The 121,527-nt window shown below is 45.0% G+C and overlaps 4 protein-coding genes across 17 annotated transcripts; 2 read left to right on the forward strand and 2 right to left on the reverse strand.

Moving 5' to 3' along the window:
• Positions 1-8,169: 8,169 nt before the first annotated feature.
• SNPH (syntaphilin) lies at positions 8,170-55,420 on the forward strand. 12 transcript variants are annotated; one of them, XM_001367268.5, is made up of 7 exons: positions 8,170-8,494; positions 8,788-8,889; positions 39,832-39,888; positions 40,395-40,672; positions 42,020-42,127; positions 43,331-43,480; positions 49,988-55,420. In XM_001367268.5, the coding sequence occupies exons 3-7, from the start codon at positions 39,874-39,876 to the stop codon at positions 51,207-51,209; spliced, it is 1,773 nt and encodes a 590-aa protein (XP_001367305.4). In that variant the 5' UTR covers positions 8,170-8,494; positions 8,788-8,889; positions 39,832-39,873; the 3' UTR covers positions 51,210-55,420. The 12 variants fall into 12 exon arrangements, with proteins under 12 accessions (XP_001367305.4, XP_056667973.1, XP_007474569.2 ...); XM_007474507.3 differs by having other exon boundaries at positions 8,336-8,494; positions 39,801-39,888; positions 41,921-42,127; XM_056811994.1 differs by having other exon boundaries at positions 8,337-8,494; positions 39,801-39,892; positions 40,582-40,672; positions 41,921-42,127.
• A 771-nt stretch (positions 55,421-56,191) lies between these two features.
• SDCBP2 (syndecan binding protein 2) lies at positions 56,192-81,351 on the reverse strand. 3 transcript variants are annotated; one of them, XM_056812003.1, is made up of 11 exons: positions 81,205-81,351; positions 80,566-80,666; positions 79,866-80,138; positions 69,363-69,436; positions 68,619-68,685; positions 67,269-67,369; positions 65,229-65,387; positions 63,148-63,323; positions 62,894-63,065; positions 58,830-58,921; positions 56,192-57,889 (listed from the first exon to the last, which is right to left on the reverse strand). In XM_056812003.1, the coding sequence occupies exons 4-11, from the start codon at positions 69,414-69,416 to the stop codon at positions 57,835-57,837; spliced, it is 876 nt and encodes a 291-aa protein (XP_056667981.1). In that variant the 5' UTR covers positions 69,417-69,436; positions 79,866-80,138; positions 80,566-80,666; positions 81,205-81,351; the 3' UTR covers positions 56,192-57,834. The 3 variants fall into 3 exon arrangements, with proteins under 3 accessions (XP_056667981.1, XP_001367355.2, XP_056667980.1); XM_001367318.5 differs by having other exon boundaries at positions 79,866-80,220; XM_056812002.1 differs by having other exon boundaries at positions 79,866-80,666.
• Positions 81,352-85,341: 3,990 nt separating this feature from the next.
• LOC100013003 (WD repeat-containing protein 82-like) lies at positions 85,342-86,834 on the forward strand. The gene has a single exon (XM_056812004.1). It carries the CDS (start codon positions 85,353-85,355, stop codon positions 86,505-86,507), a length of 1,155 nt encoding a protein of 384 aa, XP_056667982.1. The 5' UTR covers positions 85,342-85,352; the 3' UTR covers positions 86,508-86,834.
• A 19,000-nt stretch (positions 86,835-105,834) lies between these two features.
• Positions 105,835-119,006, reverse strand: LOC100013054 (solute carrier family 52, riboflavin transporter, member 3-like). Its single transcript, XM_001367410.4, has 4 exons — positions 118,882-119,006; positions 109,558-110,672; positions 106,719-106,842; positions 105,835-106,434 (listed from the first exon to the last, which is right to left on the reverse strand). The coding sequence occupies exons 2-4, from the start codon at positions 110,616-110,618 to the stop codon at positions 106,222-106,224; spliced, it is 1,398 nt and encodes a 465-aa protein (XP_001367447.2). The 5' UTR covers positions 110,619-110,672; positions 118,882-119,006; the 3' UTR covers positions 105,835-106,221.
• Between the last annotated feature and the right edge of the window lie 2,521 nt (positions 119,007-121,527).

Raw genomic sequence — 121,527 nt, forward strand, 5'->3', positions numbered from 1 at the left:
ACCCATGGCCATAAAGATACAGCTGCTTTCCATTTGTTATTTTCTTGACTGACCATTCGCCATCCGTCAGGAACCCCTGGAGTCATGAGCGAAGCTGGACCTTGCTTGTGGCAGGGAAGGAAGCAAGAGGATAAAGAGGAGTGAGTTATGGGACTTGCAATGAGGGGAAGGTAACCTCTATGGTCTCAGAAAAAGAAAAGCACATTAAAGAGGCCTTACTTTGGAGGTGGGAGGGGGTTCCACTGATGAATGCTGCAATGAGTAAAGAGAGGTGGTCCCTGAAGGGAGATGAGGACCTTCTGTGATGATGCCTGGAGAATCTGGTTCTTGAAAAGTCTACTTGCCCTGGGAGTAATAAAGTTGGAACCCTTGGGAGCAACTGGAACTTAGAAGAATGGAAAATCATGGGCCTGACATGGCAGAGATTTCTAGGTGAATATAGATAAAAAGGTCAACAATGCAGGGCTTAGGTCAATGAGGGGATGTATAATCAGAGATGTAGTGGGGAAGAGGGTCTTACCATAAGACAGTGCCCTCTCTGACATCTGAAATCATTGTTCTGGAAAGAAAGACCCATGGAAAAAGGAAATCCATGGGGCAAGCCCTAAAATGCACTGGCAGAAAACACTTTGAGGTGAAAGTCTAGAATTGGTACCTTGAAAGCTGTGATTACTTGAAAAATAGATGAAAACTGAAGAGATCAGATAATTATAAGGGACATGAATTAGAGAATGAAGGTCTAACATGAACAGAAAGAGAAGATGGATAATGAAGACGGTGAAGAAATCTTTTTTGGAAAGAGGCACAAAAAATGAAAATTAAAAACTCAGGAACAAGATTAGCTGAATGGGAGAATAGGAAGGAGGAATGTCAGACAGGAAGAAGGGATCAGAGGAAGAGAGCCAGTGGAGCAGGTCCACCTTTTTTTTTTTTAATATGATGGAAGAGAGGGTTGACTCTGTCAAGTTCTAATGGCTTTCCCTTTTCAAGGGAGAGTTGATCATAGACCACTACTATAAGTCTGAAGACTGGTTTTAGTACCTGGAGAATGGAGGAGTTGTTGTGACTATGGACTAAGGTGTAACACTTTTGTCTTCTGTTTTCTGTTACATAAAATTATGCCTGTCCTATATTCAATAAATTGCTAATCTAAAGGCTTGTATGGAAGCAAAGGGTCATTATACTTTTTCTCTAGAGACCTAGACCAAGTTAAGTTCTCATTTTCCCAGGGAAGATCAGACCAGGGTGATTTGAGACGTGTCCCCAAGATGGAACTGTCTAAACCCAGAACTAGGGTTCTGGGCCACAGACTACATATGGTGGTACCAAATTTTCAAATTAGCAGGTTTTGTCACTTTTATTGACTTTTTATTTGTACCTCAAGTAAACCTTGCTCCCGATTATGGCTATTATTCCATTTTAATTTAAAGTTTACAGATGGGGAAGAATGTTTGATGAGGTGGTAAAGTAGGAAATTATAATCAAGTTTTCAAAAAGCATTTTCTGTGTTGGGCAGCTAGTAGATAGAGTGCTGGGCCTGGAATCAGGAAGATTCAACTTCCAGAGTTCTAATCTGGCCTCAGACATTTATTGACTCTGTGACTATGACTAAGTCACTCACTCTCTTTGCCTTAGTTTTCTTATGAAAAATGAGCTAGGGGCAGCTGGGTGGTTCAGTGGATTGAGAGCCAGGTCCAGACATGGGAGGTGCTGGATTCAAATTTGGCCTCAGACTCTTCCCAGCTGTGTGACCCTGGGCAAGTCCCTTAACCCCTATTTCCTAGCCCTTCTCTTCTGCTTTAGAACGAGTACAGAGTATTGATTCTAAGACAGAAGGTAAGGGTTTAAAAAAAGAAAAAGAAAGAAAATGAGCTGGAAAAGGAAATGGAATGTTACTCCAGTCTCTTTGACAAGAAAACCCCAAATGAGGTCATGAAGAATCAGATACAATCAAGCAACAACCTCAACACCCTGCTTTTACAGATGTAGAAACTGAGGCCTGATGTAGGTGACTTGTAGCACAATCATAGATTTAGATCTGGAGGGAACCTTTGGGGAACTTTAGTTCACACATACCCCGACCCTTTCATTTTACAAATGAGGAAATTGAGACCCAAACAGGTTAAGTGATCATAAGGAAGAGTATCCTAACAATTAGAGCTATCCCCAAAATACTGTCAGTTAGCTTGGGAAGAAAAGACTTCCTTGAAATTAAAGTGACTTAAGCAGGGGGCATAGGCTCAATATTTTGTTCTATCCCCTTATCTTACTGAGGAGGAAACGAGGGACCACTGAAGTTTAAATGATTTGGTCAAGGCCTTTCAGTTAGTATCAGAACCAAGCCCTAGCACACAGTCCAGAGTGCTGCCCATTCTACTTCTCCATCAAACCTGATCAGAGAATGACTTGAATGAAGTGTGCATTGAGTAGAATTTATTCTTTGGAGTATCGGAACTTATATTTCCCTTGGGTTATGATAGCCTTATCCATCAAGGAGCATTGACTACTTATCTGACTTAAACTTCAACTATTCCTACAATGGAGTATCTCTGTTTTTCTTTTCTTAAAAGGCCAGTGTGTGGAGCTAGTTAAGCGACCCCAATCCTGAAAATCCCTTCTGGTGCTTGCTTCAGCTGCACATATACTAAAATGGAAAATCACTTCTGCCTATGATAAGAATTTGGAAGTGAAAGGTGTGAAGCAAGTTGTTCCAGATTATAGAAGGAACAACACAGACCATGTGAAAACTTAACTACAGATACATCCACTAATAAATATGTTCACAGTGTTTTGGAGGGGATATAAAGAATAATAGAATGTCAAAGGGAAAGATGCCTTTGAACAAAAAAACAGAAAAATTAAGAACTAACAAGGATTTTAGACCATAGTATTTAATACTGAAAAGGACCTTAGGACATAGAATGTGAGAGTTGAAAAGGACCTCAGAAAAAAGACAGTTAGAAACAGAGTGAACAGTGATGATGAACCTTTTAGTGAGGGAGTGCCAGGCCCCACCCCCATCCCACCCCCCTAGACTGAGTGCTATTCCCCTCCCCCCTACCAAGTATCAGGTATATCCCACCCCCATACAGGGGAGGGAGGAAGAGCTCCCATTGGGCTACTGTGTGGGTGAAGTGAGGAATGTCCTCAGCAAGTAGAGAGGGGGAGGGGGCAGGTGCTCACAGAGAATGCCATTTTTGGCACCTGTGTCACAGGTTCACCATCACTGCCTTAGACCATAGAATGTCAGAACTGGAAGATACATGTAGAAGATAGGTTGCTTCAGAAGAGACAGTGTGGAGCAGTGGGGGGAAATCTGGATTTAGAGTCAGGGGACTTAAGTTAAAATTCCAGCTCTGCTGCTTACTACCTCCCATGACCTTTGATAAGTCTCTTCACTTCTTTGGGTCTCAGTTTCTTCATCTGTCAAATAAGAGGATTGGACTAGATGACTTTGAAGACTCCTCTAAGTTCTATATCGATATTCTATCACTACAGTGATCAATTACTCCCAACAGTCTATTTTACAGATTCAATTCAATATGGACCTGAGGCATCCTTGGGAATTCAAAGAAAAAAATGAACGGTCCTTGTTTTCAAGGAACCTACTTTTTTTGCCTATGAGAAATCAATGCACACACAAGAAAAAATAAAGATCACTTATATACAATGTAGATCCCTCCCCTTCCAGTTTGTGATTTTATTAGTATAAGGGCCACTTGGGGACGATCTCTATGACTTATAATCTTAGAGAGCTGCCCAAGCCTATAATGTCCAAATTCTTTTGACCAAGCATACCATCAGTAAAAAACATTTAATATATATTTCTAATGTGAGTACAGTTGCTGACTTATAGATTCTAAAGATACATTATTGTAGGGGGAAGCTGAGTGATTCAGTGCATTGAGAGCCAGGCAGTCCTGGGTTCAAATCTGATCTCAGACACTTCCCAGCTGTGCGACCCTGGGCAAATCACTTGCCCCCCATTGCCTAGCCCTTACCACTCTTCTGCCTTGGAGCCAATTCACAGTATTGACTCCAAGATGGAAGGTAAGAGTTTTTTTTTAATGATATTATATTATTGTACTAATAATTATGTATAATATAAAACTTATACCAACACTGAAATTTTTAAAGGATGGGGAAAAATTGAAATAAGTTTTGATTCTAAAGGCAATAGAGAACAGAGTTTATTAAGTAGAGAAATGACATGGAAAATCCTTGCTTTTACAAAAATCCTTTGGCAGATGTGTGGAGGATGGATTTCAGAGGAGAGAGACTTGAGATAATAGCCTTATGAGTAGAGAGGAAAATGATGGGAAGATGTCATGGAGGTAGAAATGCAATGGATTTGAGTATGTGAAAGGAGGGAGCAAGTGAGGAGTTGAGGTTGTGAACCTGGATATCTAAGAGGATAATGATGCCCTCAACAGTGATAGTCCAGTTTGGGGTCGAGTGGGTGTGGCAGAAAAGATAATATGAGATCAATAAACATCACTAGTCATGTATGACTGGTAATCCTGTGAGACTTACCATCCCACCAAAACAAAAAGGGTGGACTGGGGCATGGCTCTTATTTGCCAATGCCACAGATCCTTCCTGCTGTCACCAAACAGAGATGGGAGAGGGGAGAAGGGAGGGTACGATGATTGGCGGTGGGCAGCAGTCCCTAATATCACTTGTGCTACTGTTGCTGAGGTTAGTTTTGAACTGCTGAGAGAGGCCAGCACATGGGCCAGAAGCAGGCAGAATAGGAGCTTGTACAACAAAGGAACCTGGAAGAGTTTGAGAATTTTTAAGGTCAATAAAAATGGCTGTGCTTGTGTTGAAGACAAGTCCTACCATTGGCTTTGGGTCTGGTGTCAAAGGACTTAGTTTGAATATTGACTCTGCTACCAGTCTGACACTTAAACAAGTCCCTTAATGTCTTCCCTTCTCTCTTTTCCTTTCCCTTCTTTGGGCTCCCCCTTTTTTCCATCTCTAACTTGAGGGAGATGGTCTCGATGATATAAAAAGTGCCTTCCAGCTCTTCCTCTCTGGCCCTATGATAGCTTATGAAGGACTGAACTAGAGAGGGGGTAATGTTGATAGAAGAGATGATAATTGCATATGGAGGGGAATGGAGGGCGAGAGAAGAATATAAGATCCATTGGATCAATGGGATCAATCAATCAATTAATCAATAAGCAAGGTATTAAGCACCATGCACCAGACACTGTACTAAGAACTGGGAATAGAAAGGCTAAATGCAGCCCATGGTTAGAACATTCCATTCTTCACTTTATTTCTTCCATGAATTTTTCTCTAGTATAAGCAATCTGTATTTTGTTTCACAACAGAATGAAGAGGGAAATATAGATTATATGGTAATATATGTACAATCTATATCATATTACCGGCCTTCTTGGGGGAGAGAGGAGAAAAAAGAAAGAATGAGATGTAGATTTTTGGACATAGCTAACATAAGAATTTTTTCTCTTGGATAAGAAGGCTTTGGGGCAAATTTATAACAAATCTTATGTATTATACAATATTGTTATGTTTGATGCAAAAAATAAAAATTAATTAAGTGTAACTCAAAGGCAAGGAGGGAAAGACAGCCCCTGTCATGAAGGAGCTCACATTCTAGTGGAGGAGACAATAGGTAGATATTAGGTATAGACAAGATACATATAGAATAGATAGAACATAACTTCAGAGGGAAAGGCACTGGCACCTGTGGGCATTGGGAAAGATCTACCAAAGGAAGTGGATTTTGAGTTGTCTTGAAGGAAGCCAAGGAAACAGAGGCAAAAGTTAGGAGGCAGAGAATTCTAGGCCTGGAGAACAACTAGGGCAAAGGCACAAAGAAGGGAGATGGTACAGTATATGTGAGGCACGTCAAGCAAGCTGGTTTATTGTTTGCAGAGTGTGTAGGCAGGTGCCAGTTTAACAGCAGACTCTCTGAGAAAACCCTGTTCACAAGACACACTTTACAAGTTAATCTGCATTATTAACTTTTTCTTCATTGCTTTCTTAAGTCTAGACACTCAACAGAAATAATTAAGCTCTGCTTTGTTACTTTTGCCAGTTTTTAAGATGTAAATAACCACATTGCCTCCATGTAGGGAGGAAGAAAACAAGTATTTGTTAAGCTCCTCTTGTGTTCTAGGCACTGTGCTCAGGGCTTTACAAATATTTTCTCATTTGGTTCTCACAACAGCCCTGGGAGGTAGGTGCTGTTAATCTTCATTTTACAGTTGAAGGGGCTCAAGCAGACTGAGGTTAAATGATTTACTCAGGATCACACAGCTAGTAAGTAGTATATGAGTCCAAATTTGAACTCAGGTCTTCCAGACTCTCACCACTGTGACACCCAACCCTCTTTAGGTAGATAGGAAAGGTAGGAAGGGGCAGATTGGGACACGTATGACAGGAAGAATAGTGGTGCTCTTGACAGAAATAGGGAGCTGAGAAAGAGACATGGAGATAGAGGAAGGGAGGGAGATGGGAGAGATAATGCCTTTCATTTTGGGCAGGCTGAGTTTGAGACACCTGTTGAGCATCCACGCAGAGATTGGTGATCTGGTTTAAAGTCCAAAGGGCAACCAAAATGGATTGTGTAGATTTAGGAGTCATAAGCATAGAAATTATAATCGAATCCTTGAAAGCTGATGAGATTGAGAGAGACAGAGACAGAGACAGAGACAGAGACAGAGAGAGACACAGACAGAGACAGACAGAGACAGAGACAGACAGAGAGAGAGAGAGAGAGACAGAGACAGAGAAAGAGAGAGAGTAGGGGGCAGTTAGGTGGCTCAGTGGATTGAGAGCCAGGCCTAGAAACATACAGTTTGGGGTTCAAATTTGGCCTCAGACATTTCCTGTCTGTGTGACCTTGGACAAGTCACTTAACCCCCATTGCCTAGCCTTGACTGCTCTTCTTCCTGGAACCAATACACATTATTGATTCTAAGATGGAAAAGGGGTTTTTTGTTTTGCTTTGTTTTGTTTGTTTTTTAAGGGAGAAAGTGTGAAGAAAAAGAGGTTAGGACCTTATGAGATACCCCCATTCATAAATGCTGATCCAATAAACAGACTGAGGCATGGTCATATAGACAGGGGAGAACCAGGAGACTGCAGTGTGGACAAAACCCGGGAAGTGAAAGTATCCTAGAGGACAGAGAAAAGGTTTTATCAATTAAGACAGGAAACATTAGGAAGGGCAATTTCAACTGAGTAATAAGGTCAGAGACCAGATCACAAGGGATTGAGAAGTGAATAGGATAAATGGAAGTAGAGGCTAGTATAGAAAGCTGAAGGGATATAGCTGTGCTTTTTGTGGTGCAAAGAATTGGAAACTAAAGGGATGTCCCTCAATTGAGGAATGGCTGAAATTGTGGTATATGATGGTGATGCAATACTATTGTGCTATAAGAACTGATGAACAGGATTTTAGAAAAGATTTTAGAAAAAGCTGGAAAGAACTGCATGAACTGATGCAGAGTGAAATAAACAGAACCAGTAGAACATTGTACACAGTAACTGCAATATTGTAGACCAAATGTGATAAACTTTGCTACTAACAGCAATGCAATGATCCAGGACAACTCTGAGGGATTTAGGAGAAAAAATGCTATCCACATCCAGAGAAAGACCTGTGGGAGTAGGAATACAGATGAAAACTATGGTTTATCACTTGTTTATTTGGGTATATGATTGGGGTTTTGATTTTACAAGATTATTCACTTACAAAAATGAATAAAATGGAAATTGGTTTTGAGTGATAATACATGTATAACCCAGTGGAATTGCTTGTCAACTCCAGGAGGAAGGAGGGAAGAGGGAAGGGAGAGAACAAGAATCATGTAACTTTGAACAATGTGTAAATTTGTTACTGGAATAAAATCAAGACAAATTTTTTTAAAGAGCTGAAGGGAGAAAGAGGAAACTGAGCTCTCAGATTGTGTGTGCACACATTTGGTCCAAGGTAACAGAGCTGGTATTAGGCTGTGAAACTATACATCTACCGCTCAGCTTCTCATTTTAAAGCCGGGGAAACTGAGGTCCCGAGGGTTTGTGACTTGCCAAAGGTCACACAAGATAACGAGTGGCAGAGCTGAGATTCAAACCCACATCTCGGGATTCCTAACCCAGCAGCTTCCTGCTACATCCCGCCGCCCCCTAATTAGAATCCGGGGCTCAGTCCACTGCTGCTACAGGTGGGGAGGGCATCGCGTTTCACGCTTCCCCTAGAGACAGTTCGATTAAATAGTTCCGTCCTCGGGTCGCGCCAGTGCCAGGTGCCCACTATCTCTTTAAGAGGAAAAGTGAAGACAGACAAATTACGCAGCTGCATGTGAACAGCCTGGCTCAGCCCTCCAGCCGGCTCTCTCCCTTCCTCCTTTCCCTCGCTGCAGCCGAGCCAGCCACCTCCAGTAGGCGCTCCCGAGAGCTGCTCTGCTCAGCCGCAGCGGAGCAGCCCTGGCAGCCGCTGCTATGGAAGCCGAAGCAGGTGATGGGACTAGCTCCAGGGACCGCTGACCCCCGACCTCTCCTCTCCTTTCCTCTCCTCACCTCTCCTCCCTTCTCCTCCCTTTCCCTCTCCTCTCCCCTTGGGGCTCCAGCCGGGCCCTGGACTGGGGACACCAGCCCGAGTCTGCAGAGGGCTAAGGGTGTGGTGGGGGAGGGGATAGACCCCTGGCACTCTGCCCTGGCGTCTGCGGGGAGGGGGCTCGCCCCCGGGGAGGGCCCACCAGCTCTGCCCGGCGCTGATGGGGGCTCCTCCCCCTGTCTCCTGGGCCGCAGGGTGCTGAAGCTGACTTGGCCGTCTTGAGCCGCTACTGCAGAGGCGCTGCGCCAAGCCGGGCGGAATCGTGCGAGCCGCTGTGGGCCGCTGAGAGGACTCAGGTGAGAGGACAGGGGCTGGGGAGGGCTGCGGGCCGGGCGGGGGGGAGATTGCACTGCATCACCGTGGGAGGGAAGCCTGCGGCCACGGCGGAGAGGGGGGAATGAGGAAGCTGCAGTAGAATCCCGGGGAGAACGCTAGGCCCGGGAGGGGTTGGTCGTGACTCATCCTCCCCCCTCCCCTTCCCCTTCATTCCCCTGCATCCTCCCTTCTCCAGACCCCCGACAGCAGAAGCAAAACTTATTAGAGGGAGCCAGTGCCGATTAGAATCGGGATGCGCATATTGGGGTGGATGTGTGTTTGTGCGCACGGTGTGGCTGTGTGTGTGGTGTGTAGAAAGCCCCCCTCCAGCGACGGTTTCTCCCCTCTACCCTTCCCCGTTTCCTAAACGAAGTCTCTCTTCTATTTTCTCATTCCCCGGCATTAGAACAACTTAGGGGGAATAGAGAAGGGCAGATCAGGGTAGGTGAGGAGGGACTTAGGTAGGGGCAACCCCAAAGAGATGAGGGGCTGGAGGTCTTCTGGCTTGGGGCAGGGAGTGGACAGCCCAGTGAGACGGGGTAGACTGAGGGGAGCAGTGTGTGTGTTTATGGGAACGGCAGGTCTGAGGTGGGCGTCAGAGTATAATAACATCCCCACCCACCCCCAAGGTCAGTGTTTGTAACCATTTCTCAGGAAGAAACACCAAGGCCTCAGAGGTGGTCAAGCAAGTCTGGGAACACAGAGCCCCCTTCGGGGCCAGCGACCCCCAGGGAGACCTGGGTCAGGCATCCCTCCCCCAGACCTTCACAGGGTCCTGGTGCTGATCTTCCTGTGTGTGTTCCTATTCTTGGTCCTTTTGACAGATGTTGCTCTAATCGTCTTTCCCAGATTTTCTTTCCTTCTGTGCTCAGAGGGAGGAACCCCCCCCTCCCCACAAAAAAAACCCTCAAAGGGGACACTCTAGGGTTGGGACTCACCCATCCTACAGGGAGGGGAGAGGCAGATAATCCTGAAGAAGTTGACAGCCTCTCTGTGCAGTGGGATGGAGTAGGAAAAGGACTAGACTGGCAGTCTGGAAACCTGAATTCTAATCCTGACTGTTGCTTCATTAGTCATGTGACCATGGCAAGTCATTTTTTTTCTCTGGATACATATTTCTCCATCTGTAGAATGAGAAGACTGGATCAGATGATCTTTATGGATATTGCCCAAGCAGATCCTGAATATCCAAGAGCAAAACAAACAAACAAACAAACAAAAAATGTCCGCTTAGGCTAAAGTTGCTCAGATGGCTTCTGTATTAAACCTGCCTAAGGCTGGGGTGGGAGCAGATGACCTTTTCTGGCTCTAAGATTGGACAGTTCTCTGGTGAAGCACTGACCTTGTAGTCCTAAGAAGAACAAAGGAGATGCCCTGACAGGGATGCAGCCTCCTTTCCTAGCTCTCCTTTTTCCTTCTCTCCCTTCTTTCCCATCATACCCAGAGCCTTACCAGTCATGTTACTGTGCCTTCCTTTGGTCCTCAGGGAGCCGAATTGGGGAGGAGGGAAGGAAGGCACACACACACACACACACACACACACACACACACACACACACCTGTCTTTTCCAACCCAGTGAGGTTGGTGTTTCTGTTAGGAGATAATGATGGCCCAAGTCTGCCCAGGAGAGAGGGGAGCTGAGGGACCCACAGTAATAGAATGTTTCCATTGCAAGGGCTTTGACAGCTTCCAATGTAGAAATACCTCCCTGTGCTGGAAAGGTTTCTTGGAGCATGCCCCAAGAAACCTTAGGGACCCTAGCTTCCACAGAGGACACGGAGGAGCAAAGAAGTTGGGGGTGGGGTGGGGAGAGATGAGTCATTAAGACTGCAATTTAAATGATGAGCCCTTCTCCAATAGAGCTCCCAAGGAACATTTGGTGAAAGCGGTTCCCCATTGACATTTTGTACCTGTCTCCCACTCTGCCCCTCTCCTTGAAGTAAGGTGCTTTCTTGCTCTGGATATTTCCTCCCAAAGTGAATCTTTTTCAAAGGTTCTCAGAGGTCTGAATAGATCACTCCTAATGCTTTGAACTGTCTGGCCATGACATCCCTTTCTCAATGCTGGAGAGAAATGGGGCCAGGTTCAAGGAAACAGCTGCCAGACCAAAAGAATGTACAAATCTGGCTGTGCTTGTGACTCACAGAGGTTTTATGAATATTGTCCTTATAGCAAAGGATTTGGGTTTGAACTCCATCCCTGCTAAGTAAAAATTGCCCATGGTTACCCAGTTACACACTTAACCTATCTGGTCCTCCTTTTCCTCATCTGTATAATGAGCAGGTTGGGCTAAAAATGTCCAGCAATAACTTGCACTGATCTAAGGGTTAGATAGCACTTCATATGAGAGGCAATGTGGGATGGTGGATAGGGAGCCGGGAACCAGGAAGACTTACATTCCCATCCTGCCTCTGATACGCTCTGGCTGACACTGGACCAGACTCCTAATCTCTCAGTGCCTGAGGCAATTCTCTAAAACTATTAGTTGCAGAAAAGGTGCGGACAGGCATTAGGAATGAGAACTTCCTCCTCCTGCAGTTCGCTTTTCAATCCCTAAAACATTGTATATACATTATTTTCTTTGATTTTCCAACCACTCTACAAGGTAGATAATATATAACTGTGTTTCCAGATGAGGTAGCTGAAGATTACCTCTAATATTCTGTGACACAGGACAGATGCCAGTCAGTAAAAGAAATAAATGGACCAGGACGGAAACATTTACTTGTCTGTAGGCCTATTTGAAAGGCCTATGATGAATGGCCTTCTCCAAACTGCATGACCTTGGGCAGGTCATTTCTCCTCCATTGGCCTGTTTTCTCATCTATTACTCAATAATTTATCATTTAAGACAGGAAGGGGTCAGATGGTCTTGTATTTATTTGATCTAAGATTTCTTCCTGTTTGTAACATTCTATAATTTGAGGTCCCTGTGAATTCAAAATACAGCTTTATCCCAGTGTGAGGGGAAACATTGAACCGATATGGAATCATATTTAACCATCCCCTCACCACCTAAGCCCCCCAAGTCCTGATCTTTCAGGAGGGCTTCATACCCACATTGGTTTGTTCTATCAGCAGCTTTAGAGGTAGCCATAAAGCCCTAGAAACCAGCCAAGTTCAAGTCGATGGCCCAGTCCCCAGGCAAGAAGGCATCTTTTCCCGTTCTTACAGCTCTCCAGTGACAGGATTCCACGGGGGCCCTTGGAGAGCTTGTTCCATGGCTTAAGACTCTGATACTCAGTCATCTTTCTCACACCGATCCTCCAGAGGCTAATAGAGGATTCTCCGGTACTCAGAGAAATCAAGTGACTTGTCCAAATTCCATAATCATTGGCAGAGCTGGATCAGCCCTTGTGGGCTTGATTTTCACTGTCTTAGTCCTGTAAACCATATGGGGTCCTCTGAAACCTAGTTCATTAGTATTGGCGGAGATCATTTTTGTATTTCCTGAGCAGCTGGTACTAAACAAAAGTTCAGTTTGGATAGCACCAAGCTCGTGCTGATATCCTGGGCAAAAATCCTCCTTTGCTGGTCTTGAGGAAACACAAGTCACGTTTGATATATTGCATCTTTGGGGGGGGGGGGGTTGAGTTTACCAGACCATTACACACTTATGCCATCAAGAGGTATTAAAGAGGGGGCAGCTGGGTAGTTCAGTGGATTGAGAGCCAGGCCTAGAGATGGGAGGTCCTGGGTTCAAATCTGGCCTCAGACACTTCCCAGCTATGTGACCCTGGGCAAGTCACTTAACCCCCATTGCCTAGCCCTTACCACTCTTCTGCCTTGGAACCAATATTGATTCCAAGACAGAAGGTAAGTGTTAAAAAAAAATTTTTTTTTTTAAAAGAGGTATTAAATGATGAGTGCTTGCCATATGTTTGGAGTAGTAGTAAAAGGAACTTTTAAAATGAATTCCAATTTTTTCATTTTATGGAGAAGGAAATCAAGGCCCAGAGGGGGAAAAGACTTGTGTAATGTCATAGAATTATTTAGTGGCAACCCTGAGATTAGAACCCAGGTCCCAAGCACTCTCCGCTATACCAGTCTTCTAAATTGAGGAACCAACTAAGACTATCCATGAAGTATTGTGGATTAGAAATCTCAAACCTAGGTTCAGGGGCAGCTAGGTAGCACAGTAGCTAGAGCACTGGGTCTGGAATCGGGAGGACCTGAGTTCAAATCTGGCCTCAGACTCTTCCTAGTTGTGTGACCCCAGGCAAGTCATTTAACCCAGATTGCCTAGCTCTTGCCACTCTTCTGCCTTAGAACTGATACTAAGATAGAAGTAAAGGTCAAAAAAAAAACAATACCCTAGGTTCTGCAGCCAATAACTGGCTAGGTGATCAGGGCAAACTGTAGAGGGAATTTATGTTTCTGACAGAGGTTATCTACACGGACCCCTGGAGTCCTTTCCAATACCAAGGGAAGAGGATTGTCCCTTCCTCCTCAGTCTGAGCTGTTTTATTTGCACATGGTACTACATACCCCAAAGTTCTCTCAGCTCTGGATTTTTTATATTCTAAGGTTTTTTCCAGTGCTAAGAGTTTGGAATTCCCTGATTTTCCTTAAGCAGAACTGTCTGTGGTTGCCTCTGTTTGCACATGCCCCTATCAAAAACCATAGTGCATCGTTGTAGCAAGATTGTTGTTCTCAAGTTCCCTTCCAACTTCTCTGCCTTTCCCCGCTGTCATGATGGATAGAAGAGGCCAGACTTGTCTCTTCCCTTTCCTTGGCCTAGCAGCAGTGGCAGTAAGTGCCTCCAATTTGGGGGTATGCCCTCTGTGCCCTGTTAGCCTTTGCCACTCGGTGGTAGGGGAAGTTTTAGTCTGAGTGTTCTAGAAGGCCATGCCATTAAGACCTTGGCCGGGGACAGTGGTAGGGGCAGAGAAGACTCTCAGAACAAGGCTCTGTAGAAATCCAGCAGAGGTGGGGACTTGGCAGGGCAGCCTGTGAAAGCTGGCACAGATGGCTTCCTCTAGAGAGACGAAAGGAGAGGTTGTCTGGCAGCTCTGTCAGAAAGCAGCTGCCCTGAGGCTGGAGCCTGGAGGTGCTAGAACTCTGCCGTGGAAGGGCCAGTGTTGTTGAGGGATGGGAGGAAAGGGGATGTGTCAGGGAGGGATGGCGAAAGCCTTGGAGAAGCTAGCCTGACCCAGGAATGTTGCTTATCATAGAACTCTGGGATTCTGAACTGTGAAGGGCCTTAGACAATGAGTCCAGTGGCCTCATTTTCCAAATGAGGAAACTGAGGCCAAAAGAGGGAAATGACTTTCCCAAGATCATGTGGGACCACAGGCAGCACTGCAATCCAAACCCTCTGACTCTGAATCCAGTCCGGTTTCCACTACTTGACAGCTGTATCTAGTCCCCCAGGATCCCTGCGGAGGCCAGAAGGTGGTTTACAGGAGGTCTCAGGAAGGATGAGTTCCCTCTCTGCGGGAGAATTTTGCAGGGGGTCTTCTGAAGTGTTTTCTAGGGTCCTGGGATTTCCGTTTTGTTTTATTCTGTCAAATATTCAATAAGTCTCTTCTCTGGGAAAAAAACAATTCTCTGTGCTGTGTGGGAGAATGGTAGAAAATAACCCTTCCCCTCAAGGACCTCACAGTCTAGCTCTGGTTCTGGTACCCACACAACCTGGAAAAGCCCAAGGAAAGAGTATCATGGCCCCCTTAGGGGAGACCTGACTGTTGCCTCCAGAGATCTGAAGGACTGTTAGGGAAAAGAGGGATTCAATGTATTCAATTTGCTTTCAGAGACTAGGACCTGTAGGCAAAAGTTACTGAGAGCCAGATATCACTTAAAAACAGTTTTAATTGAGTGATCCTCATCAGGTGGTGAGTTCTCTTTCACTGGAGGAGTTTAAGTAGAGGTTGGATGAGCACTGGGCATCGAGGTGGTGCAGCAGATCTGGAGTACCAGGTCTGGAGTCAGGAAGACTCATCTTCCTGAGTTCAAATCTGGCCTCAAACAATTACTAGCCGTGTGATCCTGGCCAAGTCACTTACTTCTGTCTGCCTCAGTTTCCTCATCCGTAAAATGAACTGGAAAAAGAAAGAGCAAGCCACTCCAGTACCTTTACCACAACAACCCCAAATGGAGTCACAGAGTCAGGCACAGCTAAACAGTAACAAGGTGACTGTCTGTCCTTGTTGCTAGAGAAGAAATTCTTGTTTGGGTAAGAGGTTGGATGAGACTTTTTAATTCTTTCTATTTGTGAGATTCAGTGATTATAATCCGAAACAGGGAGGACACCTCTTCAAACCAGTCTGTCCAAAAGGCCCAGAGACAAAACTTTGGTTCTCTCCAGATTATTGTTCAGTGGTGTCTCACTCTTCACGAAAGAAAATTGCCATTTTCTTCTCCAGCTGATTTGACTGATAAGGAAACTGAGTCAAAGGCAGTTAAGTGACTTGCCCACAGTCACCCTGATAGTAAGTGTCTAAGGCCAGATTTTAATTCAGAAAGACAGGTCTCCTGGACTCCAGGTCTGTACCACCTGGCTGTCCTGTATAGACCATAGAACTAATTAAAAGCAAATGAGTCTCTGACTAACAGATAGACAATCGTTTGTCTAGATAGAAAAAACTCCAGGTGAAATGATAGGATGTTGAACTAGCAGGAACCCTAAGAGATCTAGTCCAGTTCATTCTACAGATGAGGAAACTGAGGCCCAGAGAAGAGAAATAAATTGCCCTTGGTCACATCAGTACTAGGTAGTAGAACAGGCCTTCAGGCCCTCGATTCCATTTCCAGGGCTCTTCCCATCCCCACTCTATCATTCCTCACCTCTGTGTTAGAGTAGACCAGGCTCATGAAATCTCACCGGTCTCTAGATTTCCCTTTCTAAAATGGGTACAATTTTCTATGGAATGACATGGAAGATGAATGAAAAAGCTCAGTAGGAAAAAAGGAAAAAAGAAAATGCTCAGCATGGCACTTGGAATTGCCCATGTAAATGCAACTTCTATTTGCCTAGTCTGTTCTTGGTTCTGTGTATTTTAAAGGGTGGAGCAGTTGCTATTTGCCCATGGGGAGGGGGGCTGACTTTTCCCAGGTTACCCTGGCAGCTGGTTTTCTTCTTGTCTCTTTCTACCTGAAACAGTCTCAGGATGTTTTCCCTGCCCGGGTCTGCACCCTGACCACAGCCTGGCTTTCTAACCTAGGAGGCTAGCTCCTAAAGTTGTCCTCCCTCCCACAAAGAGCAGCATCAATGCCTCTCCTCTGCAACTGGCTCATCAATAGATAGGTCTCTGGTCCTCATCGAAGGCACTTCCAGGCACAGGATGTGGTCTGGGGCTCAGAAAGAGGCTTGCAGGAGATGGGGAGAATGCAGAGCTAGGATCAGCACAGCTGGTTTTAGGTCGTGATGCTAAGGAGACCAGAAAAGAGAATGGATATGCCCTTTGCAGATACCAATTAGCTTTACTCTATTCTGCTGCTTCCTTCCCCATCCCCCCAGATCCTTTGCAGATGCCTGCTATTAGTCACAAGGGAGACTGCTATGAAGGTGGATAGATGATTCAAAGCAACCCAATCATACTATAGGAGACAGAGAAAAGTACAGACCACATGAAAACATCCATCCATCCATCCATCTATCCATCTATCCATTCCTCCATCCCTCCATCCCTCCCTCCATCCATCCATCCATCCATCTATCCATCCATACATATATACATATATGCACATACATACATACATATAATACATACATACATGCACACAGATACTTCCTAGCTGTGTAACGCTGTGCAAGTTACTTAACCCCCATTGCTTAGCCCAGTAATGGTGAACCTTTTAGAGAAGTGAATGATGCCCTACAGTGCATGTGGAGAGGGGAGGGGGAGCAGCCCCATGCTGAATCCCTCTGGCTTTCTAGTAACAAACTCTGGTGAACTCAGTGCTGGGGCAATGGTGGGTGTGCCCACATAGAGGGCTTGGAGTGCCCCCTCTGGCACATATGCCATAGGTTCACCACCATAGGGCTAGCCCTTTCTGCTCTTCTGCCTTGGAACCAATACACAGTTTTGATTCTAAGATGGAAGGAAAGGGCTTAAAAAAAAGAATCCCATAATTATTCAACCCAACCTTATCTCTAGTTCAGGAATCTAGTGCCAGGTGCACTCAAGAATAATAATATAGTCTATACATGTATAACACTTTATTAATATAAGGCATTTTCACATAGGTGATATTGTCCCCAAAATGACTTAGGGGGCAGCTGGGTGGCTCAGTGGATTGAGAGTCAGGCCTAGAGACAGGAAGTCCTGGGTTCAAATTTGACTTCAGACACTTCCTAGCTGTGTGACACTGGGCAAGTAACTTAATCCCCATTGCCTAGCTATTACAACTCTTCTGCCTTGGAACCAATACACAGTATCGATTCTAAGATGGAAGGATTTTTAAAAGTATTTTAAAAAATGAAAAGAAAAGGAAGAAAGAAAATTACTTAGAAAAGCCTTTTTAACCTAGTGTGTGAAATGGTGATTTAAAATATTTTAATAACTCTATAGCAATATAATTGACTTTCTGTGAATTATCCTATCACCCTATATTATTTTCCTATGTGATATATTTTATGAATATCAAAACATTGTCTTGAAAGAAGTCCAGAGACTTCATCAGAATAATAAAGGTGACTGTGACACACACAAAAAAGGTAATGAACCTGTGACTTAGAATGATGAGCTCATAGGATGTTCAAAGAGGCAGCTGAGTGATGGAGTGGAGAGAGCTCCAGCTGGGAGTCAAGAAGATTTATCTTACTGAGTTCAAATCTGGCCTCAGACAGTTATTAGCTGAATGACTCTGAGCAAGTCACTTAACCTTGTTTGCCTCAGTTTCCTCATATATAAAATGAGCCAGTATCTCGGCCAAGGAAATTCTAAATGGAGTTATGAAGAGTGAGATACAACTGAAACAAATGAACAACAGGATTTTCATACTGAAAGAGACTTTAAAAGACAAGACCATCAAGTCCAGCCTTCTCAAAACCTTCCCCAAACCAACAGGTCTTAAGAGTGAGAACTCAGGTCCTCTGACCCCAGGCACAGTCTTCATACTATTAGGAAGATCTGAGAGCAGCCATGACCTCCTGCTCTTCCCTGCTAAAGTTAAAGGTAGCAGAGATAGAACCTCGAGCTCCGCTGAAATCCAGTGGCTTTAGAGGCAATGAAAAAAGATGGCGAGATGCACAGAAACTACGAAAATTGATGTGACAGGGATCAGATGCAGTCTGCTGAGGGAATCAAGAGAAGCTGGCAAGCTGTAAAGGACATGCAGGGAACAGAGGATACCAAGCATCTGACAGAATTGGCTTCACACCTCAGTTCAGATAGGAGACTTTGATGATCAGCCTAGACCAGCACCTTGACGCCAGAGCCCCAGGACGTTGAGAGGAAATAGATGGGCCTGGTTTCAACAGTGCTCTAGGTACAGTGAAAACAAGGTTTGTGAATATAAGACCTGGAAGGGACCTCAGACACCATCAGTCCTAATCCTCATTTGAGAGTTGAGGAAACTGAAACCTGGGGACAGTAAATGCTCACCCCAAGGTCCTACAGATAGGGAGCAGAGAGGAGATTTGAACCTAGGTCCTCTGACTCCAGAACCAACACTTTTTACACTGTAGTATATGTAGTGTATGTCCTGCATTTCCAGATGAAAGTATAATGGTGTCTGAGATTTTTTTTAAGCCCTTAATTTCCATTTTAGAATCAATACTCCAGAAGAGCTATAAGGGCTAAGCAATTGAGGTTAAGTGACTTGCCCAGGGTCACACAGGTAGGAAGTATCTAAGAACAAATTTGAACCCAGGACCTCCTACCTCTGGATCTGGGCTTCTAACCACTGAGTCACCTAGCTGTCCTTCAAAGATTTTTTTTTAAAGAAAATGATCCAAGGACAGTTAGGTGAAAGGAAGGAAGGAAGGAAGGAAGGAAGGGAAAGAAAGAAAGAAAGAAAGAAAGAAAGAAAGAAAGAAAGAAAGAAAGAAAGAAAGAAAGAAAGAAAGAAAGAAAGAAAGAAAGAAAGAAAGAAAGAAAGAAAGAAAGAAAGAAAGAAAGAAAGAAAGAAAGAAAGAAAGAAAGAAAGAAAGAAAGAAAGGAGGCAGGGAGGGAGGGAGGGAGGGGGGAGGGGGGGAGGGAGGGGGCGGAGGGGAGGGGAGGGAAGGAAGGAAGGAAGGAAGGAAGGAAGGAAGGAAGGAAGGAAGGAAGGAATCCCACAATTATTCAATCTAATCTCACTTCTGAATTTAAATATTTTTCAATTCTTTTTCTGTAATTTCAGTATTCGAGTTAACTGTGTTTATGTCTCACCTCCTCTAGATTATGAACTCTCTGAGAGGATCTTTGTCTTCTTCACCTTTTTATCTCCTTTAGGGCAAAGCAGAGTGCACTTTACATACATACTTTCCTGGTTAGTAAAGGGATTTTTGAATGAATGAACTTTGCAGATAAGTTCAATATTCTTTTAGCTCTGAGCATTTTCTCTGGCTATTTTCCATATCTGGAATTCTCTTTGTCCTCTGATCTGTACTTCCTGGCTTCCTTAGCTCTTTTAAGTCCCAACTTCTAATGCCTTTCCTCTGTTAATTATTCCTCTTTAGGTGGCAAAGTGAATAGAGTGCCAGAACTGGAGTCAGGAAGACCAGAATTCTAATCTGGCCTTAGACACTAGCTTTGTGACCCTGAGCAAGTCACTTAACCCTCTTTGCCTCAGTTTCCTCATCTATAAAATGAATTGGAGAAAGAAATGGCAAACCACTCCAGTATCTTTGCCAAGAAAATCTCAAATGGGGTCACAAAGAGTCAGATACAGATGAAAAACTACTAAACAACATCCTATATATAACTTATTTGTATGTATTCATTTGATTATTTCCCCCCATTAGACTGTGAGCTCCTTGAGGGCAGGGATTATCTTTTGCCTTTTGTTGTACCCCCAGCACTTACTACAGTGTCTGGCACATTGTAAGTGCCTAATAAATCCTGAATGATTGATTGATTGATTGATTGATAAGTAATAAACAAAAGTCCAAAGAAGTGAACTGAATTTCCCAAGTTACCCACTCCAACTTATATTGTCACAGCTGGGCTGTCAGAATGATCTGATAGTCTGTTCCAGACAGTGGGCTGCTGGGAGCTGTCTTCCACAGAGTTCTGGGGAAAGAAAGGATCCTCTTCTATTGGCCTAAGCCTATGAGAGAGGATGAATGGTCCTTGCGGAGTGGTTGGTTTGGGGCAGATATAAGAATTCACTCTTTGTCTGCTCCTTGAGGGCAGGAATTGTGTCTATAGATTTTATTTCTCTTGCATTTCCCCTGCTCCTCCACCCCACCCCCTTACTCTGGGGGAATACATCATAGAATTTAGCAAATATTTGGTTGAGTTAATAAATGGCATGGTCACTGGCTAGAGCTCAAGATTGAAAGGTTAGGGAAAACTGGATTCCTTCCCAGAGTGACCTATTCCAAAGTGGAAAGATTTGGGATTACCTGGCCCAGAAAAGAGGATAAGGAATGATTTAATAACAAACCCTCAGGATGATAGTGAAGTTCCATGCTGAGAATGCTGAGCTATCCATTAGAATGAGGACCAGATGGAGGAATTGAGGCTGAAACTATAGCAGGAGGATTTCAGTCAGCCACGAGAAGAAATCTCCGTTGGCCCTGGAATTGTCATACATTAGAGCGGGTCACTGAGAGGAGCTGTGAGATTGTCATCTCCTCTAAATTCTTAATAGACGTAGCTCAGGGAGATGTTTGGAGACCAGATGAGGATTTGAGGTTCTTCTTGGCCCTTGTTTTATCTCCTTTGTCTTACCATTCAAAGAAGGATGGGAAGCTAATTTATTATGATGATTATTCATTACACAGTGGGTACCTTAGCTGGCATCCTGGGGAGAGTGCTGGACTTGAAGTGACAAAGACTTGAGTTTGAATTCAGCCTCAGTCACTTACCGTCTCCCAGGACAGCTTCCTCATCTATTTTTGTGAAGTGTTTGGCATACCCAAAAATGATATGTAAATGTTAGCTATGATTAATATGAACACAAATGTAATAACATAATAACACATTTCTGTAGCATTTCACAGTTTACAAAGTGATTCAGACTCAGTGCATCACAGTAACACTATGATAACACCTTGTGATAATTCCGAGAGGGTAGGCGGTGCCAAGTGGTAGCAATCCCATTTTACAGACAAGAAAACTGAGGCCCAGAGAAGTAATATAAGTTAAGCAGGGACCACAGCTCCTTTATAACCTACCTCCATCAAGGCAAAGGAACATGTAAGTCTGTTCCTCCCCTTTTTACTTCCTATCCAAATTCTTTAAGCTGCCCCTCCTCAAGATTGCCTTTCAGGATTCTTATCACCTGATTTCCCTGGGATGCAAATAGTAGTGAAGAATAAAGGGTAGGCAAAGTGACCAGCTGTTGCCTACCAGACACACACCCTATAGGGATAGCCTTGAAAAGAAAAGGAATAGCTATGGTATTGTACAAAGAATACTAAACTGAGAATCAAGAGACCAAGTTTCTGATCCTAACTCTGCCATTAACATGTTGTGTGGCCTTGGACAAATCACTTCCCTTCCCTGGGCCCTCAATTTCCCCTTTTGTAAAATAAAAAGGTTGAACAAGAGAGTTCCTCAGCTCCCCTTCCTTCCATCACTGTCAGGGAGAGAGGGTGATATAATGGAGTGTAGATGGGCTATCAGAGGAATCAGAAAACTGAGTTTGGGGCAGCTACATGGCTCAATGGATTGAGTCAGTCCTAGAGAAGGGAGGTCCTTGGTTCAAATCTGGCTTCAGACACGTCCTAGGTGTGTGACCCTGGGCAAGTCACTTAACCCCCATTGCCTACTCCAAGAACCAATACACAATATTAATTCTAAGATGGCATATAAAGGTTTTGAAGAAGAAGAAGAAAAAGATCTGGGTTCAAATTCCATCTCTGATACTTATGCCCACTATGACATCAGGCAAACCACTTAAATTTCCTGGACCTCAGTTTCCTCATCTGTAACATGAGGGATGGCCTCTGAAGTCGCTTTCAGATCTCAATTTAGAATCCTGTGATCATGCTCTGTGTTTCTTTGTACATAAGGAATCTGAACAATGCTTAGAATGAGAAACTTCTGGGAAGGCAAACAGGATACCTCTGGGGCTTGGTTTTCATCCCTGACCAAGGGTCTTATAAAAATGAAAACGAGATTGCTATGCAGGGTCCCACCATGAGCCTTGATGACTCTATCAGCTCCCAAATGGGAGCATCAGTGGCCAAAGTCACCAAGTGATTTCCATCTGGTAGATAACACACTTGCCAGTTGCAGAGCGGAACTTGGCACTGATGGTTCCCAGAGCCCTTGGCCCGTCTCTGAGCCCAAAGAGCTAACTAAGTCTTGGAGATCTCTCTTCTACCATTTGGAGAGTCATTATGGAGGAGGAGATGTCTGGAGAGAGTTGGGGCCGTTTCCCAGAATGGCTCGGTGGGTAGCTGAGGGCTGGTTTGGGCAGAGAGGTCTAGGGGCATGCAAGGGAAAGAGTACTAGTGTTGGAGCCAGAGAACTTGGATTTGATGACTTCCTCTGGTCTATACTGTCTGTGTGATACTGCACAGTGCCTGGCACATACTAGGAGTCTAATAAAGATCGATTAATTAATTTGTTGTCCAGAGGGAGGGTTAAGGAGGAAGAGATTAGAAGCCTTTTCATATATGGATTAGTCAAGATAACTGTATCAGTTAGACTGGAGGAAAAGGACATTATTTAGAGGCAAGATTGTGGTCTTCCAATACCTGAAAGGTGAAAGAGAAATTACACTAATTCTTGGCAGTGAATGGAATTTACAGGGAGGCACAGTAAGAACTTCCTAACCAAGACCTGTTCAGCAGTGAAGGAGGCTCTAGTGGAAGTGCTTATTAGAGCTGGGAAAAGGGAGGATAGAGAGGAAGGAAAGAAAATGAAACATGTAAACGTGGAAAAATATTTTTAAATTAAATATTTTTTTAAAAGAAAAGAACTAGAAAGGTAACGTTTAAAAAAAAACAATGGAAGGGGCTCTCTCAGGGATTAGGGCCCTCTCACTGGAGGCTGAATGAACACTTGTTGGGGAGGTTATGGAGGCAGACCCTGTGTGGAATAAGAGTTTAGACCTGAAGCCTCTCTGAGCTCTAAGATTCCTCCCCACAGCCCTCCACTTCATCTTCTCTTTTTGCCTCCACTGAGGATGGGCCAAGATGGTTCCTCTCCTGCTAGGTAGAAGGTAGGAGGTTGTTTATTTAAAGATCAGGTCAGTCTTTCCCTAGATTCTTTTTCCCTCTTCCTCAGAGGTGTAAAGACTTCTTCCTCTTTCTGCAGGAAAGGGAGGGAAAAATTCACCTCCTAGTAACAGTAACATTACATGGCATTTGTGCCTGATTTTACAAAGCCCTTCTATCTCATTATTCACCGTGAGCCTCATTAGAACTCTGGAAGTCAGCCAGAGCAGGCCTTACTATTCCCATTTTGCAGATAAGGAAACTGAGGCCCAGAATGGGGGAGTGATTTGCCCAAGGTCACACAGCAAGCCAATGGCAGCTTTGGGACTAGGAAACATGGAGAGTTCTGGCACAGTGCCACTTCCATCCCACCACATGTCTTCTGTTCTTATTTTCTTTACTAACTCTCCTCCAAACATAGAACACAGCCTGTTCCTTCTCCTTCCTCCCAGCTCTCTCATCCTCACCACATGGAGCCAGAGCTTGAGGCCAGATGTGTTCCCTGGTCCTAGCCTCCTGGATTCACAGGAAGGAGGCTGTGCAGAAGCATCAGGGGGACTAAAAGTCCTTGAGGGCTAGCCTTGATACTATGGCAACCCCTCGGATGCATTGCACCAAGCTCCAGGGGCTGCCACGTCTCTGTGCATGGTGCAGGGGAAACTTGGCCTGGGAAAGGAGGCCCTCTGATGCCTTCTGAGTCCAGGCTTCCAGCAGGCTATGAAAGGAAGGGCTGCCTGAAGGAAATCCCAGGGGCTGACAATACATTAGAATAGTGTTTCTCAGGGAGGCAGGGCCTGAAAACCGATTCTGTCTCTGCTCTGTACCTGTGTTTTCTTCCCAGGAAAGGCTATTGGTTTATTGGAAACAGTGAAGTCAAGTATTTCTTTTTTTTTTTAATTTTTAAAAGCCCTTTATTCTTTTCCATTTCAAAAAAGGCAGTCATGATTGAGAAGTTTTTATACTATAGGTGGCAAATCAAAATAAAATTACCAAGGTCAAACTTCTGAAAGGAAAAATAACACATATAGAAAAAAAATTCTGATTGTTCAAAAGATCAGAGTATAAAATCAGTAGTCAAATTTCTTATTTTCTAAGGGTTCAAAGAACTACTGCCCATAATAGTGCAATGGTATACACTACAATTATAAAAAAAAGTCTGCAAATAATGAAAAGTACACAGACTTTAGCACTTCTACCTTAGATGTACTTGTTCACAAGTTTACATCAAAGCGGGACCTTCCTTTGGGATTGTTTCACAATATAGCATTTCTCTGATCAAAATATGGTCATTGAAATAACGAACCACCTTCCAAGCTCAGCAGTCTTCCAACCCCCTAAAGCAAAGCTGCATCATGTATACAACACACCAAAACACACTGGCAAAATTAGCCCTAAAAGATAATCTTGTGAAAGCTCTTGTGCTGCTTTATCTGGAAATTTAATGTTAGATAATGGAATGTTTTATTATTCTGGTACAAAATCAACAATGTAGAATTTCAAGTATTTGGTTACCTCAAATATTATAGTTATCACTGTACATATGCTTGTATGTAAAACACATACAAAGATACCAAAACATTTGAAACCTCAATGAAATAAGCATCATTTTTATATCCTTTGAAAACATTAGTCAGAGTTAAGGAAGTCAAGTGTTTCTTGACAGGAGGGTTAGGAGTAAGAACAGGGAGAGAGAGGTATTATCATGTAGTGGAAAGAAGTAGAAGGGAATGGCCCTCATTTGAATCTCAACTTTACTCTTTTTACTATCCATGAGCAGGGTAGACAGGGCTGTCTCAAGAAACATGTAGCTGGGAATTGGTGAGTTCTTGCTTCCTGAAAGTGTTCTCTGACTACAACTTCCATGGCTTCTGGGCTAAGAAGTAGAATGTAAGCTCCTTGAGGGCAGGCACAATTTCATGTTTGTCTTCATAGCCCCGAAGCCAGTACAAGACCTCAAATGTAGTCGTTGCTTAAGAAATGTTTGTTGGATGTTTTTAAACCCTTACTTTCCATCTTTTGGAATCAATACTCTGTATTGGTTCCAAGATAAAAGAATGGTAAAGGCCAGGTAACAAGAGTCAATGATTTGCCAGGGTTACATAGCTAGGAAGTATCTGAAGCAAGATTTGAACCCAGAACCTCTCATTTGTAGACCTGGTTCTCAATTCACTGAGCCACCTAGCTGCCCCCTGGGCTATTTCAAAAGAAAGTGAATTCATTGTCATGGGATAGATTCAAGCAGGGACTCGATGCCCACCTTTTGCAAAAGTTGCAGAAGATACTCCTTTACAGGGATTAGTCAGACACTCATCCTCCAAGGCCCCAACCAGTTTAAAATTCTCTGATTCTCTGGAATTCAAATAGATAGAAGGCATCTCAGATTGGGAAGAAGGCATGAAGAACGTCCACTGTTCCTAGGGTAACGAAGAACCCAGCCTGACTGAAACACGATTTCCACAGGAGAGCAGGTCACGAGTTGTGACAAGAAAGCTTGAGAAGATTTGTGTGAACAGATGCAAAGGAAAGGAATCATGACGAGTGCTATAGATATGAGATAGAAAAGATATAAGAAAAGCACTTGAGTCCATATGCTTCACCAGACTGCCAAAGGGGTCCATAATAGCAAAAAAAAAAAAAAAATCAAGTCTCTATTATAAAAGATGATTCTCTAGTAAAGAGAGAAAAGAAAGGTTCATTGAGATGTAAAAACAAATAAAAATCAATAAAGATTTATTTCTTATTTTAAAAAAAGACAAGGTTAGAAAGGGGCCAGTAGAAGAGGGTCTTAAGCAGCAAAAACAAAGAATTGGTTAATAATACAGGGAAGATTTTTGAAAATTCAGTGATACAATGAAAGTGGCATAAAATCTTATATTTGGCTTCTAAGTATCAACTACAAACTCCCATGATGAAGGAGGAGCTATTTGTCCAAAAAACAATCTGGGGTTTAAGTGAATTTCAAGTTCAATATGAATCAGCAATCTGATATGTATCAGCCAAAAAATAAAAGAAGGCTAATTTGATGTTGGGCTATGTTAAAAGAGACACAAGCTTTAGGAATTAGGAGAGAATGGTCCCTCCATATTCTGCCCTGGTCAGGCTACTTCTGGAAGATAGGGTTGAGTTTTCGATGATAAAGGTTATTAGGAGGGACAGTGCCACCTTCTGAAAACTCTTCACTTTAGAGACTAGCATGGCGAAGAGCCTTGAATCCATGCCATGTGAAGATCTCTTGAAGGAATTGGGGATGCTTATCTTGGAGAAGAGAATACAAACCAGGGAAGAGAAGTGGGGGGGTCATGATGACTGCCTTTAAGTATTTAAAGAATTGGGGTGGGGGATAGATGAGTTCTATTTGGCTCCAGAGGACAGAACCAGGAGCATGGAGTGGGGATTGCAAAGAGAAAGCAGTCAGGAACTCCGAATGTGTAGGGTGAGCAGCCTCAGTAAGTAGTGGGTTCCCCTTCCCTAATGGGGATCCTCTGGCAGAGGCTGGATGACCATTGAAATGAAGATTTCGTTTCAGGTATGGGCTGGATTCAACCACCAGGGCTCTCCATCCCTCATACTTCAGTTCATACAGACTGATGGAAGCCGGAGAGCAGGGATTTTAGCAAGGAGGATGACTGTCACTAGGCATGCTGCCCTTACCTCTGCCTAACTCCCTATGGCTTCTGGGTTTCCTTTCTGTGTACCACGTTGAGCAGATACCAGGAGCCATCCTGGGGGGAGTGGTGCCAGAAGGTCATGCTGGTAGGCTCTTCTCTCTGGGTACTCTCCAGGCAGAGAAGGACCCCAGAGAAACACTGGATGGAAAGGGCTAGAATTTTCCAGGGGAGGAACGGGGAGGAAAAGGGAGAGAATTCTTGTATGCCCTTAAAGACATCAAAGCAATCTTTGTGTGGCCTCAGTGGTCCCCTTCCTGGTAATGACTTGGGAGACATGGCCTTGTCACCGGAGCAGCTTGTCAGCTATGAAAGGTCACCAAGGGAAATCATTTAGAAAAGGATCTCCCTTAGAAGCTGCTAGCACTGAGCCACCATAAATACCTCCCCACATGCTTCCAGGAAAAGGTGGACACTGCTCTACAGAGAATGCAGGATGTAGTAGAATGCACTTGGACTAATCAGGAAACTGGAATTCTGGTTCTGGCTGATGTGTGACCTTGGGCAAGTCACTTTTCCCTTCTCTGGGTATCTTTTTCCTCCTCTGTAAAATTAGTGGAATTGGACCAAATCATTCCTAAGGAACCTTTGAGTGCCAACCTTCTGAATTTAGATTCCTTTCTGTTCATTCTCTTTGCTCTGTGAACTATTCTTTCTCTAAAGTTCTATGAACTGAAGTTTTTAATTAAAATACTGGGTCCTCAGGCTTGTGCTAAGCTTAGGAGGGAATCAGGGAAGTCTAATCAATCAATGAACATTCATTAAGGGCCTGCTATGTGCCAGGAACTTTTTTAAGCCCTGGAGAGGCAAAAGACAGTCCCTGCCCTCAAGGAGCTTACAATCAAATGGGAACTGAAGCCTGTATCCTGTGAGAGCTCACAGTCTAGCTGGTGGACATTAGGTTTTCGTTCATGAAGCAGTTAAATGGGGGTCAGCAGAGTGGCCCAGTGGATTGAGAGTCAGGCCTAGAGACAGGAGGTCCTGGGTTCAAATCTGACCTCAGACACGACCCAGCTATATGACCCTGGGCAAGTCACTTGACCCCCATTGTCTAGCCCTTACCACTCGGCTTACCACTTGGAACCAGTACATAGTATTGATTCTAAGGCAGGAGGTAAGGGTTTAAAAGAAACAGTTAAATGGCAGTCTAAGCCTGCGAGCAATTCAAGGGCGAATGAATGGGACAGGCTGTACGTGTTTTTATTGAGTTGGGAAGAAAAGATTCCCTGACATACAGGAGACATTAAGTGCTAAGGGTAGAGTGGAGACTGAAAGTGTATTAATACAAGTTCCAAGTGGGAGAGCAGAGTTCCAGGTTCTAGCCTGGATCAGGGTAGTCAGGGAAGGCTTCCCCAGGGGAGAGAGGCAAGCTGTGGAGAGGAGGAGAGAACAGGGAAACTATTCCAAGGGAGGGAAATGGGAAACAATTCTGGCTCCCTCCTGTGAGCCCTCCCTTCCAAGCGCACATACCTCTCCCTCTGGGCTCCATGGCGATGTCTTCTCAATGAGATCCCTCCCTTCCTCCAGAGCACCTGAAAAGCCTTGGTTGTGTGGCCTTCGCTGACAGAGCACAGCTTGGACAGCAGGTGGGGGTGGGGTGGGTGAGGTGGGCCCTGGGCCAGGAAGGCCCGGTAATAAAAGGACCACTTTGTATTCTGTGGGGAATGAATCGGCCACTTCAGTTTGCTGCCTGTAACCCAATTGGCAGGTCCCAAGAGGCCAAAAATAGCCCCTGGCCAGGAGGAGAGGAGGGGAGAACCCCCACTCAGCTGGGAGGGGGGAATCCTGGGCAGGAGTGAACCAAAAGCCCTGGTTAGGCCTCAGAACCCAGAGGACTCAGAGACAGGGAGAGGTTGCCTCGGCTTATAGTGGTGTCTCTTACACTCATGGGAAGGCAGCCTTATCCCAGAGCCCAGACCTCCAGTTAAGACCTGTGCAACCAAAGGCAGGGCAGCCTCCTCAGAAAGATGGCAGCCAGGAGGCTTCTACAGCCTCTCACATTATCCCACTCAAATGGCTCCATTTGCATATGGCGGGGATAGATGTCTGATCTGGTGTCAGTGACCCCTCTTCAAAGACAACTATGATTCCTGTTTTCTGGGAACAAGAAGAGGACCATAGCTTCCCCTTGCTTGTAGAAGAGGGATATTGGGTTAGAATTCTATTTGTCCACCACACCCCAAATATTGGTAGTCCAGGGGGATGATACTTTGTGCCCAAGGATAAAAGATGTTTTCTGATTGCTCATGTTGTTGTTCAGTCCTTTCTGACTCTTCATGACTCTGTTTTGGGTGTTCTTGTGTAAAAAATAGACTTGAATACAGGACTACAATCCCCACAAGCCTTTGCTCCACTTCCCCAAAATGCTTTGTAATCTCACAGGAATTCTGAGGTGGGCTGAGATCGAGGAAGGATTTAAGCTGGTGGCAAAGGTTTTTGGGGTCTCTTTTTGGACTTCCGTTTTGGAGCAGATGCATCTCTTCTGGGATTTGAGGTTATCTGGCCTAGGCCTCTGGCCTAGGCACGTGTTTTTTCTTATTCTGTATTTTCTTTAACCTTTAACCTTTAATAAACCTCTAAAAAATATAATACTCCTTGCAGAGAGAAACTAATTTCTACCTGCCTCAGTCTCCCCATATTCCTAAATTTTAATCTTTACACTTGTCAAAGATACTGGAGTGGTTTGCCATTCCTTCTCCAGATCATTTTCCAGATGGGGAAATTGAGGCAAACAGGGTTAAGTGACTTACCCAGGGTCACCTTGCTAGTAAGTATCTGAGGTCAGATTTAAATTCAGGTCTTCCTGACTCTAGACCCAACACTTTATCCATGGTGCCATCTACCTGCTCCAATTACTCATAAGGAAAGGATGATACTTAGCTTATTTTTATCAATTTATCTTCTTCCCACCAAACACTAGACCATCATGAACTCTTTGTCAAAGTGAATAGCAAATAGAAATTGGGGAAGGCAGATTAAAATAGAGCAAAAACTAGAAGAATAGAGAATCTCTGGCTAGAAGTGAGATAAAATCTCTATTTAATCAAGGAGAAAGAGAATGATCTTCCCAAGGAGAGTCTACTCTTAACAGCTATTAGGGTTGCAAGCACAGGGAATCAGGGGACACATTGGGCCTATGCTGGTGAAACTATGGCACTCATGCCAGAGGGGACTGCTCTCTTCCCTCTCTCCCACTGTGCTAGAGGACATTTCTCCCATCACCCATCCCTCTGCTCAGCAGCCCAATGGGAGCACTTCCTCCCTCCCTTGCTTGGGGTAAGGGAGCAACTCACATTAGCGTGAGGGTTGCAGTTTGGGCACTCAGTCTCTAAAAGGTTCACCATCCCTGCAATTGGCCATCTTCCCACATCTGTGACTCCCGGGAAGCATGCTGTCCACCATTAAAAGTCTGAGCTTGTCTCTCACAGACATCCAACCATCTGAAGAAGCCCTTCCTTCCTCCATGGACATATGTAGTGGACACCTCAGCCATTCTCTCAGACAAATGGGAGTGAAGCCCCTTAAGAAGCAGCACTTGGAGCTGTCCATCAGGACACTGCCCAGCTGTTCTTAACCCAAGTGGATGGATGCAGGCTCCTATATATTTATACTAGTACAATAGCTAATGGCTTCCATTAACTCTAAAAGCTAGTAGAAAGAGCCCTAGATTTGCAGTCAAACATCTGGATTCAAATCCTCTCTATATTTTTAAACCCTTACTTTCTATTTAGTAACAACTCTAAGACAAAAGGGCAAGACCTAGACAAATGTGTTAAGTGACTTGCCCAAGGTCACACAGCTAGGAAATGTGTGAGGCCAGATTAGAATATAGGTCCTCCTGATTCCAGGTGCTCTATCCACTGAGCCACCTAGCTCTTCCCACCCAACCCCCCCACCCCGGTTCAAATTCTAACCCTGCTACTAATTATTTTATGACTTTGGGCAAGTTGGACTTTCTGGGCCTTGCCATCCAGATCCATGACAAAAGAGTTCTTTCTACCTCTAAAACCTAGACTCCTGAATTAAGCATTTCCTATGGGAAGGGCTCTATGCTGGTCTGTGGGGCAGATTAATCAGCATCATGGTCCAAACTGAACGTGGACACAGAGCTGTGGCAAAATCAGTTCTGATGTTGACCCTGCATGAGCCTGTCTGGTGTGCTGTTCATTTCATGGGAGATTTGTGAGAAGAGTGGGGAAAAAAGGACCTCTCCTTTCTCCCTCTCCAACCCATCCTTTATTGTTGCTGCCAGGTTAGTTTTTCTGCTCTTTTCACCACATCACTCCTCATCTGAGGAAGGAAGGAAGGAAGGAAGGAAGGAAGGAAGGAAGGAAGGAAGGAAGGAAGGAAGGAAGGAAGGAAGGAAGGAAGTCACTGACTTCCCAAAGCCTAAAAAAAAAAAATCCAAGTTCTTCAACCTGGAGAGCCTTCCAGAATTTAGGACCAAGTGTGATATAGAGAAAACAATCCTGAATTTAGAGATAGAAGAACTGATTTTTTCAGACCCTGGTTGTCATTTACTACCTGCTTAACCTTGGCCAAGACACACCATACCTTCCCACCAATTTTCTTTTTCTGTAAAACAAAAGGATTGGACCAGAGGATTGATCTAGCTCTAGCTCAGATGGGTAGCCCAGTGGATAGAGCTCTGGAGTTGGAGTCAGGAAGCTCTAAGGTCTAATGCCACTTCAGATACTTCCAATTTTCCTGGCCTTGGACAAATCATTTAACAGCAGTTAATCAGACTTGGTTTCCTCAACTGTAAAATGAGGATGATAATAATATCTGCCTCTCAGGGTTATTGTGAAAATAAAATCAGGTAACCTTGCCAGCTTTCAAGTGCTCCACAAAAAAGTGTCAGCTGTAATTGTTATTATCCTGTGAGTAAATAAATACCTGACTCAGGTCAGGCAGAGGCTGGGTGCTAGGGATGCAGAGATGGAGCATGACATCGTCTCTGCCTTTACCGATCTTGCAAACTAATGAGAGAAATAAAGTTAGAGAGAGGCTTGTCTTGGTCATTGAGCTCTAAGAAACTCTGGAGGTGGGAGAGAATGTGCGGGAAATCAGGAGAGCCTTTATTATGGTGGGGATAGATGGGATGGGGAACCTACCTGGCCTTTTCCAGGGAGGAGGGGAATTCCAGGTGTGTTGGACAGACTGCAAGAATGCATGAAGGTGGGGAAGGGGAAGGGCCGGATCAGGGAACTGGAGCACTCCACGTTGGAGCATAGAATATATGAAGAAGAATACTGTGTAGGGGAAGCTGGTAGCACAGTAGTTAGAGTACCAGGCCTGGAGTCAGGAGGATCTGGGTTCAAATCAGGTCTCATACACTTTCTTAGCAAATCACTTAACCCTTAATGACTAGTACTTGCTATTCTTCTTTCTTAGAACTGATATGAAGTCAGAAAGTAAGCATTATTGGAGGCACCTGGATGGTTCAGTGGATTGAGAGCCAGACCTAGAGATGAGGAGGTCCTGGGTTCAAATCTGGCCTCATACACTTCCTAGCTATGTGACCCTGGGCAAGTCTGCCTTGGAACCAGTACATAGTATTGATTATAAAATGAAAGGCAAGGATTTTTTTTTAAAGAAAATAAGGGTTTTTTTTTTTAATGAGCAGTGTGAAATAAGGTTGAAGCATGAGCTTGTAGAAGACCTTGAATGTCAAATTAAGGAGTTTGTCCCATATTTGTTTAGTAATATAGAGCCACTGAAGGGTTTTGGAGCCAAGAAACAGGTCAGATCTAGGTCAAGAGAGAGACTAGATACAGGAAAGGGAAGCTGTGGCAGGTGGAGAATGGATTTTTTTAAACCACAGGGCATGGCCTTAACATTGAATCATAGATGCAAAGCTAAAAGAAGCTCAGGGGTCAGCCAGGCCATCCTCCTATTTTTGTTATTGTTCTTCAGTCATATCCAGCTCTTCGTGACCCATTTGGGGTTTTCTTAAAAGATACTGGAGTAATTCCCTTCTCCATCTCAGCAGGGTGAAGTAAGTTGCCCAAGGTCATACAGCTAACAAATCTCTGAGGCTGGATTTAAACTCAAGTCTTCTTGGATCCAGGCTCTGTGCTTTCTCCCCTACACCACCCAGCCTCCTTAAACCCATTTTTACTCATGAGGAAAGGGAGGCCAAGGAAGGTGCAGTGACTTGCCCAGGGTCACACAGTTAAGAAGTGTCTGAGGTGAGATTTGAACCCAGGACCTCCCATTTCTAGGTCTAGCTCTCAATCCACTGAGCCACCAGCTGCCCCTTGCAGGGTGGCTTATTAAAGAGATAGTACACCTCCAGAAAAGAAAGCAGTAAGCATGAAGACCCAGTTTTGCCCATTAAACTCATTGTCCTTTCTGACAGTATTACTGCACAGACAGAACAGGTAACGCTGTAGATGTAATTTGCCCAGATTTTAGTAAAGCATGTGACTAAGTTTCTCCCACCTTGCATGTGGAACAGAGTGTGTAGGGAATTTCAGAACTGGTTAAGTGGCCAAATTCCAAGAACAGCCCTTAATAGTTCTGTGTCCGTTTGGAATGAGTCTCTGGCAGAGGGCCTCCGAGCTCTGTCCTTGTCCCCGGGACATTTAACATCTTACCCAGCCAGTGGATAGAGGCATGTCAGACAGAGCTGCGATGTGCCCTTTTGTTTCTCTTACCCATTTCTCTTCATTCCAGAGAATGGCATGAGATGGTATTGGGAAAGGACAATGATGAGTTTTTAAAAAAGCATCAATAAGGGGGAAGCTGGGTGGCTCAGTGGATTGACAGCCAGGCCTAGAGACAAGAGGTCCTGGGTTCAAATCTGGCCTCAGACACTACCTAATTGTGTGACCCTGGGTGAGTCACTTGACCCCCATGGCCTAGCCCTTACCACTCTTCTGCCTTGGAACCAATACATAGTATTGATTCTAAGATGGAAGGTAAGGGTTTAAAAATAAATAAATAAAAAGCATCAATAGAAATGTTTTACTGTATCGACGTCATACAGATCAAATTTGCAAATGTCATGGTGGTGGGAGGTCTGGCGGCGTGTTTAGGGTCTTAGAGTCAGAATCCAAGAAAATCCTGACAGGCCAGATCTAATAAGATTAAGTTGAATACATGTTTCAAATCTTCTATCTGGATTTTTTTTTTAAATCAACTTCATAAGTACAAATAACTAAGTGCAGGATGGAGAGGCATGACTCTGTCTGAAAAATATCTGTGATCTCCAGAGAATTCTCAGAGCAATATAAATCAATAGGGGTATGGCAGCCAGAAAAGCTAATGGAACCCCAGGGCACATTAGAGTAGGATGTGTTCGGATCTGTGCACCACATATTTATTTAAAACCCTTACCTTCAATCTTAGAATCGGTTCCAAAGCTGAAGAGCTGTAAGGGCTAAGCAGCGGAGGTTAAATGACTCACTCAGGCTCACACGGCCTGGAAGTGTCTGAGGCCACATTTGAACCCAGGACCTCCTGTCTCTGGGCCTGGCTCTCTATTCAAATCTGGACTCAGATACTTCCCAGCTGTGTGACCCTGGGCAAGTCCCTCAACCCCCATTACCTAGCCCTTACCTCTCTTCTGCCTTGGAACCCATATACAGTATTGAGGCAGAAAAAGTATCTAAGGCAGAAATAAAAAGGATAGAGCTGTTTAGTCTGGAATGAGGAGATGTGTTGGAGGCAAATAGGGAATAGACTCCATAGTGATCTTGACATATTTAGAAAGGTGATCCCATGAGAGGTAAATCTGACTCCTGATGGCCTTGGGTCCGATGGGAGGAAAAGCTTCTTAGCCATCAGTTATCCAAAAGTGGAATGTGCTGCCTGAAGAGAGAGTGGACTCTCTTACGGGAGATCTTGTAGTGAAAGCTGAATGACTACTTGATGGGAACATTATCGAAGAGATCTTCTTCAAATCCGGGTTGTACATAATATCAGAGATCTCTTCCAGCTAGGACTGAGAGGCACTGACGGTTTTTCATTTTCAGTGTAGTGAGGTGCTCAGACCTGAACTTTAGGTAGACTATGTGGACAGCTTTAGAGTTAGGCTCTGTCCCCTGTCCACCTTCTCTTCCTTTCCCCAGGAATATCCCCACCCTCTCCTTCTCCACATTCCTGGGTCCTGGTTCTCTATCACACCCTGAGTGCTCCGTTTGGTGATGGTGTATATCTTCCCAATCCTCCTTGGGCCACTCTTGGGGGCTGAGTGTGGAGGGCTCCTCTACATTGAGAACTGGCCCTGACCAAAGCAAGTCAAGCTTCGGCTGAGGCTTCGCTGGTTCTCCTGGTCTCAATCTCTCCAGTGGCTTCTTTTTTTTCCTGTGTGTTTACATCCCATAGACATCAGGGTCTCCGTCTTCTGAGGCCCCAATCACTTTCCTGAGATACCCTCAGTTTTAGAGTCCTGTTTTAGAGTCCAGATGTCATTTTCATGCATTTGTAATGGTGTTCTGGTCCCAGCCACCAAAACTGGACCTTCTCTGTACCCCTTTGTCCCATACTCAAGAGTGAATAGAGGAGGGTATCCAGTGGATAGAGGAGAGAGGTTCAAATTTGGGTGCCCCTGGACAAGTCACTTAATCCCTATTGCCAGCCCTTGCTACTCCTCTGCCTTAGAACCAATAGAATCAATATTGATTCTAAGATGGAAGGTAAGGAAAAGAAGAAAGAAAGGAAAGAGAAAGAGAAAGAAAGAAAGAAAGAAAGAAAGAAAGAAAGAAAGAAAGAAAGAAAGAAAGAAAGAAAGAAAGAAAGAAAGAAAGAAAGAAAGAAAGAAAGAAAGAAAGAAAGAAAGAAAGAAAGAAAGAAAGAAAGAAAGAAAGAAAGAAAGAAAGAAAGAAAGAAAGAAAGAAGAGGAAGAGGAGGAAGGAAGGAAGGAGCAGGAGTAGGGTCAGCTAGGTGCGCAGTGGATAGAGAGCCAGTCCTGGAGACAGGAGGTCCTGGGTTCAAATCTGGCCTCAGATAATTTCCAGCTGTGTGACCCTGGACAAGTCACTTATCCCCCATAGCCTAGCCCTTACCACTCTTCTGCCTTGGAACCATTACACAGTATTGATTCTAAGATGGAAGGTAAGGGTTTAAAAAAAAATCCAGGAAAGGAGTCAGCCTTTTTTCACTTACCCACAGGTAGTTCTAAGGGAAAAATCCAAGAGCAGTCCGAGGTCCCAAGCTGGAGCTCCTTCAAGATCAAGTGCAAGGCAAGAGACCTCATCACAGGAAGTTCTTGGCATTTTTAAAGACCTTTCCTTTTCGTCACTTCCTGTGACTTCCTTCCATTTTATGTGTACCAATTATAGCTAAAGCTTTGCTTAGAACTGCCCAGGGGGAAGTCAGATTCTGATTCATCACCCACTATTGCACACGTGGGTTACAGACCTCCCCCACTCAAGTGTAAGTGGAGTGTATACACTTCTGGTGATTAAATCTAAAAATGGGCAGGGGAGAGTTAATCCCATCTTCACAAGACTGAGGTATAGAGAAATGGGTTGACTTGCTCAGGATTCCAGAGCAACAGAACCATTTGGGTGCAGCTAGCCTGTGCCATAGTGCACAGAATCCTGGGCCCAGGAGTCAGGGAGACTCATCTGGAGTTCAAATCTGGCCTCAGATACCTACCAGCTGTGTGGCCCTGGACGAGTCACTTAACCCTATTTGTCTCAGTTTTCTCATCTGTCAAATGAACTAGAGGAAGAAACAGCAAACCACTCCAGTATCTTTGCTAAAAAAAACCTTAAAAATAGATTCTGTGTGATAATACATGTATAACCCAGTGGAATAGCTTGTCAGCTCCAGGAGGGGGGAGGAAAGAGGGAAAGGAGACCCCCTAAATCCTGTAGCCTTGGAAAAATATTTTTGTGAAATGATATTAAAAAAAAAAAAGAAAACCCTAAATGGGATCAAGAAGAGTCGGACACTTCTGAACAACTACCGAACAATAACAGCAACAGCAGAGCCTGAGCTCCCGGATCAGGGCTGGAAGCCTGCTGGGGAAAGATTCCCAGGTAGGTAGCCTCACCGAGCCTCCGAGGGGATGGGCAGGCAGTGGCATCGAGCTCAGGTGACCAGCCAAGTGTCTGGCAGCTCCCCCGAGGGCCAGGTACCCGACACCTGTGAGCTATGGAGAGACGACAATATGAGCTGCGTCCTGCCCCATCCTGCTAAGGGAAACAGGGTGTGCTCTGTGTGCCCCGCCAGGAAACAGGCCACTTGAGCAGGCCTCTTTTGTCCAGCTGTGAGAAAGGAGCTCCTTCAGCCAGAACTGCCTGGCGTGTGAGGAGTGGGAGGGGGCCGGGGGTGAAGGACGCTAACGCTGAGCAGGGGATCTTCCCCACCGCCTGGGGACTCCTGGGTCAGATTGCAGCTTTCTGTGCCATCTTTGCCCAGTTCCCTAGTTTCTCTTTGGCTGGCAGTGGTCAGATGCGGAGGCCTGTGTCATCTCTCTTGTGCTCTCCCCTTGGCTTGAGCGTCCCGAGCCTGCTGTCCCCTCGCTCCTAGCCCTGGAGGGGAGGCCAGAGGCTGTGGGATTTCTGCACCGTTGAGAAAGGGGATTTCCCTCAGACCAAGGAAGCAGAGCTAAGCCACGGCGAGGAACCTGGATTCATTGAGGGGGAAACTGTCCTGCTTTTGTACGGGGCTCGGGCCCTGCGGATGGAGCTTCAATACCTCCCATCTTCCCAGGGATTAGATGGATCTGGAGGCTTTCCAGGCTGTCGTGGTTACTCCGGCAGGCTACCACTTAAAACTAAAGAACGAATGAATGAGAAGTTATTGAGGCTGGACACCCTGCTAGAGGCTGGGGATATACATTCAGAACGGAGATCCTCCCTGACGCGATGAAGCTTTTTTGTGGTCCCGTCATGCCAGCTATCCGTGCGGTTTTCTTGGCAAGGACACGACAGTGGTTTGCCATTTCCTTCCCCGTGGATCCTTTTGTCAGGCCGTCAGAAGTGGCATAAAAGTTAAGGTCACACAGCTAGGAAGTGTCTGAGGTTACATCTGACCTCAGATCTTCCTGACTCTAGGCCTAACACGCTATCCACTGAGCTACCTAGCCATCCCAGGCATACCGAAGTTAAGTGGCTTGTCCTTGGTCACCCAGCCAGGACGTGCCTGAGGCTGGATTTGAACTCGGGGCTTCCTGACTCTAGGCCCAGTGCTCTTACCCACCTGCCTCTTACAACGCTTACATTTTAATAACGTATTGACTTCAATGGGAGGAGGGGAAACTTGGTTTGCAAAGCCTGGGAAGGGTGAGTGGGGCCGTGGGAAAGTCTAAGGAGCCCCGGCTGCCCTGGTCAGATCTCATTCCAGAGTATTGTGCTCTGTTTGGGGTACCGTTTTTTAGGAAGGACATTAATAAATTGAAGTGTGGCCCTACTAGAATAACCCAATCAAAGAGCCCTTCCCGTGCAAAAGTCCCTTTAAGGAACTGGAAAGTTTAAAGACGAGAACATGGGGCATGAGGGCAGGATGAGAGCCATCTAAGTATTTGAAGGACTGCCATAGGAAAGAGTTATCGGACTTATTCTGCTTGACCCCAGAGAGCTGAATTCAAGCCATGAATGAAAGTTGTAGAGAGGCAGGTTTTAGTTCAGTCTAAGGAAAAATGGGAATCGCAGGATCATTAATTTTTTTTTAAACCTTTACCTCCTATCTTAAAAACGTAACTATCAGCTCCAGGGCAGAAGAGCAGGAAGGGCTGAGAGTTAAGTGACTTGCCCAGGGTCACTCAGCTAGGAAGTGTCTGAGGCCAAATTTGAACCCAGGATCTCCCATCTCTAAGCCTGGCTCCCTATCCAATGAGCCACCCAGCTGCCCCCAGTAAATTGTAACTTCTTAACAAAATCCCAAGGCAGAATTGTTGGCGTTGGAAGCCTTCTCTAAAAGAGTTCAGTTTGTTGAAGATGTTATAGTGTGGAATAAAAGATTAGGCTAGAGCACTGTTTTCCAACTCAAATAGCAACAGTCCAGTGGCCTGTCTGTTGAGTTAGAAAACCACAAATTATCTGTGTTATATTTTATTCTTATTTATTGTGTTCAACATTTTCCATTTGCATTTTAATCTGGTTCTGTTGTACTCCAGAGTTTTGCTGGCCTGTGGGCCTCCCTCTCTCCGTCTCTACCAAATACCTTTTCCTTTCCCTTCAGGCCAGCTGGATTCCTTAACCTTTCTTTTCAAAAGTCACAGACTTCACCACCCATTTTAGCTAGCCCCTTCTCTGCCCTAGGTCCCCCTACCCTACCTCAGGTTTCTCCCCCCCTTTTTAAAGATAATCCTTACCTTCTGTCTTGGAATCAATTCTGTGTATTGGTTCCTAGGTAGAAGAGCAGTAAGGGATAGGCAATGGGGATTAAGTGACTTGCCCAGGGTCACACAGCTGGGAAGTGTCTGAGGTCAGATTTGAACCCAGGACCTCCTGTCTCTAGGCCTGACTCTCCATCCACTGAGCCACCCAGCTGTTCCCTGCCCCAGTCCCTTTTATGCCCTAAGCAGACAGGCATTCTTCGGCTTCATCCCTTTAAGGCTGGAGTGGACCTAGCTTTCAGTCAGAGAAGAGACAAGTAGCCGATGAGGAACAGGAGGGGAAGAGACCCACCACCCCAGGAAGGGCAGGGCTGAGCAAGAAGAGGCCGGGAGAAGGAGGCTGTGGTCCTGCCTCTGCTGCCTTTGAGGCCTGGGCAGAATCGGGTGTCTGGGCTCTGTCCTTCCACGTATGCATCCCCCATCTGGAAGAGTCACGGGCCCTGGGGCTCTCTACCTACAAGGATGGCTCTTTCCTGGCCTGTCTCTGCCCCCCCCCCAGCCTGCTGCGCCCCGGCCTGGCCCTGCTGGCATGGCTTGCGTGTGTGCATGCCCACCACAGTCCCCGCGGGTCCTCAGTGCCGTGCGCCCGTCCATCGCTGCGTGCACGTCGCTGCCCCGCCGTGTGCCGCCTCCGTGACGCCTGTGTCTGTGTCTCTCTACATGCGTGTTAGTAGTGTCCGTCTGTCTTGTCTCCCCCTTTAGACGGAAAGCACAGTGCCCCGTGCCACCGGGCTCTCAGTGGATATGGCCGATGTGACGGTTGGTGAGATTGGCCGCTGGGCCGCGGGGGCAGGGAGCCCCGGCTTGGTGCCGGCTCCTGCTTCGGGGACTCCCTCCTCAGGGAAGCAGAAGCAGAAGCCCGGCGTGTGCCGTCGGGGCTCAGGGAGAGGGGCTCACCCGGTCTGAGCACGACCCAGGGAGGTAGCCTGAGGGGGAGGCCCACAAAGGGCTCTGGTCTGGGAGTCAGGAGGTCCTGGTTCTGCTCGCCCGTCTGTCCTCGCTCAGTGTGTGTGTGAGCTTCCTAGCCAGTCCCCTCTCCCTGGGCGTGCGCGCGCCTTTGTGTCGGGGAAGGAGCTGGACAAGTCCGGGGCTGCAGGCGTGGCTCTGCAGCCACTGAACCTGAGCCGCCACTTCCTCATCTATGAAATGGGGAGAGCTGGATTCCGGAGCCACTGAGGCTCCTTCCCGCTCTGCGGTTCTAGAATGATTTGGCCGGGGACAGGGAGCAGTCCCAAAGGAGGCTTGTCTTTAAATACATTTCTCAGGCTGAGGCAGCAGGGGCCTCCTCCGCCCAGGGCGCGCTCAGCCCTAGGGTAAGCCAGGGGCCCTGTCCAAGGCCCGAAGGGGTGAGAGGAGCTGAGGCAGCCATGCCAGGCGGTGGCCCCAGCGAGAGGATGACCTGGCCAGGGCCGGCCCTGCCCTCGGCCGTCCCAACCCGCCCTTTCTCCTCAGCCGCGGCACCCATCCCGCCCCTCACCAGGACCCGCAGCCTCATGGCCATGTCCCTGCCTGGGAGCCGAAGGCCCTCCACGGGATCTCGCAGGTAAGTTACTTCTTCCGGCTGGTGCCCTGCTTTCCCGCTTCCAGACTGAGGAACTGGGGGTGGAGGGGAGGTCTTGTATGGACTGGCCACTGGTCCCCGGCCCCTCACTGACATGGCAACCACGGCAATGTGACTGTGGGGAACTGGCTTTGCCCCAGTGTCCATAGCTGTCAAGGGATTGCATTAGGTAATATTCAAGGCCCCTTCCGGCTCTAAAATGTGAGGGTCTCATTTCAGCTGATTCCAGCCCCCTCTGCCTCTCTCAGGTTTTCTGTCTGTCTTTTGACCCCTCCAGGACTCTCCTTTCTCCCCCTCAGTCTCCACCTTGTCTGCCTTCTGCCTCCCCCTTTTGGTCTCTCTTTCTCCCTATCCCCCCTATTTGTTTTCCCCTGTTTATAGCTCTCTCTGGGTCTCTCTTCTTCTTCCTGTTTCCCTCCGTCTCTCTTTCCTCCTTCACCTTCCCTTTCTGCCCTTTCCTCCTCTGTCTCCACCTTTTTCTAGCTGTCTCCCTTTCTTCTCCCTGTCTCATCCCTTCTTTCTCCCCTTCTGTGTCAGCCCCTCTCTTTTTCTCGCCCCCCCCCCCAAGATAAAGTGAACATTGGCCTCTACAAGTCCACCTTGGCTTCACTGGACAAACTTGCTCTGCATCCAGGGGCAGGAGTCACTGCCTCTCTGAACTTCAGTTTCCCATTCTGTAAAATGGGGATAATGCCTGCCCTTGGAGAAGGGAGATCTCCATGGTGCTGGACTGAGAGAGAACAGGCCGGAGAGTCAGGAGATCTGGCTTTGAGTCCCAGTTCTGCATACCGGCCACCTTGGATGCTACCTTCTCTCTCTGGATCTCCATCTGGGAAATGGGAGAGCTGGATTAGACAGGGGTGATACTAAGAATAGCTGAGCTCTGAGGGGACGCTGGATGTTGGGGGACGCTCTTCTGAATGACATGAAGAGAGCACCACTCAGTAATCTGGGGACACGTTTTCTTGCTCAGCCATTGTCCTGGCTTTGTGACCTGGAATGTGTCTCCTCTCTCAGAGCCATTAGAAAAATGAAAGGGTTGGATTAGGCGATCTCTGGGGTCCCTTCTAGCTCTGATATACTCATTCTTTCTGTTTAGGTAATGGGAATAAAGAAGGGCTGGTTCTATGTAAGGAGGCCTGGCCTCCACTTTGTCTTCCAACTTGACTTGGATTTCCACTGTCTGTTCTGTCGCCCCTGTCTGTATATCCCCCCATGATCGCCCCACAGCCGGGGGCTGTATGGACGAAATGGGCTGGCCGTGTTCTCTCAATGTTCACCATCCTCTGACACCCAGCTTGGGCCTCCACCTCTTCTTCCTGCCTCCAGGCGTACCTCACCCCCCGTGAGCATGCGGGATACCTATGGTACCTCCTCACTCAGCAGCAGCAGCAACTCTGGCTCCTATAAGGGCAGTGACAGCAGCCCCACGCCAAGGTAACTGCCCCTACCTCACTGTCCCTTCCCCATCCTGGGCCTGGCACCCTAGTGATGGGTGTCCTAGCTTTCTTGTCACTCATCCACCACTATTCAGCTGTGTGACCCTGGGCAAGTCCTTTCCTCTCACTGAGCCTTCATTTCTCTAAAATGAGAATAATGATTCCCTCTCTATAGAACCGTTGAGGCCCAAATTAAATCATTGTCATTACACAGTAAAGGGATTTGGGCTCTCGAGAAAAGCAGAGCCTAATGGGAGGGGAGTGGGAGGAGAGGAGGGAAAGAATATGAATCATGTAACCATGGAAAAATTCTCTTAATCAATTAAATAAAAATTTTAAAATAATTAAAAAAATAAAAGCAGAACCTAAAAAAACTGGAACTAGATAACATGAGAGCCTGGGTGGGAGATAGAATCAGAAGTGGGTATTGAGTGACCTGGAGGGGCTCCATTCTCTTGTGCATCGCACAAAGAGGCCTCTTCCCCTTCCAACTGGTGGGGTTGGACGCCTGGGCCAGCAAGAGAGCAAGCTACCCATGGACTGTTGGGCATGAATGTAATCCACACACCTGGCCGCCCCCTGCTACCTTGGTTGGCACTGAGGTGTTTGGGTCCAGTGACCAGAACCAGCTAGTGTATGTGTCTGTGTGCCCACGTGTGTTAACATGGACATGTAAGTATACATGTGCACACACATGTGAATGGTAAGTGTGTGAGCTGTCTGTACTCCTCTTTGTGCATGTGAATGAATAGATGCACGTTTGTTCATGCATCTGTGTGCGTGTGAATAGGTACGTGTGCCGAGGTATATGCAGGTGAGTCTCTGCACTTACGTGTCACAAGAAGGTTATGGGTAGAGAATCGTGATGAAGGGAAGGAGATGGCTGTGATTGGGGGGAGCCTGCCACCGCACACCCGTAGGTCCCTGCTAGGGTCCCACCTCCCCTAAGCTGAACGGCTTGCCAGATAGCACAAGGACAATTGCCCCCATTTATTGAAGATGAAAATGAAGTTCAAAGAGGAGAAGTCAGTCATTTTCCTGAGGTCTCCCAGCCTGTCGGTGGTCCATTATGTCCTCGAAGGTGGTATGGAGTAGGGGGAGCTGACCTGGCATATTGGCAGACCCTCCAGGGGTCATCAGCTCTGGAGTTAGGGTTGACAAAATGGAGAGACAGCCACTGACCAGCCACCCCATCTTCCAGACGCTCGATGAAGTACACCTTGTGCAGTGATAATCATGGCATCAAGCCCCCAACTCCAGAGCAGTACCTGACGCCCCTGCAGCAAAAGGAAGTCTGCATCCGGCACCTGAGGGCTCGGCTGAAAGACACACAGGATCGTCTCCAAGACAGGTGAGTGGGTGCTGCGAGGCGGTGAGGTGGCGCCCCAGGGTGGGACGGGTCTGACCTTCGGCCCGCTCTATTCTGAGCAGCAGGAGTCACCCTTTGAGCCAACAGAAGTAGGTGGGAACCCTCTTGGCTTTCAACCCCTTTTTTCCATTCATTAATTCATTCAAGAAGGTAAGTACTTACTATATGGAGGACCAGGTTAGAGGAAAAATTTTTAAAAGATGATTAAAATAAGGCAGCTTGGTAGCCCAGTGGATAGAGAGACAGGCCCAGAGAAGGGAAGTCCTGGGTTCAAATATGGCCTCAGACACTTCCTAGCTGTGTGACCCTGGGCAAGTCACTTAACTCCCATTGCCTGGCCCTTCTGCCTTGGAACTGATACACAATACTGATTCTAAGACAGAAGGTAAGGGATTTTTTAAAAGGAAGCTTTTTTTTTGCTCAATATAAGAAAGCATTTTAAGCATTCAAGCCATCCAGAATAGTTGCCTTGGGAAGTAGAGAATTCTAGAGGTCTTCAGAAGGGTGGACTGGGGTTTTGAGAGGAGGATGTTTTAGACTTTAACTACAGGGATCAGGAAGGCCTTCTTTAGGGGAAAGGGGGCATGATTCTGAACATGGGGGCTGATATGAGCAAAATACAGAAAGCTGAGAAAGTGCTAAGTGCTTTCCATTTTGTAGCTGTAACTGGATTTGAATATAGCTCCCATTTTTCCTTATCTCTCCAATCTTAGGAAGCAGGTCAAGAGTCAAGTCACCCAACCTAGGAAGTGACTAAAGACATATTCCCTTCCCTAGGATCCTCCAGGCACCTAAGTCCTGAACCCACTGCAGACCCACCCCCCTTCCCATCCCTGCCATTTCAGTTGGATGGTCTTTTTCTTCTTCCCTGGCATGACAGCCTCTTTTGCCACCTCACTATAGTCCCATTGCCCCCATCCCTTTATCATTTCTTCAGATCAACATTTCTCTCTGTGTAGGGGCCTTGGAATGGAACCATTCAGGAGTAGGCTTGGGCAGACATCAAGATGGCAGGGATAAAGTGCTAGTGTTTCCTTCCTGGGCTCCTCCACTTTGGTGGGAAACCTGGGAGGTTTCCACTAACTTCCCTTGGGTCTCATTCTGTGTCTGTGCTACCTCCACAATCCTCCTGTGGGCCTGCTTCTTTTACCCCTTATTTCTTTAAAACTCAGTCATGTGGCCAGTCCCCAGGGCCATCTTTGACCCAAAGGAGCTTTCTAATTGTTTCAAGTTCTCCTCTGAAGCTTCATAGTTCCATCTAGGGATTTGGTGACTTGTTTCTGGGTGCCCCTCATGGTGCACTGGGAAGAATATAACCTCTTGAGACATGAGACCTGGGTTCAAACCCCTATTCTACTTCTTACCACCCATATGACATTGGACAAGTCACTTAACCTTTGAACTTCATTTTCCTCATCTATAAAAATGAGACACTTGGGCTAGATGATCATAATTATACTACTAGTAGTTCATATTTCTATAGCACCCTCAATGTGCCAGGAACGTTACAAATATCTCATTTTATCCTCACAGCAATCCTGGCAGGTAGCTGTTGTTATTGTTCCCATTTTATAATTGAAGAAACTGAGGCAAACAGAATTTAAATGACTAGGATCACCCAGCTAATAAGTGTCTGTGGCTGGAATGTGGCCTAGCACTCTGTCTGACAAAATGACCTTGGGATTTGAATGTAGCTCCCATTTTTCCTCATCTCTCCAATCCCAAGAAGCAGGTCAAGTGAGCCAAGTCACCCAGCCTAGGAAGTGACTAAAGACACATTCCCTTCCCTTGTATCCACTGGGGGAATCCAACATGGACATGGCTCCAAAGTAAGTTAAAAGTGATTTCAGGAAGGGGAAGAGCCATCACTGGAGAGACCTTGTGTAGGAGGCAACACCTAAGCTGCGCCTTAAAAGATGCTAATGATTTGTGGAGAGCCTAGGGATGGTAGCTGGAGATGGAATGCTCTGTCAGGGGAACCACAAGTATGCCAGACAAAGAGAGACCTTCTCCCCCAGCCCCTGCCAACAGATACTGCTCACTGCTAGTCAGGAATTTCAGCATGAAGTTCTCTTAGTCATCTTCTGTTCCTCTGCCCATATGCATCGAGGTCACAGTGGATGCTTGAAGGTTATGCCCATGGAACTGGAACGCTGGCAGATCTCCCTGCCTGGACAGGCTTTGAGTTCAGTTGTGGTGATGACAAGACATCTTTCCCTCATTAGCCACTGAGGGCTGACTGCTCTGGCCACACCAGCTCATGCCACTGGCCCCTGGGGCATGGAAGAGGGTGATCTTTGTGTCAGACACCACAGGGAGTGGAAATTAGAAATGTCTGGAAGTATGTGCCTCTTTTCAAGTCTGCCTCAGTTAAAAGGCTCATATCCCTTTCCTCCTTTTAAAAACCATCTTGAAACAGAAATATATGAATATTTTAAAACACACACATGGAAAAGTGCCTTGAACTCAGTAGGTGTTTACCAAGTGTTCAACTGAAAAATAATGTTATGATGTCATTTCTGAAGGCGCTGGAGAGGGAGAATGTTCATTATGTTCTCAGTTCACGAGGTCATCTATGGCAGAAACTAGGTCCCTTAGGAGACTGTCTTCACTTTCCCCTTTAGACAAGTGCCCATTTACCCCGACTTTTTGTTTCCTGTCTTTGAGGCAGATCCCTGAGTATGATAACAAAGTACCTGTTCCCAATCCCATGAGAATGGTGGGTTTTTAAAAATAGCCTTTGTTACCGCTGAGTTTTTGATGACCTGAATGGTTGCTTGAATCATGGGATCCCAGAAAAAACAAAAAGCTGTAACTATGGAGTAGGAATATAGCAAATGTAAATGTATTGCTAACCCTCCCCCGCAACCCCAGTGTATACCATGACCCATGGCTCCCATGAAATGCCCTGTGTTCATTTTCTCATTGCCTAACTCCAGGCCCACTTATCACATTGTCTCCAGGCTCTATTCTGAGGATATCTCTGATGGATGCAAGTCAATCTGCAGATCAGCATCTGTGAAAGCAACTTTCCATTGATCCCTCGTGATGGCATGTGCCCTGTGGATAGGCATCTCTAAAATACTTTTGTAAATTACTAAAATACTTTTGATGATAGCAAAGGCTAGTGGGAGTTGGGAACAGGACCCACTTGGGCACGAAAAGTTAGCAACAATAACCACAGAAGAGCATTTCTGGTGTCAGGCTTCCCTTGTTTGGCCCATTGAGCAAGAGGTATCCTGCAAGATACTTCAGCCATATCTCCAACCACCTTGAACCTCAGCCCGATCTGTTCTCTCTTGACATTGGCTCCCAGTCCCCAGGTCCATTTCACATATCTTCCAGGGCCTTCTTCACCCTCCATTTCTGAAACTCATTGTGGACTCCAGTGTTCTGTGTTGGATAAACAGGCACCACTTTTAAACCACCAACTTCTTCAAAAGAGTACCCTCCGGGGGCAGCTGGGTGGTTCAGTGTATTGAGATCTAGGCCTAGAGATGGGAGGTCCTGGGTTCAAATTTGGCCTTAGACACTTCCCAGCTGTGTGACCCTGGGCAAGTCACTTGACCCCCATTGCCTAGCCCTTACCACTCTTCTGCCTTGGAGCCAATACACAGTATTGACTCCAAGATGGAAGGTAAGGGTTTTTAAAAAAAATAAAAATAAAATAAAGAGTACCCTCCACTCCTCCAACATTCCCAAATTTTCCCAGCCCCATTTGCCCCAGGGGCAGTCAGATACCTGAACTACCAGCATTTATCAGTCTCTCAATAAATTAGGCTCCAAAATGTCATTTGGCCCAAGAAATTCAGGAAATCCTAGACTAGGGCACTGACAGTGGCAGATAGTGAATCTTTATCATTTTATAACTTCATCCATGTATTCTCTGAACAAACATTGAAGTGCCTACTATGTCCAGTGAATGATACTAGACCCTGGAGGAGGCCCAAAGTTTAGAAGAGGCATAACCCCAGTCTCCTGAGAGATGGCACTGAAATTTCTGGCTGCCATAATGCACACTTACATGGTAAGTGCATGAGAGAGATATCTGCAGGACGTCCAAAAGGAACGAACATTAATACCTCAGGTGTAGGGATACAGATGTTGGAAAAGACTCCCTGGAAGAGATGGCATTAAGTTGGGCTTTAAAGAGGGAGTAAGAATTCAACTGGTGAAAAAAAATCAAGAGAAGACCACCTGGGAATAGGAAATTTCTGAGCAAATTCATGAGCAAAGGCATGGAAAATGCAGGCTGTGTTCAAGTGGTAAAGAATAAGTAGTATAGTTTGAAAGGAAAATAGAGGGGTATCTGGGTGGCTCAGTGAACAGAAATCTAGGAGGTCCTAGGTTCAAATTTGACCTCAAACATTCCTTAGCTGTGTGACCCTGGGCAAATTACTTAACTCCAATTGCCTAGCCTTTGCCAATCTTCTGCCTTGTAACCAATATACAGTATTGTAAGGAAAAGGAAAGGAGTGAAAGAAAAGAGAAAGCAAGAAAGGAAGGAAGGAAGGAAGGAAGGAAGGAAGGAAGGAAGGAAGGAAGGAAGGAAGGAAGGAAGGAAGGAAGGAAGGAAGGAAGGAAGGAAGGAAGAAAAAGAAAGAAAGAAAGAAAGAAAGAAAGAAAGAAAGAAAGAAAGAAAGAAAGAAAGAAAGAAAGAAAGAAAGAAAGAAAAAGAAAAGCAGCTAGTTGGTTCAGTGGATTTTGAGCCAGACCTAGAGATGGGAGGTCCTGGGTTCAAATCCAGCCTTAGAAACTTCCTAACTGTGTGACCTTGGGCAAGTCACTTAACCCTAGTTTCCTAGTCTTTTCCACTTTTCTGCCTTGGAACTGATTCTAAGCTGGAGAGAGAGAGAGAGAGAGAGAGAGAGAGAGAGAGAGAGAGAGAGAGAGAGAGAGAGAGAGAGAGAGAGAGAGAGAGAGAGAGAGAGAGAGAGAGAGAGAGAAGGAATATGGAATATAGAGTGTATAGAGGGGAATTATGTGAAATTAACCAAGACAGGTAAACTGAAGCCAAACTGTAGAGGGTCATTGTGGTGTAGGAGAAACATACCCAAGTTTGTAGCAGGGACTTGCCCCAAGAATGGAAGACTCAAACTCTGCTCAATCCAGAAGTAAGAAAAGAATTTTATTTGAAGAAGAGGTTTAAGGTGGTATAATAGCCTAATGGTTGGTAGAGTAGTCTGGGAACTCCTCAGGTAGCCATAGGGCTGGTGGACAGCCCCAGGGCTAGTAGAGTAGCCTATTTGGAGCTCCTCTGTAGAGTGGCAGCTTCCATGCCCCTGTGGATCAGGGTTGGCATATTTATCAGGGTCCGGTAGCTTAGCACCTCCCTTTCCAAACTCAGGGGGGTCCATAGGGAATAAGAGGCATGTGCATTATTGGGGGATTCTTCTGGAATGCCAGAGTCCCTAGTGCACAGGTTCCATGTTCCTTCATTGTCCACCTTGTCATCATTTGTCAACACAGGAGAGGTGTTGCTGCCCTTCTAAAATGAGAATATGGGGGGGGATGCAGTACATTGGGGGACCACTATAGGTAATTAATAATTTCTACAAACAATATAAACAATTGATAAAATAGAGTAGGTACAAAGCTGATGCCCAGTATAGAATATTACAGATCCAGTACACAGAGTGAACAATCTCCAATTCCTGCTTGACTAATGCTGAAACTACAGGTTTTGCAGTTGATGTTTAACCAGTGCTAACTGATGAGAAATGCAAAATAACCAGTGCTAACTGGTGAGAAATATAAGATTTCAGAGTATGAGGGTCCCGTTCCTAATACTGCCCCCTCCCTGCCCACTGTCACCCCCCCCCCATCATCAATTGAACATCAGGCAAAGGAATCTGACATTTATTCGGTTGGCATTCGTGAGCCATTGATGGCTTAAAAGCAGAGGAGTGGCATGACTACATGGATTCATGAGATTATTCTGACAGTGATGTGAAGCATAGATTGAAGAAGAGAGAGTAGAAGCAGGAAGATCTGCCTTCTTGGGAAGTGGGTGAAGAGCGGTACTAGGCTGGTAACTATGGAAATAGTCTTAGAGACTTGGCTCCTAGACAGCGACTGCTTGGAGAAGTCCTGTGGAAACAGAATCCATTGGAAGGGAGGAAGAGGAGGGGGCAGAGATGCTTTAGACAGGAGAGGGAGGAGGCGGGTGTCAAGAGATAAAAGGGAAGGTTCGGAAGTAAATGATGGGGCCCTAGAGGGAGGAGTGGAGTCCAGCAGGCGGAGCACATTTCGGGGGAAAGTTCTATTTTTAAGAAGGGAGGCTTTCTGCAACCTGCACCTTATTCATGGGAAGGATAAGTGGGAACTAGAACGCTCTCCGGGATTCAGTCAGACCCTTTGGCCTCCCCAAAAGGGACAGGTTCCCGCCCCAGCCTTTAATCAATCAAGACCCCCGACTCAGGCTTTTCTACATTTTCCCGGCCTAGTGGAGGTGATGAGTATGTCCTCCCGCCCCCAATCTGCCCACAGGGATTCGGAGATTGACGACCTGAAGAGCCAACTGTCTCGGATGCAAGAGGACTGGATCGAGGAGGAATGCCACCGGGTGGAGGCGCAGCTGGCTCTCAAGGAGGCCCGCAAGGAGATCCGGCAGCTCAAGCAGGTGATCGACACGGTCAAGAATAACCTCATAGACAAAGACAAGGGGCTGCAGAAGTACTTTGTGGACATCAACATCCAGAACAAGAAGCTGGAGACCTTGTTGCACAGCATGGAGGTGGCCCAGAACGGGACGGTGAAGGAGGACGGGGCGGGCGGCTCCTCGGGGGGCTCTCCTGCGCGCTCCCTGACCCGAAGCTCCACCTACACCAAGCTGAGCGACCAGGCCCCCGGCGACCGCAACCCCGGAGACCTGCAGAGTGCGTCTACGGAAGAGGTGGGTGACAGCGGCTTCGCGGTGGCGGATGACACGCTGAGCCGGACGGAACTGTTGGAGGCGAGCAGCCTGCTCTCCTCCGGGGTGGACTGTGGCCCGGATGAAGCCTCTCTCCAGAGCTCCTTCACCTTGGGCTCCCGCCTCCCAACCAGCTCCACCTATGAGAAGCTGCTGGGGGGCAGCGGGGGCGGAGGGGTGGAGGCGGGTGTGCAGGCCAGCTGCATGCAAGAGCGGGCCATTCAGACGGACTTTGTGCATTACCAGCCCGACCTAGACACTATCCTGGAGAAAGTAATGAAGGCCCAGACCTGCGGGCTGGCCAGCCCCGGTCCTAGCCCTGCCTGGGCCCCCGGGCCGGACACGGAGGATGGAGGGGCTGGCGTAGAGATGCCCTCAGGCTTCCAGGGGCCCATGGACCTGATACCAGCGGACCCTAATTCGGCCGTGGTGGTGACGGTAGGAGAGGAGCCAGCGGCGGCCCCAGTGACCCACGGCCCTTCCCCGCACGTGCCCAGCCTGAACCCGTCAGTGAGCATCGCCTGCCCTGTGGATGAAGAGGCCGGCGAGGTCGCGGCGGAGCCCAAAAGCTATTGGAGCCGCCACTTCATTGTGGATCTGCTTGCGGTGGTGGTCCCGGCGGTGCCAACAGTGGCCTGGCTGTGCCGCTCCCAGCGGCGCCAAGGCCAGCCCATATACAATATAAGCTCCCTGCTTCGGGGATGCTGCACCGTGGCCTTGCACTCCATCCGCAAGATTAGCTGCCGATCTGTGGGCACTTCCGGGCCTGTAGGCACCGGGGGCAGCTCCCAGCTGTGACTAGCAACCCGCTCCTGAGAACCAGTCACCGCTTGGTCTGACCACTGATTGTAGGTCTCTCTCCCTCTCTCTCCCTCACACACACACTCACACTCACACGTGCACGGAGTGTCATCTTAATTTATTTAGCTTTTCCAAAACATGGAGGCCATATTCTGGTGGCCTAGGATAGCCTGGGATGGCCTCAGACTCGCTGCCCTGGGAAGGGGGGATTCTATGGCACAGGATTAGAGCGGAACAGGATAGATCTGATGGAAGTGGGGATTATTGCCAGCTTCCATATGGGGAAGGAAGAGTCCCACTGAAGGGGGAGGGCAGAGGACCTTGACTTCCACTCACCTTTTCAAATGCCATCCCAACTTCTGTCCAGCTGACATTTCCCCCAGGCAGTTCTGCATTTTACTTTGTTGAGTAAGCTGGCTGGTCCTCAATATTCATGGGGCTACCTTCTTAGTCCTTTCTCCCTTGACCGAAAGGTCAGTATTATTGCTTCCACTAGTAAAATGACTTGCCCAAGGTCACAGGGCATTAGGATCAAAATCTCTTGGGAATGAAAACACCTGGCTCTTAGCTCCTTGCCTTCATGGGCAACCCAGGCTGGTTCTGGGAGGTGATAGGGGGAAAGGGGTAATGACTGAAACTGCCCTAACATTTCTTTGCTTGTGGTCACTGGGTGGTGGGTTAGGGCCAGGGAAAGAGAAAGAAGAAAAATAAATGGAGGAGAGTCAAAAGAAGGAGATGTGGAGCCTTTGCTGACTTTCCCTGCTGTGCCCCCTCCCCACTGAGTGGTTGGATGGCTTGATGAACCTGTTCTCATCCAGGAGGATAGAAGGGGGCTCCTGCAGGGCCTCTGTCACCATGGGAACAAACTCTCTCTCCATCTAACTAACTGCCTGATTCCCTTTCTACCTTGCCCCATTGCTTCTGTAAGTTAGAGCTGCCAGGGTCCGAATTGTCCCTCTAGGTGTGCAGCTGCTCTTGGAAGGTCCAGGAGACACCCTGCATCTCACAGACTGTACTGGAAGTGGGGGGGGGGTCTCTGCAAGAACTGAGAAAGCCAATGGTACTCCCAAACCATTTTGAAATCACTTTGCACTATGTCCCTTTTATAATAACAATATTTTCTCAGAGGAGGTGGTTGGGTAAAGTTCTACCCAGATGCCAGGCCCATGGATGGGGGGAGTGAGAGAGGGAGAGAGGGATGGGCTTCTCTTGGAGAGGAAGGACTTGCTATTAGCCAGCACTCCTCTCAGGAAGTTGGGGATGTTTATGTCCTGGGGTGACCAAATGCCAATAGACTTAAGTGTCTGGCTCTGAGGGACAGAGCAGGGAAGAAATGGAAAGAAGGGCCCCAACTCATGCCTTTACGCCTCAGGCTGAAAATTCCTCAGTGCAATAAGCCAGGGGCTAGGATAAAGAAGCCATGTTTTACCAGCCAGCCCTGCACAGGAAGTGTGTGACTAGAGAATTTGCCGGGGAAGCAGGGGATGGAATGAGCACACATGTTTATTAGCCTGCTGCCTCTCCCTCCCTTATGGTCACACACATGTACACACATGTATCCATGCATACAAACACACACACGTTCTAGTGGGGACCAGAGTCACCAATACCTCTCCATCTTCAAGCACCAGCTCCTTCAGTGAAGTAGCTGACATTGTTTTTCTTTTAAAAACAATCCACTCGTGTTCAGTCTCGTAATTGATTTTGTCTTCCAGTCTGGAACACTCGGGACACCTCTGGGGTGTTAGGAAGGGTCCCCTGGATGTTCCATTCTCTATAGGCCTGGAATTTTCTTTTTTTAAGATCTGAAACCTAGTCTTTGAGGACCGGGTCTCTCGCACACAGCTTGGGCTGTTTGGCAGCTTGACCCTGTTTACCACCTTTGCTTGTACTGGCTCCTCACATGCCCGTTCCATGTCCTATCTCCTCAGACTGGGCAACTTCCTTCCGCATGTACAGAGGGATCCGTTCCACTTTCCCCGGCTTAGCCATGTGCCTCCCCAATCCACAGCAGCAGGCGGGTATTTCTACCCATCAGTCCTCTCCAGTGGACCCCTCTGCAGAGGCCCCAAACTAGGAGCTAGCCTCCCCTGGGATGTGGCAGGAGGGAGACCTCCCTTTGGACACTGGGATGGGATGTGTCTGGAACTTGGTGAGGGGACTGTTGAAACCTGATCAAAAGTAAAAAGGCCACTCGTTCTAGGACCTAAGCCTCATGTGCAATGTATTTGTGGATCTGTGTAAGCATTTCATTAGACTATCCAAAGCTTTGCTGAGAAAATAAATGTATGATTATATTTGAAAAGAGAAAATTTATATATTTTTCAAACCCAGAACTTAATTGAGCTGTAAGGGCTCTGCTACTGTCTCTTGCTATCCTAGAGTTCCCTTGCCTTGTCCACAGGCCACTGTAGTAAATGATGAGGATCCAGCTGGCCCCTCACTGCCAAATCAACCCCATTCATTCCTCACTCTAGGCCTGGAGGGACCCAGCCTCCGGTGTTCCCTTTGCGTGGTTGTGCCCTGGGTCTGGGGATGAGCCTGTCCTGTGGATGTCACAGCCCAGCTTGGGCAGATCCAGGTTTATGGGAACCTTTTGTGGAAGCCCATGGAGATTCCCATGACCCGAATTTTGGCTTTCAAGCCAGGGAGATTCCACAGGAAAGCTGTGATGGTTTGGGTTTCGGAAGGTTTTGGCAGGGCATCTCCCTGACCTCGAGGGAGCTGCATCTTGTGTTAAAGACAACGCTGGGGCCACCATGTACGTAGCAGGCAGGTGGCTGACAGAGGGTGTTAGAGAAGGCAGGAAGGGGGGCAGCCTCTTTAAAGTGGACATTTGTGCTGGGCGTCCAGATGGGGCTGGGCTTTATGCCTATAAAGCCAGAAGCTGCTGACTCCATCTGTCCGACCGTCTCAGCTTCCCGGGGAGGTAGCTGAGGGACTCAGCCCCAGGCCCATAAAGGATGATAATGGACTGAATTTGTCAGGGTCTGTGGGACCCTGTGCTAGCTCTGTGGGAGGCAGGGAACCCTTCCCCCAATACGTCCACACCTGCTTGTTTGCTATGTGCCTATGTGTTTGTGAGGTGTAATCTAAGACTATGCAAAGAGTTCAGTGCTGTCTGCCCTGGGCTGGGAACAGGGCAAAGAGAGCTTCCTCATTGGTGCCGCCCACCGGCTCAGTGCAGGTGGATCCGTGACTGTTGCAGGCCCCAGACTTCAGCTGGAGCCTCCTGTTCTGTCTATGCAAGGGGCGCTGAGGGGCCTAGAAGGCAGCCCCACTTTCCAGGGGGATGGCAGGACTGGAGCTCCAGTGGCTCCCGGCCTGCCCCCCACCCCAGGTACTCTCGGTTGGTGTTAAGCTCTCTTCCCACAAATTTGCTTCTCCTGCTATAAACTTGTAGATGTTGCTCGTGGGTCGAGCCCTGAAAGATGAGTTTCCAGGCTTGCTGAGTGACTTCAAAGAAGGCTCACCCCGGCTTAGGCAGAGAACAGAAGAACCTTCCCACCCCTCCTTTTCTCCAAGCTCAGGATCTTCTCTTTCATCCCCACCCTCAAACCCCCTTTGGCTCCCCAGTTAGTTGCCTCCAGTGGGCAGTCTGTGCCTCAGGAGCCAGACTTGGTTCTAGCAGGAATGGCCACAGCTCACCTGTGATCATCCGTCCAGGCCCAGGTGGCTGTCTTCAGTCTCATCTCCACCACTACCCAAACCGTGTAGCTTAGAGCCTCCCGCCATCTCGATGCATATCTGTGATGGGTTGCTTTGCCTGCAAAGATCTTGGGCCTCAAGAGTGGAACTTAAGACCATGTCTCCTAAGGGGATTCCATAAAATGCTCGTCTCCTACCACATACCGGGGCATCCTATCCCACTGGCCAGAGGCTGTGAACTGGCTTTCTCTGCAACAACTCCCTGGCAGTGGCCCCCTTTCCCACCCCGGGAAGGAAGTCAGAGTTGTGGGACACAAGAATTCCTGTAAGGTAAACTAATGTCACTTCTAAGTACAAGGGCTATGCCGGTTTCAGGAAAAAAACAAACAAACAAAAAGGCGGAATCGGGGAGGGAGGTGTAGGGGGAAGCTGGGTGGGGATAGGAAGCCAAGTGGCTAATATGAGGTCTCTCTTGTCTCGTCTCCTTTATCTCTGGTCTTTCATTCACATGGATGGAACTGCACTTCTGTGGTTCTGTATTAAAGCAAGCATGAAAGCCACCCCCACCCCCAGTGTCCTGCTTTCTGTATTGCGCCTCTGTAAGGAGGAGGGAGGGAAGAACTCGGTCCTGCCTTCGTGTCCTAAAGAGGGACTTGATTGGAGGGCATCAAGGCAGGATAGAAAGAGCACTGAGTGTGGAGTCCGAAGAACTGGGGCTAGAGGCTGAATGATGCTATTTGTTACCCATGTGACTTTGGAGAAATTAATTCCTTTCTATAAGCCTCGGCTTCCTCATCTGAAATACAAGAAGCCTGGTGCCTTAGTGTAAAGTATCTTCCACATCTAAGCCAGGGGTAGCTAGGTGGCTCAGTGGATAGAAGGCTGCATCTGAGGTCAGGAAGACTCATCTTCCTGAGTTCAAATCTGGCCTCAGATACTTCCTAGCTGTGTGACCCTGGGCAAGTCACTTAACTCTATTGGCTCCAGTTTCTTCCATCTGTCAAATGAGCTGGACAAGAAAATGGCAAACCACTCCAGTATCTTTGCCAAGAAAACCTCAAAAGGATCGTGAAGAGTCAGACACAACTGAAATGATTAACAAAAACTGAATAGCTGAATAGCTAAGCCTAATGAAACCGAAGTATCTTTTCTTAAAAAATCTGGCCCAGAGGTACAGGATGAAAACCTTTCCCATGGAGAGGAAAGTTTTCTGCAAGTCCCCACCCCATCAGAAACAAGTGGCTGTTGGCTACTCTCTGGCCAACTTAACAGAAGTGGAAAGAATGCTTTGGAGAAAAAACATTAGTTTAAAAATTGGCTATTTTCATGAATGATTGCATACATCATTATTTATTTGACACTTACTGTGTGCTAGATATTGTGAAACAAATGGGGATCCAAGTACAAATAGCATGCTGATCCCTTCCCTCAAACAGCTTATATTCTAATAAGGAAAGAAGAGTTATGGATAAGGAAGATTGTTTTGGTCTGGGAAGACCCAGGGATGAAGAATGGAGCCATCATAGAGCAAAGATTGATGTCTCAGAGCTGGCAATGGGAAGTTGTGGGGGTGAGAGTGGAGAAGGTAAAAGGAAGCTCCAGAGCAAGATGGGGAGTCTAGGCTAGACAGGGAGAACTCTCACCCATCCTACTGTTCCTTCATATGTTCTCTGGGAGCAAGATTGGTCATTGAAATTCATCTGAAATGAACTGCTTTTCAGTGCTGATTTTAATCAGTCCTGTTGGGATGTTTTTCTCTTTCTCTTTGCTTATTATAAAGGGTTTCTCACACTATTTAAAATCCTTTTCAAGCAATCAAACAATAAAGCATCGTACCTATCATACAGTAGGTGCTTAAGAAATATGATTGATTGATTGTTCATCATCATAGGACTCACTTTATTTAAAAGCATTTCTTAACGTTCTATTGCAAAATGGCAAAGCACTAAGAGAGACGACTGAGCTCTGTCCAGTTCTTTCCCTTTTGATCTGAGGGTCAAGGTTCAAACTGACCAAGTACCTATTTCAGTAATAATGATCAACTGTGACAAGGGGCTTGCCCAGAGGCCCTTCATCTCCCCTAGGTCTTCTGCCCAGCATACAGGAGGGATAGCCCCTATAACATCAACGTCCTTATCACCTCTACAACAATGTCATCAATAGATCCACAATAAATTGTGAGGCAGCTAGACACTTCCTAGCCCAGGGTGACCCTGGGCAAGTCTCTTAACCCTCGTTGCCTACCCTTTACCACTCTTCTGCCTTGGAATCAATACTAAGTCTCAATTCTAAGACAGAAGCTAAGAGTTTTACAAAATTGGAAATGGCACAAAATCCTGAAGTAACAAGCAAGGGGAGGTATTGCAGAATTGAGTGCTTTGGAACATTTAACTTCCTGGAACATTAATCTGCTTCATTGTATCACAATAATAAATTTGACACTAAGTGATGTGGGATTGGACTCTGGTCCCAGATCCCTTCCAGCTCTGCTTCTACTTTGAGCTGAAATCCTCCTCTAATGTTACTTCATCAAGTTTTTTGCAAATACAATGTGAAATGGGTTGTATCTGTGCTTGTTCCTTCTCTGCTTGATGCCTGAAGGCCCTAAAAGACTACATGAGTATTAGTGTTTGCCCCGAATTCATTCTTCCAGGTACATAAACATGAAGATTTTGCTAGGGACTTGCTCTAGCTTCCACTTCTTTCCTTAACCCCTAGATATTCATAGGTCCCCCCAGGACTCTGTCTTCCCAACTGCTGCAGCAGGGTCAAAGAACTCCCTCTCCGCTGGCTAGAAGAAAAAGAAATCAGAACAAGGGATGCTGCTCCTTCCCACGCCACCCACCCTCCTCTGAAATGGCAGAAGTGTCCCTCCAAAAGGGTTGGGAGGACTCTTGGAGGGATGTGAACTGTGGTGCTCCTTTTCCCATCTCATCCTTTGAAATGCCAGAAGAGGTTGCCCAGGTCCTTGGCTTCAGAAATCAGGAATAGAATGATCCATGGAAGTATGTAACAGGGTAGCAGAAAGCCTAGGAACAATGAAAGAGCACAAATTGACCAAAAACCCTTCTCAGAGAGCCTCCCATGATATGAATACAACTTGGCATTTGCTTTACGTGTTTCTGAAGCTTTCAGTCTCCTGGCATTTCCTCCCAACCCCCTCTAGGAGACAGATGGGCAGTGAGAACAATCCTCCACCCCTTGGGTTTACAGATTGGACACAGTGTTCTCAACTATGACATCACAGAAGTCCTAGATTTTCTTCTTCTGATAACAACCATAGAATGTCAGAATTGGAAGGGACTGGGCAGCAGTTAGGACTCGATGGATTGAGAGCCAAGCCTAGAAATGGGAGGTCTTGGGTTCAAATCTGACCTCAGAGACTTCCTAGATGTGTAACCCTGGGGAAGACACTTAATCCCCCTTGCCTTGTCTGCCATGGAACCAATACATAATTTTGATTCTAAGATGAAATATAAGGGATTAAAAAAATAGAATTGCAAGGGACCTTAGGAATCATTCATTTAAATGTTATCCTGGGAAAACTAAGGCCAAAATGAACAACTAGTAAGTGGCACATCTCAAACTTAAAGCCAGGTCCTCTCACTCCCAAACCAGGGAATTCTTCCTACTCTACAAGATGGCCTTTCACCTCTCTCTAGTCCTTCTTCCTTAGGAAAGGCAGTCTGGATTCTGTCACTTTCCCACCTGGCCTTCACCTGGGAGGCAAGATTGTTCAGCAAAAACAAGTCCTGATATAGGAGAAATCAGACCTGGGTTCAAATCCTACCTCTGCCCCCTCTACTTACTGGATGGCCTTTGAGAAGTCACTGCCTAAGATTCTAAATTCTGAAGGTCCCTCCCAGTCCTGACATTCCATTGGATGCTGGTGCTCCTGCTTCATAAAAATTCTCCAGAGCTGCTAGAGAGGGTGAGGAAAGGGTGGGCTGGAGAAAAAGGCGTCCTTACTTTTTAATCATGTGCTCATAAATCACCGTGGGGATGATGGTGAGGGTGACTACATTTCCAGCTGTGGCCAGGATCTCTGTAGTCTCTTTATCCTGGAGCCAAGTTGGAGGGAAGAAGAAAAGGTGAAATGAGAAAAGGAAGCTTTAGTTAGGATGCTGCTAGATGCCTCTGCCCACACTGCTGATTTTCTTTTGGTAGAGTAACACAAATCTACCCAAGATTCTGTAGGGACATCCAAATCATGACAGCATTGATTGTGACCACCTTGGGTCATCTAGCACATTAAAGATCAGTGGCCACCCCTTCCAGAATGCCAGCCTCAAAGTGTCACCCCCAACTCCCAGACCTCCTGCAGGGCCTGAGAAGCTTTGTAGGGATAGTCTTTCCTTGCTATTGATCCCTCTCTGCACCTTTCTAACCCCCAAACGTAGAGAAGAGACCAAAGGAAAGGAAGATTTCACACTGCCTGGGTCTAAATATACAACCAATCAGAGGGAGGAGGGCTCCCATGGGCTTGACTCTGTCCAACAGATTAGTACCAAGTCAAGGTTGGGAGGGGGGGGAAGTATGGGCAGAGAGGAAGACACTGAGAAAATGAGTGCATCTTAGCTCTCCCAATTCAACAAGCCATCATTATGAAGTTATTGTGTGTGTGTGAAACACTAGGGTAAATGCTAGGGGAGATACATGTAGTCCTGGAGCTCATCATTTATTAGGGGGTGGGAGTTAGGGTGGGAAGGAGAGGTAAAGGGGACAAAAGAACCAGCTCTGCCACAAGGAAAAGGCCCGTCAGCCTAAACTTGAGTGCCACAAATCTTGTTAGTTAAATCTCACAGTTTTTCTTTGCAGGAAATGCCCCCTTCCCCCCCCCCCCCCGGCCACGACTTAGAACTTATTTATTTGTGTTTTATACACAAGTCTAATATGCTTGGGCATCTGGCTTCCCAATCTACTGCATGGAAGGAGCAGCTAATAAAAAATTAGACAAAGAGGGAGTGGAGAAAACTGCTATTTGCTATGGGCAAACAGTGTCTGTAAAAAGTGATAGACTGCCAGTGGAGGAGTCTGGGAAAAATATGAAAACACACACACACAAAGAAAACACAGGCTCAAGAAGAAGAACTCAGTGAATCTAGTAGCTGGAGGCAAATGAATTCGGAGGCAAAGGAGTCTGTCCCCTTTTCTCATCAATCTCCTAGAGCTCCTCAATCACAGGCCAGCACAGTAACAACCACTCAGAGCTCTTCGGAAAAAACAATAAAGGCTAATTTTTAAAAACTCATTCCAACAACACTCACTTGGCACCCACTCTATCTGTGAAAGACTTTGCGCTTAGCCTTGAATGGTAACTCTGTGCTATAAAAAGGCAGAGGAACATCTAAGACAGAGATCTGGTGCTTCTCAACAAAATGTAAGCTTCCTAAGGTAAGGGATGGTTTGGTTTTGTCTTTGTGCCCCTAGTATTTAGCACCGGGTTTGGTACAGTCAGAGCTTAAGAGATGCTGGTTGATTGATGGATTGGCACAACAGTGAGAACTCTGGCTTGGGAGTCAGGAGACCTGAGTTCTTGTCCCAGCTCCACTACTAACCAGTGTGTAACTTGGGATAAGTTATTTCTTCTCTCTGGATCTCCACTTCCTCCTCTGTAAAATGACAGTATTTTGGGAGCAACTAGGTGGCTCCGTGGATAGAGCACCTGGGCCTAGGGATGGGGGGGGGGGGTGTTCCGGTTCAAGGGTGACCTTAGATATGTCCTAGCTGTGTGACCCTGGACAAGTCACTTAACCTTAATTGCCTAGCCCTTATTGTTCTTCTGCCTTGAAATCAACACTTAATATTGAGTGTAAGACAAAAGGTAAGGTTGATTGTTCTTTTTAATGGTAAATATTTGCCCTGCTTAACTCTCAGGGGTACCCTGAATACCTAAGGGGACTAAATAAAAGTGAGATAAAAATGATAATAATCATAAAATGGAGGGAGTTGAACTATGACTCCAAGAATCTACCCAGCCCTAACTTTCCCTGGTTCTAATACTTCAACTTGTCTTCAAGACTTGGGATTCCAAGATGTTTTGAGCTCCACTCACACAGGCAGCCTTATAATGTCAGTCCTGGGTCATTTACAATTCAGTCTGAGCCTGGCTCTCTAGGCCAGGATCCTTAAGTGGACATTCTTTCACCTTTCAGAAGGTTCTGGAGTTAGGAAAAGGATATTCAGCCTAAAATTGGACAAGATAAGGATGATGACAGTCCTGGTTACAAGGAGCCCACCAGGAACAAAATGCCCCTGGGTTTGAATTTGTTTTCCTTTCCATTAAGGTCTACAACTCTAACTTTCTAACTCTCCCTCTCTCTCTTTTACTCTCTCTCTTTCTTTTACTCTCTTTCTCTTTCTTTCACACTTTATCTTTCTCTCTCTTTTACTCTATTTCTCCTTCACTCTCTTTCTCTGTCTCAAAAACTTAACAGGAAGGAAAAGGAGAAAGGAAGAAGAAAAGGAAAGAAAAAAGAGATGAGAGGGAGAAAAAAGAAACAGAAGGAAATTTACTGAATTCCAGAGTGATTCATGATGGAAATGTGCATGCTGTGTAAAGGATGGAGGTGTTGGGAACACATCAGGAACACTCAGCAGGCAGTGTTCTCTCCAATTACAATAGTAATAGAATATAGAATCTGTCACAGTCAAATAGCACCTTATAGTTAGAGAAGACTATCACATCCATTCTCTCATCTGCACCTCACCATAGCCCTGTGGGGAGGCAGGGTAGGAGTTACCATTCCCATCTCTCCCTCCCTTCCTTCACTTTATTGATGGGTTTTGGCTTTACATGGCACGTAGGTACAGATTGCTCCTATTCCCTCCTGTTTCAAGGCATCTCTTGTAACAAAGTAAAGCAATGGTCTCATTTAAAAGGGCTTGCAACATTTCACATCTTACTTGTTTTTGTTTTGTTTTGTTTTTAAACCCTTACTTTCCATCTTAGTAGTAAAGAAGGGCAAGGGCTAGGCAATCAGGGTTAAGTGATTTGCCCAGGGTCACACAGGAAATCCCCAAGGCAATATTTGAACCCAGTTCCTCCTGCCTCTAAGCCTGGTGCTCTATCCACTGCACCACTTTAGCTGTTCCCTCCCTATTTGTTTTTAATGAACAAAAATCTGTTTTCTCTCCTTCCCATCTCCCACTCCAGAAAGGAAGGAAGGAAGGAAGGAAGGAAGGAAGGAAGGAAGGAAGGAAGGAAGGAAGGAAGGAAGGAAGGAAGGAAGGAAGGAAGGAAGGAAGGAAGGAAGGAAGGAAGGAAGGAAAGAAGAAAGGAAAGAAGGAAGGAAGGAAGAAAGGAGGGAGGGAGGGAAGGAAGGAAGGAAGGAAGGGAAGAGAGAGATTTCTTGTAGAAAAAAGGTAAATTTCTTGTATCAAATATACTTAAGCAAAAAAAAATCCCTATCTACACACACACACACACACACACACGCACGCGCGCGCGCACACAAATGTATATTAATTCTGCACCCTAAGTGCATCACTTCTCTCTAATGGATAAACATGTTTCATCGTGGGTTCTTTGGAATCATGGATGTTTGTTGTAGTGAGCATGCTTACATCTTCCAAAGTTGTTTTGACAGTGCTTTGTCTCCATAAAAATGGTTGTCCAGGTTCAGCTTGATTCATTCTTCATTAGTTTTTCTAAACTCCTTAAAACTGGTCATATGCATAACATGGATATTATAAACTATTCCTCTGGTTCTGCTTACTTCACCCTGCATCATTCCATTCATACAAAGCTTTCGATATCTTTTGGAATCTTCTCTTTCCATCACATTCATAGGCCCCAATTCATTCAGCCATTCCTGAATTATTGGACATCACCCTAGCTTTCCTTTTTATTTTTTATTTTTTGGCTACTGCAAAAAAGAGCTGCTATAAATAATCAAAAGAGAGCAAAGAAAGAAGGGAAAAAAGGACCTTTATATACATTTCCATTTACTCATAAAGACACTGAGATATAGAAAGGGAAGTGACTTGTCTAAGTTCACACAGCCTGTCAGTGGGAGAAGACCCTGCCTTACCTTGAGCCCAATGACATTCTGCCCATTCACCTCACAGATATAGTGGTTGGTGAGGAGCCCATTTTGGGCTGCAGAACTGCCTTTTACAATGGAAATCACTTTCCCCTTCTTCATCACAAAGCCCACACAGCCATTGCTGTCCTTGTGCAGGGTAACAGTTCGCTGGAAAGGCCTAGAATGGAGAGGACAGTGAGACACAGATGTCTGGGACTCAAGAGAGCCCCTGCCCCATAGCCTGGGGGTGGCCGGCTCACCTGTCCCTCACAATCATGACGATCTTCTCATGTGAAGCCTTCTTCATCACTTTGCGGGCCTTGTCTGTGCTCCAACCAGCACAGTCTCTCCCGTCAATTTGTAGGATCTGGTCCCCAAAGCGCAGGCCCACAAGGGAGGCTGGAGTGTTGGCCTGGACCAACTGGACAAAAAGGCCCTGAGGGAAAGAAGGAGACCCACTTGACTGTCTGCACTGGGGATCCTTCCAGCCTAAAACATCTCTGAAAATTGTCTCAGGGGATGGGGCTTAGAGGCTCCTAGATTGAGTGAGATGGAAGGGGCCTCAGATAGAGGTTGACTAGTCCAACCTCCTCCTTGTTCTACAGATAAGGAAAATAAGGCCCAACAGGTGGCTAGTGGATAGAGAGCCAGGCCTGGAGATGGGAGGTCCTAAGTTCAAATTTGGCCTTAAGTACTTCTTAGCTGTGTGACCCTGAGCAAGTCACTTGACCCCCATTGCCTAGCCCTTACCCCTCTTCTGTCTTGGACCCAATATAAAGTATTGATTCTAAGATGGAAGGAAAGGGTTAAAGAAAAAATAAGTCTTGCCCCAAGGACACACATGTGATGAATAGCAGCTACCATTCTTCTTATGAGGCAAAAGGGAAAATACTTGGGATATGTCTTTTGGGTCAGATGGGGTAAAAAAGTTGGCAGTGCCTTGTCATCTCCACACATGCCCTCACCTCTCCCTCACCACAAACTCATATTCTCCCCTTTGGATCTTTCTCTGCCTTGATCCCATGATCAGGATATCTGTAGCTGCAAGTGTGCTATCTTAGGAGGGCCAGCGATGGAGAGGGAGAAACGTCAGTGTGGCCCAGGACATAGAAGACTTCACTTCAAAGCCCCACTACTTAACTGATTCCAGGCAGGACAACCAGCACATCCCTTTGTTTTCTCTGAGTCCTCAATTTTCCCATATGTAAAATGGGGGGGTAAAAAAAGTCTCTGTCCTGCCCTCCACACAAGAATATTAAAACCCTCAACTGAGAAAATGTGTATTAACTTTTTAGCCACAAAATAATGTGTATATGTCTATAATGGCTAATATTTAGCTAGCACCTACTATGTGCCATACAAATACTATCTCATTTGCTCCTTACAACCACCCTGGGAGTTAGGTACTATTATTATTCCCATTTTACAAATGAGAAAAGTGAGATAGGCAGAGATTAAGTGACTTGCCCAGAGTCACACAGCTAGTAAATATCTGAAGCTGAATTTGAACTCATGTCTTTCTGACTCCAGACTCAGCACTCTATTCACTGTACCACCTAACTGCCCCAAACATCTGTACATATGCCATTCCCATAAGTATCAAATTAAACTCCCTAAAACAGAAGTCACATATGCACATATGCATGTATTATAACCTTGAACAAGAACTTATTATAATTTTTATAAAAACCCTTATCTTCTACCTGAGAATCAATGTCAGTTCTGAGTCAGAGGAACAGTAAGGGCTGGGTAATTGGGGTTAAGTGACTTGCTGGGGGTCACACAGTGGGGAAGTAGAACCTATTATAATTTTGAACAAGAATCAGAGTCTCCAAATTCCTTTCACCAAAAGTGATACCCAGAGATGTTAGCCCTGGCCGTATTCACTAAGAGAGAAACACAGATGATGCTAGAATCTTATCTTCGCAGGCAAAAGGCACTGATTTCCAATCCTGCCGCTACTTTTGCCTGAGTAACATGGAGCAAAATATTTCACTACATTTTCAAAGTGTGTGTGTGTGTGTGTGTGTGTGTGTGTGCGCACGCGCGCGCGTGTGTGTGTGTGTGTGTGTGTGTGTGTGTGTGTGTGTGTGTGTGTGTGTGTGTGTTTACTAGCTAACTTCTAAGGATTCTTCCAAATCTAACTTTCTGACTCCATGATCTGTTGGGTAGAGAAAATGAGGGAAGCTCAGTGATCGTCTAAGGAGCAGGGGCAGAAATCTCTGAGAACCCCCTACACCACTGTTAGCAGAAGGTTTCATTATCCCTTCCTCCATCCCAGAACCTCCCACAGTGAGGACCCAAGCTGGCAGGGAAGCATCTGAATGTCCCCCCTCCATACCTTGTCAATGGCCCTCAGACGAAGCCCCATCTTCCCCTTCTCGTCCTTGCACAGGTGGATCTCCCGTACACCTGGCTTGATCTCAGCTCTTCGCATGCCTGAGTTATTTCCAGTCACTGGGGCTACCATCTGACCTTGTGGAGTGGGAGCAGCCCCTTGCTGTAAGTGGACAAATCACCAGTGTCAAAGAGAGAATATTCTCTTCCCTCTATTTGCTAACTACGATATGGTAGGGATGGAGAAGGGGGAAAATGGGACTGAACGCAGAGCAGATTGCCTTCTGGGTAAGATAAGGAAAGGAAGCCATCCATCACACTTGGTGGCCCCACTCAAAATCAAAGCAGGAGACACATATGGCGACAGAAAGGGTCAATTCTTCTATGTGGCCACCAGAGGGCAAACTAGCACCATGTACTTGAGGAGCTGCATGCTGTGGTGGGCATGTTTGTGGGTATTCCACAATGAGGAAGGAAGGATGAGAGAGGTTTAGAGCTGAAAGGGACTTTAAAGACCTTCAAATCCAACCCCATATTTTTTTCAGAGAAGGAAACCAGGGTATAGAGAGGGTAGGTGATCTGTCCAAGGCCTCATGCTTGGTAAATATTTGAGACAGGTCGGGACCTAGTCAAGAAATTTAGAGGAAACCTCTCCCCTTGCACCAGAGGCTAGTCTATGGGGTTTCCTGAGGCCTGGTGTGAGGTCTGCAGAGTCTAGTGGTGACCGCTTAAAGGTGAGGTCAAATCTAGATCTTTCTCAAGGTTAAATTCAGGACCCAAGAACCAATGAACATTTGAGTCTAGCTAGCATCCGAGACCAAGAAGGAGGTCCTAATCCTGCTATACTTTGAGTTTGCGACCAGCCTGGGAGCCTGAATCTTAGCAGGAACAAGTTGAAATGTATTCAGAAGATGGTAGGTAGGGTCAGAAGGGATGAAAAATCATATCATATGGGAAAATGTTCAAGGAACTAGAAATTTTTTTTATTCTAAAGTCAAGAAGGTCTAGAGTAGCAATGATGAACCTTTTAGAAGCCATGTGCCATGTCCTGCCCTTTGCCCCAACTAGAGACCAGTGCCATGCCCTGCCCCCTCCCTTACCCCAGACAAGGGAGAAAGCACTCCCATTGGGCTGCTGGGCAGACGGGTGAGTAAAATGAAAAAATGTCCTCAGCTCAGTAGAGAGGGAGAAGGAAGCAGCTCTCCCGAGTCCCTCTGCCTCTCTAGTAATGAATTCTGGCAAGCAACAGCTCACATGCCCACAGAGAGAACTCTGCATGCCCTTTTTGGCATATGTGCCATAAAGTCACCAAAACAGACCTAGGGGTATCATGACCAATATTGTCAAATAAATGCAGGGCTTTCTTGGGAAAAAAGGATAAGAACTTGTTCAGATCAGCCCCAGGGTCAGGACTAGGACCAACTGAGAAGTATGACCAGGAACGAGGAAGATTTAATTCACTTATAAGCTGAGGGGGCTTATTAACAATAAGGGTTATGCTAAAATGGAATGGGCTACTGTAGGAGATGACCTCCTTCCCCATCCCTAGAAGTTTTCCAACAGAAGCTGGACAATTACCCCTTGTCAAAGGTGTTAGAGAAGAGATTCCTGATCTCAGGTCCAGATTTAACTATGTTCTGAGGTGTCTCCCAACTCAAGGATGCTAGGATTCTGTGGACAAAGCTGGACTAGGACTTCTGAGGCTGCTTTATACTAGAATCTTCCTCTGGCCCATTGTTGCCCTCATCTGGATTCTGTCCTGCTGCTGAGCTAGGGACAACCTAGGTCAGAGGGGATCCTTCCTCCCTGAATGGAGCATTGCCAAAGGATAGCAGAAGCTAAATAAGGACTACCAGTACCAGGCATGGTAAAAGAGAAAGGGAAAGAAAGAGGCTGACAGCCAAGAAATGCAGAAGTCCCTTCAGGCCAGGGGTAGGAACCAAAGCAGCAGGGAGGATGGAAGGGAGGGAGGGAGGGAGGGAGGGAGGGAGGGAGAGCCTTCACGCTATGGGCTTGGCTGAAACATCCAGACAGAGATACCCACACTGTCGCCTCCTGGAGTCAGAGCCAGGTTCTCTTGGACTTCTTGACTGGAGAGAGAGAGACCCATGTAACTTCCTAATTCGGCCAAATTTGGGTACAAAACTAAAAGGGGAGAAGAAGAGAACAGAAAAATATGGATCATACATACATACATAGTTGTCCCTTGTGCTTATCACTTTAAGGCCAGCATCCCCATGTGGATATTAAGGAAATTTATATATACACATGTGTGTGTAGACATATAGACATATATGTATATATAAGCACATACACATGTATATTACAAATAGATTATGTATACACATACATTAGGGGAATCTATTATGGAAGTTATACATATGTATATATGTCTATACTTACTTGTAAATACATTTCTATTAAGGAATAGTTTTATATGTAAATGTAGAATTATAGCTATATATATATATATATATATATATTTGGTATGTGTGTGTATACACCCCCAAAGCTTTAAGTCAAGAAGCCTAGTTTCCAACCTGGTCTCTGCCAGTCCATTTCTCTCTAAGGCCCAGATGGAAGGTGTTGGATTCAAATTATTTTTTACTTAAACTCTGTGAACTTATTTTAAGTACTTTAGTAATTATATTTGATTATAATTTATTCTTAAATTATTTTATGCATTTAAGAACATAATTCTGAGAGGGAATCCACAGACTTCTGGACTGCCCAAAGGAGTCCATGAGAGAAAAAAAAAGTTAAGAACTCCTGGTATCTCTGAGATCCCTCCCAACTCTGAAGTATCATGCTCCAAGGTCCTTCCCAGCTCTAATAGTGTGTGTTCCAAGGGTTGTCCCAGATCTAACATTGTATGTCCTAAAGTCTTTCCCAGTTTTGCTATTCTATGTTCTAAGGTCTCTTCCAGTTGCAACAGCCCATGTTCTCTCAATTCTCCAAAAGAACTCTCTGGAACATACTGCAAAGGGATAGATCTCCAGTCCTAAGCTCTCAGCTCAGTATACAGGACTATGAATGGACTTTGGCTGATATCCCTGGCCTCCCAACAAAGTGAGAAGTGGAAGTATCAAAGGCAAGGAGAGCCATGGTTCCAGGAAAGAATGAATGAATGAAAACGCACTTACTAGGTGCTTCCATGAGCATTATGTCTCTGTGAACTGACTCTGTTACCAATTTTTCGCCTAAAGGGGCTGAAGCTGGCAGCGTCTATGTGAGTATAACCTTGAATCACAAGTCCTTCTATTTTCTTCACCACTCTCAACAGGGCCATTCTCTTCCAATCATAGACTCGTCCTTCCAGAGCCAGGCGTGTTAGCAATCTAAGCCACCCTCCTCCTCCCTCCCCAGAATGAGGCAGCACCCTGGTATAACTTACCGGGCTGTGAGGATGAAGTTTCCTGGGCTGGGAGGGCCAGCATCTTGGGAATCACAGAAGCCTGAGCCTGTAGGAGTCCAGAAACATCAAAAAGAAGCTTAGCTGTTATGCGCCTTCATTCCTTCATGTGAAAGGTCATCTACCAAAGGGAGTTCTAAGTTGAGGTTCTCTAATTTTATAAAGTCAGATCTAGCCTAGAACTCATGGGGAATAATAGGGTAAGGAAGATCCTAAAAAGCAGATCTAAGGACCTTTGAAGGTATAAATAGGTGGCAAATCAGTAAAAGGTCACCAAAAAAAAGCTAAGCAAATCCAGGGAAAGGAAATCAGAAAAGGGAAGGAACTAAAAACATCATCATCATATGAGGAGCTGTTAAGAGAGTTTGGAATGGGATGCATAACCTAGAGACACTTAATCGGGCACTTGAGTAGTTATATCAAAATATTTGGAGGATTGTTAATGCTGGGGCAGTTGGGAAGCTCAGTGGATTGAGAACCAGGCCTAGAGATGGGAATTTCCGGGTTCACATCTGGCCTCAGACACTTCCTAGCTGTGTGACCCTGGGCAAGTCACTTAGTCCCCACTACCTAGCCTTTACGGTTCTTCTGTCTTGGAACCAACACTTAGCATGGATCCTAAGCTAGAAGGTAAGGGGTTTAAGAAAAAGAACAGCAGCTCCATTAAGAGCCAGGCCCATCCCTAGGCAGGTAGTCTCAGGCTAAGGCAACCTTGGGAAACATTACCTGATAGACTTTATCCACCTTCAGGTCTTCTAGGGATGGGTATAGGACAGACATGGTGGTGTCCAAAGAGCTACCTGTGAAACAATGGCAAAATATGACATTCTATGAGATAGAGTCAGAAGGAAAAAAAAAGATTATACAACATTAACTGGTGGTAAATGTGGCCCAAGTCTCTGCAGCTATTGGGGTAGCCATTAGATGGCCCATGGGATAGAGACCAGATCGAGAGCAAGGAACAGTCCTAAGTTCAAATCTAGCCACATCCACTTACTGGGCAAGTCATTTAACCTCTCTCTGCCTCACTTTCCTCTGTATCTGGGGAGAATAATCACCTCCTTGGGTTGCTGTGAGAATAGAATGAGTTAATATTTATTAAGTGCTTTACAAATCTTTTTTTTTTAACCCTTACTTTCCATCTCAGAATCAATACTGTGTATTGGCTCCAAGGCAGAAGAGTCGGTAAGGGCTAGGCAATGGGGGTTAAGTGACTTGCCCAGGGTCACACAGCTAGGAAGTATCTGAAGTCACATTTGAACCCAGGACCTCCTGTCTCTGGGCCTGGCTCTCCATTCACTGACCACCTATATGCACTAGAAAGGTCACATTTTTATAGAACTTTCTAAACCACTCCAGGATCTTGGCCAAGAAAACCCCAGTTGGGGTCACCAAGAGTTGACTGACATGACTGAACAACAACAAATACACCCTAAATGTACCATTAGGCAGAATGCTGAGATGATTACACACAGGGATCAATGGGGACAAAGTTTATTTGCATCTGAAAACAAAATGTGGCAAAGGTATCTTTGAGGTCTTACACAGACTGAAAATCTGCAGTCCTGTGGCTTCTCCAGGCTGCCTATATATGTCCTTTAAGCTCTTGGTGTTGGGTTTTGCTTTTTTTATTTTATGTTTGTTTGTTTTATCAATAGACACTGAATAGATAGAATCACAGAGAAGCATCTGGATTTGGAGCAAAAGGACCTGAGTTTCAATGTTTGACTTGCTTCTCATATCCCACATGTATATTGATTCCAAGGCAGAAGAGTAGTAAGGACGAGGCAATGGGGGTTAAGTGACTTGTCCAGGGTCATACAGCTAGGCAGTATCTAGGGTCACATTGTCTCTAGACCTGGCTCTCTGTTCACTGAGCCACCTCACTTCCCCTATAATTATTAAATGAGACATTTATAAAATGCTTAGTACTGAGCCTAATCTGTAGTAAGTGCTTAATAAATGCACATTTTCTTCCTTTCTTTGTCTTACAGATAAAAAAATATGCTGCCCCAATTGATACAGCTTGATCCTTTGAACTATTCTTAAATTCGGAGTCTTCTATTAATATTATTGAATATCAGACATTGCTCAGATCTTTCTCTAAGCCGAAGCAGCCATCACTACGACACAAGGCCATGGACCCCTACCCCAGAGTAATCAGGGTTTGGAGCTGTAACCACTATGCAACCCCTGTCCTTGTCGTCCCCTAGATCGCCAGTGGATCAAAGAGGAAACATAAAACCCAGGACAGCAGGAATGATCAATTCATCATCTCACATGCAACAAAACCATTGCCCTGAAGATGCCGAACCTTCTGTAGAGTAAAAGATAAGAGGCCAGCCTGATCGGGCCTTTGATTGTCCAGAGGGTAAACAGGGGATGGTTACAGTTTAAGCTAGCCACCCCTTTTTGCATGTCAAAGGTGAGAAGATTGGGCAGGACCAGAGATTCTGTGCTTTTTAAACTCTTTGAAAATCCTGGAATAAGAGATTGGGAAGGGACCATGGAGCTCGTCTAGTCTCCTGCCCAAAACACGGTTTTATTGGCTATGGATATTAAGCCTCAGTCTGTTCTCCTGCACCATGGTCTCCCTCACCAATGAGCAATCAGTACGACACACAGTGGGCACCTACTATATTCCCTGCCTTCAAACCTTGGTCCCAGCATCTAGATGATGCAGCACACTGTAGCCTATTTAATGGGCAGCTAGGTGGAGCACTGGGCTGGGAATCAGGAATACTCATCTGTCTGAGTCCAAATCCAGTCTCAGACATTACTAGCTTTGTGTTTTGGACAAGTCACTTAACCCTGTTTGCCTCAGTTTCCTTAGTTGTAAAATGAGCTGGAAAAGGAAGTGGCAAATCACTCTAGTATTTTTGGCAAGAAAACTCCAAATGGGGACACAAAGAATTGGAAAGGGGGCAGCTAGTGGGCACTTCCTAACTGTGTGACCCTGGGCAAGCCACTAACTCTGCCTAGCCCTTGCCCTTCTGTCTTAGAGTTATTACTAAGACAGAAAGTAAAGGTTTAAAAAATAAATTAAAAGCAGTCAGACAGAACAAACACTAACAACAGCAAAGGCTTTTAAAGACGATTGGTGAATTGAATCAGCCTGACTTTCCAGTCTATCAAAGTTGCTTACTGTGTGACCTTAGTCAAGTTACTTCCTCTCTCCAATCTGTTGTTTCTGCCCCGATAAAGTGTGCTGATACCACCTCTCTCATGCTGGGTGTTGTGAGCAAAGGACCAAAATTCAAGTTTGGCCTCAGACACTTGTTTGCCTGTGTGACCCTCGGTAAGTCACTTAACCCTTGCCTACATAAAACTGGAGAAGGAAAAGCACTCCAGTATCTTTGCCCAGAAAACCCCACAGACAGTTGGTCCACAGAGTTCCAAAGAGCTGGATAAAACTGAACAACATCAGAGGAATATGAGCCAATGGTTCCCATCAAGTCACTCGACCTCTCAGGGTCTCGACAACTGTTATGGATATATATATTACAGAATAGATAGTAACCTCCATTAGTAGAAAGCTGTAGTAGAAAGTAGAAAGCCCCTGTTTATCTAGGTCCAGCACCTATCCTCTGTCCTACTCTATACACACAAGGTTCAGAGTCCTTGGAACCCTAAGGGAATGCAGAGAATAAGACAGAGCATCTCAAAGGGAGAAGGGACTTTAGAAGACATCTAGCCCACTCCAGGGCCGGACAAGAATCCCCTCTCCAGCACAGACCAGTCTTCTAGCCGTGGAGAGGCAATGAGATGGATGGATGGGACATAGAGTGAGAAAGACCCAAGTTCAGAGACTTATAAGCTTTGGCCAAGTGACTGCATAACCTACCCCCTCCTACTTTTCTAGACTCCTGCCTTTCTACATTTCTTCCCTACCACGTATTTTTTCTCTGATCCAGTGATACTGGCCTCATTGCTGCTTTTGAACAAGATGCTTCATCTCTTAGCTCTGGGAATTTTGTTCTCCCTCCTCATCTCCGCCCATTGCCTTCCCAGGCTTTCTTGAAGTCCCAGCTAAAATCCCATCTTTTAAAGGGGACCCTTTTTAATTCTAGTGCTTCCTCTGTCTTATTTGCTTCCTATATGTCCTTTTTAGAGCTTATTTGTACAATTTGTCTGCTTGTTGTCTTCCATCATTATATTGAAACCTCCTTGAGTTCAAGGATTCTTTGGCCTCTTTTTGAATCCCCAGAGTTTAACATAGTGCCTGGAATATAGTAGGCACTCGATAATTATTTATTGACTGACTGACTTAACCTCTGTTTGCCTCACTTTCCTCAACTGTAAAATGGAACAGTAACAGCACTTATCTCTAAAGGGCCAAATGAGATAACATTTGTAAAGAGCTTACTATAGAGTCTGATACATAGTAGGGGCTCAATAAATATTCCTTCCTTCCTTCCTAGGCTTTGGCTAAAGAATTCCAGTGAAGGGAAGCCCCACGTCTCTCCTCCTAGGTAGTCCCTTGCCTTTTGAGATAGCTTGCATATTAAGCAGTTCTTCAAATCATGCCTAAGCTTGAGTCTTTGTTTCCTCTGCCCATTGCCTCTAGTTTTGTCCTCTGGACAAGAAGGGCATCCATTCCCTCTTCCTCATGTTGCCCTTTCAAATACTAGAAGCCAGAGATATCATTCAATTTACTTTAATTGAACTAATTAATATTAGAAATAGATTTGTGCAAGATAGTATGCTAAGGGATGGGTATACAAAGACATAAAAATTGAAGTTACTCCCTGTCCTCAAGAAGTTTACATTCTACTGGGATGGAGGAGGGTGAGGAATGCAAGAATGTACACAGATACGTAAATCTAAAGTATATAGAAAGTAATCCACAGTGACTTGGAGGGAAATGATGTAGGAGGTGGTATTCAAATTGTGCTTTGAAGGAATCTATGTGGGAGATATATAGGAAACAGTTTGCTGGCCATTTTGACTAAAACAGAGAAAGAATGGAAGGTAGAAAGGAAGGGAGGGAGGGAGGAACAAAGGAATGAACAAACAACTGAACAAAGGAATGGAGGGAAGGAAGTGGGAGGGATAGGAAGGATGAAGGAAGGAAGGAAGGAAGGAAGGAGGGAGAGGGAGAGAAAGAAGAAAAAATAAATGAAAGAATCCCCTGGATTCAATGCTTACTATCCTGTGAGACCTTGAATAAGACAATTAACTTCTTTGTGCCTCAGTTTCCTCATTTGCAAAAACAAAATGGTCTCTAATGCACTTTCTGATTCTAAATATAAGCTCCTATAGCCAAGACAGGGTAAAGTGGGACCATCACTTCCCTAACCTTGGACACTAGCCCTCTTTTATTGCCGACTAAAAGTGATTTTGATTTTTTTGACTGCCTGATGGCATAAGGTTGACAGATTGGTTGGCACTTGCCCAGTAAAGTCTTCCTTGACACACCCAATCTTCAGTGTTCCCTTCCTCCTGTTTTCCGACAGCACAGTCTGGACCTCCTCCTTAGCCTCCACAATTCTTAGCTGTGTAAATCAAATCCCAATCCAGTTCTTATCTGGGTAAGCCATATTGCCCAGTAATGTTCCAGTTTCCTCTAGGCAGGAGAAGTGAGAGATGGTGCTAACTCTCAAAAAGGGGTGGGGGGTGGGGGGAGGGAAATCACACTCATAGGTGTGGGAGGTCCTTTAAGGTTAATTCCTAACTCTAACCCCTTTAGAGCCCTTCTGCCTCCCAGCCACTCCTAGCAAAACACCCAACACTCTGGATTCCCGTTCCCATTGGCTAAGGTGCCAGTGCCAATGGACATGGGAATTCACTCTGTACATTGGGAGCCCAGGTTCTGTACCTATTAAACAGATTATGTGTGTGTGTGTAGGAAATGGGCAAACCACACCCCCTGTGCAACTTTGGGCCAGGCCTTCTCCATTTCTGAGCCTGAATTGCCTCTTCCAGGAAAAAGGAATTAGACTAGATGGTCCCTTCAGACTCTGACAGGTCAAGAGATAAGGTCCTTCCCTCCTCTGACATTCTCTTCAGAGCTCTAACATTTGGTCTCTGAGGCCTAAGGGCTCCTCCCAACTCTGGCTTCCTATGAATCTATGGCGTTCAGGGCTTCATTCTTCAGAGCTCCGTACCCCAGAAGCAGAGGACATTTGCACAGTGTCTGCTATGTGCAGAGTCAGCTGGAATACCAATAGTAACGGGATGGCACAGATGCAAGATGTCAGAGATGAGAGGAGCCTTAGAGGGCATCTAGTCCAATGTACCATTTTGCCAAAAAGTAAACTGAGGCCTAGAGAGAAACAATTTGCCCAAAGTCATCCAGTGAGTTGGTGGCAGAGACATGTTCTCCTGGCTGCCCATCAAGGACTCTTTCCACCACACCCTATAGGAGCACCCACTAATGCAAGCACTTCCCCAAGAAACCAAGCTACTACTCAGCCCTTGAGGTGAAGTAGGACCAAGGAATTTTGTACATACTAGCTGCTCTGAATACCATTTAGGGGATGGGAGAGGTGGGAGCATTAAGAGTGACTAAAGCAGGGAAGTAATGCTGATATAACTGAGAGGAAGAAAAAAACAAAACAAAACAAAAAAACCATTCCTTTGAGTGTTAGTTAAAATCCTACCTTCTACAGAAAGCCGTTCTCAATTCCCCTTAATTCTGGTGCCTTCCTTTTTGAATTATCTCTAATTTATCCTATACAGTTGTTTGTATATAGTTATTTCCATGGTTCTTCTCCCACTAGACTGTGAATTCCTTGACAGCAGAGACTGCCTTTTGCCTTTTTTTTTGTAGCTTCAGAACTTGGTATAATGCCTGGCACATAGTAGGCTCTTAATAAATATTTATTGACTAACTGATTGATTGACCGACTCTAACCTTAGAAGGAGACCAGAAGAAAAGAAAAGTTTCTGTCCCAAGGCATAGACTGGAAACAGGCCTGGAATCTCTCTCAAGTTCTTCCCATCTCCAATATTCTATAGCACTGCCTCCCAAATGCTCGTTTTCCAAAAGTCACATTTGGTGTCGTTATTTGGTTATTCCAGTTGTGCCTAACACTTTATGACCCTATTTGGGGTTTTCTTGGCAGAGATAGTGGAGTGACTTGCCATTTGCTTCTCCAGTTCATTTGACAGGTGAGGAAACTGAGGCAAACATAGTTAAGCAACTTGCCCAGGGTCACACAACTAGGAAGCCTCAGAGATCAAATTTGAACTCAGGTCTTCCTGACTCCAGGCCTGGCAATCTATCCACTGTACCACCTAGCAATAACATAGACATATGTATATATACATATACACATACCTACATTTGTTCACACGTAATATATATTCTATATTACACATGCATACACACACACATATATTGGAGCTAGATAACACGGTAGATAAAAGTGCCAGGCCTGGAATCAGGAAGACCTGATTTCAAATCTAGCCACCAAAACTTCTTGGCTATGTAAATAGAACCTGCTCCCTATCCCCAGGCTCCTCCAACCCCCCATCCCATTTGCATGCTTACACTTTGTGAATGGACATGAATGCATAAGGATGGAGGTGTTGTTGTTCCAGGACAGAAAATATAGGAGGGGGTGCAGGAGTGAGGGCTCTCTCTACTTCCCTGAACACAGTGAGAGAGGCAAATGGAGATCATGTGGGAAGATCAGCATGTCAGACTTAGAGTAGAAAAATAGACTTTAAACCTATACCTATGTGCTTTCTTTATTTCAAGTGATTATTAATAAACTATGGAAAATAAGAACCTGGAGTTATCAATTTAAGTCTAACATGGCTGTGTGACCCTGGGCAAGTCACTTCACCCTGTTTGCCTCAGTTTCCTCATCTGTGAAATGAGCTAGAGAAGGAAATGCAAACCACTCCAGGATTTTCACTAAGAAAATCCCCAAAATGTCACAAAGAGTTGAACGTAACAGAAACAAATAAATAGCAACAACAACAAACACACACACACACACACACACACACACATATAATACAGGTCCAGGGGAACTAAGGGGCACATTGGATAGAGTAGATAGAGCACACTGGGCTTGGAATCAGGAAGACTTATGTGACTCATCTTCACAGGTTCAAACCCAACCTAAGATACTTACTAGCTCTGTGACCCTGGGCATGTTGCTTAACCCTATTAATCTCAATTTCCTCATCTGGAAAATTAGTTAAAGAAGAAAATGTCAAACCACTCCAGTATCTTTGCCAAGAAACATCTACATGGGGTCAGGAAGACTTAGGTATGACTAAAACAACTCAACAAAAACAACAAAATATTCGGGTATATGAAAAGAACACAAGACTCTAGAGGTTAAGAAAAAAGCCTAGATTACACACTGGGCTCCATTGTTTATTAGTCATGTGGTCTTGGGCAAATAATTTACTTCTCTATTTCTTAATTGGTAAAATGGTGATAATTTTTTTATCCTTACCCTCTGACCTAGTATCAATTCTGAGATAGAAGAGCAGCAAGGGCTAAGCAATCAAGGTTAAGTGACTTGTCCAGAGTTACACAGCTAGAAAATGTCCTCCTGACTCCAGGCCTGGAGTTCTATCCACTGGGATACCTATTTGCACCCTTAAAAATGGTAATAATAATGGCACTGTCTACTTACCAGAGCTATGAGTTATAAGGAAAGCACTTTGTCAGTGGTAAAGTACAATGGAAATGCTAAGCTAGAATTATTATTAGCGATAATAATAATAATGTCAGGAGAAGACTTTGTGTGGGTCCCAGCCTAACCCTCCTTCAAAGTTCCAGAATCTTCCTGCTAGTCTCATGCCACCTCTCTCTGCAAACTTCAACACTTTCCTTACAACAGTGTTAGAAATGCATCTATCCATCCATCCATCAGCTCTAGGATTTTACACCTATTAATAACACTAAAAACCAGTCATCTCCTCAGAGATAGTTCATTGGACCTGGAGGTTAGAGTGTGCAGGGGTAAGCCCTGACTCTGATCCCCAGACTCTAAGCTGGATAAGTCACTTCCTTTCTCTGGATTTCAACTTCCTCCTCTGAGGAAAATATAAAATGGTGATGATGACCCCTGCACTTCCTACCCCATGGAGATATCAGGAGACACCTTTGCATCTTACATCACCATGTAGTCATCTAATGACTATTGGGTCAGTGGTCAAAGGATATGAAAGTTTTCAAAGGAATAAGGTTTAAAAATTGTAGTGAAATATGAGTTATGATTGCTATTGTTACATCCAATCACTTCCTTTCTACTTATAGACAGAAATATCCCTTCCAAATGCCTCCAGTTGAAATGTAAACTAGAATTAAAAGTCATACTAGGAAATCATTTCCTAGACTTTATGTTAGAAGTCATCCATCCATCCATCCATCCCTCCCTCTCTCCATCCATCAGATCTCAGCTTCTACAGCTAATAATAACACACACACACACACAAAGACAGAAAAAGTCTAACCAAGTTCATTGGATCTGGGGTTAAAAGTCGAAGAAGTAATTTTGTCCACAACATGGTACGCAAGGTATACAAGCTCCGGTGATGACACCAGGGACCTAAGCAGAGAGGTAGGAATGACAGGATCTACTTGGGAGTGGGGTGGGGGTGGGGGGTGGAAAGGGGATGGAGGATGTCAAAAGGAGCCTAATTAATTGAAGAGTTATAGAAGTTGTGACTAGTTCATCAGTCTAATCATCATCCCTGAAACCAGATGGAACTTTCAAAGGGGAAAAGAGATGGGAGACGAAGGGACACAGGGTGAGAGACAGAGATATTCCTAGTCAGAAGAACTGGATTCTTAAAAGGAAAAAATATATCTCACCATGTTCTGTCATACTGACTAAAATGTTATCTAAAAACCAAAGAAACCACATTTACCAAGAAAACTCATAGCTACAGGTAATATAAGGATGTGGAAAGATCCCTGGCCCAACAGTCAGGAGTCCTGGACTCCTGTCCTTCCCAGCAATAACTGGGGGAGGGGAGGGGGGGGAGAACAAAGAGGAGGGGGCAGGGAGCCCTTCCTTTTTTCTAGACCTCAGTAGCCTCACCTGTAAAATGAGCGGTTTAGGCTACATTTTTCCCCCATTGAAGTAGAAGCCCTTCTCACACAGAGGCCAGAAATGTCACAGGCATGGGTGAGCAGCAGGAAACTGAGGCTGGGGGGGGAGGGTGGGAAGGCTGCAGATTGTTCTCTGTTCCGACAGAGCGACGGAAACCATTAGAGGAAATGGGAGTCTGAAAAGAAAGGTTCGGCTCCATCCAGCCCTTTGCTGCAAACAGGGCTCCTGACCCCGAGGTCTACCATTCGAGGTAGTCCTTGCTGGAGCCTGGGCAGCGGAATACTGCCTGAAGAAAAGCCATTACGGGTGCCCATTCTCGCTGGGTTATCAATCTTTCATCCGGAGATTCACATTTCATCCTGGCGCTGGGGGCTGTCGAATAGGAGTTCAAAGCCCCTTTACTGCCATTATCTCCAGAACTTGCCCATCCCGCAAGAGGGGAGCGGAGAGGTGGGGTTGAGCTCGGTGTGGGCTGGGGGCGGGGAGAGATGAGAAAAAAAGGAACCAATAGATGGGTCGGAAGAGACAGCTGAGAGGACCAGAGGGAGCGAAACTCAGTCTCTAGGGGCTACAGGCACCTAGGGAGCTGTGCTCAAAAGATGCTAAAGAAGGGAAGAGGAAGAACCTCAGCAAAGGGAAGGAGAGGGTAAAAAAGAAAGGGAAGGGGGTGGGGAAGCAAGCGGCTACGTGGCTCAGTGGATAGAGTGCCAGGTGGAGTAAGGAGGACCTGGGTTCAAATTTGACCTCAGACACTTCCTAGCTGTGTGACTAGACAAATCACTTAACCCCCATTGCCTAGCCCTTGCCGGCTTCTGCCTTGGAACTGATACATACTATCAACTCTAGAAAAAAAGATAACGGTTTAAAGGGGGGGAGGGGGAAGAGAACAGGAGGGAATGGGAAGAGAAGAGAGCAAGAGAAGAAGTGGGAGGGGGAGAAAAAAGCGAGAGAGATATCAGGAAGAAATGAAGAAAGGAGGAAAGAAGGGAGAATGGGAAGGACCGAGAGGAAGGAGCAAGGGAGGTGGGAGGAAAGGAAATAAAGGAGGTGGGAGAGAAGAGACTGAGGGGATCAAGAAGGGTTATGGGAGAGGGGAAAAGGGGGCGGCTCTTCAGTCATCGCCTGGCACTTCTAATCAAAGTCAGGAACCTGGCTGTTGTAGGAGGGTCTTTAAATTACCCCAGTTTTTGATAAGGAAACTTACCTGAAGGATTGGGGCTGGGGCTGGTCTACTCCTCTCTTGTCCTGCTTCTGGAAAAGTCTGTTCTCTCAGGAAGTTTCAGTGCTTTATTTTTCCAGCTGAAGTTCCTCCTGGCTGCTTGCCAGCAGTTGGGAGGGGCTGGCCTGGCTCTACCCACAACTCTGGGGAGGGGCACTGGGATGCCACAGGTAAAGGCCAATCGTCAAATCACTTTCTGAATAATGTTCCAGTTTTAACTCCCAAGGATATAACGAGATTGGATCTACTCTTAGAGTCCTAGAGAGGCAAGGGGAGATGGAATTGCTTTGAGTCCTGTGATCTTCGGCAAGACACAGTTTCTGTTCCTCAATGTACTCCTCTGTAAAATGAATAAAATAGAATTTTAAAATTCTTACAGTTCTTTCCAGTTCTAAGTTTGTGTTCTGATTTTGGTTTTGTGATCTCGTCTTTTCAAAAGCTCAGAATGGATCAAAGAGAACCCTTCTTTCTTTCCCTGCCCTCTTCTATGACGCTGATTTAGGACTCTTATTCAGTCACATCTGTGATTTCTTGATCGGGATTGTCAAAGTTCAGGGTTACACCCTGAGATGGCTGACGTAGGGAAGGGACACGCCCATGTCAGATGTGAATAGCTGAGCTACCTGTCATATGGGTCCTTGGCCAATTCAAACATTAAGTCACCTTTCCGGTGACAGCTCCAAACCTGAATTCATGTCTCAGGAACCAAGCAGGTCCTACTGAGGGCTGACGTCAGTTATTTTAATTCAACAGATGTTTGATGAGGTCTTCTTTGGGAGCCCAACCCTGTAAGAGACACAAGGGAAAGGGAAGCTTAAAATGGGCTCCTTGTCTTAGTGGGCAACCAGTAATCCTATGGAATAGACACAATTAATCCACAAAATAATTACAGAAAAATACAAGCCAGTATGTAAGCTTAGGGCTCACCTCCTCTGTATGAGGAGATTGGACTAGAAGTGGGTCTCAAGTCTTTTCAAAATTTGATACTCTGATTTTAGGTTCTAACGGCCTCTAGTTTCCTTGTTTCTCCACCTCTGCTTCTTCGAATACCGAGTTCCCTTCAAACTTTACATGAGAACTATTATGATTCCCTTAACTATTAGTGTCTTTGCTCTCCCCACAAATTATGTTGTATTTATGAGATATAAAGATTTATATATACATGCACATACATATACTTCACATATATCTTATATGTGTTTATTTATATAGATATTAAAATGTATAATATGTGTATATACATATCAATTAGGTCACACAGATGATAGAGTGCTGGACCTAGAGTTTGGAAGACTTAAGTTCAAGTGTGGTCTCAGATACTTACTAGCTGGGTGACCCTGGGCATGTCACTTAAACCTGTTTGCCTCTGTTTCCTCATCTGTAAAATGAGTGGGAGAAGGAAATTAGAAACCAGTTCAGTGTATTTGTCAAGAAAACCCCAGGGGGCAGCTGGGTGGCTCATCAGATTAAGAGTCAGGCCCAGAGATGGAAGGTCCTGGGTTCAAATTTGACCTCAGATACTTCCTAGTTTGACCCTGGGCAAGTCACTTAATCCCCATTGCCTATAAAAAAAAATGTGACAGCAAAAAAATATACCTATTAAAAAAAAAAGAAAACTTCCAAATGGGGCAGCTAGATAGCATAGTGAGCAAAACTCCAGGGTCAGATTGAAAGAATCTAGGTTCAAATATGGCCTCAGATACTTTCTAGCTCTGTGACCCTAGACACTTAACTCTGATTGCCTAGTTCTTGCTGCTCTTCTGTTTTAGGATTAATACTAAGAGTTTAAAATACTAAGGGTTTAAAAAAAAGACAACTCCAAGTGGGATCACAAAGAGTTGGACATGACTGCAATAACTGAATCACAACTATATATGTGTATATATATATATGTGAAATTATTTAAGTGTTGTAATTTTGGGGGACTCTCACTCCTTAAATGGAGAAATAAGGGATGAAGGCCATGAGGAAAGGGTTGATGAAAATGGCTTCCCTCACTACTCACTCCCAGAGTCCCTGAATTACTTGAGGGAGACAAAATGGAGATCTCCCCTCCATGAAGGCTTGCCACTTGAGGGCTGGCCCTCAAGGGTGTTGGGGAAGTCTTCTCTACCAGGAGAGACCTCATGTGGGACCTCAAATCATATATTTTCTTCTTTGGGGAACTCACAAACCTCCCCATGGAGTCTTCTTGGAAACTGGCAACAAGATGGAGTCTGCCAATTGGCTTACTCTCTAGATGTAAATAAACAAGATTGAATTAGCTAGCTGACTGCTTATTTGATTTAATTGTAGATTGGGGCAAAGAACAGAGGTTAGAGGGATTGTAGGTCACCCTAAATTTCTTTCTAAATAAATCTGATTACTGAAGCATAAGGTTTTCTTGTAGCCAGGGGAGAGGTAGAATAGGGGAGAGAACACTGCTCACTGATTAGAGTCCAGTATCTCAATAGTTCATGGAATGAAAGTCTTTGAAGAAATTAGGTTTCTTGACAAGAACTAGCAATATTTCAAACAGGAACCCACGGATGTTAAGATTTCTGTCAGTGTCAGAACTCTCCACAGGTGTCTTAAAATGGCCCTGAGAAACAGGTCCTCCTTCCACTCCCTTCTGTGTCTCTGCCCTCCAAGACCTCCTCCCCAGGAGAATTTCCCAGAAGTCCTTGTTCAGTTCCTAATTGCCATTCCTGCTTCATGCGTTATAAAGCTCTCAACTTCCATTTCCCCCCAACGGTTCTTTTTTTTTCTCTCTCCATCATTACCATATCATATTCGATAATATAAAATGTCTCCTGATGTATTGAAAGATCTTAGAAAGTCAGGACTAGGTTTTTTTGTATTTTCATCTCCAGGGCTATCACAGTGCCTGGAATAGAGTAGGCACTAAGAAAATACTTGTTGTTTGATTAATGATTCATTTCTAAGTTGTGGATCATAGAGAAATCCTGTTCCTGAACTGATTAAATGCCTTATCTAGACATCCCCTAATAAGCAAGAGTGGAAAATTCAGGCAATAATCTGTATTATTTGAACACATTTAGTGTGACATTGGAAAAAGAACTTTGAGTTGGGAGCCATGAGACCAGGTTTTGAGTTCTGAATCTGCTTTTAATCTTCTGTGTGAATTTGGCCAAAGCAATTTCCCTTTTCTAGGCTTCTATTTCCTTCTGGTTCTAACATTCTGTGAATCTACACTTTTAATAAATAAACCCTTTATCCCAAGTTATCTTAGGTCAATGTTGAACCTACATATCATGTCCTTGATAGTAAACTCCCTGAGAGCAAGGCCTTTATCTACTCTAAACTTTCCTGGCATAGTATTCTGAGCCCAAATACTAAATAAAGATTCCATTAATAAGTCCTACTGTGTAGGTGGGAAGACCAAGACAGATACAAGATACTGGTATCAGTAATACACATTTTAGGTCAGCTAGATTGCACAGTGGGTAGAACACTGGGCTTGGAATCAGGAAGACTCATCTTTATGAGTTCAAGCCTGGTCTCAGACACTTAACTAGCTCTGCAACCTTGGGCAAGTCATTTAAGCCAGTTTGCCTCAGTCTTCCCATCAGGAAAATAAGCTGGAGAAGAAAATGGCAAATCGCTCCAGGCTCTTTTTTTTTGGTCAAGAAAATTCCAAATGATACTGCAAAAGTTTTGAAGTTGAAAAGAGCTTGTAGTCTCAGTAAGGAGACATGGCACAATAGTAATAAAACCTTAATCCAACCTCCTTGTATTATGGAAGAGAAAATGAACAGAGAGAGGGGAAGTGCCCTACCCAAAGTGAGTTAGTAACAGAGGTGATAGAGACCAAGTGTACTTCTGCTGGACCAGAATTGTTTCCATCAAAATAGATTATAATAATTCAAAGCAGTCCCTGTTCCAGTGCCCAGTAAGGGACCCAGACAGTCAGGGTTGTAGAAATTCAGAGGAGAGAAATTCCCATGGTCTGGAATAACTGAAGAGGATATGACATAGGAACTTGTGCAGAGGGCAGGAAACAACTTGAGATCAGACATTATTACAGCATGAGCCTTCAATGGACATTTTAGTGGTTACTCATTACCTACCAAGTAAAGTCCAACCCCCTTAGCCTGTCATTCAATCTGATCTCATCCTTTGGTTCTAATCTTTATTAGAGCCTATATCCTACCCCTCAGGCATTCTATCCTCAATAAATTAGGCTCCTTGACATCCCTCAGATGCCTCATTTCTGGAATATATGTCTTCTTTTCAAATTTGCTATTAATTGACTGGTTGATTGTTGATATCCCATGCTTCCTTTAAGGCCTAACTTTAATGCCACCTTCTCCAGGAAGTCTTTAACTATGCTGTTCCTTGATCAATCTCCAGGTAATATATTCACCATCCTCTGTGCTTAGTCACAGGGATTGCATTTAGATGACTTGCTCAAAGGTCCAGAGTGAGTCAAAATCAAAGCCAAAAATAAACCCAGGAGATCTGATTTCCTACAGGTCCTGCATCCCACTCAACTCCCAACCACAGCAAACTCCCAAATGAATGAGTCTAACCTCACCACTAGTAGGAACGACCAATCTGTATCTGATCAATAACACCTACTGACAGTGTAGTGTACAGTGTAGATACTGTAGTAGTTTGCCATTTCCCTATCCAACTCGAGTTGGTTTTGTTTTTTTAAACCCTTACCTTCTGTCCTAGAATCAATACTAGGTATTGGTTCTAAGGCAGAAGAGTGGTAAGGGCTAGGCAATGGGGGTGAAGTGACTTGCCCAGGGTCACACTGCTAGGAGGTGTGTGAGGTTGGATTTTAACTCATGTCTTCCCGATTGCAGACCTGGCACTCTATCAGTTGCACCACCTAGCTGCCCTAATGCTATAAAGGAACAACGAATATGACGAATACAAAGAAGTCTAGACTTACAAAAAAAAAGTAAAGAAAGCTAGGAAAACAATATATAAGATGGCAACATTGTAAATAGGAAGAATAATACCCATAAAACAGATTTTTTTAAGTGAATGTCACACATATAATTGGAAAAAATAAAATAAAATAAATTGTAGTGATTTAAAAAAATGAATTGTTGTAAAATCAGAGAACAAATGTGGCTCCAAAGAAAAGATCTGAGAAGAAATCTTTCTCTACCTCTTTCAAAGGACCATAGATGTGGACAATTGAACACGACTGCAGCCTTTTTCAATGTTTTGATCAATTTTGCTTTCCTTTCTCTTTTTAAAAGAAAGTTCTTTGTCCTTTCCCTCAGTGCACCAAGCTAGAGGGGGTGGTTCCGCGCCCCCCCCCCCAGCCCCCCCCACACCCCCACACCCCGTGCCCTCTGCTTCTGCCTCTCGCCCTAAAATGGCAGACACAATGAGCAGAAGCTGCGCCTGATTGCTCTAAGGAGCCCGTGAGAAGAAGCCTCGCGGTTCAAGCCGAGGGACGACGCCGACGCGATGACGACGACGACGACGACGACGCCGACGCCGCTGAGGATGGGAACGAGGAGGCAGACAGCAAGCCAGCTGCCTCGGCTCTCCTTTGGCCTCCCCTCGCGAGGGGCCCCACCCCGGCTTCCCCCGGCCCTCGCGCCACCCCCACCCCACCCTCTGCCCTCCCTTCTCCCTTCTCCCTTGTCCCATTTCCCTTTCCCGCCGCTCCCCACCCCTGACCCCGCCACGGCCTCCTTCTCACCCGGCCCCAGTGCCATGAAGCTGACGGACATCGTGCTACGGAGCTTCCGCGTGGCCAAGGTGTTCCGGGAGAACTCGGACAAGATCAACTGTTTGGATTTCAGCCCCAATGGCGAGACGGTCATCTCCAGCAGCGACGACGACTCCATCGTCCTGTACGACTGTCAGGAGGGCAAACCAAAGCGAACGCTGTACAGTAAGAAGTACGGAGTGGACCTAATCAGATACACCCATGCAGCCAACACCGTAGTGTACAGTTCTAACAAAATAGACGATACAATCCGCTACCTGTCCTTGCATGATAACAAATACATCCGGTACTTCCCAGGACACAACGAGAGGGTGGTAGCCTTGTCCATGTCGCCAATAGATGACACCTTTATCTCTGGGTCCCTGGATAGAACCATCCGGCTCTGGGATCTCCGGTCTCCTAACTGCCAGGGCCTCATGCATCTCCAGGGACAACCAGTTTGTTCTTTTGATCCAGAAGGATTAATTTTTGCCGCTGGGGTCAATTCTGAAATGGTTAAACTTTATGATCTTCGTTCTTTTGATAAGGGGCCATTTGCTACCTTCAAAATGCAGTATGATAGGAGCTGTGAGTGGACAGGCTTAAAGTTCAGCAATGATGGCAAACTCATCCTTATATCTACTAATGGCAGTTTTATCAGCCTGGTTGATGCATTTAAGGGAGCAGTGATGCATACGTTTGGGGGCTATAACAACAGTAAAGCCGTCACATTGGAGGCCTCCTTCACCCCAGATTCTCAGTTTATTATGATCGGCTCCGATGATGGTACGATTCACATCTGGAATGGAGAAAGTGGCATAAAGGTGGCTGTGCTGGATGGGAACCACACTGGTCCCATAACCTGTTTGCAATTCAATCCCAGGTTTATGACCTTTGCCAGCGCATGTTCTAACATGGCATTCTGGCTGCCCACCATTGATGACTGACCATTTATCAGCAGCGTCTGTACCCTGAAGGGCAGCCAGGAAGAGGAGAAAAGGGACTGAGTATTGGGATTATGTCGTTCTGTCCTGAAGCATCCTTCTACCCAGCCCTTCTTGTGGACGCTGCTATACATCATTTTTTTAAAAGTCTCCTTTGCTGCATTCCTTCAAAAAGGATACTTGGTGCTACAGACCTGAAGTTGGATCCAGATTTTCTAGCTGTGGCCGGTATCAAGCTCCTCCTGAGGGGTGAGCTGTGTCAGGCTCATGGGTATCAGTGTGGACCCTTGGCATAGCCTCCTCTTTTGAATATATAGGGGGCCTATAAAATCTTGACTCCACATATTTTCTTTCCTGCACCCTGTCCCCATAAATGCATGGAAATCTAAAAAAAAAAAAAAAGTTCTTTGTTAGGACAGCTAGGTGGCTCAGTGGATAGAGAGCCAGGACTGGAGGCAGGGAGTCCTGGATTCAAATTTGACTTTAGACACATTCTGGCTGTATGACCCTGGGCAAGTCACTTAACCCTAAGCCTAGTCCTTACTGCTCTTCTGCCTTAGCACCAATACTTAGTATCAAATCTAAGACAGGAGGTAAGAATTTTGGGGTTTTTTTAAAGTTATTTATCATAAATGATGGCTCTCTGGGAGACAGTGGGGTGCAGGGGAAAGCTAGGTGATGTAAAAACAAAAGATACCAATAAGAATCTTGTTTTCTAAATGAGAGGATTCAGTTGAGGACCTCTCCAGATTAATAAGAGTCCCCTGATCCTTGCCTCTCCCACCTTGAAATGCTCTTTTCTCATCTCTGTTCATTCAAGTATACCCTTCCTTTGAGGTCCAGCTCACTCACCACCTTCTCCATGAAACTTTCCCTGTTTCTCTCCCTGCTTCCCTCCCTTCTTCCTCACATTTCTTCTAGCCTGTCACCCAGCTCCTCTTTGCCCTATCACAGTTGACCTTGTTTCATACATACATAGATTTAGAACTGGATGGAGACCATAAAATTCATTGAAATGCATTTTTTGAAGAAACTTAAGTTGCATAGATCAATAACTTGCCCAAAGCTACTTATTTGTGCCAAAGTTGCATGTCTGGGAATTAGTTGGTTTTTTAAACCCTTACCCTTCTGCCTTAGCATCAATACTAAGTATCAGTTCCAAGGTAAAAGAGAAGCACGGGCTAGGCAATGGGGGTTAAGTGACTTGCCCAAGGTCACACAGCTAGGCAGTGTCTGAATCCAGATTTGAACCCAGGACTTCTGTCTCTAGACTCAACTCTCCATCCACTGAGCCACCCAGCTGCCCCTGGTTTTACTTTTGATTTCAGGACGTGTCCTATCCCATCACCATTAGTCTGGGAGCTCTTTGAGAAGAAGGATAATGTCATTTTTCATCATCTCTCTCTCCAGGGCCTGGCAGAGTAGTTAAAGGAGTTTGTTTAACCCTTTTCTAACCCTAAATTCTATGTTCTGAAGTTCCTTTCAGCTCTAACACTATGTTCTCTGACTTTTTGGATATTTTTCAATCTGTATTTTGATATTATAATCATTTTGCAGGCATTTGAAGGCAGAGAGGGAGAGATTTCTTCGTCCCCCAATGATTCTCCCCTGCTCTCCTGCAATCCAGAATGATATCATTTCTCTTGGAAGTTGATTCCCCCCAGCCAGGATTCCAGGGGCCTTTGAGAGACAAATGAGTGTATTAGGAGCACCAAAAGAGGGGTTTCACAGCCATCTGCTTTTATTACCAATTAAAAATAATGTGTCAGGATGTCCCTTCTGACCCAGAGAGGCAGCTGTGAAGAGGAGACTTGAAGCATAGCCAAGGGGGGTTGCAGAAGTGGGGTGAAAGGAGGGAGCGAAACACGGTGGAGTAAGAACATTTAGACTAGCAGGAAGCCCAAGTTACAATCTGTGGCTTCTCCATTGCTAATCCCCTTCTTGTGTGATTCTAGGAAAATCACCTTGTCTTTCTGAGCCTCAATTTAATGAGAAAGTTGACTTCAGAACTCTCCAAGGTCCCTTGTCAGGAAGATCTGGGTTTGAATTCAGCCTGAGACACTTACAAGCTGTGCAATCTTAAACAAGTCATTTAACCTCTATTTGCCTCTGTTTCCTTACCTATAAAATGGGGATTATAATAGCACCTACTGCCTAGGATGGTTGTGAGGATAAAACCAGATAATTAAAAAAAATAAAACCTTTACCTTCCATCTTAGAATAAATACTGTGTATTGGTTCCAAGACAGAAGAACAGTAAAGGCTAGGCAATGGGGGTTAAGTTACTTGCCCAGGGTCACACAACTGGAAAGTGTCTGAGGCCAGATTTGAACCCAGGACCTCCCATCTCTAGGCCTGGCTCTCAGCCACCCAGCTGCCCCCCAGCTAATTTTGGCACCTAGTAGGAATTATATTTGTTATTGTTATTCCATCATTTCAGACTTTTCATGACCCCATTTGGGGTTTTCTGGGCAAAGATACTGAAGTAATTTACTGAGGCAAGCAGGATTAAATGACTGGCTCAGGGTCACAGAGCCAGGAAGTGTTTGAGGCTGGGTTTGATCTCAGGTCTTCCTGACTCTAGGCCTGGCATGCTAACCATTGCAACACCTTGCTGCCAGGCACTATATAGAAATAGAAATGCTTTTTCCTTCTCTCCCTCCTTCCAACTCTAGCATTATTCTGATTCCTGAATAATTCATTCTGGTTCTCAGACAGGGGTTCATAGGACCATCAATTAACCCTGGAAGGGATCTTGGATATTAATGTGTTTAATCCTTTCATTTTATGGATGGGAAAAACCAAGGCCCAAGGGGAGGGGAACTGGTTGGGCCTACTTCCCCAAAGGTACCCGAGTTAATTCCAAGGGCATTGGCCTTTCTGCTGCTGTTCCATCTTCTGTTTCCAAATCCTTTTTTTTTTCACACTTCACCGGGAGTTTCATTAACTCCTTTGGTGCCAACTAAAGCACTGAGAGGCAGGTAACACAACTAGTCATCGCCATTTTATAGAGACGGCACCAAAGAGCCAAAGAATGATCTCAAGCAGCAAGTTAGTGGCAGAGCCAGAATCCGGAGTGCTTTGGATTCACAGGCTGGTGCCACTAGCCATCTAGTTATGGGGAAATGAATCTGGGTCTCTCTCCCCCAGTCTGTGCTGGCCCAGCACTGCATGGCCCTTTGCAGGCTCTAGGTGCCCTCCAGGGAGTCATTCTCTGACAAGCAGGGACCTCATGGAGCACAGGTGGCCGCCTCAGCTGCTTCCCTGGAATGCAGCCAGTCAGGGCCTAGGCTGGCTTCAGTTCTGGAGCTGCTGGGCAGGGGCAGGAGGGGTCAGGGCACACTCCTGACTATTTTTAGTTCACAGACTGTAGTAAGGAGGAGCTCCACAGGAGTGTCTGGGCAAAGGTCCCCCTGGAGTGAAGCAAAAAACCTGCTTTAGTGAGTCTTGGAATGGTGAGGGATGGAAGGGGCCTCGGGGACCATCTTGTCCATCCCAATCCATGAATTTCCAACAAGTGGTCTTTCATCTTTCTCAAAGAGGGGCACCTACCACCTCCACCACAAGGGAGTCCATTCTACTATGGGACAGGTCAAAATGTAAGGATATTTTGGACAGCTCTTAATTGTTAGGAAGGGTGTTTACCCCCACCCACTTGTCAGGATTAGAGGAGCCTTGGCAGCTCCTCCCACCCCACTCTATTTCTTTCTTTCTCATTCTCTCTCTCTCTCTCTCTCTCTCTCTCTCTCTCTCTCTCTCTCTCTCTCTCTCTCTCTCTCTCTCTCTTTCTCTCTCTCTCTCTCTCTCTCTCTCTCTCTCTCTCTCTCTCTCTCTCTCTTTCTCTCTCTCTCTCTCTCTCTCTCTCTCTCTCTCTCTCTCTCTCTCTCTCTCTCTCTCTCTCTCTCTCTCTCTCTCTCTCTCTCCCTTCCTTCCTTCTCCCCCTCTCTCTTCCTTCTGTCCCTTCCCCCGCTCTCTCTTTCTTTCATTCTTCCTTCCTTCTCTCTCTCTTCCTTCCATCCTTCTCCCTATCTCCCGCCCTCCCTCCCCTCTTGGGGAGCAGCCAGGTGGCTCTGGATAAAGAGCCAAACTGAATCAGGAGATCCTGCATTCAAATTTGGCCTCAGACACTTCCTAGCTATGTGACCTTGGGAAATCACTTAGACCCAATTGCCTAGCCTTTATCACTCTTCTGCCTTGGGACTGATATACAGTATTGATTCTATGAGGGAAGATACGGGTTTGAAAAATAAAATAAAATAAAAGCCCTTATAATACAATACTGTTTATGGGTTCTAAGGCATAAGAGCACTAAGGGCTAGGCAGGGGGTGGGGGTGGTTAAATGACTTGCCAAGGGTCACACAGCTAGGAAATGTCTGGTAGAGATTAGTCTTTAACAATGATATTAAAGGGTTCTTCTCTCCCCTGGTGTTTCCTTGAGGGGTCAGATTGAAAAAAAGATAACAGAGATGGAAGAGACCTTAGGTATCATCTAGCCTTTTATTTCTTTTATGACACAAATATGGTACTGATTCCAAAGCTAGGCAGGTCAAAAACAGAGAAAGAAAACTATAGACCAATCTCCTTAATGAACATAGATGCAAAAATCTTAAATAGGATACTAGCAAAAAGACTCCAGCAAGTTATCAGAAGGGTTATTCACTATGATCAAGTGGGATTTATACCAGGAATGCAAGGATGGTTCAGTATTAGGAAAACCATCCACATAATTGACCATATCAACAAACAAACTGACAAAAATCACAATTATCTCAATAGATGCAGATAAAGCCTTTGACAAAATATGCCACCCATTCCTATTGAAAACACTAGAAAGTATAGGAATAGAAGGGCCTTTCCTAAAAATAATAAACAGTATATATCTAAAACCATCAGCCAACATCATCTGCAATGGGGACAAACTAGAAGCTTTCCCAGTAAGATCAAGAGTGAAACAAGGATGCCCATTATCACCTCTACTATTTGACATTGTACTAGAAACACTAGCAGTAGCAATTAGAGAAGAAAAAGAAATTGAAGGCATCAAAATAGGCAATGAGGAGACCAAGCTCTTTGCAGATGATCTGATGGTCTACTTAAAGAATCCTAGAGAATCAACCAAAAAGCTAGTGGAAATAATCAACAACTTTAGCAAAGTTGCAGGATACAAAATAAACCCACATAAATCATCAGCATGTCTATATATGTCCAACAAAAGTCAGCAGCAAGAGTTAGAAAGAGAAATTCCATTTAAAATCGCCCTAGACAATATAAAATACTCAGGAATCTATCTGCCAAGACAAACATAGGAACTATATGAGCACAACTATAAAACACTCTCCACACAATTAAAACTAGATCTAAACAACTGGAAAAGCATTGACTGTTCATGGGTAGGATGAGCTAACATAATAAAAATGGCAATCCTAACCAAACTAATTTACTTATTTGTTGCCATACCCATCTAACTACCAAAAAAACTTTTTTTACAGAATTGGAAAAAACATAACAAAGTTTATTTGGAAGAATAAAAGATCAAGAATATCCAGGGAAATAATGAAAAAAAAATGTGAAGGAAGGTGGCCTTGCAGTACCAGACCTCAAACTATACTATAAAGCAGTGATCATCAAAACAATATGGTACTGGCTAAGAGACAGAAAGGAGGATCAGTGGAATAGACTCGGGGTAAATGACCTCAGCAAGACAGTCTATGATAAGCTCAAAGATCCCAGCTTTTGGGACCAAAATCCACTATTTGATAAAAATTGCTGGGAAAACTGGAAGACAGTTTGGGAGAGATTAGGTTTGGATCAACATCTCACACCCTACACCAAGATAAACTCAGAATGGGTGAATGACTTGAACATAAAGAAGGAAACAATAAGTAAATTAGGTGAACACAGAATAGTATACTTGTCAGATCTCTGGGAAAGGAAAGATTTTAAGACCAAGCAAGAGGAAGAAAAAATTACATAATGCAAAATAAATTTGATTACATTAAATTTAAAACTTTTGTACAAACAAAACCAATGCAATCAAATTTAGAAGGGAAGCAACACATTGGGAAACGATATAACAAAACCCTCTGACAAAGGTCTAATTACTCAGATTTATAAGGAACTAAATCAATTGTCCAAAAAATTAAGCCATTCTCCAATTGATAAATGGGCTTCTCCATCAATGACAATGCAGTGATCCTGAACAACCTGGAGGGATCTATGAGAAAAGACACTATCCACATTCAGAGGAAAAGCTGTGGGAGTAGAAACATAGAAGAAAAACATCAACTTGATCACATGGCTCGAGGGGATATGATTGGGGATGTAGAGTCTAATCTATCACCCTAGTGCAAATATCAATAATATGGAAATAGGTCTTGATCAATAACACATGTAAAACCCAGTGGGATTTTGAGTCAGATACAGGAAGGCAGGGGAGGAAGAAAAAAAAAGGAATCATCTAGCCTGAGGGTTCTTAACCTTCTTTGTGTCATGACTTCCTTTAAGACAGTGGTTCTCAACCTTTCTAAAGCCTTGACCCCACAATACAGTTCCTCATGTTGCAGTGACCTCAAACCAAAAAATTATTTTGGTGGCTACTTCAAAACTGTAATTTTGCTACAGTTATGATTCAGAATGTAAATACCTGATCTGCATTATGTATTCTCATTGCTACAAATCAAACATAATTTAAACACAGTGATTAATCACAAAAACAATATTTATATGTTAAGAAATATTAATCCAGCAGAAGGCAGCCTGAGCACTGGGGCAGGAGGTAAGTCCTGCCTGGGGAGGGGGTCCACAGATGCTGCCTTCTTCCTGTCATCTCCCTCTAGCTCTACCTGAGGCTTCACTTTGCTGGGGTTACTCAGCTCCATTATCCACTCCAGGACTCGTTCTTAACCCCTCCAGAGCCAGCACCTGGGTGCTCTCTCTGGGTCTCTGTTTGAGCCAGGTCTCCAGGTAACAGGGTAAAATCCATCGCCCCTCATAGAGGAAGTAACTAATTAGTAACTAATATTAGTACAATGTGCGGGCAGCAGGGTCCCCATTCTTTCCGAGATCTTGCTGTAAAGTAGCGTGATTTCTCAGTGGCTTTAGGCAACCCCTGTGTTTTGGTCACTTGGACCCACAGGTTGAGAACCACTGCTTTAAGACAATCTGCTGAAGGATCTATGGACCCCTAGGAATAATGTTTTTATAGGCATAAAATAAAATATGCAGGACTGAAATTATGCTGAAATATAGTTGTTAAAATTTCTTTATTTTTTTAAACCTATATCTTCCTTCTGAGAATCAATACTATGTATTGGTCCCAAGGTAGAAAGGCAATAAAGGGCTAGGCAATGGGGGTTAAGTGACTCACCCAGGGTCACAAAGCTAGGGAGTATCTGAGGCTAAATTTGAATCCAGGACCTCCTGGGTTCTCCACAAGATTTCTTTTTTTAGTATCTGTATATATATATATATATATATATATATATATATATATGTGTGTGTGTGTGTGTGTGTGTGTGTGTGTGTGTGTGTGTATAAATAAAAGAATATATATATATACACATGCATATATATATATATATATATATATATAAACAAATGAACAGATCACAGGTTAAGAATATTCCAGGGGGCAGTTGGGTGGCTCAGTGGATTGAGAGCCAGGACCAGAGATGGGAGGTCCTGGGTTCAAATCTACCCTCAGACCCTTCCTAGCTGGGCAAGGAAGGCAAGTGACCCTGGGCAAGTCACTTAACCCCCATTGTCTAAGCCTCCACCACTATTCTGCCTTGTAACCAATACACAGTATTGATTCCAAGACAGAAGGGAAGGTTTAAAAAAAAAACAGAACAAAAGTTCATGGGGGCAGCTAGATTCCTCAGTGTATAGAGTGCAAGGTCTAGAGACAGGACCCTGGGCAAGTCACTTGACCCCCATTGCCTAGCCCTTACCACTCTTCTGCTTTGGAATGAATACATAGGATAGATTCTAAGAAGGAAGCTAAAGGTTAAAAAAGTTTCATGGACCCCAAGTTACCAACCTCTGATGTAGCCCAGTTCTTTTATTCTGCAGATGAGCAAAATGAGGCTCAGAGAGTACAGCAGAGGCAGTAAAGCACGAAAAATGGGTGACTCGGAGTACAGACTGTTGAGCCTAGATTCAGAAAGACCTGAGTTCAAAAGTGATCTTAGACACTGTGTGACCTTGGGCAAGTCACTTTTCCACTATCTGCCTCACTTTCCTCATCTGTAAAATTAGGATAAAGGCACCACCTACATCCCTCCCTATTTGTAAGAATAAGTGAGATAATATCTAAAAGTACTCTGCAAACCTTCGAGTGCTATGTAAGTTCTACCTAATATTGTTATTAGCACTCAAGTGCCCTGTCTTCTTTGCCTCTTACCACAGTGCCTGGGGCATAGCAAGACTTGGTAAAAGCTTATTGACTGACTCAGGGGCTAAAGAACTTGGTCAAAGCCCAAGATCTATTTACATCACATTCTTTTCCACATAATGGATCCCAGCCTGAGCCCAGGCACACGTGCCCCCCGGGGCTCCTGAAGAGGAGTTGGCCCACTCAGCTCCTGTCTTCAGCAGGGGGGCCTGGGGAGGTCAGGAGGGAGGCGAGCATCGCCCCAGCTCTCAGCGCCTTGGGCTCGGAGGAGAACAGCATGCTCCGTGTCCCAGCGGGGGCTGCTCGGGAGGGAAGAACTGGCAACACTCCTGAGCCTGTTACTCTGCTTCGCTCCTGCCAGTAATAGATGAAGCTCGATCTCCAGCCGCCTCTGCCTCCTTATGGCTCCTCTATGGAGCGAGTCAGCCCGCCTCTAAGACCCTTGGGGCTAGCTCAAGACCAGCACGTGGTTAACATGAGCTGTGGTGAAAAGATCCCAGGACACCCGGGTTCTAGTCCTGTTTCTGATATGTGTTCAACTTTGGGCAAGTCTTAACCCTCTTTGGACTAGGGTTTCGTCTCTCTGAAATGAGGAGGTTGGAATATTCTTTTTTTATTTTTATTTTAACCCTTACCTTCCGTCTTGGAGTCAATACTGTGTATTGGCTCCAAGGCAGAAGAGTGGTAAGGGCTAGGCAAAGGGGGTTAAGTGACTTGCCCAGGGTCACACAGCTAGGAAGTGGCTGAGGCCAGATTTGAACCCAGGACCTCCCATCTCTAGGACTGGCTCTCAATCCACTGAGCTATCAGCTGCCCCCTGGAATATTCTTAACCTGTGATCTGTTAACTTGTGTATACACACACACACACACACACATATCTTTTATATATTTTTTAATTTTATTTTTATGTACATATATACAGATACTAATAATAGTTTCTCCTACAACATTAACTCTTAGAACCGTGACATATATATATATATATATATATATATATATATATATATATATCTTGGAACCAAAGACAGATATGTATATATGTATTTATATGTTTTTGGCACCAATCTATCTTTTCAGCCTTATAATATTTGATTCCCCCTTCCCACACTTTAAAATCCAGCCATCCTGACCTGTTGTTTGAACACATAGCAGGTCATCTCTCACCACCTTGCCTTGGTTGATCTCCATATATTTTATTTCTATATATATTATTATACACAAATATGAGTTTTTATATGTATGTATATTTTTGTGTCTGTTTTCCAATATAATTGGTTTCCTTTATAATCCTGCATATTTTCTTTATACCTTTAAAAACATTTCGAGAAGGAGTCCAAAATGTTCACAGATGTCAAAGGGGCCCATGGCACAGAAAAGCTTCACCTCTGCACCGAATAACCTGCAAAGTATTTCTTGGCATGAACATTCTATTTTCCAGTCTCCTCCAGCGCTCACGTTTTGTGTTCCAAGGTCTGTTCTACATCTAAGGCTCCTTTCAGATCTGCTCTTCATTCTAGGACTAAAAATAGAGAGAGCATCAGTCTAAAGTCAATGTTTAACAAGCAAGGCCATTAGCTGTTACCTAGTTTGTTTTGGTGTTTTCCTCCTTGCTTCTAAGAAAACAGAAGAAGTCCTTCCTGGCTAGTGGCCGGGGCCAAAGGGCAGCAGCAGTGGGGTGCTTGTATTCCCCTAGTCTGGAGATCTCTTGTGGATAGCTTTCCTAATAATCTGTCACCTGCTGGGGTTCCCTGAGGTCTTTGCCACTTCTACTGCAATAGCCCACTAGTCTCCCTGTCTCAACTCTCTCCCCGATACAACTGCTGCCAAAGTGATTTTCCTGAAGAACAAGTCGGATCGTGTCACTCCAGGTCTCCCTATTGCCTCTAGAATTAAATATAAACTCTTCTGATTTGGAAGTCTTTGCTAACCCAGCACCAATCTATCTTTTCAGCCTTATACTATATGGTTCCTCCTTCCCGCCCTTTAAAATTCAGCCATCCTGGCCTACATGCTGTTTGCCTTTATATGAGTTGTTCTTCATGCCTAGAACACCTGCCTTCCTCTCCTCTACCTCCCAGAATCCTTTACTTCCTTCAAGGCTCAACTAAGTTCCAGCTCTATCTACTCCCCACAGTCTTTTTCCCAATTCCCCATCTGCCAGTGCTCTGTCTCCCCAAACGTCAGTTTGTCTTATTTTTATTCAATATATACAGACATGTAAATATGCACATACAGTACACAAACATACATCCACATATATGTAGCCCACCCCAAAAGATGAATGCTCCTGAAGGGCAGAGACTTCCATTTTGGTATCCTTGATGCCTAGTGTAGCCCCTGGCACATAGTGCATCAAAAATATTTTTTTGGTCAACTAATTGCTTCAATGTGTTTCTTCTGTGTGTGGAAAGGCAAAAGTCACCCCCAGGTACAGGGTGATGGGACGCAGCAACCCACAGTCCCAGAGAGAGCCACAGATCTCACAGATGCTCCATAGGTCTCCCAAAGGAGAGGTTTGCCCACTATCCTCCTCTCTTCAGCATGAGAACCGTGGCTGCTTCTAAGGAGAAGCCCTGAGAGGTGAGAAGAGACAGAATCTTCCCTCTGTCTCACATTTGCTAGGGCATAGCAGTACAACACAGGACCTGCTTGGGAAGGAAGAACTTGGTGCTCACTGGTTTGGAAAAATAAAGTCATTTGGGAGCAGTTGGGTGGCTCAGTGGATTGAGAGTCAGACCTAGAGATGGGAGTTCCTGGGTTTAAATCTGGCCTCAGACACGACCCAGCTGTGTGACCCTGGACAAGTCACTTAACCCCCATGGCCTAGCCCTTATCACTCTCCTGCCTTGGAACCAGTACAGAGTATTGATTCTAAGGCAGAAGGTAAAGATATAAACAACAAAACAGAATCATTTTTTCTGGAAATGAGAAGAGAGAAAGGGGGAAAGGAAGGGATGAGAGGAGAGAAGGAATGGGGGAAGAGGGGAAAAGAGGTGGAGGAGGAAGAGGGAAGGGAAAGAAGGGATTGGATGGGAACAAGCAGTCAAAGAAACTAAGTGGCAGCACTCTATATAAGTAAGGTTGGAGGGAGGGAGAGAACAAACCCCTCTAGAATTAGAGTAGATCCTGGGTTCAAATCCTTACTCAGCTACTTATTATTACTTCTATCCCCTAGAATAAGTCACTTAAACTGAGTTGGAGGTTTTTTGTTTTTTCACTGTAGAACAAGGTGAGGTGAGGTGAGGTGAGGTCCCTTCATGGCTCTAAATCTAGATGGGTGGTGGAGAAACACCAGTTTGGGGCAAGGGAGGGGACTCACACAGCGAAAGGGGAAAGGGCTGGGAAGCTCCCCGAGTCCTGGGCAGGGACTTGGCCCCCTGCACCACAAGGCTGTCGCCGTCTGGTGCAGGGAGAGAGGCCTGTTGTCCGCGGTTCTAAGAGTTAATGTTGCGGGGGAAACTATTATTAGCCACATGAATGTTTAATCTCTTCTTCCCCCAGGCTCAGCTGTTTTTCACCCCCCCTGGAAGTCATTTGGTAGTCGAGCCACAGCCCCCAAAAAGAGACACCAGGCACCGAGCAGGCTCTGCGCTGGCACCATTTCCTAGGCAGCTGAGCCCTCGTGTATGCAGTCCTTGGGGGGAGGAGGGGAGGGGAAGATGGAAAGGAGGCCAGGGAGAGCGGTCAGCAGCAGCAGGAGGGTGGCCAAATGAGTCCTAAGACAGACACAGGAAGCCGGGCCCTGCTCTGCTGGGACAGCCCCTTCTTGGGTAGGATCGGGGGCTTTGGGGAAGGAAGGAACCTTAGCTTTCCTGTCATCAAACCCACTCATTTTACTGAGGAGAAAACTAGGGCGAGTCCAGAGAGATTTGGTGACTTGGCAAAGGTCACACAAGCAGTAGAATTGGGACTTGAAGAGGCCCCTCTTTGCATACTCTACCCTTCCTCTGGTTTCCAGGCGTCTTTCACCCCGTTTGCCCGGAGAAGCTGTGGCCCTCCCTTCCCGCTCTCCACTAAACCATGAGGGCAGCTTTGGGCCGAGCCCGACAGAGGCCCAGGAGATGCTTCTGTCCTCACCTGGCCCGGCTACTCCTCGGGACCAACGGGACAGTCATTGCCCGGGCTAGTTTATAGCTCCCCAGAATGCCGTGGGATGCAGGAGGGAGAACCCTGAAGTCGGGAACCCGAGGTGGGCTCAGAGTCATGGCAGGTTCCCCGACCTCCCCAGCCCGTTCCTCATCCGTAAAATGGGACGACACTACGTGACGAGAGGGACAACGCGGACGCGGCATAAAGTGTTTGGGAGAGTTGGGATCGGGGTCGGGAAGACGTTCACTGCCTCCCCCTGACAGACATTGGAGGCAGTTTCCTCCTGGTATGAAATCATAGGTCTAATTGTTAAAATCCATAATACCAACACTGTACAAGATGGCTGTACATTTTGCTGGGCTCTGCTCTTAGCAGGCACCACAGGGACCTCCGAAAGTACCTTTTCAGGCCTGAGGAGACTGAGGCCAGAGGTGCGCGGCTTACCCTGGGCCACACATGCTGACAGCAGCTGAGTTAGGGTGAGAACCTAACCGACTCCCAACCCAGCTTTCTTTCGCTTTCACCAGCACTCTTTATGCCACTCAGGGTGCCAGGATGAATTTTGTCAGCCAACAATGAACAAGGCTTTTTTGTTATTATCTAACTCAATAAATATTTACTGAGCACCTATGTGTGGGTCCCTGCGCTGGGCCAAAGGTGGGCAATGAGGTGTAGGGTATAGAAGGGCAAGAAGCCAGGCATGGCATCTTATTTCATCCTCACAATAATCCTAGGAGATGGGTGTGTTATTAGCTTCCCTTTCCAATCAAAGAAACCGAGGCAGACGGGCTAAGTGCCTTGTCAAGGGTCATATAGGTAGCAAGTGTCTGGGTTCGGATTTGAACGCTGGACTCCCTGACCCTGGACCCAGTGCTCTAGTCATTACACAAAGATGACCCATCCACAAATATTGACTCACTACTACCATGAGCCAGATCCTGTAGGGAATCAAATACAAATGACGAAACGGAGCCAGCCCTTCAGAAACTTATATTCTCCAGAGGGAGATGATGTTTGCATAGAAAAGTAAACATACACACGCACGCAATGCAAGGTAGATTTTTAGTCCTAGCATCTGGGGGTTCAGGAAAGCTGGCCTATAGAAGGAGACCTCTGGGTAAAGTGTTGTGAGAAATGAGGGATTCTATGAGTTGGAGGTGAGGCGGATCAGGTTACAGGCAGGGGAGATAGATAGCCAAGACTCATCAAAGGGAGATGAGAGACAAGAGAGGGAGCTATGGCTCCTGTGAAGAACTATAAGGAGGGAGGAAGATGGCAGAAGTGTAGTCAGAGGGGGAGAGGATGAGTAGCACTTGGGGGGACGCTTCAGCTTTCACTGACACACTTATTTTTTGTCTGTCTTTTTTTAAACCCTTACCTACCTTCTTAGAATCAACACTGTGGTACACAGAAAGTAAAGCATTGTGGAACAATCCAATATAATAGACTTTGCTACTAGTAGCAATGCAACAATCCAGGACACTCCTGAAGGACTTATGGGAAAGAATGCTATCTACAATGAGAGAAAGAACTGTGGGAGCAGAAATGCAAAAACAAAACATATGACATCCCTTATCACATGCATATATGGGGATGTGATTAGGGGTTTAGGCTTTAAAAGATGGCTCTGTGGTAAAATGAATAATATGGAAATAGGTATCAAGTGGCATTTGTACAATCCAGTGGAATTATTTGTTGGCTCTGGGAGGGGGAGGGAAGACGGGAGGGAAAGAAAATGAATCATGGAAACATGGAAAAACATCTAAAAAAATAAACAACAACAAAGCCTTGCCTTCTGCTTTAGAGTTCATGCTAGTATCGTTTCTAGGATGGGAAATCGGTAGGAGCTGGGCAAATGGAGTTCAGTGGCTTGCCCAGGGTCACACAGCTTTAGCTATTTACCTTCTGTCTTCTCCCATTAGATTTTGAGCTCCAGGGCAGCTAGTTGGCTCAGTGGATAGAGAACCAGGTCTGAGGATGGGAGGTCTTGGGTTAAAATTGTGCCTCAGATACTTCCTACCTATGTGACCCTGGGCAGGTCACTTGGTCCCAGTTGCATAGCTCTTGCTGCTCTTCTGCCTTGGAACCAGTGAGTCACCTGCCCCTGAACTCATGTAATTCTTTTTTTTTTAATTTGAAATTTTTTATTTAATTGATTTAGAATATTTTCCTATGGTTATAGGATTCATGTTCTTTCCCTGCCCTCCACCCAAACCCTTCCTGTAGCTGACATGCAACTCCATCAGGCTTTACATGTGCCATTGATCAAGACCTATTTCCATATTATTGATATTTGCATTAGGGTGATCACTTAAGAGTCTACATGCCCAATCATATCCCCATTGACCCATGTGATCAAGCAGTTGTTTTTCTTCCGTATTTTTACTCCCACAGTTTTTCCTCTGAATATGGATAGTGCTCTTTCTCATAGATCCCTTCTGGTTGTTCTGGATCACTGCATTGCTGCTAGTAGAGAAGTCCATTACATTCGATTGTACCACAGCATATCCATCTCTGTGTACAATGCTCTCCTGATTCTGCTCCTTTCACTCTGCATCACTTCCTAGAGGTCATTCCATGAACTCATATATTCTTGATTTCAAGCCCACTGTATGTCATAACTGACTCAGTTACTGAAATAACCAGGATTAGAAAAATGTAGAAGAATGCATATTATTCTGACTCCTGGAAACCCTGGTCACTGCTATCTTGATAGGGGTTAAGGGAATACTGCCCATGTTTTAGGACAGCCAGGTGGAACAGTTGATAAAACACTGGACCTAGAATCAAGAAGACCCAAATTCAAATCTAGATTCAGACACTAGCTGTGTGACCCTGGGCAAGTAATTTAACCGTTTGTCTCAATTTCCTCATCTGTCAAATGAGCTGGAGAAGGAAGTGGCAAGCCACTTTGCTAAGAAAACTCGGAAAGGAGACATCAGTCAAGAACAAGCCTGTGTTTCCGCAGCTAGTTCTTTTCAGTGACTTCTCAGGGATCATTTGCATTCATCCCCTTTCCCTCCCCCTCCTGATAAGAATTCTCTTTAGCATGAAATAGCCTTGGGATAGTCGTCTGCCCCTGACACAGCCCAGGCTGGAGACAGAAATTGATACCTGTGGAGAAATCATAGACCATTAGGCTGCTGCCTCCTGCCAACTCACCTGTTCCTAAGCACAGCCCCCATCCCAGGGCTCCTGACTCTTCCTTTGTTCCCAGGTCCCAGGCTGGAAACCTCAGTTTGAAGCTGTCCCCCTGAGCACACCTGCCCCAGGACTGTTAGCAGTCTTTTCATGAGTGGGTCTTCTTTCCCTCAGCCAGATTGTACCTCCCTGAGGACAGGGAACAGTGCTTCTTTATCTTTGTCTCCTCCTCAGGGCCCAGGACTGAACAGAAGTCATGCATAGCGTTGGAGGAATATCTGGATGCTGGGAGCTACAGACGCAGAAGTGGGGAAGGGGATGGGAAGGAAGGGATGTCTCCGAACAAATTACATTTGTAAATGGAAAGAAACATGTACAGGAGCACAGAGTCTGGAGTCCAGAGCAATGGTCTCTGAAATAGGGGCCAAGCCCTAATGGAGGATTATTGCTTGACTAACCTCTTACAGGGTAAGAGCATAGGGTGGCCCCTTTCTTCCAGAGCTAGCTAGTTGTAAGGTTCACCTCCAACACAATCTCTTTGACCTCTTCCGCCTCGAAACTCCTCAACTCCTAATTCCCAATCAAAGAAGCAAGCAAATATTTCAATGCTTACTCTGTGCCAGATAATGTGATTGTTTCATTAGAGAACCCTATTGAATATAATTGTTTTGCATCATGGTTCATAAAAGACATGATTAGTATTTCCTTTTCTTCATTTGTGAGGTTTTTATACCTTAATACATGGTCGGTTTTTGTAGAGGTGCCATGAACAGTTGAGAAATACTTAAAATTCCCTTTCTTTCCCATTCAATCATCTCCAGAGGATCTAGCATATCTGGTTTCTCTAAAAATCTATTTTGACCTATATTTTTCTTATTTATTTTTTAATTAGATTTGGCTAAGCATTGGGGATGGGAGATATTCACATTCCCCAACTATTATGGTGTTACTACTTATCCTTGTAACTCAACTAACTTTTCCTTTAAGAACTTAGACGTTATGTCATTTAGTGCATATATATCAATGGCTCCTAATGAATATATGACCCTGACTATAGCTCCTTGGAACTCAGTCTTCTGTTTACAGCTACTTGCAGTGTTTTCCCTTTGGTCTGGAAGTCCTGTACTTTGGCTAATATATTCTTGGGACTTGGCATTTTGAAGTTTCTTACCTTCTATTTTAGAAATCAATACTAAATATCAGTTTCCATACAGAAGAATGGTAAGAGCTAGCACCTGGGATCAAATGACATGCCCAGGGTCACATAGTTAGGAAGCATCTGAGGCCAGATTTAAACCCAGGTCCTCCTGACTCCAGGCCTGGCACTCCATCCACTATACTACTTAGGTACCCTGACCAGTGGATTCTTTCTTTTTTCATTTTGCCTCCCTCTGGTTCATAGAAATCTTAAGTAGTTTTCTTTTATGATTTCTTGAAATATGATATCTCAGCTCTTTTTTAGTATCATTATTCAGTTGATCCTATGACAAATTTTGAGGTCAGTTATTTTGCTATGAGACAGTTTACTTTTTTCAGTCTTTTGATGTTTGTTTTTAATGCTTCTTGTTGTTTTATGGAGGTAGTAGTCTCTATTTGGTCCATTATAATTTCCAGGGAGTTTGTTGCTTGGACAAGGTTTTGTACTTCTTGTGCTGAGATATTTCCCTTTCCAAGTTTTTACCCCCATAGCTCTTGATTCTTTAACATTTTTTTTCTTCTAGCACTGTCATTTCATCTTTAAAAATCACTTAAAACATTAAAAAAAAAAACTATTGCTTCATCTCTTTTAGGAATTCTAGTTTGAACTACCCATAGCCCAAGCTATTTCTCTTGGATTTTGTTTTGGATTTATCTTCTGGGGTTGTGCCTTGAATATCCCCATCATGTTAATGACTCTCCATGTTGGGATTCTCTGATTCCTTATTCTTTCATCCTTCTTCCTGACTTCAGATTTCAAGGAATGTCTAAGCTGAGCTCATGTCTTCCTGGGTTCTGTGGCTGCTTTCTTAGGAGATTGAGTATTAATAATTCATGAATCTCATGCTAAAAAAGCTCAAGATTTCAGTGCTCCCATGGTGGCAAGGACAAAGTCTAATGGCTGCTTCCCCCTTCCCTCCCTCCAAGCTCTCAAAGTTCCTGATTTGGGTTTGGGCAATAAATCTATGGGCTTGCCCCTGTTTGGAATCTCAGTAGACTGTTGCTGAATTCAGATGCTATCAACCAGATGAAAAAAGCTTTACTGTTCAGTGACAGAAAAGTAGAATTCTCCTTGATCTGAGATTCTTGCCTCGGTTATCCTACAACAGGGTACAATCTAGTCTAGAGACTGGAGCTCAGACTCTCCTTCACTACTGAAATCAGTCACATAGACGTTGCTTACTTCTGCTTAGTACAGAGTCTAGGGCCTATGACTTCTGACCCTGAACTTCCAGCCCTAAGCAGTTCCCTTCCTTAGTCTGTCCTGGGTCTGTGACCCAGAATTAGATAGAGAGGGACAAAACTAGTAGCTGTCATCTGAACCTGCATCTTCCACAAAGTCAGGCCCCTCTTTGGTCAGGGCCTCTTGCTTTAGAAAACTGGGTTGGTTCTGTTCTGGTATTAGTAGTTCCTAGCTAATCCTTGTCACCAGCACCCACAGACCTCTCTGTCTCTGCAGGCCAATCCGGGCTGGGAAAATGGCTGATTGATGGGGGAAGTGGAATTCTAGATCAGGATGTAATCCGGAATGTTGCCAAGGTCTTTGTAGAATAATTGTGGGGGAGAGCTTGGCTGTACTTCTTCCTTCCACTCTGCTATCTTGAATTGTCTCCAAGTCTTTGTCAATTCTATCTCCATTGTACCTCTGTCATCCATTCCCTTCTCTTCAGGGTCACTACATACATAGTGCAGGCTTTTTATCTTGAACAGAATATTACAATAATCTCCTGGTTTGTTTCCTAGCTTGTAGTTTCTTTTCTCTAATCTATTCTCCAAGTGACAATATCATTTTTTTTCTAACTCATACGTATCTTGGAATTAATACTAAGTTTCACTTCCAAGGCAGAAGAGTGGTAAGGTCTAGGCAGTTGGGGTTAAGTGAATTTTCATGGGTCACATAGGAAAGAAGTACCTGAGGCCAAATTTGAACCCAGAACCTCCCATCTCTAGACCTGGTTCTCTATCCACTGAGCCACCTAGTTATCCCAATATAATTTTCCTAAAGCATAGATTTGCCCATGCCACTCCTCAGTTCAAATTTTGAGTCACTTGCTGTTGCTTATAGGATAACATACCAGTCCTTTAATCTGGCATTTAAAGCTTTACACAAGCTTCACATTCCAAATTTATTTCCTATTTCTTCCCTTCATGTGGTCTACTTCCTAAATGTTCCCCAGACTCAGCATTTCCTTATTCCTAGAACTCCCTCTCTGCCTCTGAGAATCCCGATTCTTTCATGACTCGGTTCAGATGCCAACTCTCTTTACAAATTGTATACCACACTGGAATTTAAGCTCCAGAAGAGTTGTTTTTCTTTGTTTTAAACTTTATCTTTGTTTCCCCAGTACATCGCATAGTATTTTGTACTTATTAGGCATTTAATAGACACATTTATTGCATTGAACAAGATAAAAAATTTCTTTTCTTGATTTAAAAAAATGGATACATTTACTCATTTGAAATACAAAAGTGTGAGGTAGTGAATAGAAAGCTAGACTTAGGAAATCCTGAGTTTAAATCTTGCTTTTATTGTAACTGGCAGAATGACCCTGGGCAAGTCACTTAACCTCTTACTAGGAGGCTATCTGTTACTCTATTTTTCTTCCAAGGCAGAGCAGGCACCCAAATGCCAATAACACTGGTTTCCAAAAACACTGACTGAGGTCCTGACTGCCTGATGGTGGCCTCTATGGCTATGACTCTCAGAGATGGGAGCCAAGTCTTCCCTGATGGCTTATATTCGAGAGGCTTTAACCCTACTTGGGGAGAGGGGGGAGGGAGAGGAGAGGTGAGAGTGTCTTTGGGAAACTTGGGTGGGGATGTGGTTGGTCCTCCATGGCTTTGGCTTTCCTGGTCCAATGAAATTCATCCCAGAAAGGTTGTCCTGGCACATGCTCAGATGGGACACTGCTGGCTGCTTTCACTGGCAGACTTAAAAAGATGTAATACGTTGATTAGAGGAAACATGATTATCGCTCCAAATGCAGAGCCCAGCTGTATCGCTGCACCACACCACAAGAGGGCACTCTGGTTCATCTTGCGCAGGTGCACCCCAGTCATCACCTTCACATAGCTGAGGATCCCACCGTAAAGCACCCAAGAGATAACCTGAAGGCACAAAAGGAGACAGGCCACTTTTCTTCACACAGGATCCTCCATGGCAAAACAAAAAACCAAGATAAAACAAAACAAAAAAGCCATCAAGCTGACCTGCCAGTGTCACCAGAGCCCCAGTAATACGCTATTTTCCCTTCAGCACCAATGGAGGCCACCCAAGATGCCAACCCCAAAACCAAACAGATGGTCTGAACCTTACTCCAGTCCAGAAGGAACAGAGGCAAAGAACGGGAGAAGAGGGAAGGATGGAAGGAGAGAGGGGCAGAAGTACTCACAATGATGGCTTCTCCCCAGCGGGAACCCTTCAGCAGAGGGCAGGGACTCAGGACAGCCATAGCCATGTTGTAGGCTGCAAAACCGGTGCCCACCATTGTAGTGACCCCCAGCCACGGGAGAGACCTGGGGAGGGAAGCAGAAGGTTCTGATGGGAAGAAGTGCCCTCCAGGACCAAGGTGGGCTATCACCATCTCAGCTACTAAATCTGTGCCCCCTTGGGGGATGTCTCTTCTTTTTGAGCCTCAGTTTCCTTATCTGAAATATGGCTGCATTTGATTAGATTATATCAATACTGACATAGTTGATAGCTGCCTGTGAATCCAGGAAGACTCAGGGAAGTCCTGCCTCTGACATACTAACTATAAAACCTTTGGCAAGTCCTATTAAACTCTCAAGTGAACTAGGCAATATCTAAAGCAGTGATGGAGAACCTATGGCACAGGTGCCAAGAGGTCATGAAGAACACTCTGTGGGCAGGTGGCTTTCCCCCTCCCCCACCAGAATGTTACTAGAAAGGCAGAGGGACTCAGGTAGAGCTGTTCTCTTCCCCCTCTCCATGTGCCTGATGACATTTTTTCACATCCCTTACCCCTCTGCCCAGCAGCCAAAGGAAATGCACAGGGGTAAGGTGGGCAGCTCAAAGGCAGGAGAGCTGGAGGGGAGCAGAGCTCTTGGGTCACTCCCCTCCCCCTCTCTATACTCACTGAGGACATTCCTCACTTCACCTGCCCCTCTGCCCAGCAGCCCAATGTGAGCGTTTCCTTCCGCCCTTATGTAGGGTAAGGGAGGAAGGTACATACCCAGCATGGAGGAGGGGGCAGTTACAGCATTCAGTCTGGGAGAGGTGGGAGGGAGTGGGGCATGGCATTCCATCTCTAAAAGGTTTGCCATCAATGCTCTAAAGGAGTGTGCCAAACTGCACTACTAGAGGGAGCTTCCTCATCCGGGAATTCCCTACATAAAGTGTTACAAGTTTAGCTCTTATCAATATCCACCATTTTATGTTCTAAAGTCCTTCCAAACTCTAATTTTTTGTGATAATCATTTGAACTGGTTTGTAGTCAAGAACCTATAGTGTCCCGGAGGGGAGGGAAAGTTTTCCCAAGGTCCATAATCCCTAACATCAGGCTATGTACAGAAGGGAAACTCAGTCCAAGTGACAGCAAGACCATTGGAGAACACGGGCCTATGTGCCCAGCAAGATCCTATGGGATTCTGGTTTTCAAAGAAGTAGCTGCTATCCCTCCTATACTCAAGGTGGGAGAAGACACTCAGTTGGGATCTAGAATCCAAACAAATGCAGTAGCTGAAGTCATCCATAATCTCTATCTCTTCTTCCACCCATAAATCTTGTTCCCACTCACAGATGGGAAGATTGAAAAGGAGAACAGTAAAAGTGTTCTTTAAAGCTTCAAGGTTTTTATGGCTGGGAGGGACCAGAGTAATGGAGTGGTCACTGGGATGAGGAGCCTTGCCACAGGCTAAAACATCTGGGCCTGGCCTGGACCCAGGATAGAAACTCTAAGAGTTTGCTCTAGAAAGGACCTTAGAACATAAAATTATTGAAGATGGGCAGGACCCTAAAAACAGTGTGGTCCAGTGGAAAGAAAATTCACTGACTCTAGAATTAAAGGACTTTCAAAGTCACCTCTGGCTTTATCCTTTCAAGAAACCTTTTAAGTCCTTCTAGCTCTTTCCCATTCAATTGTGAGCTTCTTCAGGGCAGGGACTGTCCTTTGACTTTTTTTTTTAAATCACTATTACTTAGTAGGGGGCACTTAATAAATGTTTATTGACTAACAAGTTCTTTCTTTCTCTTATATTTATTTTTTATCTTTGTTGTTCAGTCGTTTCAAACATGTTTGACTCTTTATAACCCCATCTGGGGTTTTCTTGGCAGAGATACTGGAATGGTTTGCCATTTCCTTCTCTGGTTCATTTTACTTTGAGGGAATGGAGGCCAAAAGGGTTAAGTGACTTGCCCAAGGTCATATAGCTAGTAAGTGTCTGAGGTCAGACTTGAACTCAAGTCTTTATACACTGTGCCTACCTGCCTACACCTACCTACACCTACCTGCCATCTTTTATCTTTGCTTCTTTATTTCTTTACTTCTCTATCTTTTTTGAGAAAAGGGGCTTTTTGATGCTTTGGTGAAATTTATGGACCCATTCTCAGAACATTTTTAAGTGCATAAAGTAAAATATGAAAGATTACAAAGGAACTCAATTATAGTAAACCATTGTCAAAATACTAAATAAAACAACCTCACAGATGCCAGCATAAGAATCCCTAGACTAGATGGACCTTGAAGGTTCTTCCAGCTATATATGTATGATTCTATGATCTTGTTGAAGAAAAAGGGAGAGGAATCTAAGGCTAAGAGAGGGAAAAGAGAGGAAAGAGAATAAGCATTTATATACCACTTCCTATGTGCTCAGCACTTGACAAATATTACCTCATTTAATCTTCACAACAACCCTGGGAGGTAGGTGCTATTATAATCTTCATTTTACCACTGAAAAAATTGAGGCAAATAAAGGTTAAGCAATTTATCCTGGATCCCACAGCTAGAGTCTGAGGCTAGATTTGAATTCACATCTTCCTTACTCCAGGCACAGAACTCTATCCATTGTATCACCTGGCTACTCAGGATAATGGTAGAACCTGGATTAGAACCCAAAGGCCCTTATTTCCTGGTCAGATTTTCTATCCGCTCCATTATTCTGCTTCTCAGTGGGGCGGTATATTCGTTACCTTCTATTGGTTACCCTAACTCATTTATCCTTTTAAATTTACTCTCCAAAGGAGAAAATTTTCAAGAAGTTAGAGTCACTCACATATCAGGTAGGAACATAGACAGGAGGCAAACCAGGGGGTGGGTGATGGAACCAAGCACTGAGGACAGGTGGTAAGCCTTAGAGCCATAGGGCAAGCAGGAGTAGGAATGAACAGAAGGGAGGATTCCATTGGTGAGGGCATTCACAAAGGCCACCAGGGCATAGATGAAGGCTAGTTGGGCCCGGGACCAGACAGCCTTCTTCTTCTCCTCAGGCACAGGTGGCAATGAGCAGCTATCCCTTTTGCTGTTTCCAGCTGAGTCCTCTTGGAGCTTGAAGGTTGTCAGAGTCACCTGGCTGACCAGAAGGTCCTCAGTAGAGAGCTCCCACTGCTTAGAGAGACGAGTCAGGCCAAAAAAGGCAGCCAGGCAGCAGGCCATCATGCCTGACAACAGGAGAAAGTAGACAAAAGTGGAGAAGTTGGCTGAGAGGTAACAATTTGTCAGCTGAGGTCCTCTAGCAATGAGATCAGGGGTCAAGGTCATGTTCGGTATCCCAGTGATGAAGGATGCTTTAGCGATGCTAGGTGGCTCAGTGGTTATAGAGTCATTGGTGACATTGACACAGATTTTGATCCCTGTGCCCTGGGTCAAAGCCAACAGAGAAGGGAGGAGACCACTCAGTCCTTCCCCAACAAAAAGAGTGTTGAGGTACTGGGGTGGCAGGCGGGCCATAAAGGGCAGGAAAGTAACAGAGGAGGTACAATCCACCAGGGCCAGGAAGAAGGTGAGGACCAGGAAGGCTGTGCTGTGGGGAACCCCTGCCACCACTGAAGTCTTCTCCCACAGGAAAGCAAAGAGGAGGCAGGCTATTGTGCCCAAGACCAGCATAACAAAGATGACTGGGACCTCAGGGATGCAGCCAGGCCGGAATCGGTGGAACAGGGTGATGAAGAGTGGCCCCACATTGGCTAGCTGAATGATGACCGTGAGGTAGGAAGGTAGATTCCAACCCTCAGGTAGTTTTGGTACCACCAGAGGCAACTCTACCCATAGCCCGTTGATAGCCACCCAGGAGGCAGAGCCAAAGATGCAGACCAGTAGGTGGGTAAGCAGAGACATGGTACCACTTTCTCTGAGCTCCCTGGTGACTTCCAGGAGTGTCTAGGGTGTCACCTATTGAAGAGAGAAGTAAATTATATAGTTTGCTGAATTTGCCCACAGAGCTTTTATACTTTGTCCCCATATCTCAAGGGAATTTTACAGTAAATTGTTCCCCCCATCTTTGGCAGAAACTTTTTCCCTTCCCTCTCTCTCTCTTCCTCTTTCCCTTTCTCCCTCACTTCCCCAACCCCAACTCTGTCCCAAGGCTTAGGGAGAGCATTTGAAAAGGTATGAACAGCAGAGAATCATGTGTCAGAGCTGGAAAGGCACATAGAATATAGCGTTAAAAAGCTAGGAGGAACTTTGAGACCACCTAGTCTAATCCTTTTGCACAGAGAAGGAAACTGAGGCTTAGAGAGGGGAAGAGGCAGGAGGATCGGTTAAGAAACAGATATGACCAGGAAGTTTGACAATAGATTACAAAAATGAGATCTACCCCTAAGGGACCATGGGAAATAAGAGGGTGGGCAAGTAGAAACAAGAAAGAATATGTTGAGATGGGAAGCAGGAGGACAGCTTCAAAACTGTCGAGAGACAAACATCTGGTGGCTGTGTGGGGATGAAGCAACCACTTGGGTATAGGTGGGTAAAGAGGTATTGTAAGGGGAGAGAGGAAGTGGCCAGGGGTGCCTTTTGGCTTGAAGTAGAGGTTTAAACAAAACAATTGCCCAAACAGAGCAATTGGCCAGAAAGAACCAAAAGAGACATAGAGTGAACAAAGAAGAAATGTGGAAAAAGTCAGAGGGTCTGAATGAGTTACAGAGAGAATGAGTGATCAGCAGAGAGACTGAGAAAGAGAGGGAGAGATTGCAGAAGAAACAGACAGAAGAGGAGAGGAAAAACAAGAGAGAATGAGATAGGGTAAGAAAGAGAGAAGAGAAAGAAGGAGGTAAGGAGAGAACAAGGAAAGAGAAACAGACATAAAGACATCAGAGAAGGGAGAGAGCAAAAAGAAAAGAGAAAAAAGAAAACCAAGAGTTGGGTGACAGATGTGGGGGCAAAAAGGGGAAAATATTTGCTGAAGAGGGACTGATAACAGGAAGTTTTGTTTCCAGTTACAGCAGAAGTTAACTCCCCTCTTCCGTCTTTCCCCCACACCCTCTTCCCCAAGCTCCACCCATAGGCATCTTCCATAGCCCCTTGGCCTCCCTCCTGGACCAGCCAGAACATGTAACAGGGACACTAGGCTGAGGAGGGGCTGGCCAGGCCTGGAGAGCCTAGAAGACCAAAGCAGCTATGTTTCTGTAAGAAGTAATTCTTTTCTAAGCACTTTTTCAGTCCTTGTTTGAGCCTTAAACTAGTTCAAGAACGAGCAGGAATTAAATTTATTTCACTTTGGTCAGGAACAGTGTCACCGATGTGGAAACGCTCAGTCCCACTACAGATAAGCAACTCATTTACAGAAATTTCTTGGGAGATCTGACTCTCTTCTTCTAATACAATGAAAAGATATACAATCACACAGAAGGGACTTTAATTATTTTTCTGCTCCATTGTCTTCATTTTACAAGTGAGGAAACTGAGATCCAGAGAGCAATCTAGTAAGTGACAAAGCCAGAATTTGGGCCCAGGTCTACTGATCTGCTTTCTAAATGTACCAGTCATTCTTCACTCTCTCTAACACTTATGGATTGGAAAATCCCTCCAAAGGGATTCGACACTGAGGGTGAACAGACAACAGGCAACAGGCAGATAGGTACCCAGTCCCCCCTCCCTGCCACAGGCAAGGTCCAGCCTCACTCACGACTCCAGGGGTTCCCGACAGGTGGTGAACAATCAGTCAAGAAAATAACAAACAGAAGACAGCTTAATCATTACGGCCAGGGGACTGCTTTGCATCTGATAGCTGCTCTGCCACCCCCAGGCCTGGTGTTTATTTTTATAGCCATTTTCTTGGCACATAGATACATTACCCAACACACGTGTCTAAATGGATACAATTGGAAACATGATACATTAACTTTTAACAAATCACTTGATTAACATTCTATAGTCTTGTATTGTGATTACAGACAGCATAAAGGTTCCATACAAGATGAATGATTTCGTCACAGGTGGCTTAATTTTCCAATTACCCTGTGATAAGTTTTGAGCTTACAATCAAGAAAAATTACTTATTGTTTTTAATAAAATGGAATAATTAATCAATAGTTTTTAAAAGACAATTCAACAATCATACCATTGTGGCTGAGAGGTACTGGGAACACAATTCAGATTTAATATTAGACTGATCATTTTTTAGCATTTACTAGGGAGTTTCCCATTGGTGAGTTACTGGTTTGTGAAGTCAAGTCACTGAGGCATAATGATGCTTGATGTACCTGTATGTTTCGTATGGGCCTTTATGACTGATTTGTGTACTGGCTTCATGAGAACAAGTTTCTGTGAGGGGGAAAGTTTTGGGCTTGGCCTGTGGTTGTGGTTTCACTGGGGATTATGTACCCAAGTAAAAGTTAACCCATGAGGGGGCAGTGGAATGAGAGTCAGGCCTAGAGTTGGGAGGTCCTAGGCTCAAATCTAGCCTCAGATACTTTCCAGCTGTATGACCCTGGACAAGACACTTAACCCCCATTGCCTAGCCCTTACCACTCTTCTGCCTTGGAGCCAATACACAGTATTGACTCCAAGACTGAAGGTAAGAGATAAAAAAAAAAAAGTTAACCCATGATAGTCTTTTGGGGTAGGGTTTGAGGGTCTGATCTTTTGGTGATGTTTTGGGGAATTAGGTTACAGGTATTTTGCTCTTGCATTATTCCTTCTAAGGCTAGGGGGTATAATAATCATGTCAATTCCATAGGTAAGGGATATTGATGAGAGAGGTCATGTAAGGAGGACTGAGTGGGCAATCACATCTTGCCAAGGGCCACTCTGTGGCCTCCTTAGCTACCACGAGTGAATCTGTCAAGGTGTCGTGGCCTGATGGATCCCAGCACCTCCCAACCTCCATGGGAACAAAAAGATCCTTCCTGCATATTACATGTTCTAAATCAGGCAGATATCAACACTGAGCCCAATCCTGGACTGAGATTCAGAATGACTCTAGTTGCCTGATCCCTTCTACCTCAGAACTGGCTGTTAGTTTTCTTGCTTGTCAGGAGGACTTTCTGAAGAAAGGGACTTTTCCTTAGGCTACTCCTTAGTTTTTTCATTGCTTCCAATGGCAACATCCTAGGGGAAGTGCTCTGATTCAGGGTACCTAAACATTCCTATACTTACAGTATTTAGAACTCAAAGTTCTCTAAATATAATTTCTCACTTGACAAAGGAAGAAACTGAGTCCCAGTGAGGGAAAGCATCTTGTCCAAGGTCACAGGGGATTAATAACAGAGTTGGTTTGAACTCAGGTCCTGTGATTCCAAGGCCAACACTTTTTTTCTCAGGGGACTGCTTGTCATATTCTCTTTAACCTAAAACCTAATTCTTCCTCTCTACTACCCTCCCCAGCTACCCTAACAAATCTCTTTTCAGAAAAGAAATACAGGCTTTGTTTTGGTGCCTGATTTTATTTGCAACTCATTTTTGAATGAGTCAGGTGATTTGATTAAGGCAGAATATTTGAGTACAGAAAGGTCTGACCAATATCTTTTGAGTCTCCAGTCCAATTAGGCTATCTGTCTGTTCATTGTACCACACTCCCTGCCCTTCCTCCCCCCAAGCTTGTTATTATCTTCCCTGGAATATCTTATCCATCCCTCAACCCAGACCTAGCAAATCTAAGTCCTATCTCTCCTGATTTCCTCCCAATAATCTTTTTTCTTTTCTTTTTGAGGAAGGAAGAGGTTATTAGCCATGGGAATCAGGAGAGCTGAGTTTAAGTTTTCTCTCCTTCCTTATATTTCCTGGGTGATCATGGATGAGTCCTTTCTCTTCTCTGGGCTTATTATTCCACCTGTCAAATCGGAGTATTGATATAGGTTTCCTTTATAGCTTTGATATTATATTTCCCAGTGTTCCTTCCCATTCACACACTCTCCATCCTCTTCCAGGAACCTTTGATATGCTGACATTCCTTGTTCTAAGATTCCTTCCAGCTCAAAGACTCTGTGGGAATTTAAGATTCTTATCATGCCCTACTCTACCCATCCCTCCTTATCCACTATTACTTCCCTTTCAGACCTTCCATTAGAGTCAGGCCCCACACATGCCAGGTTCATATTATATGTGGCCATATCTGCATACTGTTCTCTGCAATCTGGACTATTTTTGCTCCATATTTTACCTATACTCTAATTTTTATCTATTCAAACTCTGTCTCTTCAAACCCTGGGCACCCTTCAGAGTCCAAATCTCATTCCATCTCCTTGGGAAATCTTCCTGAAATAATTACAGGGCCCTAGAATATCAAGATTGCAAGGACTTTTTAAGAGACCACTTGGTCCAGTCTCCTTATCTGAAAAGAGAAAAAAGTAAGGCCCAGAAAGGGGAACTTTGGGTGATTTCCCAAGGTCACCTAGTGAATTAGCAGAACTCAGACCAGACCTCAGCTGTGCCCTTTTTTGATCTTGTGGAACCTTGGGTAAGGTATTTAACCTCTCCCAGCCCCAGTTTCTCCATCTATAAAATGAAGAGGTTAGACTAGGTGCTATCTAAGGCTCTTTCTAGTTCTAAATCTAGGCCCTTTTGAGCCCAAGGGCAGGGATTCTCAAGTCCACAGTTATCACCCTCTTTTCTGAACTATTTTGGTACTTACAGTCTGTACCATGCAATTAGACACTCAAGCACATGCTGTCTTGAATGGCTTTTAATTGTTTCCTGTGTGTAAGCCTTGTGAAAAAAAATATTTTAAATCACTAATAATTAGAAAAATGCAAATTAAAACAACTCTGAATATCACCTCACATCCATCAGATTGGCAAAGTTGACAAAAAAAAGGAAATGACAAATGTGGAAGAGATGTGAGAAAATAGGTGTGCTAATGTGCTGTTGATGGAGCTGTGAATAGTCTGACCATTCCAGAACCAGTTTGGAACTATGCCCAAAGGGCTACAAAACTGTGCATACCTTTTGTTCCAGCAGTACTGCTAGTAAGACTATATCCCAAGGAGTTAAATGGAAAAGGACTAGTATGTGCAAAAATATTTATAGCAGCTCTTTTTTTTTTTGATGGCAAAGAACTAGAACTGAGGTGATGCCCATCAATTAGGAAATGACTGACCAAGTTATGGTATATGAATGTGATGGAATGTGGGTTGGGGGGAGGAGGTACAGTTGCACAGTAGACAGAGATCCAAGCCTGGAGTTGAGAGGACCTGGGTTTTAATTGACCTTTAGATACTTCCTAGCCCTGTGACCTTGGACAAGTCACTTAACCCGCATTGCCTAGAGCCCTTGCTCCTCTCTTCTGTCTTAGAATTGATACCAAGACTACAGGTAAGGAATTTTACAGAAAAAAAAAAGTGAAGTGAGCAGAATGAGAATAATATTTTAAATATAAAAGATTTGAAAAGAAAGATTGATGAAAACAAGTGATCCAGGACGCCAAAGAATTCATGATGGAAAATGCTATACATTTGGATTTGAGTCCAAATTGAAGCATATTTTTTCCTTTGTTTTTCTTGCTTCCTCCCCCTTCCCCCAGGACATGGCTAATGCAGAAATATGTTGCATGACTTCATATGCATAATAGAAATTATATTTCTTGCATTCTGGGTAGAGGGAGAGGTAGAAAGAGGAGAAAATTTGGAATTGAAAATAAACAAAATTTAAAAAAAAAGAAAGTCGATATTTAGAGATGGCATGATGTGTGCAAAGATCTCTAGACAGTCCCCCTTGGCACCTCCCACTAACTTCCAGGTTCCCATCACTTGCCAAGTCTTGTTGATTTTACATAGCATTTCTCCTGTACTCTCCCTTCTCTCCTCTAATACGACCATCATCCCGGTGCAGGTTCATATCTTCTCAAATTTGGACTATTGAAATGATTGGTTTTCCAGCAACAAATCTCTCCCACTCCAATCATCTTAGCCTCCATCAAATTGATTTTTCTAAAGTACAGGTCTGATGGGCATCTTTCTTATTCAATGAACTCCAGAGGCTCCCTAGAACCTTCTTAATGAAATAAAAAATGTTCTGTCTGGTTTTTAAAGTCTTTGACAATCTGGTCCCTTCCTAACTTTCCCATCTTCTTACATTTTGACTCCAAGTACTATACAAACCAGTGCCATGGGGGCCTCCTTGCTCTTGGTGGCTCATGGCTTCCATCCCCCCATCCTGCATTTTCACTGGCTGTCTCCAATGCCCAGAATTCTCTTCCCTCCTCATCTGTCTCCTGGCTTCCCTGCCTGGGTTTCCTTCAAGTACCTGCTAAAATCTCACCTTCTATAAATTGCCTTTCCAATTTACCCTGTCTGGATCTTGCTTGTATCTAGCTGTTTGCATGTTCTTTTCCCCCATCAGACAGCAAGAGTCCGAATGGGCTGGGTTTTGCCTTAGTATTCCCAGTGGTTAATATAATGTCTAACATGAATCAATAATACTTGTTGGTTGGACGACTCCTGAAGGCCACTAACTCCGGGTGATCTGCCTTTTTCTGAACCCCAATATTCAGGCTCCCCACCAGGAAAGCCCTTCCAGGTCGAACACAGTGGAGAGTTTTCCAAATGAAGCAGAGCCCTCAAGAAATGACCTAGCCAAGGGCAGGCAAGCAGGAAACCGCCATGGGAGGCTCTGGGGGTGGGTTGGGGAAGGCGGTAGCAGCCAAGGTGCTCAGGAGGAGAGAGGAAGCCACTAAAGGAAATCCCAGGAGTCCTGGGAAGGCAGCATTGGCTGGCCACGTGGGGCTTATGGAAAGGGAGGCTCCGAGCCACCAGTCCCCGCTTAGATGCTGCAGGCCAGGGCAGTGCCTGGGCCCCAGGGGCACCCCTTTCTGGAGCAGAGGAAGCAGAACACTGTTTGGGGGGAGGCGGGCCTCCAGACGTTAAGTGCCCCCTTTCACCACCTGATCCATATTTAATCCCCAATTCAAATTCAAAGTCCTTTTGTCACCTCCAGCAGCCTCTTCCCCATCCCCCCCTAGAATGAGTACTGGGAGTGGGGGTGGGGTTTAGGGTGCAATAAAGAACTGTTAAGGTAGAGAAGAATTTGCAAAGAGGCCCAGAGAGCTCTTCAGGACCCTTGGGTGGTGTGGGCACTCGAAGGAAATCTGATTAAATAAAGCTACAGAGGGGTAGGGGAACACCAAGCTGGAGGAAAGGAGGGAGAAGAGAGAGAATGAAGAGAGAGACTAAAGGAGAGCAAGAGGAAAAGAAGGAGAAGAGAGAGAATAAAGAAGGGGAGGGGGAGAAGTGAGCAAATAGAGAGGGGAGAGAATAAAGAGGAAGAGGGAGAGAAAGAGGAAAAGAGGGAGGAATAGGGAGTGGGGGAGAGAGATTGAAAGAGAGATTAGAAGGGGGAGAGAAAGAGAGGGAGGAGAGAGAGAATAAAGAGGAGTGGAGAGGAGGGAGGAAGTAATAAGGGGGTTTGGGGGAGAGAGGAGGAATAAAGAGGAAGAGAGGGAGAAGAGAGAGAAAAAAGAGGAGTGGAGAGGGGAGGGAGAGAAAGAATAAAGAAGAAGAGAATAAAGAGGGAGAACAAGAGGGAAAAAGGGAGAAGAGAGGGAATAAAGAGGGAGAGAGAGCAAGAGGAAGAGGGAAAGGAAGAGGGAGAAGAAGGTAATAAGTACTTATCTAGAGCCTACCATGTGCCCAGGACTGTGTGTGATAATTGATTTTTATAATATTATCTCATTTGGTAATCACAACAACACTGTAGAGGTAGATGCTATTAATATCCTCATTTTTGCAGTTTGAGGAAACTGAAACAGAAAAGTGGTTAAGTGACTTGCTCAGTTACACAGCTAGTAAATGTCTTGAGGCAATTTAAATTTAGGTCTTCAAGACTCCAGACCCAGTGCTCTCCAGCACACCAAGAAGGACCAGGAGAGGAAGGGGAGAGGAAGAATAAGGGAAGAGACAACATGAGGAAAAGAGGAGAAAGGCTAGGGGAAGGAGGCCTGGGAGAGATGAAGAAAGAGGGGGCAAACGGGGGCAAAGGAGAGCAGAGAAAAGGAAAGCTAAGAAAAGGGAGAAAAAAGAAAAGAATGGAGCCCAGGAAATAGGGGCGCAGTGGAGGGGGAGCAGGGCAAGAATGGCAGAAAGGAAGGTCCTTCAGCCATAAACTCACAGTCCAGAATTTTGGTGGGAGAGTGTCTTAAATAAGAGGAATTCTTCAGAAGCGACATTACCTAAAGAAGGTGCTGGAACTGGACCACACTGTGACCTGCCTCCCTTGATTCTGCAGAAGTCTGTCCTATTCTCAAGAAGGTTTCTCAAATTAAGTTTTCCAGCGGGGGATCTTCCTGGTTTCATTGGGAGGGACCGGATTGGCTCAGGCCAGAGCAGATCTATGGCTTGCTTTGGGGAGGGGCCTTGGCATGCCCCAGGTAAAGGCCAGTCTTCAAATCATCTGCAGTAGCAGGTTCCAGTCTTCTCACATTCCCTCAGTCAATTAGAATTGATTCAACAGGTAAAATGCTAAGTAGATGCAAATGGATGGAGAAACAAAAAGAGGTAAAAGTATAGTGCCTAGAGGAACTTACAACCTAATTGCTCCCCAGGGAGAGGTGTAGGGGCAGCATCTTGTCTCAGCCTATTTCAGATTACTGGCCCAGGTCTATAGTCAAAAATCAAAGGGAGGGGAGGCCGATTCCTGATTCTGTGCTTTGGGAGTCAGTCCCAGAGAAGGGAGGGTCCTGGGTTCAAATCTAGCCTCATACACTTCTAGCTGTGTAATCCTGGGCAAGTCACTTAACCCCCATTGTCTAGCCCTTACCACTCCTCTGCCTTAGAACCAATACACAGTATTGATTCTAAGACAAAGGTTTTTCAAATTTTTTTAGAGCTGGCTTGGCAGCTTCCAGGGAAGGGCAGCATCCGAGTCAGCTAGTTTTTTTCTGGTAGTTTTCCTCTGAACTTTTGGGGTTTTGTTCTTCAGTTGTTTAGTTGTGAGCCTGTGGACTATGGAATTTTCTTAGGAAAGATACCGCAGTAGTTTGCCATTTCTTTCTCCAGCTCATTTTACAGATGAGAAAACTGAGATAAACAGGGTGAAGTAGATCTGAACTCAGCCCTTCCTGTTTATCAGCCTGTATTGAAGCTGGGGGTTAGGGAGGGGCCCTTACAATCTAGCTTTGGGACAGGGCTTACAAATGCAGAGTGCACACAAATAATAGGATCTCTTCCTAGCTCTCACTTCTGATGAATCTAAGATTCTGTTTCTGTACAGAACCAACTATAGTCTAGATGTGGAATCCACATTCCCCCTGTCCTAACAGATCTCCCAGAAAAGACATGGTCACTGGAACCTGGAAGCCCCTAATCCTACCAAAGCCATCTTAGAATGGGATGATAAAGTCAGAAAACACACTGAAAATGCAGCTATTAAGAAGTATCCCAGATTTCAGGATAAGATTAGTTCTTTGCAAAGAATTTTTCATGGCATCCCTGCCCCATAGCTACACACACACACACACACAGAGGAGCACGTGTGCATGCGCACCTAGAATCCGTACTGAGAACTCTTGTTATTTTCTCTTATCTCCAACTCCAAGTTGGAGGAGTTGATTGATTGATGTAGAGAGAAGATAATACATGTAAATTCAATTTAACTAAATTCCAACTTGTATAAGAGCTCCTAAATCTTTACATGCAATCAGCACTTTAGGTCAAGCAAGGTTGGGAAGGACTGAAGGGGATGGGGAATACTAAAATCTGGATGGAAGCTACCTTGGATGGGGAAGGGACTGGAAATCATGACACATAAGGATTGAAGATTATAGGGATGTTTAACCTAAAGAAGGTTCAGGGAGGATATGATAGATAAAATATTTGAAGGGCTATCGTGGAAAAGAATACTCATTTTGCTTCTGGTTCATAGGTTTTAGAACTGGAAGGGACTTTGAAGATTCACGAAAACCTCCTTATTTTTACAGATGAGGAAATTAAAGCTCAGAGAAATGAAGTGATTTCTCCAAGAAAAATCTAGAGCTTTTCCAAGAATGGAAGTCCCAAGGGAACAAAGAAATCAATATGAGGCAAAACTTACTAATGAGTTTAGATCTCTCTAAAAGAGAGCCTCATCTATACCAATTCATGGCAGCACTTCTCTTGTAGCAAAGAATTAGAAAAAAGTAGATGTGTATCGATTGGGGAATGTTGAAAAAAATTGTGGCACATAAATAAATGGACGATTATTGTACCAGGAGAAAGATAAATAGGAAGAATTCAGAGAAGCATGGGAAGACTTAAATTAATTGATGTAAAATGGCATTAGGAGGACCAGGAAAACAATCTACATAATGGCTACAGAAATGTAATTAGAAAGAAAAATAACAATGAAAACTCAATGTATTTGTAATGACCAAGGTTAACCCCAAAGAAGACTAGAGAAAATGTACCTTTCTCCATGCTTTGAAGAGGTGGGGGGCTATGGGTAAGAAGCATTACATGCTGGGAAAATTAGAATAAAGTATGAAAGAGATTAGGTTTAGATCAACATCTCATACCCTACACCAAGATAAACTCAGAATGGGTGAATGACTTAAATATAAAGAAGGAAACTATAAGTAAATTAGGTGAACACAGAATAGTCTACATGTCAGATCTTTGGGAAAGGAAAGATTTTAAAACCAAGCAAGAGCTATAAAAAATTATAAAATGTAAAATAAATAATTTCAATTACATTAAATTAAAACGTTTTGGTACAAACAAAACCAATGCAACCAAAATTAGAAGGGAAGCAACAAATTGGGAAACAATCTTCATAACAAAAACGTCTGACAAAGGTCTAATTACTCAAATTCGATTACATCAAATTAAAAAGTTTTGGTACA

The sequence above is a fragment of the Monodelphis domestica genome, chromosome 1, assembly GCF_027887165.1.
Source record: "Monodelphis domestica isolate mMonDom1 chromosome 1, mMonDom1.pri, whole genome shotgun sequence".
Lineage (NCBI taxonomy): Eukaryota > Metazoa > Chordata > Mammalia > Didelphimorphia > Didelphidae > Monodelphis > Monodelphis domestica.

Coding starts and splice junctions, on each gene's coding strand:
- SNPH (XM_007474507.3), top strand. Junction 42,128..43,330: donor GACAGCAGCCCCACGCCAAG/GTAACTGCCCCT, acceptor CCCATCTTCCAG/ACGCTCGATGAAGTACACCT. Junction 43,481..49,987: donor CAGGATCGTCTCCAAGACAG/GTGAGTGGGTGC, acceptor ATCTGCCCACAG/GGATTCGGAGATTGACGACC.
- SDCBP2 (XM_056812003.1), bottom strand. CDS start 69,416: ATGTCTGTCCTATACCCATCCCTAGAAGACCTGAAGGTGGATAAAGTC. Junction 68,686..69,362: donor AGGTGGATAAAGTCTATCAG/GTAATGTTTCCC, acceptor GGACTCCTACAG/GCTCAGGCTTCTGTGATTCC. Junction 57,890..58,829: donor TATGAGCACATGATTAAAAA/GTAAGGACGCCT, acceptor CATTGTTCCTAG/GCTTTCTGCTACCCTGTTAC.
- LOC100013003 (XM_056812004.1), top strand. CDS start 85,353: ATGGGAACGAGGAGGCAGACAGCAAGCCAGCTGCCTCGGCTCTCCTTT.
- LOC100013054 (XM_001367410.4), bottom strand. CDS start 110,618: ATGTCTCTGCTTACCCACCTACTGGTCTGCATCTTTGGCTCTGCCTCC. Junction 106,843..109,557: donor TCTATGTTCCTACCTGATAT/GTGAGTGACTCT, acceptor TTCCCTCCCCAG/GTCTCTCCCGTGGCTGGGGG. Junction 106,435..106,718: donor GCTGGGGAGAAGCCATCATT/GTGAGTACTTCT, acceptor TTGTGCCTTCAG/GTTATCTCTTGGGTGCTTTA.